General features: G+C 39.2%; 3 protein-coding genes across 4 annotated transcripts in view; all 3 read right to left on the bottom strand.

Annotated features, from left to right (window-relative positions):
• Positions 1-10,771, bottom strand: part of IL26 (interleukin 26) — a 14,290-nt gene extending 3,519 nt beyond the window's left edge. The window contains exons 1-3 of the mRNA XM_036760735.1: positions 10,601-10,771; positions 10,437-10,493; positions 10,033-10,167 (exon numbers count right to left, since the gene is read on the bottom strand). Coding sequence (XP_036616630.1) covers positions 10,033-10,167; positions 10,437-10,493; positions 10,601-10,771 — 363 coding nt within the window. The remainder of the gene's footprint in view (positions 1-10,032; positions 10,168-10,436; positions 10,494-10,600) is intronic.
• Positions 10,772-29,686: 18,915 nt separating this feature from the next.
• On the bottom strand, positions 29,687-35,630 carry IL22 (interleukin 22). Its single transcript, XM_036759024.1, has 6 exons — positions 35,610-35,630; positions 35,285-35,511; positions 34,300-34,365; positions 33,885-34,028; positions 32,601-32,666; positions 29,687-29,839 (listed from the first exon to the last, which is right to left on the bottom strand). Exons 2-6 carry the CDS (start codon positions 35,462-35,464, stop codon positions 29,759-29,761), a joined length of 537 nt encoding a protein of 178 aa, XP_036614919.1. The 5' UTR covers positions 35,465-35,511; positions 35,610-35,630; the 3' UTR covers positions 29,687-29,758.
• A 32,182-nt stretch (positions 35,631-67,812) lies between these two features.
• Positions 67,813-106,268, bottom strand: MDM1 (Mdm1 nuclear protein). Of its 2 annotated transcripts, XM_036760279.1 has the most exons (15): positions 106,107-106,183; positions 101,583-101,697; positions 98,380-98,756; positions 97,180-97,317; positions 91,971-92,135; positions 82,698-82,780; positions 82,509-82,608; positions 76,156-76,194; positions 75,631-75,806; positions 74,484-74,786; positions 73,771-73,919; positions 73,571-73,683; positions 70,619-70,868; positions 69,933-69,998; positions 67,813-68,681 (listed from the first exon to the last, which is right to left on the bottom strand). In XM_036760279.1, exons 1-15 carry the CDS (start codon positions 106,122-106,124, stop codon positions 68,569-68,571), a joined length of 2,205 nt encoding a protein of 734 aa, XP_036616174.1. In that variant the 5' UTR covers positions 106,125-106,183; the 3' UTR covers positions 67,813-68,568. The 2 variants fall into 2 exon arrangements, with proteins under 2 accessions (XP_036616174.1, XP_036616175.1); XM_036760280.1 differs by lacking the exon at positions 76,156-76,194 and having other exon boundaries at positions 106,107-106,268.
• Between the last annotated feature and the right edge of the window lie 37,911 nt (positions 106,269-144,179).

The following is a 144,179-nucleotide window of genomic DNA, read 5'->3' as shown; positions in this document are numbered from 1 at the left end:
CTCAATTAGAAAAATATCAATTGCCCATGGGTAGGCTGAGCCAATATAGTAAGAATTATAGTGAGCTGAAGACTTTTCTGTGGTTCACCTTCAAGATAGGGATAAACACTGGACATGATTTCACTGACATAAAGAACTCCTCAGACTGGGGAAGATCCTCAGGTTTTCTGGCCAAAACATAGACAATTGCTGTTTACATTAATTCTGAGCCAATCAGGGTTCAAACAATGAAGAAAACCTCTCTACAAAGCAGCTTATCACCTTAGCTGCCATTTACATCCTAAAGCATTGAGAAGTTATGTGACTTGCCCAAGGTCACATAGCCAATATGGATCACAGACAGGAGTCAAATGCTGATCTCCCTACCTCCTAGGCCAGTTTTCTATTTGTGATAGAGTGCTACATTCCAAGCTTCAGGGGAAAAAAATGACGTGATCTGTTAAAATCGATAAGATCTATAATCTCACTCATAGATAACGTGTTTGGAGTCACGGACAGGAAAGTAGGAAGGCAGTTCCAAAAGGGAGCCCTGGACAAAGGAGGAGAGAGAGGATTTAATCCCTTGGTACTATGTGGAGCTTGATTGAGAAAGACATGTCTGTATTTAATATAAATGTATTACAATATATCATATTAATATATTATATACAATTATATATAAATATAAAATAAAAGAGATGTACGTAATTAATTCACACACATGCATACACACACACACTGGTGTAGCTGGTTACATCACAGATTTAAAGCTTAAAGGAATCTTAGAGGTCATGTAGTGCAGACCCCTCACTTTATAAATAACAAAACTATGCCCAAGATAGGTTAAATGATCATACAAGGAAGAAGGGTCAGAGACATGATATGAATCCAATCTAATTCTGTTCTTTGGGCAGCTGGATGGAGCAGTAGATAGAGCACCAGGGCTGGAATCTGGAGCACTTGAGTTCAAATTTGACCTCAGACACTTACTAGCTGTATGACCCTGGGCAAGTCATTTAATCCTGTTTGCCTCAGTTTCCTCATGTGTAAAATAAACTGGAGAAGGAAATGGCAAACCACTCCAGTATCTTTGCCAAAAAAAAACCCTATGGACAAATCCATGGAGTCACAAAGAGTTGGACATGACCCAACAACAACTCCAATTCCAAACCCATCTTTCTTTCAATAACACCACAGCACTTCCCAGGGGGAAATTTCATATCAGAAAAGTGATGACTACCAGGAAATTGCTATGTTTTCTATCCAAGGAAAATCACTGACCATGAGCCCCATTATCCTACTCACAAATTAGAGTTTAAGGCTCTGAAGTATGGCACCACTAAAAAATATTTTGAGACTACGTGCGTAGAACACAATTGCAGATATACACAAACAATCCGTTGACTTCCATCTTAAAACTATTGCTGTTTGTCTTTTGTTCTCGAAGAGGACCATGACTTCAGGGAGGTGACGCCATGACTTGCAAGTGAACTGGATTTAAGTGAGGGAGGTGCAAGATCACCAGCCTCACTTTCTTCTCCAGAGTCATATGGGTCCTGTGGCCAGATATAGATCAGGACAACTAGAAATGGCTCAGGAGGCATTGAGGGACCTTGGCCTTTTCAAGCTAAGGTCTTCAATAGGTCTCAGTTTGACTTCTGCAACACCCATTCGGTGATTAAGGCTTAATAAGAAATGAGGCAAAGAAAGGCCTCTTTAAAAAAAAAATAAATCTAGGAGGGGAAGATCCTCAGGTTTTCTGGCAAAAACAGAAACAATTGCTGTTTACATTAATTCTGAGCCAATCAGGATTCAAACAATAAACAAATGACAATTCTGATGATATCAGATAAAAATAGATAACTAAGCTTGATAACTATGTTATCATGCAGTCATTCAGAGGTGTCCAACTCTTCATGACTCCATGGACCAAGTCCATGGTGTTTTCTTGGCAAAGATAGCGGGGTAGTTTGCCATTTGCTTCTCCAGTGTGTCCCCATCTTACAGACAAGGAACTGATACATATAAGGGTTAAGTGACTTGCCTAGTGTCACACAGCCAGCAAGTGTCTGAGCCTGGGTTTGAATTGAGATCTTCCAGACCCAGGAGCAATGCTCTATCCAATATGCCACCAAGCTGTCCCTTGACAACTATGAAACAATGTACATTATAAATGGGGGTGAATTGTGTAAACCAGAAAGGAGCAACATAGATGCAGACACCCTGTTTTGTAGGCATCACACATCAGAGCCCACTCCATAGAGGAGGTAAAGGTAACTTATATCCGGGGTGACTGGGGCTATGTCTCAGAATTCTGTAAGTGCCAAAACTTAATGTGCTCATAGGGCTTGAAGCTTTTCTGGTAGTTTAGACACTACTAAACTTAGTATCTAATCAGCAAGAATAATTAGTTAAAACTAGGTCTTTTCCCTCTTTCCTCTTCTGTGATTATATTTCAGGTGAGCTCCACCCCAGCTTAGACCAATAGTGGCCTCACGGTATCCTACAGCCTCCTTCCCTTACCCCCAACCCACACTTAGCAATGAATAAAAATCACTAGTTATTACTTTTAGCAAAGGCAAATTATGATTTAAAGGAAGAAGGGCATCTTACAAAAGAAAGTTCACCTGAAGAACTGAGACTTGCATCTGTCCTCAGGGGAAAGAAAATTTCTAACTCTGAAGTGGTCTTCAATACCCAAGTTCATTAGATATGATTACTAGTAGGCTCAGTTCTAGGGTGGTGATATATAAGTTCACTTATTGACCAATAAGAAATGGCATGGTCACAAAAGAACTTGGTATGCTTCCTTTGAAGTCAAGCTACTCCCAAAGGAATGACCGAAAGGTTAACTTACTAATGAGGTATATACCGTGATAATACCAAGAATCCACCAAGAAATTTTTTAAATCCTGATTTAGAATGATCAGCCAATTTTAGAATCAAAAATAGACCAATTAGCTCTATCCACATAGTCCAGATTGGAACAATTCCAAATGAGCAGGAAGAAGAAAAAACACTCTTGGGTGAAAGATGCCATTTTCTTCTAGGGCAGCAAGGGAGAAAAACAACATGGCATGTGGTACCAGCCTGGACAGGATCATGGTCCTTAATTAAGGACTAGATCAAAAGCTTAAACTCCATCTTCTATTTTAATGTCTAGATTTCCTCTTTGTAGGGAACCATCAGAATGATAATTTTCCATCAAAGCCGATCAGCAAGTCATCTACAAATTAGAATTGCCTGAGCCACTGAAAAATTCAGTGACATCTTCAGGGACTCACAGCATGCTGTCAAAGAAGACACTTGGACCCAATTCTTCATGATTCCAACACTGACCCTATATGCCATACTGCATCTCATACACACTTCCAATTCCCTTACTCTGGTGTATTTTTTCTGAACTTGGATATTCTTCCTTTCCCTACACATAAACTCTAGGAAATTCAATCTTATGGACTGGGGTACATATATAATATTATATATATATTATATTATATATTATAAATATATACTATAATGATATATACTATGTAATATAATATATAAATATATATAATAAATATATATCATAATATATTATATTATATATTTCAGAAGCTTTGCTAGACATGACATACATATACATATATACATATATATATACATATACATATATATATACAGACATACATTTTTGTGTCTAAAGCCATCATTAAGTACAGGAGAGAAAAAAAAGAAATTCACCTGACACCTTTGTTGCGTATTTGAAAGGAATAATAAGTTATGCATAGTAGATTTGCAGTTTCGTGTGCAATCATCTTTTTTTGGTACTGTGTTATAGAAATGTTTGTTTTATTCCATAAATTAAAAATACATTCTTCAAAAAGAGCAAAATATCCTCCCTACCCTCAGAGATTACATAATTTGTAGTCATAGAAGTACATGGCAGGGTTATGGAGACACACATGACAATGTTTCCCTACTCATTATTTCAAATCTTTAAGTCTTGAATTCCTGATACTGAAAAACAAACCAAAAACATCACCACCTAGTGGCCAGTCCTCTGATGACAAGTCTTAGCTAGCTTGGGTATCACTTCACAGATATACAGTAAAAGCCCAGACCTATAATCAAAGCCTTTCCAGATGAATAAGACCTATGAAAGTTAGCACTCTCCTGGTATAACTTGGCCTGAGGGTTACCTCCACATCACAATTAGGCATTGGAGTAGAAATTTAGTGGAAAATTTTGGAACTGATAGGAATAAATACACACACACACACACAGAAACACACAGTTCACAGTTCTCCCCGTCTGTTTTTAGCCTCCTTTTACGTGTTGTCTGGCTCCTTTCTAATGTAAGTTCTGTGAGGGCTGGGACTATCTTTCTTTCTGCAGGCATTTGTATCCAGCTCCTAACACACAATAAATACACAGTAAAAGCTTGTCGACTAACTAATCAATTCATCTTCTTTAATATCTCATTGACCAGGGAAAATTATACAAAATTGTTTTATAGATTTAGAAAATTCCTCTTACGTTGGGAAACTATATGTCATAGCTAGCAAAGCTTCGGAAAATTAAGACATTTATATTATTCTTTTTTAAGCCATCCATTCTGAGCTGTTCATATCCACATTAACAAATGGGTTTTTTAAAAACATTGTACACATATTATTGGGCAGCAATATAGGTGGAGCAGCAAATAGAGCGATGGTCCTGGAGTCAGGAAGACCTGAGTTCAAATGCAACCTAAAACATTTAATAGCTGTGTGACCCTAGGCAAGTCACTTAACCCTGTTTGCCTCAGTTCCCTCATCTGTAAAATGATCTGGAGAAGGAAATGACAAACCACTCCAGTTTCTTTGCCAAGAAAATCCCAAATAGGATTACGAAGAATCACACACAACTGAACAACTAACTAACAGACATTATTTTGTTGGTGATGTCAAAAGCACTACAGTACGTGACAGACACAAAATAGTGGTTGGGTTTTTAAACTACCAAATTTCTCTTAAAATCTTATCCACAAGGTGGGAAAGACAAACACCTAAAATCAGAAAATTAAAGGTAATCTACATCCTGTAAACACCATGAACCATAGCGTAAGCAAGGTAAGAGAGATGGGGATTGAATCTATGATTTCACTGGTATAGGAAACACCCAGATGAGGAAAGTCTCTCCACAAATGCAGGTTGGCACCTTCTCTGCAATTTATGGTCTTCTGCGAGCTTGGTTTTTTAAAATATTTTGATAACTAAATTTCAATAGAATTTTTTCCTTTGCAAATTCTACATTTTTTTAAACATTTAAAAATATTTTTCTTCAAAGGTGTCCATAGGCTTCACCAGACTACCAGAAAAGTCCATGACACAAAAAAGATTAAGAGCCCAGAGGTTAAGTGACATTCCTAGGGTGACACAGCCAATATGTGTCACAGGAGGTCCTTGAAGTCAGGTCTTCTGCTCCTAGGCCAGGTCTCTATGTATTATGTCAAGACATAAAATAAAATAATATATTGATTTCTTCATCATAATCTCCCATAGACAATAAAATGCATAATTATTACTGAAATCTATAAGCTATGTAAATAAAACTTTAGTATACATTTTCATTTTGACCTTATATATTTGGGTTTTGGTATTTGATATTATTTTTAAGTTGGTGCAGTGAACAGAGGATGGACCTGGAGTCAGGACCCAAGTTCAAATCTGGCCTCAGACACTCACTAGCTGTGGTATGCTGGGCAAGTCACTCAACTCTCCCTCAGTTTCTTTATCTGTAAAATGAGACTAATCATAATACCTACCTCCAAGAGTTGTTATAAAGAACAAATGAGATATTTTTAAGCACTTTGCAAGCCTTAAGGTGCTTTATAAGTGCTTTCTTATTCAGTCATTTGGTCGTCTCTAATTGTCCTTGACTCTGTAGACCACAGCACACCAACACTGTCCAGGGGGTCTTCTTGGCAAAGGTACTGGAGTGGTTTGCCATTTTCCCTCTCCAGTGGATTAAGGCAAACAGAGGTTAAGTGATTTGCCCAGGGTCACACAGCTAATCTGAGGCCAGATTTGACTTTGGTCTTCCTGACTCTAGGCATAGAGCTCTATCCACTGGGCCAACAAGCTGCATCTTATAAGTCCCAGCTATCATTAATAAAAATCCATAATGACACTGGTGTGGATTTTCCCACCATTCATTCCATTGGAGCCCTGTTCATCCTTAGTACACAGTCTCTTAAGTGTCTGTAGTCAAAATAATTCATCATATGATAGCCGGGCTTCTGGAGGTTGGCTGGAATGGATTCAAAACAATGTCTATCCAGTCTGTCCCCTTCATTTCACAAGTGAGGGAACTGAGGCCCAAAGAGGTGAATTGATTTACCCTAACTAATTCATCACATAGCTAATTCAGATCAGATTTGAGATCAGAACACAAATCTTGTGGGTCTTCCCCCGCCCCTCCCAATACTGTACTCTGTCTTGGCCCACCTTATTCCCTTTTCCATGTTCTCCTCTCTCAAGTTCTCTCTCTCTCTCTCTCTCTCTCTCTCTCTCTCTCTCTTTCTCCCTCTCTGTCTCTGTCTCTCTATCTCCATCTCTCTCTGTCTCTTTGTCTCTGTCTCTCTGTCTCTCTGTCTCTCTCTCTCTCTCTCTCTCTCTCTCTCTCACTCTGTCTCAGCAATCCTCCAAAAACTCCCTTTGTATGAGGGAACTGCACCCTCCAGCCTTGATCTCCAGTCATCGTGATCTCTTTCTCACCACTGAACCCAGATGGCTCCAGAGGAGAAAGTGAGGCTGGTGACTTCGCACAGCTCTCCCTCACTCAAATCCAATTCACTTACACATGTCATGGCATCCCCTCCCTAATGTCATGGTCCTCTCCGAGAACGAAGGACAAACAACAACCACAAGCTACATCTTGACGCTCAGTAAAACTCAATAATTCAGATGCTCAACTAATGGTTACTGATATTATCAAGGAGGCTGTGGGGTGTTGAAGGATTAGCGAGCAGGAAAAATTTCATTTCAAAGACAGCAAAGAGTAGTGTATGGAAGCCAGACTTGAAATGGGATCGATTTGAGTTCAAATTCCACCTGGGTCACACACTGACCATGGTAACCAACCCCAAGCATATCATTAATGTCTCTAAAATGAGCGATTGGATTCCATGGTCTCCAAGATCCCTTTTAGTTTTAAATTTATGGTCCTGTGATCCCATTTGACGTAAAAGACAAAAGCTAGGAAATAGTGGAAGCATTCCTTCTATGTACTACAGTAGGAAATGAATCTATGTAAATTAAAATTTTACCATCAGGGGGAGCCAATGGCTTCACAAACCACAAAACCTAAAAACAGATGAAAGAGGTGCCTCTTCAAAATTGCTAATTTAGAGCAGAGCCTGGCCAAGACTGAATATTTGTCTTCTCAGGGTGAGGTCGACTTGAAAATGAAATTTCCTAGAAAAAAAAATGAGGGAAGAAAAAAGTTCTTGGAAGCATAGTTTTCTGTGCCATTGAAACCAAAAGTTGGCTATTTGAATATTGATAGTCATATTTGACAAAGATAAGTAAACTAGCAACAGAAAGAAGACAACTTCGTTAAGGAAAAACCAAGTGTGGGGATCCTGTTACTTTTGATTCCTGCCCCCTCCCCAGCATGGCAATAGACATACCCCATATATGTCTATAGTAATGGATAACATTTATCTAGGGTTTTAGTCACAGTATCTCAGTTGAATCTCATCATAGCACTGAGATGGGTCCTACATTTTACAGATGCATCATTTTATAGATGAGGAAACCGAGGCTAAGAAAATGACAGATTTTTGGAGTTAGAAAGAACCCCATAGGCCATTTGGTCTAACCCATGCCTGGACAAAACTTTACATAGTGTATAACCAATAAGATGTTAGTCTGCAAACTCTGGTGCTAACAGAGAGGGTAAATGTAGAATTGTTCAGCCCTCGCACAGCTGAGTAATAATTACAATTCTCTGTTCTCTGTCTCAAAATGGCTTCATGACAGTGGTAGCATGCTGCCTCTTCTTTTTTACTTCATTAAAAATCAGGACCCTTGACCCACACCTTTTGCCTTTTATTCTTTATGAGGAGGTACCAGGTTAAGGTAAGGAGGAGGTAGTTGTCGTGATATGCTATAACCAGCATCATAAATAACATATAAATATGCCAAACTAAGGCAACTGAGTTTGTGGACATTTGATTCCTTATCTGATTAGCCCATGCTTAGAAGAGATCATGGAAGGTCCATAGAATTGAGAACTGGAAAGGGATCTTAGAGATTTTTTAATCCAGTTTACTCATTTTATGAATAAGAAAACCAAGACTCCAAAGGTTAATTGACTTGACCAGATTCACATAGCTAGTAAATATCTGACGACCATGCAGCTAGCAAGCACTTGAGGCAAAATTTGAATTCAGGCCTTCCTGATTCCAAGAACAACAGTTTGTGCCATCTACCCCTTATCCTATAGATGAGGAAATAGAGGTCCAGCCTCCTGCCCCATTCACAGCTAGTCAGTATCACAATCAGGACTGCAACTCAGGTTTTCTGACTCCAGAACCAGGATTCTTTCCACGAAACCATCATGTGTCCACAGCTTCGCCTACCTGATTCCTTGAGGGTAGGAATTGTCTTTTGCCTCTTTTTGTATCCTTATCACTTAGCACAGTGCCTGGCATATAGTAGGCACTATTAAGTGTTTATTGATTAATCGATTGATTTACTGAGGCTTAAACTGAGCAGCAAGGGGCAAGAAATTCAAACTCTGGGCAAATATCTCTCTTATTGAATGCAAAAGGCATGAGGAGGGACATCTGTCCCATTCAGTGTCAGGAAGTCAACATTGGAATACAACAAGTGACCTTTTCCTATCCCTGGCATTACTGAAGAAAGATCTAGTGTATAAGAAAAGCACACTTCAAAGTTTAACAGCAATAAAGCAAACACTGAGCTACATGTGGCCTCTGTCCTCATCCAACATAACCATCACTTCTCTATCATCCTTCTCTTCCAGTGGATGTTTTTATAGAGTGGTTCTTCCTCTGACCTTTCAAATGTGAAGTCACATTGGGCAGAGACCACAATGAGGACAACAGTTTTAGGTGAAGAAGGGGGAAATATCAAAGTGATGCTTTATTTAGATTTTACCTTCTTACTTGGCCCCCACATACTTCTTTACAATAGGGACACATAAAAATCAACCAAATCACCAATACTGGGGAAGGTGGGATAAGCAATGTAATTAATATCCCTTGATTTTTGCATTTATAGATAAATTGAGAAAGGGAGATCATAATGTGTAAAGACCAAAACAATTCATAGAATCAGAGAATTTCAGAGGCAGAGGGATCTTGGAGAATCACTTGGTTCAACCCCATCATTTTATAGATGAGAAAAGTATGGCCCAGAAACGTAAACTGACTTGGAGGATCTTGGATTTGTAATTGACCTCAGAAGTCGTTAAGGCAAATCAACTCCTACCTGAAACATGAATTCTTTCTGCCATATCCTCAGTGAATGACTGTTCCACCTTCATTTAAAAAACTATAGAGATGGGAAGGTATTGCCAATGGCAGCCATTTGGGAACTATAATTGTTAAGAAACTCTTAAGTTGAATTAAAATCTGTTTTCCTGTCATTTCCATTCATTGGCCCTAGTTCTTCCCTCTGGGACCCTAAAGAATAGAATTTCATCTTCCAAATAACAGTCACCTTTCTAATGTTTGAACATTTAGACATCATCTAAGTAGTCAATATTAAATCTATTTTTTCACAATTCTATCCAATACATTTCAATTTTCTTCCTTTTAAGGTGATATAAGATCATAGAGTTTGGCCTAGAAAGGGAAGGTATGGGTTATACATTGATATTTGATGTAGTTACCAAGTCATGCAATTATTAGCAGTTCTTGTGGCCTTTGGTGGGAGTAAAGCCTCAGTTTGAAAAGCTCTTCATTTTGGAGACACCTTCCCAAATGGCTTGCCCTAGACTTTATTCTAAGTATGGTCAGAAAGATTAGAATACACATGCTTTGAAGAACATACTTACACAGTGATTCAGTTTCTTTCCAAAGCTTCGGAAGTCCTCAATGAAGCCTATCTCTTTGTTTGATGGAAACGGAAGGTGCCCAAGAACATCTTCCATGAAAAACGAAAGCAGTTGCTCTCGAAATTGACAGCTTTTCTATAAACCAAGCAAATGGGGCATTGCATTAAGTTTCCCACTTATGGCCAGTTCTTGCCCTTATGTCATCCCTCCAATTAATACTTCACTGGGAAATTGAAGGACCAGACCAGGGGCTGACCCCTAAGAAGTATCAAGAATTGCCTGGTTCCTGCTCTAGTCACACCATTCTAGTCATTAGGGATTGCTTCCTTGCGGGACTTGAGGGTTAGATGATTAATTCTGTAAATATCAACAAAGTCGAAAAATAAAATAAAGGACAGGCTTACCATGAACAGGCTTTTGGTTTTCTTTTTCAGCAATTTTGTGTTTTTGATGCCATCTACCTACAATGCAACACATTGAGATTAGGTCTACCCAGTACACACCATGATGTCTGACACTTTGAAAATGTTCTGGGTCATCGTTCATTCAAGCAAAATTTAATACTTACTGGTACAGATGCTTTGAATCCCATGGCCTTGATAAAGAGGATGTCAATCGTTCTGGATAGGGTTTCTTTATGACAGCAGCCCGTGGTGGAACGAGGTGGTTTGCATTCGACAATGACCAAAGGCAGAATGATAAAAAGCAACCCAGAACTCAAAATATACTTCACTTGCATTTCCGCACCACCACCACCACCCCAACCCAAAACACACATACACATACACTAGCCTTGTGTCACTCTTAGCAGCCTGAGTTACTTCAGGTTGGTTAGATGACAAAGGATAACCTACTTATGCGAACCCCCCCTCCCCAGCTTCTCCAATGAGATGCAGCTAAAGATAACTTTGAGCTTGTAAATAGGAAGATCACTCTCTTTGCTCGATCTATTTTTATACGACTTGGTTCACAATCAAAAAAAAAAAAAACTGACCTCACCATGCGTGGCAGCTAGGTAAAAGCCAACTATAAATTTACTGGTAATGATCAGGCCATCATTTCCACAAAATGAAGATTTCTAACGGCATTCTGTAAAAGACGTCATTGTTGTAACGGCCTCGTACACATCACTCAAAAAAGAGTTACACAAGGAAGTCGCTTGTTGATCAAGAAATGCCACGTACAAATTGGAGTTGTCCAAATTGGACAATGACCTATGAGTTTCCTTCTAACTCAGAGATTCTATGAGAAATTTACCCATTTGCAGTTCCAAGTGACAAAACCCAGACAGCTTCACATTTCTCTTCTCTCCATATTCCAGGAGAATGGAATCTCAACTTTGGAAAAGGACCTCAGAAACCATCAGGTTTTTTTGTTTTTTGTTTTTGTATTATAGATGTCTGGCAGTCTAATGAAGCCTTCTGACTATTTCTCAGAATTATATTATTAGAAATATTAAGTGAAATACTGAGATTAACAAGGAAACCAATTATACTGAAATAAGATTGCCAAAAAACAAATTTACAGACCCCAGCTTAAGAACCGCTGATCTAGTCCAAAATGTACCTGAACAATATTCCTCTACAATGCTCTCAATAAAGATCTGCACAATTTTTGCCAGGATGCTTCTAAGACCATTCCAAAGGACCCGTGATGAAAAATGCTATCTACTTCTAGGGAGAGAACTGTTGAATTCAATGCAGATAGAAGCATACTATTTTCACTTTTACTTTTTTTTTGCTTTTTTTGCAACATGGCTAATATGGAAATAAGTTTTGCATGACTTTATATGCATGTTGTTGTTTGGTCAGTTTCCAGTCGCATCCAACTCTTCATGACCCCTTTTGGGGGTTTTGGGTTTGTTTGTTTTTTGGCAAAGATATTGGAGAGGTTTGCCATTTCCTTCTCCAACTCATTTTACAATTGAGGAAACCAAGGCAAACAGGGTGAAATGAGTTGCCCAGGGTCACATAGCTAGAAAGTGTCTGAGACTGGAGTTGAACTCAGGTCTTCCTGAGTCCAGACCCAAGCACTCTATCCACTGTGCCACCCAGCTGCCCTCTTTACATGCATAATTGATATCATATTTCTGGCCTTCTCAATGAACAGGGGAGGGCTTGGAGGGAGGGAGAGAATATGGAACTCAAAATTTTTGAAAATGAGTGTTGAAATAAATAGAAATTGAAAAAGGAGATCTTTAGGAGAAAGTGGTCCTCTCCTCTACTTTCCAAGATAGCCATTCCACTTTAGGATCATTCCAATTGTTTAGACACTTTTCCTTACATTAAAACATCTATCTTTCTGTAACTTTTACCCATTACTCCTAGTTCTTATCCCTGAGGTCAAGCAGTCAAGGGTAATCTCTCTCTACATACCAGCCCTTCAAACACTCAAAGCCAACCATCAGATCCCCCTATAATCTTCTCTCTCCAAAACAAAATCTCCTCAGCGCCTTCAACTAATACTCCTAAGACATAAAGACAGTCAAGGCCCATTACCATCCCCATCATTCTATTCTTTTCTTAAGAAAAGAGCTTTGCATGTTTTCAGATGCCACAAGTCCCCGTGACCTAGCTAAACAGAAATATTTCCTGCCCTAGTTGAAAAGGTTATGAGGCCCTGAAACATAGGTACCTAAAATATGTTACGATTTCTTTAGCCATGGGGTAACAGTTGCAAATTAAAGGGGTTTTTTTTCTTCTACTTGTTCCTTGCAACATCAGGCGCAGAGTTTTTCTCTAGCCCTCTCTCCACACCATGAGAAACCTCTTTATCAATCAGTTTTTCCATTAATTCATTCAACCAAATTATATCAAATACCACTAGGGTTTAAAAAGGAAAACCACTATATAGAGACAGACAGAAAGAGAGAGAGAGAGAGAGAGAGAGAGAGAGAGAGAGACAGAGAGACAGAGACAGAGACAGAGACAGAGAGAGACAGAGAAAAAGAGACAGAGACAGAAACAGAGACAGACAAACAGAGACAGAGACAGAGAGACAGATACAGAGAGATGAATATGACATGGTTCTTGCCATCAAAGCAATTGTAATCTAAAAAGGGAAATAAGGAGGGATATGCTGTAAATGTTTAACAACCAACTCTCTGAAGGAAGAAATGTATGCAGGACACACTTTTGAGCCTAATATATATTATTTACATTTTCTCCATCACTTTCTTAAGTCTAGACAATCAACAAACCAATAAATCAAGCCATGATTTCAGTATTCACTAATTTTCCAGGTGTGGGTGTTCACACTGAAAATTTAACAGTTGGCTGAAGGAATACAAGGTGACCCAAGCAGAGGTGTTCAGTGGAGATGGAATGGTTACTTGTAAAGGAAGCCACTGAAAGGATTCAAGCTTCAAATGAAGAGTTGAAGCAGGGATCTCTGGGGTCCCTTTCATCTCTAGGATTCTACAATGTGAAAGAATAGCCACATCAACAACACATGGCTATGGATAGATTATACAAACAGATTCCAGCCATGACTGATTTAACAAGCATATGAAATCTTTGAGATCTAGAGCTATGTCTTGTCTCCCTTCAGAATGGTTATGTTGCAAGGTCGCACAGTAATTCCAATAATACTTCCATTGATTAAAACATTTTGTGGAGCACTTTGGGAATTGACCTCAATAGCTGAATAAAATCTTTTTTGTGTGTCTTCAGTACTGACAAATATTCCTCCTTTGAGGATAAATTTCATTTTGTGAAACATGACAAAGTCATTCAGGATCAATTCCAGTAAATGAGGTGAATTATCAAGTTTGGGTATAGGTTTTTGAGAAACAAAACACAAAGCATGGATTATAAAACCAGTTTTTGTGTTAAGGATTCAGTAAGTGGCTCACAAGTGAATGGTGAGGAATGAAAATGTTGTTAGAATGAGCCTACCACCTCTCAAGGTGATAACTTCAAAGAATAGTATTCACATGGTCGTATAAATTCTGGTGTGTTTGCTTTAAAAAGTCACAACACTTTCCAGCCACATTGGGTAGACAAATTTATACTAATCCATGAGTAGAAATTTTCTTGTCATGCTGATTTCTTGTTAATTTTTCACAAGTAACAGATGTATTTTGAATACTCAAACATACGTTGAAGGTCAACATGAGTTTTTCCGTTCCTCTGAGGAATGACTGAAGTAAATTATATTTAGCTTGAAAAGGTAAAGCCTTAGTGAAGATGTATTCCTTGTGCCCAAATATGAAGATGCATTCACAGAATCCCAGACTCACAGCCTCTTGAGACAGGACCTCGGCAGTCATTTTGATATTGTCGCTTGGTCTTTTCAATATCGTCCAATTCTTCGTGACTCCATTTGAGGGCTGGGTTTTGTTTTGTTTGTTTGTTTGTTTGGGTTTTTTTGGTAAACTGGAGTGGTTTGCCATTTCCTTCTCCAGCCCATTTTACAGATGAGGAAACTGAGACAAACAAGGTAAAGTGACTTGGTCACATAGCTAGTAATTGTTTAAGGCCTGATTGGAACTTGGGAAGAAGAGTCTTGGTGTCTTATAACGTCATTTGATTTCTCTTGCCCAATTCTAGTTTAAAAAAAAAAAGTCTTCTTTATTTCAAGCAGAATTCACTACCTCAACCACATTCCTCCCTCAGCAATCCATTTTAGTTCCAGATAGCTTTCATTTGGGAGATTTTTTTTCTTTCAACAAGCTTAAATTCAGCTCTTTGTAACCTCCAATTCAATTTAGTTCAAAAGATATTAATTAAGTGCATACTACAGACAAAGCACTGGGGAAACAAAGGCAGAAAAAAAAGTCAATGTTCCTACCCTCAAGGAATTTACAGTCTCCTAGAGGAAAGCACGTGTACATGAATAAGGTGATATTAGACAAATGCAAAGTAAAAATCTTAGTAGTTTCAGTGGAGTGGGGTGACCATTAACAACTGGGAGTGGGGAGAGTCAGAAAAGACCTATTGCAACAAAATGCTCTTGAGCCTGAGCCTTGAATGGAGAGAGGTGAGAAGGAAATGAATTCACTGTGTAGGAGGAAAAACTAAAAGAAGACATAGAAGTGGGAGGGATAAAGTTAGAAGTGGAATATTGTGTATAAGCAGTGTTGGGCTGGTAAACAACCAGCTCTTGGGCTTTTGGGGAGTGGGTTGGGGAGCGGGGAGGGTAATGCATCTATGACACACTTTTAAGTTTAAATTGCATCGTTAGCATTTTCTCCAAAGCTTTCTTAAGTCTAGACAAGAAAACAATCAAGCAAGGCATGATTCATGGTATTTGCTGATTTCTGAAAATTTAACAAGTGGCTTTTGTGGGCTACTATGAGCTTGCTCCAGTGAAATACTGTATATAAGAAACAGAAAATGGGCCAGTTGGACTGAAATATTGCATAAATCAGGAGGAAATAATGTGGAATCTGTCTAGAAACATAAATTGAACCAGATTATAAAGGGTTTTAAATGGCAGACAGGGAGTTTGTATTTTATTTGCTAGGTAATAAAGCTTCTGATGCTTCTTGAGCCTGGAAATGGCATGGTCACATCTTTGCTCTAGGACTAGCAATTTGGCAAATGAGCGGAGGAGGATTAGAGAGGAGAGACTGGAGGCAATGAGACCAATTAGAAGGCTGTTGCATTTAAATCCAGCCTCAAACTCTTACCAGCTTTGTAACCCTGGGCAAACTCTTAATTTCTTGTCCATTAGTTTCCTTATCAGTAAAAATGATGGAAAATAACAGAAACTTCCTCACAGGATGGTTGTGAGGATCTAACGAGGCAATAGTCCAAGCAATCTACGGTGGTGACCATGTGAGTGGAGAACAGAGGGTTGATGTGAGAAACATTGCTGAGGGAGACTCAACCAGACAACTGGATTGGATATGGGAGCGAAAGAGAAGGCAGAGTCAAGGCTAGTTCAGCACCAAGACTAGGGTGATGGTGACAGGAAAAGAGAACTTAAGAAGAGAGGTGGATTTGAGAGGAAACATAAGGATCCATTTTGGAAATGCTGACTTTGGGGTGTCTGTGAAGATGTCCAATGTCCAATGGGTGCTTGGTTGTGTGGGACTAGTGTTCAAGCAGAGACTGAATGTTGACCTGTCGGGAATGTTGTGGAGAGGATTCCCACTTTGGTTGGAAGGTTACAGTCACCACCTGTAAGGTACTTTCCAAATCCAAAAATTTAGATTTCTTTCTCTGTGACATTGAGGGCTTAAACTTTGAAGAGTCTGCACTTCCAGGATCCAGGATTACCTTAACATTTAACTCTTCCATAAATCAATAGAGAAGTAGCATAATAGATGAAAAGACAACCGCAGAGTCAAGAAAACCTGCATTCAGATTCTGCTTCTAGCACATACTTGCTGCATGACAAAAGTCACAAAACCTATCCATGTCCCAGACTGCTCTCTAAGACTCTCTATTGTATACCAGGTATAAATACGTATAGAAGTCCCCTGTACCAATGCATTCACAGGTCTGGTCCAAATAAATAGATAGATAAACAAACAAAAAAATGAGTACATGAATGGATAATGAGTAATCAACTAAATGAATGAATAAATGACTGGATAAAAAATAAATGATCAGTAACTTAAAAAAGTTTTCCAACTTGTTTACATTAGAAAGAAGGTAGGGATAAACCCACAAAGTCATCTCAAGAGGCTAAGCCAATCAATGGGATTTAAAGCTAGATGAAACTTTAGAGGTCTTCTGGAGTCTAGTTCAAGGAAGTATAATAACTACTATTATTTTCAGAAATGTAATAGATGCATCTTTTTAATTACTTCTGTAACAGTGACTACTCTGGTCCCCATTGTCTGAATCATTAAGGGGGTTGGGAAGTGTCCAGTCTCTCTGTCATTAGCTCAACTGCCCATTGATGGTATTCTTCCATTTTAGGGACTCCCTCTGCCCAATTCCACTTAACCACTTAACAGTCAGATTAGCTTTTATGAAGGAATATTTATTTCAAAGGTACAGCAAGAACAAACATATAAACATTGCCCCCAATAGGTAGAAGCATAATATTCCACATAGAGATGCTTCAGTCTCTGGGGGACAAGGTAGGGATTAGGTTCACAGCTTAGCTCAGAATTTATATAGCACAGTCCCACCAAGTTCCAAGCCTAATTTTCCCATTGGGTTTAGGTCTTGAGTACTCTGGCTTCTCAGTGCTTGCCTACTGAGCTGGCAGCAACACTGGCCTGGAATCCTATTTCCAAGGTTGCCTTGGCTTGAGTCTAGGTCCAAGGACTCTACCATCTGCCTAGAACTGAGGTCAAATGAAACATATTAAACACCAAGCCCATTTCTCAGAGCCACAGACTAAACGGGGAAGGAGGAAAGGTAGCCCTTACCTCCACCTAGTTCTGTTCATGGTTGCCATGCAAGAACCAATACTTCATCCCTCTACTTGCCTCTGGGAGAGAATGAGACTGTCTCACTTCAGTAGTTTTAAAGATGCAACCCATCCTGACTACAAAGTCAGTAGAAAGAGGCTGTTCCAGCCAATATGGTAGGGGAACACAGAATGTCTTCTCCCAGAATCAGGTCCTTGACATCTCCCACGTGGGTTCCTCCAAGTTAAGTGATCTGAGAATACACTGAAGCCTTGTTATACTTAGTTTTCTCATTAGATTTCAAGAGCTCTAGTCTGAAGGTTTAATCTAGTGTCCATCTTCCTGGGAGAAGCCATTTTTTGTACCTTTCTAATGCCTTAGTTATAGAATATTGTGTGTTACAATCATCTAAGTTTGAATTCCTTCCCAGACTTTCAGTTCTATGTGAACAGAAATATAGGTACCCAGTGCCTAGCATAACACCCTGCATACATTAGTCACTTAATAAGTTGAATTGAAGAATATCCAAACCCCAAACGTTTCTTGAGAACATAATATTGGAACGAGCTTGACTGAAATCTCACCAATTGTTGTATTTGTTGATTCATTTCTCATGAACTTCTATAGCAACCATTTCCCAGGAAACCCAGATTCCTCTCAGACCCAGGTCTTAAAGCACACTTTCTGATAACCTAGTCATCCTAAGCATACACTCAAACTTTTCACTTATGACCACTGGTAGGATGGTCTCAACCAAACTCTGATTATTTTGTTTGTCTTTCTCTAGGGCACCAAGTCGATTCTAATTTTTGGTCTAGTTATGTGTGTGCCTCATCATCCCTATTTTAGCATAAACTGCCTGAGGATATCCGCTCAGTACTGGTGAAGGAAAGTGTGAGCGTGTTTATCTACCTAAATAACAATGGTACAACAACCAGAGTAAAACAGAGCGACTGATTGACATTTTCCTGTGTTTGGTGAAAGGGGGAGACCCTTTCGGAGTCATAGTGAAAAAGCTGACAGTTATGAGAAATGTTTATTTCTAAATCTAATAGATATGCTCTGCGATTATTGCTCCATAAGTACACAATACATGCAACCATCTCTGTGAAATGCTTGCTCTCTCAGTAATCATATCCAAAAGATTTCATTTTTATCTTGCACAACATTGTCCAAGAAAACATTATATCTTTGCTAAATGGAAAAATCATCTCATAATTGCTGGGGATGCTACTGACTGAGGACATTATGAATGTATTTTTCTTTGTTTTGTTTTGTTTTTGCTAAAAATAAAAAGACTATTTTTTGTTATTCTAAACTTAACAAAAAACAGAAAATATGGACATTTCCACATACAAAGAACAGAAAAGGAGAATTGTACATGAATAATGAATCTCCATTAGGTAATGATTGTATGTTTGTTTTTCAATTATATAACTTCGAGACTTTATTTCCAAGGCTGTCGAATTTATCAATTTCCCTCTGCAACTTATCCTGTTCCCTCCTGCTCACTTTTATTTTTTTCCATCATCAATATTTATTAAGCATTTACAATGTACTAGGCACAATAGAACATACAGAAAAACATTGTCCCTGCCCTTAAGGAGCTTACCTTCTATAATAAAAAACATACCTCTCTCTTTAAATGGTATCTTGTGTTCGGTGTTTTCTACAACGGTAGTGAGGGGAAGATTTTGCAGGAGGAGCCTTGGGTATAACTTAGCCCCACAATCACTTGGTGAGAGAATTGGGTTAGGGGAAGAGTTTAAGGCAGACAATAACAGACCATTCTGGGTAGGGTTTAGAGTGAGATTTTTAAAAAGCCACTGTCTCACTAAATTAAGGGAAGATTTCCTATAGGAAATAAGAACAGAGGCAAGGAGTCCTGCTCATTTTTAATGCTTCATTTATGATCTTACAATTCTTTCTTGGTGTGTGTATATATTACTATTATTACTCCACATACTGTCCCCACCACCAGTTTTGCACCCCCAATAAAAATATCTTTCTTTGTAACGAATAAGTCCAATCAAGCAACAACAACAAAAAACCACCACAAACTGGCCACGTGAAAGTGCACATTCTGCACTTCTAGTCCATAATCTCTCAATCAGTAGGTGGGAAGCATGTTCTATCATTATTTTCTGCTTGGTCACTATATTGATCAAAGTCCTTAAGTCTTTTTAAATTGTCTTTTCAATATCGTAGTTTTTATATACATTATTCTCCTGGTTCTCCTCACTTCTCTCATTTCTTATGGTAAAGTAGTATTCCATTATGTTCACATACCATAATTTATTCATATATTTCCTAGTTAATTAGCACCCTCTTCACTTCCAGTTCTTTGTCACTGCAAAAAGAGATGTCATAAATATGTTTTGTTCATCTATGTTCTTTTCTTCTTTCTTTGGTCTCTTTAGGGCGTAGATCTCAGTGGCATGGCTGGGTCAAAAGGCACATACAGTTTAGGAACTTTGGGCACATAATTCCAAATTGCTTTCCAGAAGGACTAGAGCAATTCAAAGTTCCTTCAACAGTGCATCAATGTGTCTTCCCACAGTTGCTCCAACATTTGTCTCTTTCCTCTTTTGTTGACTTTTCCAATCATATGGGAGAGAGGTAGAATTTCAGAGTTGTCTTAATTTGTACTTTTGGTGATTTGCAGCATTTTTTTTCGTATGACAATTGATTGCTTGGATTTCTTCACTGAACAACTGCCATTCATAACTTTTAATCATTTATCAATTGGGAAATGGTTTTTATTTTGAATTTTGAATCAATTTCTTATATATCTTAAAAATGAGACCCTCATCAGAGAAACTCGCAGCAAAGATTTTTTTTTCCTACTTCACTGTTTCCCTTCAATCTTTTTTTAAGAGATTTATCAGGTTTAATGCATATTAGAAATGGGAAAGTGGCATAGTGGTTAGAGTTCTGAATTTTTTGGTGGGGAGAAGGGAAGGCAATTAGGGTTAAGTGACTTGCCCAAGGTCACACAGCTAGTAAGTGTGTCAAGTGTCTGAGGTTGGATTTGAACTCAGGTCCTCCTGACTCCAGGGCTGGTGCTCTACTCACTGTGCCACCTAGCTGCCCCTCCCTTCAATCTTAATTCCATTGAATTTGTTGGTACAAAAACTTTTCCATTTTATGAAATCAAAATTGTCCATTTTTTCTTCAATGATCCCCTTTATCATTTGTTCAGTCACGAACTCTTCCACTGTCCATAGATCTCTTTAAAATCTCTTCCTTGTTCCTTTAACTTATAGGACCTTTTTATCTCTAGGTTATGTATCTGTATGGAACCATGCTTGGGATATGGTGTGAGGTGTTGGTCTAAACCTAATTTCTGCAAGTCTGATGTACAGTTTTCCAGCATGTTTTTTTGTCAAACAGTGAGAGTGGGGGGCAGGGTGGGGGGAGCCTTTGGATTTAACCTAAAGATTTGTCTTAACTCCATGCTATTCAATATTTTTGATAACAGCTTGGATAAAGGCACAGGCAGCGTAGTTATCAGTTCTGCAGGTGGCTCAAAGCTGGGCTGGAGAGTTAGCATATTGGATGACAGTCAGGATTCCAAACAATCATGACAAGACCAGAACATTGGATTTGATCTTAAAAGGTGAGATGTAATAGGTATAAGTGTCAACTATTGCACTTGGCATTAAAAAATCAGCCTCAGAAGAATAAAATGAGGAAGGCATGGTTACATGGAAGTTCATCTGAAAAATAACCAGGAGTTTTAATAGTTTGCAAAGATGAATATGGGTTAATAGTGTGTTACAGCAACCAAGAAAAGGTAATGGATTGACTATATTGAGAAGGACAGCTTCCAGGGCAAGAAAGGTGATGATCCCACTATGTTTTGCTCTATTCAGAATATGTTTTGAGTATTATGTATAGTCGTGGGCATCACTTTGTAGAAAGGACATAGCTTAGCTGAGAAGTGCCTAGAGAAAGATAACCAGGATAGCAAAGGTCCTCAAGTTTATACCCTATGAGGACTGAAGATGGAAAAGAGGAGACTTAGGGGGTAATACGATAGTTGTTTCCAAATATTTGAATGACTGTCATGTAAAAGAAAGATTTGACTTTTCTGCTTGTCCTCAGTATCAAACAAAATATTTTTAAGTAAGCATTAATTAAGATTTCATTGGTATTTAATATTTCTTTTCCCAATTCTAAACAGTTAAATTTCTACTTCTTAGCAGATTTGCAACTTTATACAACTTTATACTAACTTTACATAAAATAAGCAATGAGGCAAACGTTTCACATTCTTCAAAAATACAAATTCTTATTTTCTCTTCTTTGGGATTTTCAGGCTTCTGCCATTAGAAGTACTAAACCTGTGACTAACACTTTCACATAGCTCAGTGGAAGTCAGTGGTTCCTAGGTTGCATATTTAAATAAATTCTTTTGATACAGAAATTTACATAATTCTGATAAAACTGACATTTGGGATTTTTAAAACCATAACCAAAAGCTTAGACTAATAATGAATGTGCCAAAAGTGAAAACAAAGAAGATTCTTAGTGCCCAGGGTGAGGAACTGAGCTAGAGCCACAGCAAAAAGCCTCCTCTTGGCCTCCCTCTCCCAACAGGAGCTCAGAGGAGGCAAGATTTTTTTTCCCCTAGCTAGGCCTTTGGGCTTAAATGAGATAAAAGCTTATTGACATCTACTCTATAAATTTCTCAAAGCAAAAGAATCATTAAATTAATCTGGATCTTGTACTTGGCAAAAACTGAACCATAAGTAACCAGTTTTAAGTAATGAAATGAGGTTGGTAGGTCTATAGGTAGAAAATACCTGAGGTCATCTGATCCAACCTCATCCTTTTATAAGCAAGGAAACCGAGGGTCTGAAAAATTGAGTGATTTGCCCAGGATCATATAATTAGTAAGTTTCTGAGGCAGGATTTAAAACCAGATATTTGTGACTTGAAGTCTAGCAATTGGTTTCTATTAATTGATGGATGAAGAGAATTATTTTAGGCTATCCAAACCTTTGTTCTTCTTTAAAGTTTAAAGCAGTCCCTCTCTGAGAGGGAAGCAACAACATCTGAAGGATGGAATAGGGAAGAAGAATGACCCCTCCTACGTAAGGGCAGGGACTATCCAAGACAGAGGACTAGTTTTCCTAAGCCAGTGGTTCTCAAAGCATGTGCCACAGACCACTTGAGTTCCCTAAGACCCTTTCAGAGGGTCCTCAAAGTAAAAACCATTTTTATAATAATACTAAGTTGTTATTTGTCTATTAAAACAATCCTCCCTTTCCTAAAATATGTGAAACAGTTGTACTCTTCTCTTTGTTTTATAAAATATAATAATTTTTTAAAATGTTATTTATAGGAATAGATTTATTATTTTAAATGAATTAATTAAAATTTTTAATTTATCTATTTTAATTTCTATGATAAATATCTGTAGATAGAACCAACATAAAAAATTTCTTTGGGGCTGTCAATAATTTTTAAGAGCATAAAGGGGTCCTGAGAACCAAAAGTTTGAGCACTGCTGCACCAAGCCATTTAGAGGAGCAGTTTCTCTGGAAAGGACAACATCAAGGTACACTACATCAGATAGCTCACCTATGAGGAGGGCCAAAAAACCAAGTGTCCTACATCAGAAAGAGAAAGCCCATTTGAATATATGGTGTAATATAGATCTCCTAGGTTTCACCGAGTCTCAGTCTAGATACCTCATTGTAAACACCAATATTAGACCAAAGATCAAACCTTTTTCTGCAATAGACCCTTGCCTTCCTGGAATGGACTCCAAAAAGGTCTAGGCTGGCTGGGTAACAGAGCTACTAAAGGGACCCACAAGCATCAGACAGGGAGAATATAAATTATTTGATAGAAAGTATCAGAAGTCTGTGAGTCAGTAGTTAAAGTGTCAGAAAGTATCCATGAGTCAGTAGTTAAAAATTGTGGAAGGTATAAGAAGAAAGAATTAGTTCCCTCAGAGGTAATTGTCTCAGGTACCTCAGATGTGCCTTTCTTCTCCAGGTGGAGATTCAACAATAATAAAGACACTAAGGGTGGAAGACCAGTGATTTGAAATAAACCCATTCTTAAGGAGAAAAAGGCAGTGACTAGAAAGAAAATAACCTCTGAAAGAAGGAATAAGGAAGAGAGTGGCATTCCCAACCCAAAGGCCATGGAAGAGGGGGTAGATGGTATTCGTCTTGGGCTTGCCGGTGACAACCCCAGCCACTCCCATGTGCATGTTATAATGTCATCAATATTATTGTCATTATCATATCCACACTGTGGTGCCACCATGGCTCACCACCCTTGGGAGTATAAGTATGTAATATTTAGCCTTTGTTTTGTTTTCGTTGTTTTTCCATAAGCCAATTTAGTCTCATGCCATAAAGGGCAACACCATGCTGCTGATTTCATGGCTTTCTTCCCACACACTGTTCCCCGTATGAGTCAATGATACTGATAACAACCTTCTTGTGGGGACTGAAATTGCATGCATTATTCAGAGTGATATCAGAACAGAGATCCAGAGGTGATCTGTGGAGAGATATGCTCTAAAACGTAAAAGGGGTGTGTGTGTGTGTATGTGTGTGTGTGTATGTATGTGTGTGTGTGAGAGAGAGACAGAGACAGAGACAGAGAAAGAGAGACAGACAAACATACAGAGACAGACACAGAAAGAGACAGAAGGAAGCAAGGAAGGAGGAGAGGGATAAAGAGAAAGAGAGGGGAAGGGGAGGTAAAAAAAAAGATTCTAATGACTGTTCATCTAGTAATTTGCAGGTCAGAAAATTTTCCACTCTTATTCTCCCTCCTCTGCTCACCCCAGCAACACCTAACCTAAAATCTTTAGTTGATCTAAATACCAATACACTCAGAAAATGGAGATGCCTTTTATTTGCCAACAAATATACAAAACATAGCAACCGAATTACCTCCAAATCCTCCAGTCATGTTAGTTCCCCCGTTCATATTTCTTTGAACTGAAATACTCCAAAGTATCCCTTAATACTTCTTAATTTTAAGCAAAGATTAACAGACTGAGCCACAGGGTAGTTCATTGAAAGTCTATCTGTCCAGTAGTATTTCTCATCATAAAGAACCCTACATAAAAATTTGCCTCTGATGAGTAGCACAAAAAGCTCCCTAAAATCTAATTTTATGACAAATTTAGTTAAGAGAGAGTATCCTAGTATGTGCCCAGTGAAGAGATGGACAAAGTAACACTGGCGCCTCTAAGTAGAAATCTTAGTACTCCATAAGATCACTGCTGGGCAGGTGGGGGGAGGTAGCTTCCTGTTTAACTAATTATCCTTGTTAAAGAGACGTAAAATTCAGGGGAATCAAAGGGAAGATCGAAGTTTTTTGAATAATTCAAGCGGGTGGAGTGGGGGGGCCTTCCTATACCTCCAAAGCAGTACATTGTAAGCACCCATTAATTTCTAACTTCCTGATACATAGCCCTGGTTATCGTTCCCTAGTTACAGCTCAGTGCCTCAGACTCCTCATACAATACTAAAGAGGAGGATGAGGTTAACCTGCAGGCAGGGCTGTAGGAGGGAGATGTAAGGATTACCCAGGTTATTCAGCACCACTGAGTATCTGTGACATACAGTGATAGATTTCAGTAGAACAGATCCCTCTTTAAAATCTTTCATGCTAATCTCTTTGGGACTTTCCTACAGCCTTAATTTATTATGTTTTATACTATAATCATTTGTCTACACATCTTCTCCCCTATTCCAGATTGTAGCCCCTTTTAGGGCAGGAGTTCCATCTCTGTGTCCCTAGTACAGAGAACAGTACCTTTCACATGTTTAGTGAATTAAATGTTTACTGTAAACATGCACTTATATGTACATATACATATACATATATGCACATGTTTTTCAGTACGTTGCTTCTTGATCATATAAGCAGCATTTATCTTCCTCCAATTCTAGTGGGAGAAATCTTGGTAAGTGGAAATGACTGTGATTTGGTAATTTATAACATCATGGATTAATTCTCTTTTGAGAATACTGCTGGAGAATGGAGAAGGGAAGGGTTACACTGACTAGTCACCTAAGGCCTTTACTTATCCCTGAAGCTGCTACTGCCAAGCCCTACTCAAAATGACTTTTCATTCTTTCGCATATATTTTGTATATTCTTATCGGTACACATCTCCTCTCCCCCAATAGAATATAAGCATCTTGAGAACAGGGACTATTTCATTTTTTGTTTGATATCCCAGACACCTACCATAGTGCCTAGAACATTAGTTGTTGCCTATTGTTCAGTCATTTCAGTCATGTCTGACTCATCATGACCCCATTTGGGGTTTTCTTGGTAAATATACTAGAATGGTTTGCCATTTCCTTCTCCAGCTCATTTTACAGTTGAAGAAACTGAGGCAAATAGGGTTAAGTGACTTGCCCAGGGTCACACAGCTAGTAAGGGTCTGAGACCAGATTTGAACTCATGAAGGTGAGTCTTCCTGACTCCAGGCCCAGTGCTCTATCAACTGCACCACCTAGCCACCTAAATCCTTATTGATTGATTGAGCTGGAATGTTAGCATCAGACTCACAAGGCTATGAAAATTATATTACATCATGTAATAGTTGCAAAAAGCCTTCTAACCTCAGTTACTATTATTCCTCATAACATTTAGATGAGGCTGGTTTTAGCTGACAATTTTATCAATGAACAAACTCAAACATAGAGTCATTGACTAACTGCCCTACCATCCCCCAGTTTCATCAATAGCAGAGGCAGGAGGAAACAGTAGCCAATTCACTGAGCTACTCCTCTGGCATCATCATTCACTACTGTGTTTTAAGGGACCCAAAACTGAAAGTTGTCTGAATTCACTTTGGCACCTCTTGCCACGAAGGTGTGATTAGACTAGGTAAAAGTGTCTGGAAGCCAGCCCGACTAAGAATGCCCAATACCAAAGACTGAATAATAAAAATGTCAAGGTTAGAACTGGGTTGGTTTTTTTGTTTGTTTGTTTTCAAAGAACTGGATAATTGCAAGCCAACTTCAAAAGAAACAGGGCCAACTCATAAGGATATTATTGGTCAATGTAGAGAGGAGGATGAGGTTAACCTGCAGGCATATTATCAGAGTAGGAGGAAAGATGCCAAGAACCACTCTGCTCAGTTTTTCCCCCATGCGTAGGAGAAGTGAGCTGTAGGAGGGAGATGTAAGGACTACCCAGGTATCCTTATGAGGCGGAATACCACTGAGTATCTGTGACATACACAAGTCACCTGCTTCCCACAGGAAGCACATCATAATTGTTCCCAGCTAACTTCTCCACAGGGAAATCAGTATGCTTGCTTCAAAGTAAATGTCATGGTATTTGACCAGATGGCATTTTGGCTGAACCTGAGATTACCAAGTGTAAGGAGGCTAGAGGGGAGGGAGAAGCAATTGGGAGAAATAACCATAGCTGGAAAGAAGCATTCCCAGGGTACCTGTGGAATCAAAGGGGAGATGGAAGCTTTTTGGATAGTGATTTCATACTTTGTCCTATTCCTAATTAAATGTGACTGTTTTAAGAAACTAAAACCCTATTACTTATTTTATTGTTTTGAAACTGGGGTTATAATAAACATGTATCCATTTGTCTTTCTGGTGTTTTATAAGCCTTTCTTCTAACACATGAATTCCCTGCTCCTAAATTTGCTAAACAACCAGCCAGCCACCAAGAGCTGCATACCCCCATTATCCCTTATGGACTCTCCCTTTTAACTGAGTCTCAAGATTCAATTTTACTCCTTAAATTAGGGGTTCTTGACCCTTTTGTGTCATGGACCTCTTTGGCAATCTGCTGAAGGCTATGGAACCCTTCTTAGAATGAATGAATTTTAAAAATACATAGTATTACAAAGGCAACCAATTATCTTGAAATACAGCTATCAAAATTTTACAAAACAAACTTATTGAATACAGTTATAAAAAAAAACATTTTAACAAGTTCATGGACCCCAGACTCCTCTGCTTAAATATTCACTCTCTGAGCCATTTTTCCCCAGAAGAGAGACATCCAACTTCCAAAAACAGATTAAAAGAGAAGTATCAGGAAAAATACCACACTCTGGATTGTATTATCAGGTAGCAAGTAAAAGTTGAAATAGTGAAGTGAGCAGAACCAAGAGAACATTGTATGTAGTAGTAACGATATTGTTTTAAGAATGACTTTGGGCAACTAAGTCATCTTGACTATTATAAATACACAAATTAAAAGTAAAGGACATATGAAAAAGATGGCAGGTGTCTTCCATGAAAAAAGGAAGTAAGTTTAGTATCTTATTGTTTGGGTTGGTTTTTTTTTTTTAGTTACTCAGCATCTGATTTTCTTTTAGTGATCTTTTCATTGACACTGTTGTAGTAAAGTCTATCATTATCTTGGCTCTGCCAATTTTGATCTATAACCCTTCAAGGGGTGTATGGGGTGCTCAGGGAGGACTAGCACCTTTGGTGTGAGGGATTGCTGTGCCCTTTTCAGGGCTGCTCATTCACCTTTGGGGTCCACCTTCACCCAGCTCTCGTCTGTGGCTCAGCCATGTGCCCAGTGGTCACACCCCAGTAAACCATCTCAGCAGAAAGGCTAAATCAGGTTGAGGGTAACTGATGGGCCTCAAATCTATAGTTGAGTTAAGGGAGTATTTATCCCAAGCATGTAAAGACTTCCCCCTGTAGAATGGGTGGATGAGAGCAACTAAAACCATGAAAGCAGATGAAGCAAGCACTGCGGAATGCTTAGAGCTTGGTCAGGCAACAAAAACACCAAGGGTCATCCACTGCATCCTGGGCTATTGCCAGTCATTTTGACTTTTGTCCTGCCACTGGACTTTGATGACTGAAAGACAGAGTGAGGCTGACTTTGTGCAACCCTACCTCACTTAAATCCACTTCACGAGCAAGTCAAGACATCACGCCATGACGTCACTGGTCCTCTTCAAAATGAAGGACGAACAACAATATCAGTTGGTACTAATCTCATATTTCCCTGATTTCTTTGTATTGATAATACCTGAGTCCACATAATAATACTCCACTCCTATGCCATAAAGTTTAAGGTTTTGGTTTGGAGGGTTTTTTTTAGCTTCTTTGGTCAATTAGTATCCAATTTGTTTCCAGTTCTTTCCTACTGTGGAGTATTATAATTAATATTTTTGCATGTATGTAATTTTTATCATTGACCTCCCTGGGGTATGTACATAAACATATATGTGTGTGTACATACAGATGTATGGAGAGAGAGAGAGAGGGAGAAAGAGAGAGAGAGAGAGTTGTTGTTGTTGTTGTTGAGTCATTTTAGTCTTGTCCAACTCTTTGTGATTCCATTTGGGGTTTTCTTAGCAAAGATACTAGAGTGGTTTATCCTTTCCTTCTCCACTTCATTTCATAGATAAGGAAACTGAGGCAAATAGGGTTAAGTGACTTGCCTAGGGTCATACAGCTAGTAAGTGTCTGAGACCAGATTTGGATTCAGGAGGCTTCCTTACTTTGGGCCCTACACACTATCCACTGTGCCACCAGATGCCCCATAAATATGTTGATAGATATATACAAAGGTACATATATGTATATATGTATGTACATATATACATGTGTGTATAAACATACATATATGTCTATTTTTACTCCTTAGGAGAATCACTGGGTCAAAAAATATTTAAATTAGTTTCTTTTCTTGAAAAATTCCAAATTGATATTCAGAATGGGAATAATACCAATTTTATGAGAAGTCTTTATGTGGCTAGTAAAGATCAAGTAATTTTTCAGGAAAAAATGAACAATAGAAATGACATTGACACAGACTATAACAATTTCATCCAGAAAATAATCAGAAAGCAGCCAGATTGGTAAAAAAATCCATGCATTTATTAACATCAAATAAATATACCATAGCTATATGATTACATATATAGCATATATGAACCAGTTTCAGTCAGTTAACAGCATTTAATGTTTTCAATAAATAAAATCATATCACTGAAATCTTTATAAATAAAACATATAATCATGACATCAATAAATACAGTCAACATTAGGAAAAATTCTCCCCCCCACCCCACCCCAAAGGATTGGTAAGTACTCACTAAATGCATATAGAGGTGATTTTAAAAAAATAAATAAATTATACTTTTTGCGTAAAACACCTTGCCAGACTAACATTTCAGCTATATAGCCCTAACAAGGCTTCAGAAGCTCACTTTTGGGGTTCAGAAACAGAATGCACTTACTAAAAATATGCTTGAGTTTTCTCCTTAAGTCAGTCGATCAGGGGTACATACTGAATGGATACCTTTATGCTAGAGTTTTGGCTTCCCAATTGCCTTTTTGAAAGGGGGGAAAATATTCTAACTTCCCATCTGATCTTCTGAAGCTTCGGATTTCCTTTTTCTATTCTTCTTATTTTGTCGAGAGCTTTAATAAGCACAGTGGTTTTGTAGCAACAGTAACAGCAAATCCAGCTCACTAATTATTTTTATCACTCCATTCTTTCCCAACTGGAAAAAATAAGAAACAGGATCATCTTAGGACTTATACCAACAGAACCAAAATTAGAAAAAAGAGATGAAATAATTAGATAATTAGAAAGAAGCAGCTCTATTGTAGTAAACTAATTCAGTCAAAGACGCCTTTTCAAGAGTTTACAATTTCCAGTCCTTTTAAAATGGGTCCAAAGTAATATTCTTTGAATATGGGAGGAAACTGTAGTTGGGTTGTTGTCATTGCTTATCTTTCATTCTCAAAGAGGACCATGACATCAGGGAGGTGATGCCATGACAGGCAAGTGAATTGCATTTAAGTGAGGGAGGGCTATACAAAGTCATCAGCCTCACTTTCTCCTCCAGAGCCACCTGGGTCCAGTGGCCAGGTATAGATCAGGAATATTACCAAAAGCCATAGACTACAGCTATTAAGAGCCACTTGGGCACACAGCATAATGCCTGGCACATAATAGGTGCTTAATAAATGCTTGTCAATTGACTTGGGCTCTCTGAGCCTCAACTTCCTCATCTGTAAAGTGCAAGCAATAATACTTGCTCTTTCTCCCTTAACTCCCTTATCTCACAGTCCAGATTTTTAAAAAATCTATCTCACACAGCTGTTCAAGGAATATGACTTGCAACCCTTAACATGCCATATGGAAATGGGTTATTATTTATCTCCTGAAACATACTATAATTCTAAATATTCTTTCCAGTAACTGAAAGTTCAAATTCTTTTTTGGTCTTAATTTCTACTCACTTTTGCCATTATCCCAGAGAGCATTCTCAAAATATCATTAATAGTCATTAGATTACTTTAGCTAATGGCTTCACAAAATAATTTTAAGTCTCCAGCTATATTAATGAAGAAAAATTCAATTAACCAGCTTTTTCTCTCTTACTCCACTGTTAGTGGAAATCATACGATGACAAAACAAGTTGAAACCAGTAATTTTATCCAAAAATCTGATTTCCACAGATCAGGCATCAGCCCAATTTCCTAAACCTCCTAAATACACATCCCAAATTCCAAATGATCATAATTTATCGTTGTTATGAAATATCACTAAGTTCTCAGTCATCAACATAAGAATCAGCTAAGTTTGCCACTCCATATTTACTGTGGCATTGAAGTAGATTAATCGGTTTTATGAAGAGTTTCCATAACTAGGTTTGAAATTTTTAAAAATTTTCAAGGTATATATACCTCCATAAACCTGAAATTGCAATTAACTAGGCAACCTACTCCCCAAATTTCCAACTTCACCTTGTTTCAATGTACCTATCCCCTAACAACAGCATTCTCTTTACAACTCATACCCATTCCCCTTAGTTCTCGTTGAGCCCCAGGTGCTATTTAGGGGTCTTCTCCTAATCACTACAGTTGAAGCACGTAGAAATGAAGTGCTCCAGAATCCTGTACACATGGACTGACTCCCAGGTCAGACTTCCTTCTTCCTCTCATAAATTATCCCACAACAAAAAGAAGGTCTGACCTGCTATATTTATAGGCAGCTGCTAAAGATTAGGGCATGTTGACCATTTGTCTTAAATAAAAAACAAAAGTGTTGGATGTTGTATTAGGGTAAGCTGGACCTGAAAACTCAGGAATGTTTCCTATAATATAGATCTTGCAGTAAGATTCCGGCTTTTCCTCCACCCCTCACTTATTTCTCCACGTTTTTAATCTTTTAGTTAAACAGTGCCAGAACTCATTTCAATAAATGTGCTTGTTTCCTGAGAATTTTTTTTTGGAAAAAAAAATCTTATTGAGAAATATAACTCTAAAATTGTAAAAATTAAAAAAGAAAATGACATTCATCTCCATCACTCATTTTTAAGTGAGTTAATGATGATAAGATTAAAGATTGCCTGGCACAGAAAAGTATATATTCCAAATCCTGAAAGTATAGATGGGTTCCCAGTTCTCAGTGGGGTAGTGTAATGGAAAAAGTCAGTGAACGTGGCTTCAAATTCCACCTCTGTGACTTTGGACAAGCCACTTAAAACCCTGAGCCTCATTTTCCTCATCTGCAACATGAGGGGGTTGAAGTTAATGGCCTCCTAGCTCCCTTTCAACTAAATTGAGGGGGCAAAATGTGTAAGTTTTTTGGAAATGACAAGTACACCTTGGATTGAGAGCCAGGTGTGGGATTTAAGTCTTTGCCCTGATACTAACTTGCCATATGAGCTTAGTCAAGGGAAATAATCATTAGGGGGCTCTTTTTCCCCATTTGTAAAAAGAAAGGGCTGGACTAGTTCATTTCTAAGGTCCTTTCCAGCTCTCACAGTCTATGATTTACCAAGTTTACGTATATATACATATAGGTATATATATGCACATATATACCTATATGTATATATGCATGTGTGTACATATATGTACGTATACATATACACATGTGTGTGCATATATACTGTATTTGTGCCTACATACAGTACATACATATATGCATATATATGTACATATGTACACACACATATGGTATCCCAAAAGACTTACTACAGTTTTAAGCTGTTGTAAAAACTTTAAGAACTAAGACATTGGGGACACCCTATGTATAAACAAAAAGATACGGACATATCTATACACACAAACTAATATTCATTCAACAAACCTTTATAATGAACGGGACACTCCCAGGTTTCTTTTAATAATGTTTTGACCCCCAGATTTAGAACAAACAAGTATTACTCAATGAAGGAAAGGTCATTTTTTCTCCTTTCTATTAAAATCTTTAATATTGCAATATATATAAATATAGGTAATTAATACCTGTTTTAGTTTGCACTTCATGTTATCAATTTGTCTCTGGACATCACTGCCATTACCCTTCAAAGCCTACAAAAGGAAAACACAATGTCAAATACAATGTCAGTTTCAATATGGTGTTTCTTAACTTTTATGTCCCTTAGTCCGAACATGAGGTTGAGGCTTCCTTTGATTAAAGACCTGAAAAGAATCCCATCAGTCATTTTTTTAATTGGTGACTTAGATTTCTCAAGCTGTTTTTGCCCTTGGGCCAACACAGATCTGCTCAATTCACCTACATGAGACTGATTAGCCATGTGGAGAGGGTGAAGCGATTTACTCCATATTCTGAATTTAACCCAGGCTATGCCATATTATTCTTGTATTTTGTTCAGCACCTCACAGTCAATCAGTAGCTGAATGACTCATGAACATATGCCAAGAAGATTCTCCTAGTTTTAAGCTTCTAAGGGAATGAGGTTAATGTATTTTTAATTTGGTCCCTTCCTATAACATCACAAGGCACTCATGAACATCCTTTGACATACGCCCACTGTCTTAGCAAGTTCTTTCACCAATCTGGGCCTCAGTTTCCTCATCTGTCAAATGCGACAGCTTGGACTAGATGACCTATGAGGTTCTTTCCATTTCAAAATCTATGATCTCCTGAGTCTATTATGAAAATTTAGCATTCTGCTCTCTAACCTTTCTTTCCATTTTTTCCTCCCCTCTCTAACTTTCTAGCTCTTAAATTTCTCCATTGCTCTCCTTAATATATTTAAGCTACATCGAGCAATCTCAGAGCTTCATTCCTCAGTGCATCACCCCTAAATTGCATTTTGCCAGGCACAAGTGAATTCAAAAAGAGTGATCATCCTCTGTTTATTTTTAAAGGTCAGGATTTAAATAAAGCAAATCAAACAAATACTCATACACATTCCCTTACTTCAAAGGACTAGAAATTTCACAGACCCTCTGAGTTCAAAGGGATCTCAAAGGTCCTTGAGTGCAACATGCACCCCACAACAAGAGTCCCTCATTTAGTATCCCTGACAAATGACCATCCAGCCTCTCTTTTAAGAACCTCCTACCTCCCAAAGTAAACTATTCCACTTTGGGCCAGCTCCTAATTAGAAATTTATATCAATGAAAAACCAGTCTCTACAGACCTTCCTCCTCTAACAGAAGAAATCTAACCCTCCTACCATGACAGTCTACAAGTAAGCATAATGGAAATAACTCTGAATGGGGGAGATAGCTAGGAGTAATTAAAGGAAGGTTGTCCTCTAAGTAGATGAGAATACTCACACAGCCGCCCAGCCTGTTTCTTATGTTATGCAGGTAGGGCCACACATCTCGCAGGTATTGCTCGAATTTTTGCGGGTAAGAAGGTGACACTTCCTTCAAGACCAAGTTCAGGATCTCCTTCATCAAATAACAGCGATTTGTGTCCTGAAAGACACAATTCACCCCAGTTGGAGTGAAACATAAACACAGAGCATCCCTCCACCCCAAGTCAAGTCAACTAGCATTTTCTGAATGCCAGTGCCAGGCACTGTGCTAAGCACTAGGGATACAAACGAAAAAGAAAGCCATTCACACCTCAAAGGGCTTACCTTTTTTTAAAAAAAAAATTGCTTTTCACAAAACAAGCACTGGCTGTTGCTCTAGATACACAAGGGTGTAGTCTTGTTATATAGACTGGAGTATGGCCATTACTTACCTCCACATGCTTGAACATAGAATGCTCAAGGAGTCGAGTGCTGGTATCATTATCGGACAAACTGGCCTGGAAGAGAAGAGCCATGTGGAGACTTGTAGTATGGGAAGAAAATGAAGCAAAGAAAGTAAACCAAATAGAAAATCCAGGTGTAGGTTATATATTGAAAATAGAGGAGTGGCAAGGGAATGTCAAGGAGTGAGGGAGAGAATGGAGAGTCAATGAACCAAATGGTTCCTTTGGAGATGGCTCTCAGTGAAATATCCCAAAGGCCACTATAGCACATTTTCTAGCTAACCAAACTATGCCACTGTGTTTGGCATATAAACCTTGGCTCCTTCTTCTCTTTCCAGTCTCCTTTCATTTGACTCTACTCCATTCCTTCTATCTGTGACACAGCTCACTGACCCACTTGAAGTGCCTCTGGCAACAATACTCTATCTCCCACTTCTATAGATTTGCACTAGTAGTCCCCCTATCTGGAATATTCTGACCTTCCACCTCCACCTCTTAATTTACCTGTATTCCTTCAAAGCTCAAAGCTCATCTTCTTCAAGGAGTCATTCCTGGTCTTCTCTCTTTCTACATTTCCCCTTTTATATTACTTTTCCATCTACTCTGTGAATATCTTGTATATACCTAGTTAGTAACATGTTTTCTCTTCCAATCGAATATACTTTCCTTTAAGGCAAGGCCTGTGGGGTTGTTGTTAGTTTTGCCCTTCTTTGTAATCCTTAGCCTTAGATGATAGTAAGTGCTGAGTAAGCTTTTTTTAAAGAGCAAAAGAATCCATTTGGAATTTGGAATTCCCCACTATTTGCCCTAATCATCTACTATGGGAAGAAAAATTTTTAAAAGATTCTTCAAGACTCCTAAATTTTACTGAATCTAACACTATGAAGCAATGTACAGCTTCCTGGAGGAAGGTATAAAAGAAAGTATTTCTTGCTTAGTCAGCAGGAGAGAGGGAGAGAATATTTTTTCTTACCATGCGTGCCAGCGAGATGGTTTGATTGCTAATGAAATTACCCTGAAAGGAGGACTTTTTAAGTTTGCAGGAAGGTTTGATGGAAGCCCCTTCTCCCTGAGCCAAAAGGGTCATGAGAAGGAAGCACAGAGCCAAGGTCCTCTTTCGAAAGAAGTTCTCCAAAAGCTGCTGGGTCTCCATTACAGTCAGTTGGGTCTCTAGTGTTGGGCAGTCTCAGGTTGGAGAATCTATTGTTAAAGGAAGAATTACAGAAACGTTAGTAAAAGGAGGTGAACTATAATACATTTTAAAACATCAACAAAGCTAGGTATATTAAAAGACTTACCTTTTAGATGAGTCTCGTTGTAATGTGAGCACTGGAAGGTGCTGTTTTTATAGACCCCAGGGTCTCAATTTTTTCAAATTGTGATTTAAATATGACATCAGCACATTGTCTAATTTCCAGTATTCTCTTCTAAGAACCACTTAACCACTACTGGAGCCCACAAAGCATCTCCTCCCTGGCTTCCTACCTTGAGACACAAAGAGGTGTCCTTCAATTGTCCTTATCATAACACAGGAAGGGCTTTCATAAACTAATCCCAGAAATTCTTTAACCCCAGCGATTTTTCAGAGAAAATAATTATGCTATCTTGATTAATTCCAGATTATAGTAAAAGTGTCCCTTGCTCTCCCACAGGGGCTGAGTAAGCATTTTGGTTGCAAACTCATTTTTCTACCAATTTCATAGATTCTTATCTGATTGAGGTATTTTGAAACAAAGGACCCAAAACCTATATTCTTTGCTAGTAGCTTTCCTAGGGGATGAGTTCAGAATAGAATCATTAACCCTGTTTGTGTCATAGGATCCTCTGGCAGTTTGGTGAAGCCTATGTACCTCCTTCTTAGAATGATGTTTTTAAGTCCATAAAACAGAATTTTAAAAAAATAAGACTATAAAGGAAAGCCATTAAATTGAAATTCAATCATCAATTTTTTGATGTTAAGGTTAAGAAGTTAAGATTAAGAAGTCCTGATTTAGAGATATTTTCATGGGCAAAGAATTTATATGGAAAATAAGTTATTGTGCTTATTTTAACACATTTTCAAAAGCCTCCTGAATCCTAAACAGCTTTCTAGATAAATTTCTAATTTGACTATCATTTTTCGTATTATCAAAGGGCTACTGAATAAGAGAATACAACTAATTTAATATATGTTGAAGATAACAACGTGTAACATTGCACTTGATTTTTGTTTTATTATAAAAAGTTAAATCACACGGTAAGTGTGAGAATGGGCATATGATTCAAAACTTACCTAAAGCATTAAAGCAATGCAACCTCCATATAGTAAAAAGTATACAGACAATGATCGAGAGACATCTACTTTTAAATGAATCAATATTCTGCTCTCTACCTTCTGGCACTACTAGGACAGAATCTGGGGTGGAGGGAGAGACAGAGAGAGAGGCGGAAACAAGCTCAGAGCTTTTAGATATATAGAGGGCTTAGAAATGGGGAAAAGTAAGGGACTATTAAAAGCAAAGATCACTGGGAACCTTTCCTCCATTCTTCCCCTCCACTCTCTGCCAGTTTCCCTTTCCCCTTCCCTCTCTGGCTAACCACTAACTCCTTCCCCCAACCCACCCCACCTCCCACCTTAATCATACTCATCCCTACAGGAGAAAGCCCTGAATTCCATTCCACATTCAAGGTCACTCTCACTTTCTCAATGAAGGAATATGGTGGGGAGAGCTTTAAAGCCCCCTGAACCTTAGAGTGGATTTGGATTTCACACTGTTTGGATGAGAGAAGAATCACCAACTGAGATCCTTCTAGTGAGATGAAGCCCTTGCCATCTGCCTTGATACTGCATCCTGTGGGCCTTACTATCTACTTAAGAGCTTTGTTCAGACCCCTGGGCATTACCTTGTGACCTTCTGATGCTTCCTAAAGACCCCTGGACCTTTCTTTCTATATCACAGCTAAACCCTTAAGATTTCCAGGTCTCACTTTTTATTACTATCTCCAGCACTTTAAACAGTACTTGGTACATCATAAGCACAGGAGAATTGTTTTTTACATCCATTTATTTGTACACTTATTCTTTTGTTTATTCATTCATTCACAGAGCATATGAGTCTCCCAGAGAGGGATAGCACTCCATTCTAAAGCATCTCCTCCCCTGCCCCCACTTGATTTTCCTCTTTTATTTTATTACAGTATCTGAGATTTACACTCCTTAGAGTTTCATTTGGGTTAACAAGTATCCTCTTTTAAAATATAAATGCTTGGGGAAAGACAGGACACAGAGTTATACATAAATACGGGACCAAGGGCTTCAGATGTGTAGTGTGGGTCCAGTTTCATTGACATTTTCATTAATGATTTGGAACAGGTGACATTTAGCAGGGCACATAAAAAATGACATTTTACAGTAAATCTAATTAATCTCTGTGAGTACTTGATAGTCCAGCCATTAATGAACATAGTAATAATAGCTGACACATTGAGAAATTTAAGGTTTGTAAGTCACTTCATATATTATCTCATTTGATCCTCACATTAACCACTGAGAAAGAATCATAAGTATTATCCCCATTTTACAGACAAGGAAACTAGGGCTTTAGAGATTTGAATGTGGTGGTTATGTACCTGCCAAATGTCAGAGGTAAGATTTGAACTCAGGTGTTTCCCATCTCTAGGACCAGTACACTTTCTAATAACAAGACCAAGAATGTAGTTCCAATTCCTATACTCATCTGTTAGCTTCCTAAATGCTATTCCATAACTACGGGCTGTTCCCTCAAGTTCAGTCAGTTCTGTGTGGTGATACATATGTGAGAGCTATTGAATGTACAGGTTAAAGATGGTGAAGGATCAAGGTAAGCCAGCACCTCTACTAAAAAGAAAAACAAACCGGAATCACATCTACGCTCAAACACATACGTGGCCCGGGACTTGTCTTTTTGTTTGTTTTCCTTGTCTGGTCATTTCCAGGTCTAACAGGTTGAAAGAGAAATTCGGGGAACTAAAAATAATGTGTCAAGAGCTGTCATCTCTAAGTCCATTTTGTTCTGCATTGGCCATTTTTTGTTATGTGATGCCTTGACAGGTCTTCCAGGGACAACCTGAAGCAAGCTGTCTCCTTCAATATCTCCCTTCTACCTCTCAGGCAACTCTGATAGCTCCAGAAGGGTGACTCCTATCCTTTAGCTCATCTGATAGGGGAAGGATTGTTCCCTTTGATCTCATAGGACTGGCTATTGAACAATGGTACATTCTTTGGCAAGTATCTACATTTGTTGTGTGATACTCCAGCTCTTACCCACCTGCCCCTCTTTACCTCCATGAGTCATATGGATGGTGGACTGATAAAAGTATCTTTAGTTGAATGGTGATGCACAAGCATCCATTTTCTACTCATGAAGCATGCCATATTCTATGTGAATAAACTGCAGGTTTTTTCTATCTGTCTTCTGTGCTAGTTTATTGGCAATGGACAGTGAGGCCTAAATGAGAATTCTTGCAACAGTCTCAACTGTGTGTGGTAAACTAAAAATAAATAAATAAATAAATGGGAAAAAAAAAAAAAAACAAATGATGAGAATGTCAAGATTAAAGAGGGAAGGTCCCCGCTGGACCCTATGAAGAACGTAGAGGAAACACAAGTGAGTCACATGAGAGGGGCAAGCATAAATGGGCTAAGTGACTGGAGGGAATTGAATTACTGGAGTTTTCCCAAGCTTGGGACATCCCTCCATAAATGTCAATGAAAGCAGCACTTATCAGCTGGATTTAGTGGATTGTTCTCTGCATCACCACTACATTTGCTACCTCTACCCCCACCCCTGTCCTGAGATGTTTGCTATTTGCTGACCAGTGTATGTTAGACATAGATGAACTGAACAAACTCACTCATTCAGGACTTATTTCTCTGTCATCCATTCGCTGGTGCCCGAAATTCTACATTGATAGAATCGTGTTTTATTTTAAGACTTTGGTTCCAGTTAAAAGGCAAATACCAGCAATCAGGAGACTCATAGTCAGATCTGGGCTTGAATCTGGATTCTGCCACCTGTCCGATTTTGGGCAACTTACTTAACCTCTGTGACTCAGTTTCCTCTTCTCTAAAATGAGGGGAGTAGTTCAGACAGCCTCTAAATTTTCCTTCCGGCTCAAAATCCTATGATCCCATGTAACTCTCTAAACTTAAGAAAATAATTTCAAGTGTGGCATAAATGAGTTTCAGGTCCCCTTGTTTAAAGCAGGTTTTAATAAGTCTACTATAGAGAGAGAGAGAGAGTCCTCAAAGGCACAGACCTCCCCAAAAGGGAGGGACCTGGAGGTACCATCGTCTGGGACAAAGGTAGGGGTACTGTGAGGTTCAAATGAGATAATAAATATAAAGCACTTTATAAACCTTAAAGCACTATATAAATGCCAGTTATCGTTAATAGTAGTATTATTATTAAAACTACTACTACCACTGTTACTAATATTGATAATTAGTAATAATATTAGTATTATTACTACTAATAATAATAACCTACGGTCACCAGGCCTCCAGTTTAGTGATAACATCAGTCCCTTAGCCTTCTACTGCCCTCCTGATGACCTTTAGCAAAACGGGGGTGTGCCATTAAATGTTTAGCAATCAACTTCTCTGGGAGGAAAAATGCATGCACACATTTTTTAAAGTTTAATTTGCATTATTAATGCTTTCTTAAGTCTCTATAAGCAACAAACCAATAAATCAAGCCCTGATTTGTAACAATTTCTGAGGTGTAAATGGCTCTCCCAATCAAGTTAGAACTAGCTGCTGCACTCTCCTGAGCAAAGAACAAAGAATAAAGGGTCTGGGCTCTGAAGATAAACTTTAGCTGCTTTACAATTTTGCCCAAGTGTACCTCAACTGCCCCAGGGCAACTTCCTGCCCTACTTTCCCGCTTAGTTATACACATGCCCACAAAGGACAAACTTGTCAACCACAGTCACCTTTCTCTTCTTCCTGATGGCTTAATCTTCTGACCTCTGGAGTCTTAATTCAAAGTCTGGTGAAAGACTTTGAATTATCCATAAAGATGGAAGAAAATCATCCATACAGAGGCGGTTTCTTTTTTATCCTCTAGATTTATCATAATTTCCTTCTAAGTATCAAGTTGGAAAATCTTTGAAGAAGGCAATATGGTGAAAGAAAACATAATTTACCAATCTCTACTATTTCAATAACATTGAAATAACTAGTAGGAGAAGCCCTTCCACAGGCCCATCTACAAATTTCCAGTCTTAGAGAATTACCTAACATTTAGAGACTTTAAGTAACTGGCTCACAGTCATATAGAGAGTCAGCATGAAGGAAAGGATGTGAATCCAGGCCAACCTATCCACGAGGTCATGCTACTTCCTGTACCTTATGTGAACAAAATTTGACAGTTATATTAACAAAACTGTTTCACGTTTTTTTTTCCCATGCAAATGGAACCACTTGCAACCCTCATGGAAATGGTGTGATCATTACCACAATCTCTCTTTCTAGTAATAGCATTGGCAGCTGCATGAATAAGAAATTTTTATATGGACCTGCTTATTGTGTTACTATAATAGTAATATCCACAATAATGGTGATAATTAATAATAACATTTTTATAGTGCTTACTATGTGCCAGGCACTTTGATAAGTGCTTTATAATTATTATCTCATTAGGTGACTGCTATCTCCATTTTATACATTGCACATAATGCATATTATATATATCATATACAGGGTGTTCCTAAAGTCCGGACACGTAGAAAATGTGATGTTACTGCATCGAGTTCATGTGAATCTTGCAAAACACATCAACCTTTGCATCACAAATGATGGAAATCACACTGAAGATGTTATTTGTTAATATTCCAATTAAATAAAATGCTGTTGAAAATTTCGTTCATTTCATTTCTTAAAAATATGCATTTTTGCCTATATGTCCAGACTTTAGGAACACCCTGTATAAGTGTGTATATACCTACATGTAGATATGTATATGTATATATATACATATATGTGCATTATATATATATATATATATATATATATATATATATATTTCTTCATCATTGGTCCTCTAGTTTGGCATTGTATTCATCAGAATTCTTAAGTTTTCCCAAGATGTTTGTCTTCATAATGTTGTAATCACTGTTCAGCGTATTCTCCAGTTCACTTTGCTCTGTATCTGTTCATACAATTACACACAGGTTTCACTGTGTACCTTGTCCTTTTCATCATATTATGGCACAACAATATTACATTACATTCATATAGTGTTGCTAACTCGTATACAGCAAGTTAGAATTGGCAAAGCCCTTCACCTCTACTAACTATACCTCAAGCAAACTAATATATACATAAAGTGTTTTACAAACTCCAAGGTGTTGCATGCATATTTGCTATCATGCGAATATGTGATGGAATGGTATTATGCTATAAAATAATAAAACATGCAATAAAACATTGGGAGAACTTGAGGAACTAGGCAGAGTGAAGCAATCAATCTATACTATCACTCCAACGTTGGAAAGACAAATAATTTCGAAAGGCTTCAGAATCTGATCAATAGGCGATAATGCCCCTCCATGACCACAGAGGCCTGGTAATGAATTATGCTACCCATCCCCTAGCAGAGAGGGTACGGACTAGAGGTGCAGAAGGAGGTAGACATTTTTTGATACAACCAATGAGTGGATTTCTTTCGCTTAAGTACACTTGTTAGTTTTTATTTTTTATGGTGGGGAGGATAATTTGGGGGTGGCAGCGATGGCAATGTGAAAAAGAATAAAGAGTGATAAGAACATCGACGAAGCATTAAAAGTGCCAGAAAAAAATGACAGAAGGAGATTCAGAGGGACACAGAGACAAGCCAGGCAAATGTGGACTTAGTATACTGAATGGATTGTGTACTTTTAAAAAGCTATTAATGATAAAGAGTCATAGGTTCATGTACAATCTTCTTTTGCTGTTCTTCATGTACAGTATTTGTTAGTATCAGTCCAGTTCAGAATAAAAATTATTTTAAATTATTTTTAAAGACATCTCTGTATTAGGATAATTAACAAGATATTTATAACCCAAAGCATCACTAGGTAGACAATTCAGACAATTCTAAATCAGTAAAAAGATCTGAATCGTAAACATTTTTTGGGGCAGGGAGGCAAGGCAATTGGGGTGAAGTGACTTGCCCAAGGTCACACAGCTAGTAAGTATGTCTAGTACCTGAGGCCAGATTTGAACTCAGGTCCTCCTGATTCCAGGGATGGTGCTCTGCTCACTGCGCCCACCACCTAGCTGCCCCCATAAACATTTTTAAAAGAAATAGTTTTATTATCTTAAAGTTCTTATGGTAAAATGAAATGTATTAACAATGTATTAATAAAGCTATAGTATGATGATTTTAACAAAGTCCTTGACAAAAGTCTCCCATGATATTTTTCGGTAAAAAAAGAAAAAAGATAGAAAGAGATGGGGGCAAGAAGACAGCAAAATTGGATGGATTCAGACCATGTTGAATGACCAGAGCCAAAAAGCAGCTGTTAATTAATGATTGACTGTTAACTTGGAGGATGACTTCCTGTGGAAAATCCAATGATCTGTCCTTGTCCCTACGATGGTTAACAATTTTATCGGTGACTTAGATAAAGGCACAGATGGCGTGCTTATCAAATTTGCAGATGACACAAAACTGGGAGAGATAACTAACCCACTGGATGACAAAATCAAGATCAACAAAGATCTTGACAGTCTCAAAAAACTGGACCAAATCTAATAGGATAAAATGTAATCAGGATAAGTGTGAAGTCTTAAACTTGGGTTTAAAAGGTAAATTTCACAGACACAAGATGGAGGAGGTGTGATAGCACACGTTTAAAAAAAATATTGGGGTTTAAGTGGACCACAAGCTCAATATTCAAATTGGCAGCCAATGATCTTAGAAAGCATGAAGGGAAGAATGGTGTCTATACTAGGGAGGTCATAGTCCCTACTAATTTTCCCTGGACAGATGACAACTAAAGTATTGCTGAATTTAGAGCACCGCATTTTAGGAAGAACATTAATAAATTGGAGGGCACTGGGAGAAGAGTGATTAGGATTGGTGAAAGGCCTCAAGATTATCCCATAGGAGGATCAGTGAAGGAATTAAAGATGTTTAATCAGAGACAAGGAAAACAAAATAGCTGACTTCAAATATAAGAAAGGCTGCTATAGGGGAGAGGGTTTAGAATTGTTCTTCTCAGCCTCAAGAGGGCTGAAGCATGAGTGAACCTTGGGTGGCAGCTGCAGACAATCATATTTAGGCTTGATATAAGGACATGCAACAGCTAGAGCCATTCCAAAATGGTCCATTATGGAATGGCTCTAGCTGTTGTAGTCAAAGGTACAATGGCCACTTTTCAGTTAAGTGATGATGGGAATCCTTCTTCATTTGTGGTTGGACTAAATGAACTCTGAAGTCCCATACCACATGGAGAAGCCATGATTCTGGCATAGTAGCTCCCACCATAAAGGGATTCTTGGTCCAATGTTGAAAAATGGAAATGACTAATCTGACTAAATGACTATGGAAATTCGATAACAGAATAGCTATCTCTGTGTAAAAGGATGCTCTGAAAGGTTTATTTTTTCTTTTTCTCTGAAGTGAGTCCTGGTTTACAACACTCCTCCAACTAACCTCCCCCTCTAGAAGTTTCATTTGCTCCTTCTTTGTAAGTTCCTTCTTCTCAATCTTCAAAGAAGTCTCTCCTATCTTAAAAAAAATCTCGATGCCACAACCCTTTCATGCTAGCATCCAATCTCTATTCTTCCTTTCCTTGCCATATTCATTGAAGGTGCAGTCAACACCCACTACCTCTACTCTCTATCCACCCATTCATTTCCTCTATAACCCTAGTCATTTGGCATCCACCCCCAAGACTCTCTTGAAACTACCTTTGGGCCACATGTTGGATATATAAGGTAAGGTTTGGTGCATCTCTGGGCTTGAGGTTGTAGAGTAAGGAACAGAAAAAGTCAGCAATGATTTCATACTCTGGACAAAGGCATAGCCATCCCACTAACTACCTTTATTCAACCTACCCTACCCACCTTATGATAAGAGAATCTGTGCAGAATAGGGAGTGACCAAGAGGGGCATGGGATAGAAGATGGTGACCTAAGAGACTAATTTTAGTCCTGGCCCTGCCACCAACAAGTTGCATAAACGAACAAATCATTTCATCTCTAAAGATCTCAGTTTTCTCCTCTGTAAAACGGAGGGACTAGACTAGATGAACTTGAAGGTCCCTTCCTGTTCTAACGTTTTATGCTCCGATTATTCCTAAAGCAATTGCATTCTTAAAATCAGAGACCTTTTTTTCTGTTGCCTCCTAACTGGTCTCCTTGCTCCAGTCTTCTCTATTCCCTATTCCACACAGCTGCCAAACTGACATTTTTAGAGCAAAGGTATGACTATGGTACTTCACTTCAGTGACTGCCTTTAGGATAAAATACGAATTCCTGTTTGTCACTTAAAACCTTTCACAATCTGACTCCAGTCTGTCCTTCTGGACTGATTCATCATTGCTTTCCAACTCCCTCTCCCTACTACTACTACTACTACTACTACTACTACTACTACTACTACTAACTAATACATAATATATATCGTTACATAATGATATATATTGATATATACATAATGATATATATAAAATGATATATAACATTTAATAATAACTAACATTTACATACTACTGTTAAGCACTTTAACAAGTATTATTTTGTTTGATACAACAACTCTGAGAGGCAGGCGCCGCTATTATTCTCACTTTACAGATGAGGAAACTGAGGCAAACAACAGTTAAGCGACTTGCCTAGGGTCATACAACCAGTGTCAGATTTGAACTCCTAGTAACCAAGGATGCACACATCACTGCTTCTCAAAGACTCACAGAATTTCTTAGTTGGAAGGGACCTCAAGGGACGGACATCTATTCCAATTCTCAGTCACACAGAAATCCTGTCTACTACATAACTGAGAAGCAATCGTGCAGCCTGTGTCTCAGGGTGGAACCCACCTCCCACAGAGGAGGAAAAGCAGTGGGACATAAGAGGAGCAGTGATGGATCTGGACCTGGGTGAAGTTCCTAAACCTCTTTGAGTTTCAGTTTTTTCCTCTATAAAATGGGAACAGTCCCTACCTCACAGAGCTGCTGTAAGGATCAAATGAAACCATGTATGTACAGCTTTTTTATCCCAAACCTTAAGGCACTATATAAATGTTAACCATTCTTAAATCCTTCCACTAAGCTAGTTTTGCCCCTCTCAGAGCATAGAGAACAAGTCTTATCCTTCTTCTATATCAAATATTTAAGATAGCCATCATGTCCCCAGTATCAAGTTATTTCAACCAGTCTCCCCAGGGTGTGATTTCTAGGCCCTTCCTGGTTTCCGCCTCCCCTCCCCCAACTTGTCAATATTTTTCCTAAAAGACAATGCCCAGAATTAAAGGCGGTATTCCAGATACGATCTGACCAGGGCTCCAGGACTCTATGCCTCTCAAAACAGTCTGTGATTAAACTAGTTTTTGCAGCTGTCATATCACATTTTTGACCCATGTTGAGTCTGCAGTACACAAAAACCTCCAAATCCTTTCCAAATAAATTGTTACATACCTACCCACCTCTCCCCCGATCTTATACTTCAAAGTTAATATTTTGAATCCAAGGATAATGTTATACATTTTTCTCTATTCAATTGTCTTATTAGATTTAGCCCAGTATTCTACATGGTCGAGGTCTTTTTGGATCCTGTTTCCACCATCCAATATGGCAGCTCCATCTCTCAGTTTCAGGTACTGTAGTGCATATTGGAATGGGTATGTTTATTGATTACAGGGGAAAAAAAAGGATAATATGTTTAAAAAAAAACCAAAGTGCAAGAATGAGATGTACTAATGTCCAAATGAGACTGCTCTTGGACAAAAGAAGAAGTAGAGAAGAGGAGTGGCACTCCCCCACCCCACCCCACTCCTCACCTATACCTGGGGGCCAAGACAAAAAAAAGCGCAGAAGGGAAAGGTCTTTCAGTAACTGACCAGATCACCATGAGCTGGATGGTTACATGTATCTCAGGCCTCAATGTCAATCCCACTTTCAACCAAATTATCAACTGCAATTCAAAAGACTACTCCTGATGTGATTTGTCAAATATCTTTTCCTTAGAGACAGGACTGTGTAAAGAATATTCTAAATGCCAGGTCCCCTTTCCAAGGCAGAATACATAACATTCCTCCTCCTTACAGTTTTTAGCACAATCAAAATTCTAGTAATACAGAGGAAAGAGAAGGGAGTCAAATCCTAGCAATGCTTCTTACTGTGTGGCCCTGAGCAAATCAGCCGACTTCTTTGGGCTTTGGTAATAAGGGATTGGACTCACTGACCTCTAAGGTCTCCTTCAGTCCTAGGTCTATGATCCTATGATGATATAAAACTATGGTGCTGTGAGTTCTACTGACTGTTCACAGCCCCACCTTGTAGCTACCTGTGCAGGGCTAGCCTCTCTATGAGATCGCTCTTCTCCTGCCACCATTGCTCCATCAGAACTGTCATGTACTCCAACCCTTCAAGGTCTGCCTAGGTGACTGAAGCTAAAGTAATAAACCAACCTGTGCTAAGGAGAGAACAGGTACTAATTCGTTGAATGTGACAACAAAGAAGGCATCTTAGAACAAAGGTTCTTAACCTTTTTTGTGCCATGGTTCTCTTTGACAATTGGGTCAAGTCTATGGACTTCTCAGAATCAATTTTTAAATGTATAAAATGAAATACATAGGATTAACAAAGGAAACCAATTATATTGAAATATTAGAGATCACATCGAATAGTGGTTTCCAAACTTTTTTTATTACTATGTACTCATATCATTAAAAAAATTTGTAAGCACCCCCAATATGAATTTACTTACAAACTATATACATATACTATTATATATAATAATTCTGTACATTATAAAATTACCCAAAAATAAGAATTAAAAAAAGGATGAGCTAAAGATGAAATCATATTTGACCCTAAGGGTCAACAGAGAAATTCTACAGTTTATTGAGAAAGGTAGTTAATATACTGGCTATCCCCCATGCCCAGAATGCTCTCCCTCTTCATCTCTACCTCTGGTCTTCTCTGGCTTCTTTCAAGTCCCAGCTAAAATCCCACCTTCTGCAAAAAGCCTTTCCCAATCATCCTTCATATCAGTGCCTTCCCTCTCTGATAATCCCCAACTTATCCTTTCCATTTCTTGTTTGTCCATAGTTGCTTACATGTTGTCTCCCCCATTGGACAATGGGCTCCTTGAGAGCAGAGATTATGCTTTGTCTTTCTTTGTATCTCCAGTGCTTACTTAGTATAGTACCTGGCACATAGTAGGTGCTAAATAAATTTTTATTGACTGACTGTGCTTTGGGAAAATCACTATAGCAGTAAGATGGAGGATAGATTTGAGAAGGGAGAGACTTGAAAAAGAGACCAATTAGGAAATTATTGAAAAAGTCCAATAGATAAATGAATAGAACATGAACTAGAGTGAATAAAGAGAAGAGGGTAGATCTGAAAAGAACTGGTAAGAAGAGTAGGAGGTAGAAATGACAAGTTTGGGAAACTGACTGGATATGTGAAGCAAGGACAGTGAGGTGTCAAAGATGACACTGCAATTGTGGATGTGGGTAACTGGAAAGATGGCAGTGCTCTTGACAGTTATAGGGGGAAGTTTGGAAGAGTTTGGGGGGAAAGAGAATTTAATGAGATCGGCAATCACACAATCTACCAATGTTTGCTCATCCTAACTCTGTCCCACCCAAAATGACAGCACGAGGAGGGAAGGCAGGGTTGATACTGCCCCAGAGCAGGGAGCCTCCCCTTGGAGGGGCACCAGCTTCAGCCATGAAGTAATTGGGGGTGGGAGAACAGGGAAAACAGGAGGTGGGTATGTTGAGGGAAAACAGTTTTTCCCAATGGCACCTGTGTAACTGCTGTTTGTAGGTGCCCCAATAGATGCCAGTTCTGCTGACTGATGCCTCTCCTAAATAGTAAATTTGTATTTAAACAGGAGTGATTTACATACTCATGTTGGGAAGGCCAAGTATGGGGAAGACTTTGAGCAAGTGAGTTGCGACTCTCCTCCCTTTTCACTGCTAATCTTCTTTTGATAAAAAATAGCCTCTGAAGCCTCTGATTGCCTCTGAAATATTTGCTATTAAGGGTCAAAGGGGTCCATTCTGACGTGTGTGCGCGCACATGTGTGTGTGCCCAAAAATTTCTAGTTATACTGCTAAGGAAATAAAATATCTGTTCTGGAGAACACTGGCTCATTTACTTACAGATAAGCCTATTTCCCTCCATTTACTCCCCAAGATGTCCCAGAAAACTCTTCACCAGTGACCCAATGAAAGCAGCCTTGAAGGCAACAGCTGCCTATTGGGATTCCCCTGGTTCACCCTGGTGGTTTAGTGTTCTCGACAATGACTTGTAAAATGAGGAGGATTTGGGGGAGAGAACTGGAAGTCAGCATTACTCTACCTCAAGACCCACAAACACTTCCTTCTTTCATTTAATTGAACCCACAAAGGACAGATCAGAGTTCTACTTTTTTCTCTGGGCCTCAGTTTCTTCATCTGAGAAGTGAAGGGCTAGGAGAGGAGAGGTTGGGCTGCATCATCTCGCATCTCTATTCCCCTCTGTGTTTTGGCTTTGTAAACAGAAGTAGCCTATGAGCATAATTAGTTTTTCTTTATATATGTCATTTCTGCCTCCCCGAGCTAGATTGGAAGGTCCTTAAAAAAAATTCTCTTAGGAATTGGCTGTACAAAGTAACTAGACACAAATTCACTTATAGCCCAAAAAATATATTGTCAATAATATATTACAACCAATTGTGTCTGAATTTGGGGAAGGTGAGAAAGGGATAAAACTGATATTATTTAAAGTAAGGAATGGTAATATGGGGAATTGGGTTGACATATTACAGAGACAGGCTAGATGAAGTACATAAGCATCTGTGAAGTGGCCTACACACAAGAGAGTAGGCAGCCACCTACATGATAGGATTTGGTAAACTTGTCTAGGGTCCAACATTTAAATCACTTCCATGGGTTTACTGAAGGCAATAGCTGGTTGACAAATGTGAGGTAAAAATCTCACCTGAGTTTGATCTCATGTTATCAAATCATCTCCTTAAAATGGATAAGTTTAATTCACAAGCTCAAGACATATTACCTAGCTGAGACCAGGACCCTGAAATAGCAGAGTCCAGGATCAGATAAGTTTGCTGGAAGATCAAAGAATCAGAAATCCTCCTAGACTATAAACCATGAGGGTACAGGACTGTACCTTATTTCATCATTGTGTCCCCCAACCTAAAAAGTATCTCATACATACTAGGCACAAAATAAATATTAATTTAATTAATAATTCACCTTCATAAATTTCTTGGCATGTTGCTAAGAATTTTACATAATATAATATTAAATTAAGTTCAAATCTGCCATGATGTCATCCATTGATAAAGAAGAAACATCTACCATCTGCTTTGCCACTGCACTATAAGGATTATCGGACCTTTCCATCTGACTTACAGCTGAAACCCTTCCATATACGTTGCTGCCCCCATCTGAGGGCAAGAACTATTTTTGTCCTCTTTTGTATATTCACACTTAGCTTTGCGTGTACCAGACACCATCATTTTTTTCATCTGTTCATTTATTTATTCATTCATCATAGAGAAAGGCTCTGGCAATATGAGTGAAACTTTTCAGTGAATTCTTGGCCCAGCTGTGGATTTATATCAGTCCACTTCTCCCCACGAATGAATCAATAAGTATTTATTAGGTGAATACCCGGCCCTGTCTATGCCTGAGATTTTGGAAGATAAAAGGAGCTTAAAATCCAGCTTAGGGAAGCAAAACTGACCTACAAGAAACAATTAAAGTATAATTAAGTACCAAATTGTATAATAGAGATAGAACCTGGACCTGTGAATTCACTCTTTGTCTTAGAGAGTTGCCTAGAATACTGAGAGGTTTAAGTACCTTGCCCAGGATCACAGAGCCCATATGTGCTGAAGGCAGAACCTAAACTCAAGTCTTTCTACCTCTATAGCCAACTCTCTAGGATGATGCCTCTGTATCTCTAAAATACCAACTACAAATTGAGTATGAGTTCAGAAACAAGTTAGGTGGAACAAGGGAAGCCTTCATGGAGGAAGTCCTTGAGATGCATCCAGAAAGATGAGAAGGATTTGGATCAATGAAAGGGAAGAAGGAAGCTCCCTAGGTGGAGAAAGACGGTAACCAAAAGTGAAGAGGCAAGAAAGAGGGTGGCGTATGTGTGGGACAATGCCAGAACCTGCCCAACCGCAGGGCAGCTTCCCTCTATGGGAAGAATAGTTTAGTGTGATATAATGAACATTCATACGCACATGGTGACATCCTAAGAGCCATGAAAAGGAAGTCAGGCCCAGATTGTGGCTCTCTAGGTACAGTCTTAAGGTCATGCATTAATTCAACAATTCAGTTCAGCAAACATTTATTAAGTATCCACTATAGGCAAGGTGGCTGTTGTTATTCTGTTTCAGTCCTGACTCTTTGTGACCCCGTTTGGGGTTTTCTTGGCAAAGATACCAGAACAGTTTGCCATTTCCTCCTCCAGCTCATTTTACAGATGAGGAACTGAGTGAAGTGACTTACCCAGAGCCACACTGCTAGTTACGAGCCTAAGGCTAGATAAGAACTCAGGAAGATGAGCATTGCCCAACTTTAAGCAAGGCAAAGACAAAAAGACAGCTCTGCCCTTGAGGAATTTATATTCTACGGGGAGGTGTAATTAATAAGCAGATAACTAAATACAAAAGGAGAGAGGAGACAAAAGAGAGATGGAGGACAAAGAGAGAGAGAGGTGGAACAAAGACAGAGAGACAAAGAGAGAACAGAGGGAAAGACAGAGAAAGAGACGGAGACTCAGAGAGAAAGAGATAGAGACTGGGCGATGATGACTTGTGGATAAGGGGGGTGTGGCAGCAATTTTCAAACCCATCATCACTGGGAAGAAGGAGTAGACTTATCCTATATTACCTCAGAGCACAGAACTTTTGACCAATGGTTAGGAATCCCAGTGAAATTACTAAAAATAATAATAATAGACATTTACATGGAGCTCCATACAGAATCTCACTTGACTCCCCATGACAACTTCAGCTGTCAAATTGATCTTCTCAAAGTCCAGTCCTGACCAAGTCTCTCTCCCTCTCTCTCTCTCTCTCTCTCTCTCTCTCTCTCTCTCTCTCTCTCTGTCTTTCTTTCTCTCTCTCTCTCTTTGTCTCTCTGTCTCTCTCTGTCTCTCTTTCTCTTTCTCTCTTTCTGTCTCTCTCTGTATCTCTCTCTTTCTCTCTCTCTCTCTCTCTCTCACACACACACACACATACACACACACACACACACACACATACACACATATGCCATCTAATAAACTCTCCCCATTACCTTCAAGATTAAATATAAAATCCTCTATTGAAGCTTTTAAAGCCCTTCATTACCCACTCAGCCCTATTCTTCCAGTCTCCCAACATCTTACTCACCTCCAGGTTCTGTTCAGTGCAACGACACTGGTCTCTCACTGTTCCGTGCATGGACACTCTCCCTACATTGGGCCTTTTTAATGGTCGTCCCCCATTCCTGAAATTCTCACCTACCCCTAATCTCCGTCTCATGAATTTATGACATTTTTGAAATCTCATTCCTCAAAGATAATGCCTTCTCTCTGAGAATATGTCTCATATATACCTTGTTTTGTACATAGTTGTTTGTTATGACCTCCCCTATTAGAATGTGAATTCCTTAAGAGAACCTTGAGAACCAGGACTGTTTTTGTCTTTCTTTGTATCTTCTGTGCTTAGTAAAGTGCCTGGCACATAGTAGGTGGTTAAAAAAAAATACTTGTTGACTTGACAACCTGAAAACAACCCTGGGAAAAATGGGTGATATTACTACATTCTTTTTACAGATGATAAAATTGAAGCTTAGACACTTGTTCAGAGTAACACAGGCAGTAAATGTCAGAGGTCTTCTTGATCCGAGGTACAGAGTTCTATCCACTTAACCATATTGCTTCTATAGTTTGCTGTTCAATAGGAGAAGGGATATTCAATTAACAAACCACAACCATCCAACAATGAAGCAGCCTCCCTCCTAGCTACTGGGCACATCCAAGGAGAAGCTGGATGAACACCTTTCAAAGATGTTTCAAAGAGGATTCCTGCATTAAGAGGAAAGTTGGACTCACTGGCCTAAGCTCCCTTCCAAATCTCAGATTCTGTAGAACACAATTTATTAATGCACAAGAGATTTCTGTCTTTCCTTGTAGCTGAGACTTTTCATCAACATTCAATTCCAAAGAGACTGGAAGGTGGTACAAATATCCTCAAGTCAGTTTTACCATCGAAACCTATCTGTCATGCAATCCTGAATGGTCAACAAGCCCTCAAGTTAGCATTTTCCCTTTGAAAGTTCATTGCATTTTCATGCACAATTGAAATAGAAAATCGCTTTCTGATTACAATGGAAATGTGAAGTCTCCAAGCATAGCTTCACAAAATCCTTTGAGGACAATAATTACCACGAGGATTCCAGAAACTAAAGTGAAGCTATTTCGTTTATCACCAAACCAATATTCTCAATGTGAAAAGGGACCTTGAAACCTAGTCTCCCAGTTTGGAAATTATAGTCAGATTAATGTGAGTCCTTCAAGTGGTCTCATTATTCAGATTTGTATTTCATGTTTCCATAAGGTTGAACCAATTATCATATTTTACATAATTATAACTTCAAATAGTGTGATTTTGAATACTCACAACCAGTTCAGGAGATTCGTTATTCACACTAACCAGGACCCAACTGTACTTCCTAGAAGCAGTGGACAAACTTTGGTTCTTTACCTATTGAATGCTAAGAGTCTGAAACCATCCATAGTTAATCATTTATTGGTACATAATAAATCTGCAGATGTTTACACATGTGATACAGATAGGTAGATAGATAGACAGATAGATAGATAGATAGATAGATGGATGGATGGTTGGATAGATAGATAGACAGGCAGACAGACAGACAGACAGATAGATAGATAGATAGATAGATAGATAGATAGACAGATGATGGATAGACAGATGATGGATGGATGGATGGATGGATGGATGGACGGAAGGACAGACAGAGAGATAGATAGATTTTCCCCACTTCAATGAATCCATGATCTCATCAGTATGAGTACTACTCCTTCAATGGCATAGAGTGCAACCCATTCACATCCCCTTTTCCATATTCAATTCTTTGCTGCATCCTATCATCAATCTTTCATAGAGGACCCACCCAATATACTACAAGACTTCCTCTATGTCTTTCAGCATTTCATGAATGCAAAGGCAGTATGTGGGTTCTGCATATGTCACTTCTCACTTCACTCCCCACTCTCTAGCCATCTTTTTCATGGCCATCTTGCCTCTGTACTTGTACTCTTTTTTCACCTCACCTCTCCACTTCTAGAATTATGAACCACAATCAAATGAACTCTGTTATTGTTCCTAGATGGAGTGCATCAATCTACTCCCCTATTGCCTCCCTTACCATCCCCGTGACTTTCTTTTGTACTTACAGCCTCATCCCTCAACATAATGTTTGGCATAAAGTAAGTGCTTAATAAATGCTTTTTTCCACTATACGACTGATCCACAGATGATGATGATAATTAATGTTCATTTGTTATGATCATTTAAAAGAAGAGCATTCTCTATTCTTTGGGACAGAAAAGTAAAGGAACTGAGGGGAAGGACAGTGCATGAATCATTTACAATTTACTCACATGAATCTAGTATCTCATTCATACAAATATTTCCTCCAAATACATAGACAGCAACCCATGCATACTTCTCCATCTTTCGCACATATTTTCCATACTGTTCCATAAACTCACCACAATAAACAAGGGCCTTTTTTTGCCTACTCTTGACATAGAAAGGATATCAAAGGAACACACAGGCTGTGTATTGGTTATCCTTTGCTCTCTCCATCCATGACCAACCCATCTTCTTGTTTACCCATGACATTTCTTTGGTGATTTCTTTTACCCCAATTCTATTTCACATTTCCTTGTAATAGTAATCAGGGCAGGATTTTTTGCTGTTTTTCTCTTTGGGGATACTAAGACTATCAAGTGCCTTTGATGAGTCTGGCCTTTGTTTGAATGGGGCAGGTAAAGTGGGATCTTTTGTCTTGGAATGCTTCTCAGCACCGGGGCAGTGGAGAGTCATTGATTTGTATATCATGTGGTGCTTTCCCACACTCTGGATGTGAGCCTAGAGCCCCCAGTGCCTGAGAAGAGTATATGTGTTGGAAGGTTGGTATTTCACTTTTGCAGGTACATTTATTAAAAGAGTGACGTAACTCTGGGCAAGCTGTTGAAACAGCACACCCCTCCCCCCCCCCCCCCGGCTTGGTAACCCAGATGTTGGTGCTTCTCTGATAACTGTGAATTGTGATTTGGTCAGACAAGATCTGTCTGTTGATGTTTGTGATTTCTGTTTGTATTTACCCTGAAGTTCAGAGGGCTGATTTTTTCCCCCGGAACTAAGTGAATGATAGATGTATGTTTGATTGAACTGAGATTGTTAACACCTTAAGGTTGCTTTCCTTAGAAAAGCAGATCAAAGAACCTTTGTTAGCAGCCCTTCTGCATGCTGGTGCTATTGGTCTTACCCAGTAGCTGCTAGCAACATTGTTGTTACATCTCTATTTGCAAATTGCCTAATCATGCCTACCATGCTCTTCTCTACTGCTTTCATAAGATAACTTCAATTTCCAATTTAGCCTCTTTAATTTACCTGTGTGAACAGGTCATTGAAATTATGTGTACAGAGATTAAAGAGACTGAGCTCTCGGTTGAGGTTCCCAAAATGGATGATACCGCCCCCTGGGGGGCACTGAAGCAATCCAGGACGGGCAGCAGTAGCCTCAGGTGCAATTGGAAGGCACTAAATAGAAATAAGAGAGCAGTGGCAGCATAAGGAAAGAAAAGAAGAAAATTTTGAAAAACCATCCATACATGTTTCATCTGTTGTACAACAGAGTTAAAGTCATAGTGATCACATTATTTTCCAAACAAACACACAAAAATGCAAGTTATAACCAATAAGTGGTCAAGTCCATCAACAGGTCTTAACAAGTAAGTGTTGGCAGGCAAGCATGTCACACATTGTCAGGAAGTCCGGCACACATAGGCAGGAATATGTGCATGTAATGACTTGTTTACAATACAATATTATACAATTACATAAAGCAATATTGCATCATCAAAATTTCAATGTAGAAAAAACACAAATTTACAATAAATTATTAAATTTAAGCTGTCATTTTAAAAAATATTTTATATTTTTTGAAATAATGCAAATTAAAAAAAAAACATTAGAGGGTTAAAGAGGGTAGATTTCCAGGGGGGCCAATTAGTAATTTTTTTTGAAAAGCAGGCAGTAGGCCAAATAAGTTTGGTAACCTCTGCTTTGGGAAATAGAGTTAAAAAAAAAAAGCTCAACTAGGAATTGAAAGTCAGTAACAGTCAATTCAGCATTTATTAAACACCTACTGCCCACAGGACTACAAGTAGCTTTAAGAAATGTAAATTTTAGACCAGACAAGCCATGAAGTTAATCATAGAGAAACACATACATAAATGACTATAATGCCCATTAATAAATGATACATGTTGGGAGAGGTACCAGCTAAAGCGCTACGGGAAGTCTTAGAGTCTTATAGGATACCGCAGTGGGATACTGGCAGATGTTTAACAACCAGCTCTCTGAAATTAACAACCAGCTTTCTGAAACAAAAGAAAAGTATACAGGACACATTATTAATTTAATACATTACTAACATTTTTTCCATTGTTTTCTTAAGTCTGGACAATTAACAAACCAAAAATTCAGGCCCTGATTTGACATGTTTGCCCATTTCTGAAGTACAGATCCTCACACTGAAAATATAACAATTGGTTCTTTCCACCAAGTTTGAGCTGGTTCTAGTGCACCACTGGGGAAAATAGTCAACACACAAACTCACACCCTTAGCAAAGGACAGTTAATGATAAGATCTGTGATATCTGGTCCTATGTTAAATCAAATGATTATTCCCCTAGCACGACTCTAGATGTCATGTCACTTTGGCCAGCTTTAACTACATACTCAGAATAAACCACAACGTCAGTGATTCCATCATCTTCGGGTCTATTAAGTATTGTGGGAGCTGTTGTTTAGATGCAGAAATTAACAGTGGTCACTACTGTTGAAACTTCAAATGGTAGAAGGAAGCATAACAGCTTTTGCCATTGTTTACAGCAGGGATGGAATCAATCATAGGTCAGCACATACTTTTCTGTTTACTCACATGTCCTTTAGGTCTCTATATTACCAAGTCAAGAGAATATTAAGCCCCGAGGTACAAAGCTCACTGCATGAACATTTGATTTGGTATTTGGTGCCGCTCCTCTATCCCTCCCAAGAGATAAGATCAGTTCCAGCGCTTTGGAGATTTTGATCTACTCAGGAGTCCTAAAAATGTCCTTTACGTTACTTGTCATTTTGAATAACATTCCAGACTACATGGTTTAACCCCATTGTCCAAGTATAAGCAACAATCACCATTAAAATATACACCATTAACCCCTAGTCCTGTGTGAGGGGAGTAAGATCTACTGGGGACCTTCCCTTATAGGCAGAGTTAGTTATTCTCTAAAAGGGAGGGAAGCTGTCACTGAGACTTGATTAGTACAAGGGACTAGGGCTAAGCGGCATTATGTCAGCCCAGGAGGAGTTGGTGCCCTTCAGACTTGAAAACTGTCCCACTTTCATGAGTCAACAACCCTTGTGCCTTAATACCCCTTCTAGACAGACATGTTTCCAGACGAACATAAGGGGCGCTGAGTCTACCACAGCCAGCACACTGTCCTTGCCATGTTTATTTTCCATGCTGCTGTTAAGCACACTTCTTTTTGGTTAAATGTTGGGTGAACTACAAGTGTCTCATTTCATTCCAATTCTGAGCTAGATCCATTGGGCCAACCTGAATCACATCCAGCATAAAATAACGCAGATCCCCAGCCATGGGTTTAAACAGACATGGTTTGGGTCAGCTATGTGGTGCAGTGAGTAGAGCATGGCTCTGGGGTCAGGAGGACCTGAGTTCAAATCCGACCTCAGACATTTGACACACTTACTAGCTGTGTGACCTTGGGCAAGTCACTTAACCCCAATTGCCCAGCCTTCCCCCCTCCAAAAAAAAAAAAAATAAAAATAAACAGACATGGTTCATTCAATGCTGTTAGGCCTATATCTTTACTCGGAGAACACCAGAGATGAGCTTATGTATAGGAATATGAAGAAAAGGTAAAAAGAACCTCAGTTCCCTTGCCAGCCTTCAAGCTAACTGACAATCTCATACAATTTGTGGAGTTCTACCAGCTCAATAAAGGTGTACTTCCTTGCAAGTTAACACATTATTGTCCTCGGATTGCTCTTTAACCAAAATAGAAGTTACCCCACAAATAATGGTGAGAAAAGAATTTCAGAATGATTTCTTAAAGTCCATGTGTTGTGGAAAAGCTGCCCTTGGTGAGAAGACACAATTCATCGATAAACTACCAAAAATAGTCTGTGAATCATAAATTAGAGTCCACCTTCAATTTGCATTGAATTCAATATTTTAAGATACATTGTAGTCTAAATTAAACACAAAAAACTTATTTTTGTGTGTTCCGGTATAGCGTTATAGTTCTGTAATCCTTCAAACACAAATCTTTTAAACAGTTTTGGATTTACTTATGCTAATAATGTTGCTGCTCTCTTACATATGACTATAATAAAAAAAAACTCCTTGAGCTCAAAGCGAAAAAAAGGTGGTGCAGTGAGTAGAGCACCAGCCCTGGAGTCAGGAGGACCTGAGTTCAAATCCAGCCTCAGACACTTGACACACTTACTAGCTGTGTGACCTTGGGCAAGTCACTTAACCCCAATTACCCTGCCTTCCCCCTTGCAAAAAAAAAAAATGGAAAAAAAAGTGGGGCAGCTAGGTGGTGCAGTAATATACTGTAATATACTGAATACAGGATAGACTTTATTTGCCAACCAAAAGTGACAAACAGAAAAAAATTTCACCTGAGCTCACAGACAGTGAAAACAACTCTCCTTTCACCTATGATAAGTCCCACCTCCCTTAGGGACTGATACAGCAATACAGACTTATAAGATGGTAGATTTAGCACTGGTTAGGGACCATCAAGTCATCGCTTCATTTTACACATAAAGAAACAGGTCTGGATTTACTCCTCCACATCATGGTTCTATCCTCTACCACACCTAATCTCCAGCTTCTATTTGGTTTATAACATAGCACCAACACTCAAAGATCTCTGCTTAGTCCAGGAATTCTCCTCTTCTGCAAATCTGAGCCAGGAACTTAGCATGATTCATGAAAAATGGGTCAGATTCTGAAGTCCCCAACAGAGACCTTGAATAGAAACAAAGAGTTAAAGAGAGAGATTTTTGAGAGATACCCCCAAGATTAAACTCAATCACATAAACCCAAAGCTGCAGTTGTGGGCCTCTGGACAGGCTAGATTACCTATTCGGTTTCCTCACCTGTAAAATGAGCTGGAGAAGGCAACGGCAAACCATTGCAGCATCTTTGCCAAGAAAAACCCAAATGGGGTCACGAAAAGTCGGACACGACTGAGAAAAAGACTGAAACCTCTTGCATGGATTGCAGGCAAGGGGAGGAGGGAATAAGCATTTATTAAGCTACGTACCGGATACAATGCTAAGGGCTCTACAAATATTATCTCATTTGATCCTCATGACAACTCTGGGAGGTAGGAGCTATTATGATCCCCATTTTACAACTGAGGAAACTGAGACAGGCAGGGGCTAAGTCACAGGAGTCACAGAGCTAGCGCGTGTCTGAGGCCAGATCGTTCCTGACAACAAACCCAGCGCTCTATCTATTGCAACCACCTAACAGCCCAGATTAAGAGGACATAAAGACAGCCGATACACAAGAAAATCTAATTGAGTATGGTAAGTGAACTGTCAAGAAGCAAAATAGTATAGTGCATAAAATACTGACCTTAGAGTCAGGCAGAGTTCAAGTCCTACCTTGGGTATATACTGGCTATTCGACCACATGCAAAGTCGCTTAATCTCATGATGCTCTCAAACAATTCTCTGAAACCATTAGTTACAAAGTAGATGCTAATATACCTTGGTAGAAAGAATTTCCTCACCTGGGAATTCCTTCTGACAGTGAAATCATAAAAGGGGTCCAAAAAAAATTGAGTGGAATTGCAGGGTGATAGAAAGCACAATGGTCCTAGACTCAGGAGAGGGCTGGATTTAAATCTTGCCTCAAATCCCTACCGGCTGTGTTCGTAAGGCATTGAATCATTCTGAATCTCAGTTTCTTCATCCATAATATGGGGATCATAGAATCTGTAGCACCTATCTCTCATAGAGTTATTCTAGGGATTCAATGAGACAATACAGAGGAGACCATTATATATAGCTATAATTATTACTTTCGCGTTTGTGAAAGTGCTAAGAGCAGTTCAACTAGCTACCTTACCTATTTAGCCGGCTTCCCGGCTTACTATTTACTTACTTACTTCTTATTATTTACCTACTACTCACTATTTAACTGCCTGGTGGGAATGGATGGGGCAGAGATAGGGGTACCAGATGTTGACCCACGAAGTCAGAACAGAACCCCTGTCTTAGGAGCTTTGGAGTGTCTCCATCCCCAACACCAAGAGAATATCCCATCTTAGCAAGAAATGAGTTTGTGAAATTATTGGATGTGGCTACATCAATCCACTGATTGAATTCAGTAGTGGTTCTGATACCTAAACTAGGGAGAGTCAAAACAGAAAAAGAAAACTATAGACCAAATTACCTCATTAATTTGGACTTTATTAAAATTAAAGACTTAGGATATTGCAAAACTAATTTGAAATTTGTCTTTATACTATAAGCTGAAAACAGTAGCATGAACAATATTCCCAGGAAATGTTTTAAAAGTGAGCAAAAGGATTATATCTATGATTTCATTGGGATAAGAAACTCCCATGGGAGGAAACTCTCTCTCAAACATAAGTCAGTGCCTTCTCTTCAACTTATAGTTTTTAGAGAGTTTCTCAGAGCACTGAACAAGAGATTTGCCCAGGGTCACACAGCCAGTATGTATCAGACACAAGACCCTCATAAACAATGTTATAGAGTCATTTATGAAAACTGATATGCTAGCCATAGATCGTTTTTATTTGTTCATTAAAGGAGGTCCCCTAAGCAATACCAGAGTCCGTTAGATTGCTAGTATCGAATCAATAATCAAGAGAATGGGTTGGATGAGAAAGGTATTGTGAAGACAAAAATAGTAAGATTTTTACACTGATTGACTGGATATGTGGGATAAGGGAGAGGGAGGGGTCCGGGATGATGCCAAGGTTGTGAACTTTGGAGACCGGAAGAATGTAGGTCCCTTTAACAGAAATAAGAAAGTATGGGAGTTAAGCAGAAAGATAACGAGTTTAGCTTTGGACATGTCAAGCTTAAGGTATCTTAAGATCTTTAAGTTTGAAATATCCAATAGTCAGTGATGTGGGACTGGAGTTCAGGGGAAAGACTGGGGTTGGATATATAGCTCTGGAAATCCTCTGGATTGAGGCATCTCAGTTGATAGCATTGAGCCTGGAATCAGTAAGACTTAAGTTCAAATCCGGCTTCAGATACTTACTACCTGTATACTTAACCTCTGTTTGCTCCTACCTGGAAAGGTGGCTGCGAGAATGAAATGAGAAATTGTTTAGCACAGGTCATTTTTGGTGAATCCAATGAGAAAGCACATAATAGGCGCTAATAAATGCTCATTTCCTTCCCTACTTCATCTGCAGAGATGTGACAGCTAAAAAGTTGGTTTCTGGTGAGATTAACAAAAGAAAAGAGCACCTTAGGCTCTACCTCCAGTTGAGGGAAGGGGAGAGGGGGAAGATCTGAAATCTAAACCAGCAAAAGAGATTGAGAAGGAGCCCTCAGATAATTAGGATGGGAGCCAGGAGAGAGTAGTGTCATGCATACCAATAAAGGACATAGGATCAAGGTAGAGGAAGCAGTCAGCAGTGCCAAATGATGCAGAGAGGTCAAGAAGGATTAAGATAGAGTCAAAAATCACCAGATTTGGCGATTAAGAGATTGTTGGCAACTTTAGAGAGCATAGTTTCAGTTCAGAGATGAGGTCAGAAACCAGACTGCAAAGGGTTAAGGAGCAGAGAGGAAGTAGAGGTGATAAGCATAGAGAGCTTTTTTGATTTCTTTTTTTCTCCCCCTAGGAGTTTGGCTGGAAAGAAATGAGACCTATAAAACAATAACTTGAGAGGATGGCAGGATTTAAGGAAGGGTTTTTTGGTTTTGGTTTTGGTTTTTAGGGATGAGGGAAAGAGAAACTGAAGCATGCTTGAAGTCAGTAGGAAAGGAATCCATTGACAGGGAAGGGTTGAAGATTCAAGAGAAATGAGAGTTGATTGAGAATGCAAAATGCTGAAGAACATGAGAGGGAATGTGTAGAACGGTTGACCTTGGCTTCCCTTTGTCAAAGACTAGAAGAAAGGAGGGTAGAGCAGGAGATGGTGTCAAGAGATTCTGAGATGGAGAGAAGAGGGAACTCTCATTGGAAGGCCTCAATTTTCTCCATGAAGTAGGAGCTGAATTCTTCAGTCAAGAAGATAGGGATGAAGATGGGGAAGAGGTGGGGGTGGTTAGAGGAGGGAAGAGAGAGTTTGGAATAACTTCTGTGAGGAGTGAGATCAGAAACCAATTAGAGAGGAATAAAATGACTGCTTTGTTGCAGTGAGAGTCCAGTTAATGTTGGATAGCATGAATTTGTAATATGCCCAGTCAGTAGACAGCAGCTAGGTGGCATCACAGTGCACAGAGCACCCAGCTTACTCAGGAAGCCTCATCTTCCTGGGTTCAAATCTGGCCTCAGACACTTACTAGTTGTGTGACCCTGGGCAAGTCACTTCACCCTGTTTGCCTCTGTTTTCTCATCTGTAAAATGGGCTGGAGAAAGAAATGGCAAGCCACTCCAGTATCTCTGCCAAAAAAACCACAAATGGAGTCACCAAGAGTCAGACACAATTGAAACAACTGAATAACCAACCAGTCAATATGGTTGTAAGACTTCCTCCAGTTCCATTCAAAAGTTCCTGAGTTGGATGGAGTAGAGAAAGCAGATAGTAGTAGTGATCCAGGGCTGAAGTTCAGCAAGAGAAGAGCAGCCACAGGACAGAGTGTCAAGGGATCTGAGGAATGTGTAGGAAGGCAGAGAAAACTAGAGGATTGAAATGGCTAACAATTGGGTTAAGACTGGAGAGGAAGGAATGTGAAGCCAGTGCAAAGGTAATGTCCTGAGAGAGTACTTAGGGGTGGAGAGATTGAATTTCTCAATAAGGGTGAAGATTAAGTTTAGGAGGAGTGAGGCATAGAGAGTTTGAACGATAAGAGATTACGGTTAGATAAGGGAATGTCAGAGATTTTAATTAGGGAAGTGGAACGCTTGTGGCTAATGGTGAGATCTAGTGTATGGCCATTCCTATGTGTGGCAAAGTTTAAGAGTAGGTCATGGGGCTTAAGGAGGTTGGGAAATTGGAAGGATAAGGAGTTTGAGTGTTGTCTTTATGTGTATACTAAAGTCCCCTAATAGGAGGGCAACCAGACATGGAATAGCTCACAGTTTCACTGAGCCCCTCTGTCACAAAAAGGCAGTGATCTGGGACAGGTCATAGTGGAGAGTTCTGACAAAAGGTGATCCACTGGAGAAGGAAATATCTTTGCCAAGAAAACCCCCGGGACAGTATTAAAATGCTAAAAGATGTGACATCAGAAGATGAGCCCCTCCTGTCAGAATGGCTTGGCATGCTATGGTCCACAGTGTGATGAAGAATTAAACACAACTGAATAACAGCAACAGCAAAGCATAAGGGCACGAGTTGGGGGAGGAGAGAAAACTGGTAAACTAGATGCTAAACTCCTTGAGAAAGGAGAATGACTTGGAACTCAGTTTACTACAGCCATCATAACTTAATTTGGAAGGAAAATTTTGATGGAGTGGACTTGAAAGGAGGAAAGGTTACTGGGCAAAGGAGATAAACAGAGAATGTGGAAATGCCAAAGGGGAGCAAAGAGTATTCTGACCTTTCCGGCACCTGGGGGCAAAGGAGAGAGGAATTTGTGGGAGAAGCTACAGATAAGGCTGGAGAGAATAGTTGGGGATGTCATGTGGTGTCACCAGAAGAGATAAAACTTATTAAAAGCAAAGGCAGCAAGCATTCATAGAACATGCCTCTTCTCTTCCAATTAGGAAAAGGTTTTTCCTGGTAACCACCTAGTATATTATAAGATCTCAAGACTATTGCTTTGAGTCTGAAAGGGGCTGCAGCCCAACCCTCTCATTTTACAAATAAGGAACAGGACCAAAGGAGGTTGCATAGCTTCTCTTACTTCTTCCACTTTCATGATGAATGAAAGGGATTCTTAATGAAGCTGTAAAAGGCTTCTAATGGATTTTATAACTGGCTTTGTAAAGAGTCCTTATTTTTTCCTTTCCTAAGATACACATGAACAGAACAGTTTTTGAACATAGAAATATATATAGTGGTTTGACAAACTGAAATGTGTCTAGAGGTGGTGTGTCCAGGATTATAAGATTATCTCAAAACCACAAAGTGGGATGGGGGGCAACTGTTAAAGAAACTCAAGACTCATTGCTTTCTTAAAATATTTGAAAGTCCATCTCACGTAAGATTGTGGTGTCTGAAGTCACACCAGTAGGAAGTAGCAGGTCCAGGATTCCAGTTCCTTTGAGTCCAAATCACACCTGAAATTGTATGGTTTTAAGTATTTTTAAAATGTGTCTTCTTGGAAAGTGATGAGAGTCACTCCTTACAGGGGGGATGAGTATGTCCTAGTAACTGTATTTCAGTTTGGGATATTGACAGAACCTGCCACCTTCTTAGAACACTCTGGACATGTGCCCAAGAATTACTGTTCAGATTTTTCTTGCCCACAGAGAACAGGATGTAACAGGTTAACGCCAAATGCCTCCTCTCTTGGTAGTAAAAATAATGGAGGAGCTTTCATTGCAGAATCCCACAACCCTAGCATCCTATTTGCTATTTCTAGAAACAAATCATCGATAATGTCATGTTACCTTTATGCTGAATTTTCATGTGGTTTCTCCAGAAACTCAGCCTTTTTGACATGATTTAATGTTTCAACAGGGACATTATATAATAAACTAAATTGCTCATTGTGGGCTCATCCATCCTCGATGTGAGAGCTCTCACTCATTACAACTCACACAGTGGCTCTCAGCCTGTACATTTGTACTGTCTTAATTTCCCTATCATATATCCAGGCTCCCAGTTTTATCTACTATTTCGTCAATATTTTTAGCATTGTGGAAACTCCCTCTAATCTTCCAGGAATGAGTATCTCTAGATTTAGCTAGGCTAGGGCTCAGACGATAGTGACTTATTAGGCAGACCTGGGCTTAGAAAGCCTTTTCGGGGTGGAGCTTGGGCCAAGCTGGCATAGCCTTTGAGAAACCAAGATCATCCCCATGGGACCCACAGGCGCTGGAATAAAAGTAGTCAATATCTATATAGCATGTCAGGCATTGTGCTAAGCGCTTTACAATTTTTATTCTTTTGTTTTGTTTTTTGGAGGGGGCAGGGCAGGGCAATTGGGGTTAAGTGACTTGCCCAAGGTCATAAAGCTAAGCAAGTGTGTCAAGTGTCTGGGGCCATATTTGAACTCAGGTCCTCCTGACTCCAGGGCTGGTGCTCTATCCACTGCACCACCTAGCTGCATAGACTTTAGTGTAAGTTTTATTCCTTTCTTGGAACAACCAAAAATCTTGCATCTTACCAAAATGGTTTTTGATGGTGTGCTCATATTCAGAGAGAAACCTGGTTTAACTTTCCTTTATCACACGTCAGACTGTGGGTATTTTACCTCTGGATTTCCTGACGTATGTGATAGGCCCATGGTTGCCTTAACACACTTTGCATATGAGAGGTAATTAATTCCACACAGTAGAGTCGCTGAGTCACTGCACTGGTAAAAAGCAAGCTATCTCACCACATACCGGAAACAGAAAAATCATTTCAGCACCTTTGCCCAAAAATGCCTTTGCATTATCTGTATAAGTAGGTCATTATAGATAGATCTAAGATATCTCAAGTCACTAGGATAGAATACAATAATAGCTTCCTTTGTCTGTATGTTTAATATCAAACATGGTTTGAATGGGAAAAAATATAGTTCTATTTAATAAGAATTTAAGACTTAAGTAGACGGTAGATACCTCGACCCATGTTATGATATCTGTGTGGGGGGGGTGGGGAGGAGGGAGGTGGGAATTGTAATTTTTTAACATTTCACCTGACAAAACCAAGCATCTGAGAACAATACTAAACATTGGTGAGTCTTCTATTCATTTACAGGTGTTAATGTTTTATGAAAAAGGCTTATGAGGTCTATTGCACCATCAATACCTGGCACTGATTTCTACATAGATTTTAAATAATAAAAATTATGAACTAGGGATACCTGGAGTTTCAACAGAAAACAAAAAACATGAATACCATAAGGATGGATTGTCTACCCCTCCCACCCTACCTTCCAACCCTCCTCTCTTTTGAATTTCCCTCTTACCGTCTAGAGTATCACCAGGCTCCCAATCCCCCCAGCTCTCAACCACTCATCCCATATGTCTGATCTGTTGCCAGGTCTGGTTGTTTCTATCTGCCCATCTCCCTTATATGTCCCCTCCTCTCTGCTCATAACTGCCCACATTGGTACAGCCCCTCATCACTCCTAACTGCCCACTTTCTACCTGCAGCTCTGCTAGATTTGAATTCCCAGAACTCAGAACACATCGCCCCTCAGGGTAAGCCCCTCACCTGGAATCTCATCATCATGCCGATGAACTCCACTTTGGGTGTTCAAGGCCTTCCCAACTCCCTCAGCCTCCTGCCTTCTCTGTCAACCCCTCCCAAAGCTGTCCTTGATAAGAGGGCTGGGATCTGGACTTCCCAGCTAACTGCCCACTTTCGCCTGGTTTGGAGGCCTTGGTGCCAGGTATCCCTCACCGGCCTCACACACGCTTTTCCAGCTTCCCTTTGTGTCTAGATTATAGGCTCTTTGAGGGCAGGGATGTCTCTGGCTTTTTATAGGTCCACGGTGCTCAGCAGTGCCCAGCGCATGTTGTTTACTCGTTTGCAGTCATGCCCAACTCTTCGTCATCCCTTTTGGGGTTTTCTCAGCAAAGGCACCCGAGTGGTTTGCCATTTCCTTCTCCATCTCATTTTGCAGATGAGGAAAGTGAGGCAAACAGGGTTGAGTGACTTGCCTATGGTCACACAGCCAGTGTCCGAGGCCGGATTTGAACTCAGGTCTTCCTAACTCCAGGCCCTGTACTCTCTCCACTGTACTACCTAACCGCCTCGCATGTACTAGGTGCTTGATTAATGTTTATTGAATTGAATTGCGTGAACTGCTGCAAAGACCTGCTGGTTGGTCCCCCTGCCTCTGCTGTCCAAACTCCCATCTTTCCTCCGCTCAGCTGCCAAAGAGATCTCCCTAAGACATTTATCACACTCCCTTTTCAGGAAGCTCCTGGGGCTCCCTATCACCTTGAGATCAAACAAAACATCCTGTCACAGCTTTGCTCCTTTCTCCCTTTCCAGGCCTGGTGCACTTGATTCCTCTCCACTTACTCTACCATCCACCGGTCTTCTTGCAGTTCCATCTCCTGAGCCCCCGCCTTTTCAAGGACCGTTCCCAGGCCCAGCAGCATCCTTTGCTCCACAGCCCATTTCCTGGATTCCTTGGCTTCCTTCAAGACTCCATTCAAACCCCGTCTCCAAGAAACCTTTCTTCATCCTCCCTCACTGCTAGTGTCTTTCCTCAGAGATTACCTCCCATTTACACTGTGTTTATTTGTTTGCACCTAATTGTTTTCATGTTGTCTCTCCCATTAGAATGTGGTGCCCTCCGGGAGGGCAGAGAATGTGTTTTTAACTTTTTTTCTATCTTCAGTACTTAGTACAGTGTCTAGCTAGCATATAATGGGTGCTTAATAAATGCTTTTCGACTCATGTGTGCCCTATAAGTAAAGAGAAGAGATTAAAGATAGTGGTTCTCTATCTAATGTCTTCTTTAACATTCTTACCCTCCCCTCCACCACAAAAAGGTGAAAGATCTGGACTCATCTTCTATTGTACTGTAACAAAAGCTTTAAAGGAAGTACAGAAAATTTTGGTCACCTTGCTCTTGGAGGGAAAACCCTGTAAAAAGATTACTACTGTTCCATGAAATAACTTCCTGGAGAAACCAAACACCCTTGATCTTTTTTTATTTGAAAATGTCTAAAAAGTTTCAATGCTTCATTGTACAAATAACTTTTCCACCTTCAAACATTATTAAAATGTAAGACAAAGTTCTTATACAAATGGAAAACACAGAGACCAAAAATATACATATTTTTAAGCAAACTTTCTTATATAAGATAAAAAATACATATATACAGTTAATATTTTCAACCTAAGTACAATTATTTTAATCATACTAAGAGTAACTATATTCTGAAGGAAAACTTTTAAAAATAAAAAAACTAGAAGTGAACATTGTGGGTACAGATTCAATTTATGACATCTTTCATTTGTAAACATAAGTAACAAATCCTACAAAACCACACATTTCAAACTTAGTTTTTACACAGTTTAACTTTCCAGAATACTCTTGGTAATATAGATGTAATTCTTAATTCTACCAAATATGCTCGATGAGAAATAGTTAAGTTCAGAACATGTGAAGGACTGGGTAAATCCATCAGTACCTTTTTAGATAAGTCTAAAATGGCAATGAATTTAAAATTAAAACTCAATTTGTCTACATAAAGAAAAAAATTAAAATGACAGAACTGAAATGGCTATTAGAATATAGTTACTCAGATCCCTAGACAAAGCCAGCCTCCCCTTCTCCCCAAAATACAAGAATCCCAACTACTTTAAAACCCCAAGTCCATATGGAATGAAAACCAAAACAATCACAGCGATAGTCACCAAAATGCAAAGAGCTAGCCATAAAGAGCACTATTTTTTGCCCCAAAAACTCTCTTTCCTTCTCTGAGCACGTGCCAAAGTTTGAGAAGCCATCAGACTAGAGGCTGCAGACCGAGCAGAGATCTGGGACAATCTGTCATCATCTACAATGGAAAAACCCACAGTTACAAGTCAGGGTAACCAAAACCTATCATTCCTTGTATGTGTTTATAACGACTCAGTAAAAGGGAAACTAATGTAGCCATAAATACCAACAAGTCTTACAACATTAACGGCATCAGAACAGGAAAGCTAGAAGCCAGAAGCTCCAAGATGACTTAATAGACCAAACCCTTCATTTTATAGACAAGAGAATTGAGTCCCAGAAATGTGAAGTGATACAGAACGAGGTCACCAATCTGGCAAACAGGAAAGGTGGAAGCAGACCCCAGCCTCCTTGCTTGCAATCCATCAACACTACTCATCATTCTGGGTTTCTTTCCTCTTAAAAGCAGAACATATACGAATATGTTTCCTACTCTGAGTATTGGGGCATCTTAAAACTTTAAGACAATTTAGAGAAAAAGAAACGGCTTCTAATTTTAGGAGCTTGTAATTCAATTAAGTAGGCAGTTAGGTGGTGCAGTGGATAGAGTGCTGTGCCTGGAGTCAGGAAGACTCATCTTTGTAAGTGCAAGTTTAGCCTCAGACACTTCCTGTGTGTGTGTGACCCTGGGCGAGTCATTTCCTCCTGTTTGCCTCAGTTTCCTCATTTGTAAAGTGAGTTAGAGAAGGAAATGGCAAACCACTCCAGTATCTTAGCTAACAAAATGTCAAATGGGGTGTCAAAGAGTTAGACACTACTGAACAACAATAAATTCAATTAAGTCCTCAATTTTCTTTCTCAGAGTAATCTATTCAGGAAAATTTGGCTAAACACTTAATGGCAAAAAAAAAAGTCTACCTTTTTTTAAATGTGCACTAAGAAATTTCAAGTATTTGCATTTTTAAGTGTATAATGATTCAATAACCATTTGCTAAATCTTCAAAAAGAGGCATCAGAGGACTACTAATGCAGGGGGAAGAACATCAAACCCTGAAATACGTGAATCTTAAAATAACAGGTATTTTAGTAATTAAATTGATAACTGAGAAATTCAAGCATATTTTGTTAACAGTCATTTATACCTTCTTAAAACATTCCCATCAAGTTTTCAGAGCTCTTCCTACTGGTACTAATAACAATCAGCAAGGGTGAAAATTATGCACTGAAAAAAATTTATTTGCTCTTCGACTGGGGGAAAGAGGTTTCAGAGGAAAAAATATACAAGTAAACCTCTGGGCTGGATCCATGAAATGGCTATTTTTAGAAACCTCACATTTTATCAAGTCTCACTCAATTTTTAGTAAATTACCTTCATCATTATTAACTTCTTGGTGAGGTAAATGGCAAAGGCCAGTTCTTGGGCTCACAAGGTTTCCTATGGGGAGAAAAAAGCAAAATAGATTGGTTCTGGCTCCAAATAGCTGATTTTTTATACAAAACCACTTATAGAAGGCAGACCACAAAAGAATAGCAATTTCCTAATTTTTATAAATATAAAAGCATGATACAGCTATCTAGTAAAGGTATCCACTAACAAATAGTGGACCAGGCTGTCAGACTAACAGTGCCAAGATGATAATTGCTAAGCTGGACATGCACACAGCTGGACAGTGCCCATTATTCATTTGATTTATTGATGGAGGGAGCCTTTCAGCTGCTGTTGTTAGCAATTTGAACTAATTGTCTCTACTGTCATTTAAATGTCACTTGTTGGATATAGAAACTAACAGTAAATAATACTGATGAATCACATCATTTTCATAATATGCGTATGGCTATGAAATAAGAGGTTTGTCTTGTACATTACTACCAGTTATCAATCTCATTACTTCAATTATGAGACATGCTCGATGCTGTTGACAACATCTTTATAAATAATTTAACATATCATATATATGCATATATGTGTACATGTACATACACACGCATACATATTTGTATGTATATCTCAGTGTGACATAACAGTATGACATCGGTTTTAAAGGGAAAGATCACCATTATGCTGGAACTCCGCATTCCTGAGCGACCCCTGAATGCGACAAGATGGATTCCAGTACGATGGAGCACAGAGAGGCCGAGTGCCCTGCGCAGGAACTTTTATGGAATACTCAGGATGCTTTGGGCCTGGATGAGTCCCCTCAGATTTGGAAATACTGGTTTCAATCTCGTCTCTCAAAGGGAGAGGATCCACTGTTTTCATACCAGCTGCTGGAGGAGTCAATAAGAGTCTAGGCCCAAGTTCTTTCTGAAAGATAAAAAAAATAATGAAAGGCTTCTGATGACACAAGAGAGAAGAAGTGGGGCAGTACAGCAGCAGTAATGCCTTCCGATTAGAAAGCTGAAAGAGGAAGAACAAAACAGAACACAAACAGGCATTTGTATGCTTTAAATAAATACTTATATAGTAAACACTTATTGAACTGCTGATCGCTGATGCTCTCCTCCTGCCTGATCACTCCTAGGTCACTTCCTGTGACATCTGCTGTCTCTTTAGGTTTAGAGACAAACTGCTTCTCTCTCTTAGATTTTATGTTTCCTACAGTAAAAGTATGCCGGCCCTAGGTGGTGGTAGGGCCTCCATCAGAAGACTGTGCTTCAAATTATAAAAGCACAAGCTCTATATAAGAGCTAGACTAAAGTACATTCATTTCTCTTCTTTAAATAAAACTATGTAACTTAAACAACTAAACACAGCAAACATCAAAGTATGTAATTTCTATAAAGTATGATTTATTAAAAAAAAAAAAAGATAAAGCTGATACCTTTCTTATTCTTAACTGTTGAGGTTCCTAGTCCCTTCTTCTTGGATCTTCAAACCAACATACTTAGTGCTTTCTCTAATCTATTCATTTCAGTATTAAAACCCCTAGGCTAATTCACTGCTTCCTAGCTTCAGTGGATAACAAGTCCTACCAATCTTTCTTATCTCTCTATAGCTAATGGCTTTATTTTCCCTAGTGATGATGAATCAAATTCTTTCTACAAGTGCTCCTAAACCAATCATATGAAAAGCTTTGATTCATCTGACTTTGGTGCTTCTAGGTCTTAATTCTTCTTCACATATAAGAGAAAACAGAAACCGAAAAATTGCAGGATCTCAATGCTAAAAATACAAATCTTTGGAGTGGCCATCATTCACAAGTCAAGGACTGACCAGCAGAGAAACTTTCAGTTTCTTTGGCTGTTACTTTTTTCTCTTTTGGAGATAAACTGAATGAGATTAATATCCACATGGGCCTTAAATCTACACAAAGTTAACTCCCTTTCTTGAACTGAAATTGCTGCCAAAGAATGGAAAGAGCTCATCTATATTAGATACAAATTATCTCATCAACAGAGTTCTTCCAAACTAACTTTTAAAACAAAATACTAACACAAACATAGAGGTTCTTAACCTGGGGTCTGTGAACTTTAAAAAAAGAAAAAACTTTTAAAAAATTTTAAAAAGCTTAATAATATTTACTGACATGTTATAATATATTTATATTCAATAAAATTTAAAGAAATAAGTAATGATTTATTATGATAACATTACTTACTAATATTTTGATAGCCACATTCTAATGCAATTGGTTTCCTTTGTAATCCCACAGATTCATTTTATTCTGTTAAAACATTATTCTGAAATACTGCCTAAGGGGTCCAAAACACAAAAGGATTAAGAATTCCTGGATTCACAACTGAACAGGGTCATTTTTACTCAATGTGATTTTACTCAATGAGTAGCTGAAAATCTAGTGAAAATCACCTGGCCATCCATAGCATCTAAATATTTTCAGATTCAAAGTTGCCATTCACCTCTTACACACTGCCTACTAGAATGCAGCTTGAATATTAGTGTAGCATTCATTTATTTCACATTATTCAAAAACTTCCAATTTGACCATAATAAAAACAAATGACAGAAACCAGAGTCATGCCACATTCAGTACTATTCTATTCTGCTGTACTATTTACTCAGTACTACTTCAAGACCCTGACAGAGATCCCAAGAATAAAACATTAACTGAAGAGTCTTATAACTCTAGAATTCTATTATGTAGCCTCATGATATGCAGTTTTAAAAATTATGCATCACGAACAAACAAATCAGAAGCTCCTAGAGAAACTTAAATAGACTACAAGAAGAACTTCAGCCTTCATTCCCCGTTCCTTTTGCTATTCTCTTGACAAGTCAGTGTGGGTCTAACCAAAGCAGCCATCGGTGTGGCCAAGCAAACCAAGCCACACCATCCAGGCCACAGTTGGCTCTCAAGGTCCAAGTCTGAATTTTACTTCTGACAAAAGCTGGATCTGCACTTACTATATCAAAATTGTTACAGATTTTTCTCTTTTGAAATGATACATAAATGGGATTAAAATTGTTTAACCCTGAAACCACTACTACAAAATCTTTTTTTTGAAGTTTCAGTTAAAACAAATCATTATTTGATGCTAATCTGCTTGTAAAGAAATTGCTCTGGCATTCCCTACTACGCAATATCAAACAAATTTAAGAATAAAAGTTAAGTTACAATAAGCCACTCTTATTTACTCCAAGACTATACATGTTTCATCTATGTACATTCGGCTCACTTCAGCTCTGTAACTTGATTAAATTACACAGCTAATACAGCCAAAGTAATAGTTTCAATTTCTAAATTAGACTATGGACTACATACCCTAAACCCCAACAAGCCATCCCATTAATGTCTGCTTCCTCACTGACAAATGGCAGCAGGTGAGGGATTGTGGTCAGAAAATTCATTTCCACTACACATTTCAAGTGTATACTTCACTAACAGCAAGTCACCAGTCAGCTTAACTTATGAAAGAGTACGTCTTCTAGAGCTAAAGTTGCTAGGCATTTACTGCATAGCGCTAACATATTTATTTAAACCAGAAAGAGATCTGGCTTCCTTGCTCTCCCACCTCATTAAATATATTCACCAACAACGACTATCTTACCCTATTAGATTCACTTCTTGAAGTTTCTCCTAAGAAATCTGGAGAGGACTTTTTTTTCCTGTGTTCTCGGAATGAAGACTTCACCTTAGATGGAGACACTAAAACAGCACCGCCTGGAAAAAGGTAGAAGGCAACACAGTTAAAGCAAATTGGATAATATTAGGCAGAAAAGATTCTTCTTGTTCTTCTCTCCTTATTACCAACAGCAGGAGTTGTTAGATCGTGATGAGTCCTGGGGGCTCCACCAAGTTCTTTCAGCTTCGGAGTTGGGAGCCGGCCACCTTTTCCTGAGGACACAGAAGAAGAATCTGACCTATCTGCTGAAGCACTCGGTAGGGAAGCAGTCTCTCTGCAAAACATGATCAAAGACATTTGTGCCACTGATATGCAACGGTTAATTCTAAACTTACAAGAGGGACATTTCCATTATCAAATGTAATCAAATCTAGGTTATTCATACCAAAGAGACCTGATGCTATCCAGTACAGATAAGTGACTCACCTTACTGGATAAGGGCTGATCCTTACTCCAAGGAGCTATCCTGAAGTGCCCTTGGCCAGCACGACCAAAGCTATACACGAATTTAAAAGAGTAACGGAGAAAGGCAAGGAATTCTGATTATGGGGAAGGGGGCACAGGACAACTGAACTTTAGGGCAGTTCTGTGTTCCACTGGAAATAACTGAGTCAAATTCTTAACCTTAGTGGTGTCATATAAAGGGGTCTATTTAATGATATTTATGCAAAATATGTTGCAATTTGTCTACAAGTTTAAAAACTTAATGGTCATTTTACTTGATTACTAACAAAATGTAATATCAAATAAATCTTTTGCCTTTTACAACAAAGTACATAACTAAAATACGACATAGAGAAAAAAATGATTTCCCATAAGAGGCAATTAAAAAACTCACCCTGCTTGGATCCTGTCTCTCTTGGCATCACTATCATTTGCTTCTAATTCTCTGACTTCCTCTTTACAATCCTGCTTGTCATTTTCATTTTTCTCTTCTTCCATTCTTCTTTCATGATTATGTATCTGATCACCGGTGCTGCCTTCATCCCAAGCCAATTTTCTTCTAACAGGGAGGGTGGGAGCATCTGACACATACAATTTTTCTGTAGTATCTTTCTGGTATTGTGTTGCCAAAGGTGGCCTTTCTTCTGCTTTTTTTTTGGAATCATGACTCTGCAATGTCTTATGACCTGTAGGAACTCTGTATGACCAAAACAAATTTAATTATAAGTTAACAACATAGCTTCTGCAGTTGGAAGTAACTTTATTCCAGCCTATTTCCCTCTATTGTCCATAAATACATATTATTTATGTATACCTATATATAAATAATGTGTGTATATGTGTGTGTGTACACACCTTATACCACTGCAATGGATATAATGAAAGAGGGGTAAAACATACAAATAGGTTCAATGAAGAATAGTAAATGAAAGTAGTCATCTAGAGTTTAAACAAAATTCAGATATAAAAGCAATTTGTTCCATGCTGCACTTGCAATTACATGAAAACCAACTCATGAAGACACACCCACAAAGCCCACAAAACCCACACCTGAGAGCTGCCTGCACACAGGCACTAGCAAGTCACGTGGCCTAGATGGCCACCTGCACTGTTATTTAGTCTTCACATACAAGTGCTCATTTTAAAAGCACAAATATGTTGGAAAATGAGAAAACCTCCATCCAGTGAAGTGGTAAATTCTCCTTTAAAGGCATTATTAAATCAGTAAACATATAGATCAAAGAGACTCTGCACTTATCTAGAGTGGCAAATGAAAACTTCATCCCTCATACCAGATACACTAATTTCCTCATACACACAAAAAACAGAGCCAAATTTATTTGCTCCTACTTCCTATGGCACATTTTCTTTGGTTTTGGAATCAACAGGATCTCAAGAGTGATTTCCACTTTTCAGAGTATCTGTAAAGTCTGAGTGATAGGTATCATTTTCTCATAACATTATTCCATTATTTTTTTAAATCCCAGTTTTGTCACTATAATGAATTGTTTCATTATCTGAAAAAAGGAGGGGGTTCTCACCCAGCAAGATCTAGGGCTCTGATGTTGTTACTAATAGTTCCTTCTGAGCTGGACACAGAAGAGACATCCCATAGGCAATTGTTATCAGAGACAATCTGGTTCAGATGATCCCGAGAAAAATGTGTCCCAAGTACCCGTTTCCTGTAAAACTCAGCTTTCTCTCGAAGTTCTTTAACCTACAAAGGAAGAATCCAGAAGCCATGCATCACTATAAAAATCTAAGTTTTTTGTTATAAATATCAAAAAGCACAAGACAGACAATCTTGAACATCCACAGCACAAATTAGGCCACAAAATGAGGGGAAAAAAAAGAAAAGAAAAATTAGCCAGATTTGCATGACTATATGCATTGTGAAAGCAGAAATCAGAAGAGTCAAGCTGAAGCACAGTGCTAGTCATTCATTCAGCAGGCAGGGAGATTATATAGCAACTAAGAAAAGAGTAATTTTGGAGTCTATTTTTTCAGTCTGAGCTTGCACAAATATTCTATGCATTAGATTTTTTAAAAACTCAGAAGCAACCAACCTCAGCATACCACAGGGAATTTAGGGTGTTTTGAGAACCCTAGGAGGAGGAATATAGAAAACACATTTGAAATATGTCAGTACGATAATACCATATCATCGCTGGGAACCAATTAAATACACATCATCATCCTCACTTTCAGAAACACAGAATTGACCCAACGCTGTTCTCTCAATTCCCCAAAATCTCAAAAATAGAAGAGCCCTTGGAGATTAAGTCCAACTCATACTTGAATGAAAAATCCTCTCTACAACAAGCCTTCTCCCCTGGTCAGCTAACCTTTGACTGAAGCCCTATGGTGGGGTGGGCCCCACTCCTGCCTTCTGAAACATATGTACACTGTAGTAGAGCTCTAACTAGCAGCAAGTTTTCCTCACAAGTCAAAATCTGCCTCTGCAACTTTTACCCATTGCCCCCACTTCTACCCTCTGGGTCCAAAGGGAACAAGACTAATCCTTTTCCTAAGGGACAGCCCTTCAAATATGTGAAGACTGCTCCCCCTCCTCCACATGCTACCAAAACAGTGTTTCTCACATGAAGGGCATCTGACCACATCAGTCCCCAGACACGAAACACTTCAGTGGTTTCCCATTACCTCTCGGATCAAATACAAACTCCACTATTTGGCACTCTGAAACCCTTCAGAAACTGGGTCCAAACTACTTCCAGCTTTCTTATGAACCTCTGCTTTACACACTCAACAATCCAGCCAAACTGGCCATGTTGCTGTTCCTTACACACATCATTCCAATGTCCCGTCGCCATGCCCACACACAGGCAGGACCAAACGCCAGGAATGCCCTCTCTCCTAACCTCTGCCTCTCAGAAACCCTCTTTTCTTTCAAAGGTCAGCTCAAATGCCACCTCTAAAACAAGGCTCTGAGCCTTCTAGCTGTTGGTGTCTCCCCCTGTTCCTATCAAATATATCTAGCATTTACTTGGTACATACATAATAGATGTAAGTAAGTAAGGGCAGGGATTGTGTCATTTTTATTTTTGGATCCCCAGCTCTTAGCACAATGCCTGGCAGACAGGAGGCACTTAATAAATACTTAGTTGATGATCATGCCCCCAAATGTTCTCCTCTCAAAGCTAAACATTCCCAGCTCCTTAACCAATCCATATGAGGCATGATATGAAGGCCCTTCATCATCTTAGTCATGCTTCTCAGGACGCTCTCATGCTTATCGATGTTCTTCCTAAAAGGTGGCTCTGAGGACTGAACATAATGCCCCAAAGGCGGTCAAAACCAGGGAAGAGTATGACAGGATCGTCATCTCCCTAGTCCTAAACACTAGGGAGGGGTTTTGGTGGCCATATCACACTGTTAACTCATATCAATACTAACCCCCAGGTTGTTTTCCAGAGAAACACATTTACCTCAACTTTGTGAAATATAATTTTTTGAACTTCTGTAAAATTTTATACTGATCCTTATTCAATTTCACCTTATTCAGTTAAGCCCATTATTCTAGCCCAGGAGTTTTTAATCTTTTTTGTGTGTGGCATGGATTCCCATTTGGCAGTCTGATGAAACCTATGGATTCCTTCTCAATGCATAAAACAAAATATATATGATTACAAAAGAAACTGTGTTGAAATAAAGTTAGTAAAATACTGAAAAACAAGTTTGCAGACCCCAGATCTGTGGTTAGAGGCAGTTAGGTGGTGCAGTGCATACAGCACTGGAGTCAGGAAGTCAAGTTCAAATTCAGCCTCAAACTCTTATTAACTGTGTGATCCTGAACTAGTCACTAAACCCGTGCCTCAGTTTCTGCAACTGTAAAATGGGGATAATAACACCACCTAACTCCCAGGGTTGTTGTTAGGGTCAAATGAGATACTATCTGTAACCATTTAGCCCAGCGTCCAGTACACAGTAGGCACTTAATAATGCTTGTTTCCTTCCTTCTTTCCTTCCCAGGCTAAGAACACCTGTTCTAGATAAGATCTGTTCTTTTCATATCCTGTCTCCATCATTCAACCTATTAGCTATACCCAGGGTTACAAATTTCCATCTGTTCAGAGCAAGCAAGTGCCAAAACTGCTTAACTCTCTGATACATAACGATAACCACTTACACTGATACGGGGCCTTACAGTTACAAAGAATCATTTCATCTGATTCTTACAACCGTCTTGCTTATAATAATCTCTATTTTATAAAGTGAGGCTCAGGAAAGTGGAGTCACTTGCCCAACTAAGGAGCAGCAGTGCCAGCCTCAGATCCCAGGTTTCTGATTCCAAGTCTAACGTCCTTTCTGATCCTGCACCCCCCACCCTCAAGGTAACTTCCAAGAGGCTGGGCCTGTTTTCTTCTTTCTATACCCCCTCCCTCCATTACCTGGCTCAGGACTCCACACACATATACCCACAGCATGCACTTTAACAGTGATTGAAAAGAAACTTCGGCTTTTATGTGCTACCACCCTAATCTCCCACCAGCTCCCTGATAAGCAAAAATCTTTTCTCTGAATTCCTGAACTAGTCTGTGAGATCTCTTAAGAAAAAGAGGGCTATTTCTTCATAGTATGTGCATTGCTTAGATTAAACTACAACATATACACATAAGGAAAAGACAGGACATAAAATGAATACTTTTAAAAATGTTCATAATGCAGTTTCATCTTCCTGCTAATCTGCAAAGCACTTTTAGTTGTGTCCTTTTGAATAAAAATGCCTTTCGGACTTTTCAGTTGTTTGAAATCCGTTCATTGTTTGCATTACTCTGCCACCTGCTGGCGATCACTAAATACTGTCCTAAGCCTCTTTTAAAATAAAAGTCTCGATTATATATTTTTCCCACAAAAACTTTTAAGACCTTTCATATTATCTTTGTTTATCATAGCAAAGAACAGAAGCTAAAGGCATAAAGACACTAAATCCAAATAGAATAAAATGGTGCCATTCATGCAGAAAATTAGAATTGCATTTACCTCTTTATTTTCATATTTGCCATTCCTTCCAGCCAGAAGGATTGTATTTGGCAAGTTGGTTTTTTTTAACCTATTTAAATTAAAAAACAAGTAAGGAAGTCTGGCATTACTACAGCAACTGAAGAAACATATTCAAAGCCCTGTAACACAGCCCTGGGGGAAGTAAAAAGATAAAGATCCTGTCAAATCTCTAGAGAATCCCTAAGTCCCCAGGAAGCAGGACCAAGAGCCGTGGTGAGTTTTTCTGCTCTTTGGAGCAGCACTCATACTCAGTTTTAAGAACTTCTGTCTTATCTGAAAAGCACACCATAAGTCTGATGCATTGAACAGATAAAGACTAGAAGAAACATTCATTTTTTTCCAGAACTTTTCTTCTATTGTCCAATTCTGCCAAAATACTCATGTAGTTTAAATGTAAAAAATCTTGGGATTTTAAAAAATCCAGTTAAATTACATTGCAAGGGAAATGTCTTCTATGTGTAGAGTGATTTATAGGATCTCCCTCATTAAACCAATGATTATTATCTAGTGTCAATATTATTTTTAACAAGGTTTCTACTATAGTTAATCTAATTCTATTTGTCATGGGTCTTTAATGCTTCCAACTCATTTACACATCATTTCTATGAATTATGTCAGTGCTTATTATCAGTAATCTGTTACAATGTTCTACACTAATTTTCATCCCACAGAATCTTAAAGTTTAATTAAAAATAATCATAATTACAAGAATTACAAATCTCCCAAATTAGGCTTCTTGAATAGCAGAAAGTAAAATCAACCTGAAATGAGAAGACATGGGTTCAAGTCTACCTTGGGCAAATCACTTAGCCCCTTTGGGCCTTTCTCTCTCCATTTGCAAAAATGAGGGTGTTGGACTAGGTAATAATACAATGACACATATATAGGGGCATGAGGCTTACAAAACACTTTATATGCACTGTTTCTTTGGAGTGACTCTCATGACAGCCCTATAAGGCAGGTACTAAGGCATCCATCTATTGATGGAGCACAAAGATGCTTTCAAGTTCAAAGCATCTATGATTCCCTGACTGTTCTAATAAATGCTAGGTTAACTAAAAACAATAATGTTGCATTCTTTTCAATTACACTGAACCTACATCCAATTTCATTAGAAGAATTAAAGCTTTCACTGAAAATTCCAACAAGAAGTCCAACAATTCTCATGGTTGTCCAACATATCTTGCTTACATAATATATAAATTACATATAAATAAACTGCATTTATTTCTGTTCACACCTTAATTTTCCAACCACCAAACCAGTTAAAATGCAATCTGAAAAAAAATCCATGTTTAAAAGAAAAAGTTGAAAAGAACAAATTAAATGCAAACAAAGACTTAAATACCTTATATTTTACATTTTCATGAGAGTCAACACAGCTAAAATTTCTTCCATCTTCAGTAGTTGCATGCCTGGTAACAAATGTCTCCCTTCACAAAGAATCTCTGGTACCCTTTTCTTTTCAGAATTCATTTTCTTTTCTATGCCACTTCACCTTAACAGCCTCCGGGACAAATGTCAACTATACTATTTATTTAAAATGTTTATAACCACCAGTAGGAACAATTACTGCAATCTCATGATTTTCTACCCACTTAGAAATCTTCATTAAAAGGATAAACTATATTAATACTAAGACATTGAGAGTTTTCTCCTTTCCAGGAAATACAAAAACTATTGGTCATTATTACAAAATTACTTCCAAGTTCCCTGAAAACGTAAAATTGAGAACTCAATAGCCTGATAGACTAACTAATCTTATTTTACCTAAATAAGTAAGAAATGTTTCCCCAAGTTAAGAATCTACAGCCTTTAGAACAGAAGTTTTTTAACCTGTTTTTTAATCCATGAACTTGTGGATTTTTAAAAAACATTCTGTTAACTATTTCAATATTATCATCTTCCTTTGTAATCCCAGGCATTTTATTATGTACAGTTAAAAACAATATTCTGAGCAAGGGTCCACAGGTTTCAACAGACTGCAAAGCGGGGGAAGAAGGGGAATCTCCCAAACCTTCTCTAAAACTTCCCCAACCCAATAGTGTCTCCTTCCCCTGAACTCCTGGCAAACATCATCATTTACACAAGTCACTTAGCCTCTCTCAGGCTCAGCTTCATATTCTGTAAAATGGGGATAATAAAAGTACCTACTTACAGGGTTGTTGTGAGGCTTGAATAAGACGACATAAATAGTTTATTTCACTTGCCTTCCTCCTATACAACTCATCCCCATTTCGGATTTTTAAAAAGTGAAATCAGGTCAAAATTACCATAAAGGGAAGATCTGAATGGAAAAAGATATTACCCTTTTGTGAAGTGCAACCTGAGGGTTGTGTGTAACCTTTGGTAATAACAGAACATGTTAGGATCAATCAAGAAGCATTTGCTAAGCACTGAGTAATGTGCCAGATGTGTATATAGATGCAAAGAATGGAACAATCTCTACTCAAGATGCTTACATCCTAAGGGACCCACTACAAATCTGAATTCTCCTTAGCTCCTGCTGAGAAAGCCACCTTCTGCTTTTTCAAGGCCCCAGTTATTAGAGCAGTAGAGGGATGGGGACTGGACTGAAAGCACAAAGCCCGGGACGAGCTGTCTCTTCTCCAGCCCTCAGGAATGCACTGATTTTCATTATGTTGCTGCAGGACAGAATCATCCTCCAAACTATCTCCCTTCTCAGACTGATAACTTATTTTGGTAACTCTGCCAAGAAATTCCTGCTCTAAACTGAACTGCTAGAACTTCCTTAAATTTTTAAACCATGCAGGTATGGTAAAAGCAGAGAACCATGACTATTAAGTTAAAAATTTTCAATGATCCTAATGGTATCATAGCCTAAAGTGTTTTCCTTTTACACCTAATGGCTCCCTGTGGCTTCTTGACACTTTCCAATTCTGAGAGTGACCCAACCCACCCCCAGCCTGTATCTTTTTTCAGATCACAAAAATTATTCCCTGCTCCAGACTCACAATTCCACTGGCATCTCTCCTTCCTAAATATCCCTATTATTTAACCGTTCGCCGCAGCATCACATTTTTCCAGAGGGTGCCATCATCTACCAAAAGACTTAACTATCACTCGATTTGAGGCTGCAGAGCCTCTACAAATAATGACTGCATTAATAAACTACTCTGCAGGGGCAGGCATCTAAACTGAGTTTACTCAGACAGGGAAGAACCTAGACAGGCACGAGAAGTAGAAAGGGCTTCAGAACGTTTTCAACCCCTGCATCCAAACCTGCCAATCACGCTCCTGGGTCCATGCTTCATTTTTAACGATGCAGTTTTAAAGGCACTATATTTCATTCCATTTTCCATCACTAACACAAAGACCTCAAGGAGAATTCAACATTGCTATATTTTAGAGAAAATCTGAGCTTACAAATACTCACCTGATTTAGCGTGTTTTCCCTCACCCGCTTCCAAGCACCATCTCTGTATAAATACTGAGATGGGGACAAAAATTTAGCTCTATATTCAGTGTTTGCTTTCCTAGTACAAAGAAAACAAGAGTAAATACATTTTGCTAAGTCCAAGATCCAAAAGTCATGATATTTTTGTCCCAAAACATATGCCCAAACCTTTGGTGTTTAAGGAGAGAAATTTTGTCTTTTGGTTCCATTTCTGCTTCCCTCTGTTTTGATGAAGTTTCTTTCTTACTACTCTGAAATTGAAATAATTTAAATAGTGTTAGTTTTTTTTAAATACTGTATAGAAAATTTTAAAATTCTATAATGTTAGATTTTATATCATAATATTTCTACATGAAGAAGATAGATTTTATTCATTTAAGAATTAAAGCTAAGCACCAACACCAAACAGAACTACAAAATTCACTTTACATGAGGTTGTTAAGCCATCCTGGTTAGTATTTTTCCAAAGTGTAGCTCCAGATACAGCATCATTTTATGATACAGCAAAGATTCTAAACATATTTTTGAGTTTGCTTGTTTGTTTTTTTAAAGAACACCTAAAAACCTACTACTTTGCAATTCAATGTGGTCACATATCTTGCAGTGCTATTTTCACCCTGATATTCTGAATATTTGTATGACCATTTAGTAGCACTACATACTAGATGCAAAGCAATTAGGAAAGAAGAAAAAGGAAAAACAAGTAGTTCACTTCAGTAAGTGTTACTCCCTTGTGACTTTGAAAAAGAAACAAATAATATATCTGTTCCCTTCTCACCAAGTATTAACTAATGCAAACTTTTCCTCCCCTGCAAAAGAAAATGGTAATAATAATCTAAAGTAAGATTAATAAGTTGCTTTAATTTTATTTATCATCTTGTATGGAAAAGACTATATCTATATGTATATATATGTATATATATTAGCCACGAAAAATGTGACTGAACCACCATGAAAATTACACAGAAAATGATGAATTATTAAACTAGGTCAGACTTCTCATTAGTCTAAGCCAGTACTCTATAGATAACAGAAGTCTCAAGGCAGAGTCTACAGGACAGCACACACATCGTTCCTCACATCAATATTTCAGGCCATTCCCAGAAGATGTGGCATCCAGGGTTAGTTTCAAATGATTTGGCCAGAAGCAAAAATCACACATCGTGCTCATCAAGCTAAATTCCTAGTTCCCAAATGTCTTTAGATCAGATAAAGGATGCTCTTAAAGAGGAAAAGAAGTCATAAAAAGAAAATGCAAGGACAATTTGCCAGGTTTGCCTTAGTGAAGGTATGTCTTTTCTGAGAATGTCTGTGCCTCTCTCCAAGAACACCAGTTGACTGACAGCCTCTTCTTCTCAACCCTCCCCCAAAGTTCTCTTCCTAAGCCACTTTCCAGCTATCAACAGTCTTTGCTTCTCCTACCTAGTGTCTAGGACCAGTGCCCTAGAAGTATGTAGGGAAACTTTAGGGTTAGACATATTCCAGCTTCTTTTAATATGCCCCTATTGTTCATGAATTTGACTCCAGCCTTTTTAAATATATTCATATACTTTATCATTAAATCTGATTTCAAAGGAGCCTATCATGGTAAATACAGAACTGGTCTCAAAGACAGATCTCAATTTAAGTTCTGTCTCTAACACATACTGCATGTTAGTGGCCCCCAGATAACTCTATAAGACTAAAAAGTGCACAAAAATAGAGCATTTGCACTGGTAGGAGTTACCTCACTGGAAGTTCCCTATGCCAATCAATTTACTCCAAAAAAATCAAATAAATATTTGTTGCATTATGAGACACAGACTCGGAGATGAGATATCATGAAGAAGGGACTAGTGTAGGATTTAGACATGCTGGTAATTTCTACCACACATCACTGAGTCTGTCAAATTTCCCTCGTGAATTAATACCTGTAAGAGTGAAGCACGGCAGAAAAATGGGATGATAGAACAAAATCTAGAAAAGTGATGACAAAGAAACTTAGAAGAGAGAACTCAAATCGGGTACTTCAGAAGTTTTTATCCCATAGAGTATATATAAAGAAGTTAAGGAAGGAATAAAGGGTATAAAAATTACAGGATAAAATTTCAGGATGGAATGGAAGGGAAAACAATGAATGGAGAATAAAGTAAAGAAAAACGTTTTTAGAAAAAGGCATAGCAGCATCCAGATGACAGAGGAAAGAGGACCAAGGAAATCCTACCTAACTATACAATAGTGCCAGAGGAGACTGGTATAAATACAAAACCACAATCCATGAACTGAGGTTGGAAATATGAGTAAACAGAAGAAAAGACTAAATACTATGGGTTAAGAGAAGCCTAAGAGATAAATCCAGAAGAAGAGATTAACTCCATATCAACTACAAACAGAATCTCAGAGGGGGGAAAAAAAAAAGGCCTGACCACAAGAATTAAAAGAGCAGCTAAATAATATATCTACTATCAAAAACAAACAACTGGAAACAAGTATAAGAGGAAGAATTTTAAAATCCTTGGATTCCCTGAAAAACATAAAAACTATTACTTTTTTAAAAAACAGATTTATTAAAACCAGAGGGTACCTCATTAAAGAAACTTCAAACTGAAAATACCCAAGAATGTCATAATCAAAATCCAGAATTCAAGTAACAAGGAACAATAGTAGAAATTACACAAGACTTGGAAGCAGTTAACAGGAGAGAAAATCTTGGAATACCATATTTCAAAAGGCAAAAGTTAAAGGATTACATCTAAGAATAGAAGTCAGTCAAAGAAAACAGAAAATCTCAGGAGATGAAATAAGCAGATTGATTATTTTTTAAAGATTTTGCACAAACAAAATCAATGCAGCTAGAATTTTTAAAAAATAATGTAATAGGAAAAATTATTTGCACCAAATTTTTATAAGGATCTGATATTAAAAATATATAGGGAACTGATATAAATGTATATGAGTAAGAGCTATTCCCCTCTTAAAGAATGACCAAATGTTATCAATAATCACACAAAAAAGTCCTCCAAATCACTTACAAGAGAAATGCACATTAATATAACTCTGAGGTTCCACGTCATACCCATCAGATTAGAAAAGATAACAAAAAAAGAAAATAAAGATTGTTGGTGAGATTGCAAGAGGACAGACACACTAACACCATGGTACTGGAGCTATAAAATAGTACAACCATTCTAGAAAGCAATTTGGCACTAAAACCAAAAAGTCACTAAACTGTGCATCCCCCTTTGACCTAGGAATACCACTACCAGGCATATACCCCTAAAAGAACAAAGAATGAAGAAAAGGACCCATTTGTAAAAAAAAAATTATGAAAGAAAGAAATGATTAAATGGATGGATTCTAAAAAACTTACAAGAACCGTATGAAGTGAAATCCATAGAACCAGTAGAATAATCAATACAATACTGGCAAGAATGTAAAGGAAAACAACTGTGAAAGACTTAAGAACTATGACTAATGTAATGACCAGTAATGATACCAAAAAACTGATGATGAAGCACGTTTCTCATCTCATCAGAGAAGTGATTCTGAAAGATAAAGAGGGAGATAATTTTCAGACAAAATTAATATGTATGTGATTTGTTTTATGTAACTACGCTTGTTTCAAGGGAGAGTTTTTCTTTTTTTTCTTTTTTTGTGGGGTAGTGATACTCATACCAAGAAGAAAAAAGAAACAAAAGAGTGTCAATGAATCATTTTAAAAGTACACAGAAGGGAGCAAAAGTTCAGAAGGGGACAAGGATAGTAATGTTGCAAGTATCGTGTTAAATTTGAAATATGCAAAAATAAAAATAAATTCATAAAGAGTTAACTAAATTATAAAAAGATATGTAGAAGCAATAACAGAAGACTATTCTCCCAGGAGCTAAACGACAGTAAAGAAAAAGGAGGATTAGAGCTGAAAAACATTTTGCATCTTCCAAAACTATTAAAGAACAAAATATAATAATATATTTAAATCTGTCATATCATATTTAATGCCATGGTACATTAAATACATATAAATTAAAGAAAATACATACTTTTTAATACCACATGGTACCTTTACAAAAACAATGTGCTAGATAAGGCACAGAGATATTAAAAATAAGTGTAACAAATATTTGCTAAACAGCTACTATGTGTAAGGTATTATGAGGAATAAAGGCAGAACAGTAGAGTAGAAATAACACTGGCTCTGCAGTGAGATGTTGTTCAGTCATCTCAGTCACATTCCACTCTTAGTGATTCCATCTGAGGTTATCTTGGCAAAGATACAGGAGTATCTTTTATATGCCATTTCCTTCTCCGGCTCATTTTACAGATGAAGAACTAAGACAGACAGGGTTAAGTGACTTGCTCAGGGTCCTACAATGGCCAGATTTGAACGCAGAAAGATTAGTCTGACACTCTACCCACTGCACCACCTAGCTGCCCCTGAATGAGATGACTTGAATTCAAATCCCACCCCTGAGGTTTTTTACATCTGTGGACAAGTCACGAAACCTCCCTAGGCTTGAGGTTTCTCATCTGTAAAATGAAGATTAGACTAGATGGCCTTGAAGATCCCTTCCTACTCTACGTCTATGATCTGGGGGCCATCTTCAGTCATGCTGATCTATATCTTGCTCTGGAGGAGAAAGTTAGGCAGATGACTTTCCCTCCCTCACTTAAATCCAATTAACTTGCAAGTTATGGCATCACCTTCCTGATGTCATGGCCCTCTTTGAGAACAAAAGACAAACAACCACAAGGTCTATGATCCTATGACAAGTTTTTTGTTTAGATGTCTTACCATCCATTTGGTAAACCAAGACATAAATCTCCCAAATATCTTTCAAGCTCTGACTACTCTCCTGGGTGCTAACCACATCCAACTCCCTACAGGCTATCCTCGTCTATATGTACCAGGAGCATCTTGGGCACAGATCTGGCATTTAAAACCCTCAACAATCTGGTTCCCAATTACCTTTCCAGATTTATTTCCTATTACTTCCTATCACAAACTCTACATGCCAGATAAAGTGGCCTACCAGTTGCTGCTCTGCCCAAATTTGGTATTCCATCTCCAGTTTCTGCCTTTGCAGGGCATCATCAATGTTTGAAATTCCCTCCTGTTTCTTCCCTCTTTGAATCATAAGCCTTTTCAAGCCTCAGCTAAGATGCCATCTCCTGCTAAAAACCTTTCCTTGCCTCCCCAGGTATCAGTGCTCTTTCTTCTCAAATCACCTTTTATCTCCTTATCCTTACCTCCTAATCTCCCAGGAAAGGAGATTAGAAGTTTTTGTGTTTACATTCCTCGAAAGGTGCCTTACATAGCAGGTCCTTAAGAAGTGTTTGAAATGAAATGGGAGTAAACATTAGGAAGCCAAACTCATCCTCTTTCCTTCAGAACCAACTACTGAAGACTTCTCTTTTATTTTCGATCAAAAGTACCACATATCTCCCCAATCTCAAAGTTCTTTGACTTCTTCCTCCTCCCATATCCAAACAATTTCAAGTCCTAGTGACCGCAGGACAATATTTCATGACTATTCTCTCCTTTCTATGACCCAAGCCAGTCTAGTATCAGCCCTTGTTACTTCCCACTTAAGACTACTGCATTAGCCCTGACCACTCTTCACCATCTAACACCTTCACATGCTCCTAAAGTACTCTTTAGGCATAGATATAACCCGGGAGGGGGGAACTTGAGGCCTCAAGGATACATGTGGCCTTCTAGGTCCTGAAGTTCAGCCCTTTGACTGAATCCAAACTTCACAGAAGTCCCCTTAATAAAAAGATTTGTTCTGTAAAACTTGAACTCAGTCAAAAGGCTGCACCTAAAAACCTAGAAGGCCACATGTGGCTTCGAGGCTACAGGTTTCCTACCCCTGATCTAACCAGTGGCTCTTAATGCCAGTCAAGGAGAGTCCAAAACCTAATGCTTGGCACTGAAGGAAACTTCACAACCTTCTAGCTAGAAAGGCACTACATGCCCTACACAACAGCCAAACTGGACTACTCTCTATTCATAATATTTATCCTCAACTTTCAATTCAACAGACATTTGTTAAATACATACAAAGCATCACCATGTTCTGGAGAAACAAAGATAAAACCAAAAGGGTCCCTTCCCTCAAGGAGCTTGTGTTCCTAAGCTGGCTCCACAGTGCCTTTCAAAGCTTAGTATATATTATTCCCTTTCATTCACCTATTGGTTTTCTCACTGCTCACTGGGCCTTTGCCCAGAAAACCTCAGCCCCCATACAATCTCCTTGAGAAGGAAGCCTTTCCTGATCCCCTAAGCAACTGGAGCCTAATGCCTCCTCCCATCCCTGGGCCACCCAGAAATTACCTTGTATTGACTTACATTTGAAAGAGTCTCCTCTGAAAAAATGTAAGCTTCTAAAAGGCAGGCATTGTTTCTTTTGTGCCTTTGTTATCCCTCTCACCTACCACAGCTCTTGGTATGCACTTAATACTTATTACTTGAATGAATTTAAGGGGACATAGCTAGAGTACAGATGAGGGTTTAAGGCTCTTTGAGAACAAACCTGTGATTTCCCTGGTTGAAGGAACTCCCAGTGAGGAAGCTCAGACAAGTGAACACAAGATGAGGAAAATTTGTGGAGGAAGAAAGCACCAAAAATGTCAGTCAGGGGACCAAGGGAAAAGAATCAAGAGAACTTCTTCACACAGGAGATGGTCCCTGGGCTGAGTCTTAAAGGAAGCTAGGGACCAAGAGATGGAAGTAAAGAAGGGATGCATTCCAGGCATAGGAGATAACCCTTGCAAAGGTTAATGTGAAGTGATAAGGCCGAACCAGGATCCGGCTACCATGTCTCTGACCATGACTATTCCCTCAGTCTAGAATGGCCCTGCCCTTTCCCAAGTTTGAAATTCAATTCAAATATAACACCCTCCATGAAGCCTTCCAATTCCCTTAGTACCTTCCCTTCCTTCAATCTTAGTCTTTTCAGGACATATTTGTCATATGCCCATGAGGACGAAGATTCAAATTGTTGATGACCCAAATGATAATGTAGAGACATGTGCTGAGCCAGAGAATATTACCAATAATACTTGAATGCAAAAAATGGATAATTAGAAAAGGACAGGGATTAGTTATGTGAGGGATAACACTCGTGCTACACTGCACAAATAATTGTAAGAGACCTAGAAGGCGGCTTGCAGAACACTGAAGAGGACTTATGGGAGGACATGGAGATGAATCACAAATGCGGAGAAGGCATGGATGGGTACTGATCTACATCTTTTCAAAGAAATATCAGCAATAGATGAGATCACAGATTCATTGAAGTTTTAAGAGATTGCATCCCCAACCAATCCCAGTGAGACTAAACTCTATGAGAGTAAGGGAAGAGGTGCTATCTTTGTATCTTCCCCACTGTAACTTGCATAGTGCTTTAGGGCAATGGGTTCTAACACGTACTGAACTGAGCACTGAAGGAGAAAAAAGGATTTCAGCAAGCAGAAATGGAGTGTTTATTTACTAGTTGTACAAACATGGATTAATCACTTAATTTTTTGTATCTATAAAATGAAAATGCTACTTGCTCCCTTATAGCTACAAGGCTATTACGAGGAAGTCATTTTATAAGATTTAAATCACCATTTTACTTTGCTATTAATAGTAATATTAATAAACAGCTATTGAAATACATAATTTCAATCATTAAAATTAATAATGGCTATTGTAAAACAATAGCCATCTAAATAACATCTTGAGACAAAAATAGTATACCTATGATGGCTAATTAATTCCCAAGTGGTACCAATAATAAGTATCATAAGAACTCAAAGCAAGGAAAAAGCACTCCAGGATGAGATGGATCAAAAAGACCTAAAAAGGAACAATCTAGAACAAGTCACTTCAACTATGTTGTTTCCTGATCTGTGAAATGAGAGGGTCTAGAGCAGGTAATCTGAGCTCATTTACAGACCTAAATCCTATGATTTATGATCTGACCTAGGCCTTGAGAATAGGCAGTAATTAGAAAAGAGATGAGACAGGTGGCATTCCCAGCATGGAGAAAGGCAAAAGCAAAGTCCAGATGTAAAAAAGGGTGAAGTCTGTTCCTGAGACAAGGATAAAGCACCAGACCCCTTCTTGGGACAATGAGGTCTACTGGTTTATTACCCTTACGATGTTGGCATTTCCTTTCACTGCCACAAATTTACCTCATTCAAGTTTGAAAAGGTGCCTTGCCACCATTCTAGCAACTCAGGACATGGCAAGCAAGTCATGTTCACATGACAGCACACATTCCTGAATTCCACGTTCCATCACACACCCCCGATGCCAAGAGCCCTTATCTTTTCCATGGGAGAGTTTCTGGGTTCCAATTGTAGGAGTCAAATAAGGCGATGAAGATTGGACAAGATGAATTTTAGCATTCCTTCCAACTCCAATTCTGTGGTTAAGAGTCCCAATCTGTTCTTAAATAGCAATATTTCTCTAATTCAAAGGAATAGCATGGTCAGATCCAGCAAAATAATGACTAATAATAATAATAATGAGTTTACCTGTCTCTCCTTGAATCTTTTCTATTTCTATTATATCTTTCTGAAGCTAACTAGAGTTATAGTATACACAGTATTTCAGGTAGAGACATGTCATGCTTTAGCTCAATATATTACTCTTTTGGGGTTAAAGTAATATTTTTCTGAGAACATAGATAAAGCCAGGCAGATAAAGCATTTATTAAGCATTTACTGCATGCCAGGCACTGTTAAGCACTGGTGACACAAATGTAAGCCAACAACACAGCCCTACTTGTTAAGAGTTTTCAATCTAAACCTCCCAGGACAGGCTCATTTTCTAGAATGTAACCAGCTGCTGAGAATCCTTAATTTTATGCCTTGATGTGGGCTGTTTATCCCTAAAAACACTGTCTTTCAGATGGCAACCTCATTACCTCTTAGCAGTCTTCATGACAGAAGGTCATGCTAGATATGACAACAGGGTCATGAGTTCAACCACTTCACTCTATCACTGTGTTAACTTAAGCTCAAAGTAGTTAGGCAATTCTTTTAAGGTCAACCTTGCTCATATTCAAATACTATTGACATTTAAAATAGTTAGAAAACTTATAAAATGCTGTTATCTTTTTTAATTTCAGAGCACTTTAATTTTCATCAATTATGAATTTAGTAAAAGAGGAGAAGCTTCTCTCAGGTGCAATTTATAATGCTGATATTCCAAAGAAAATACATGACATGTATACTGAGGCTATGCATATGCATTATGCTGCATAAGATCTTCTCTGCTGTATCTTTCCTCAAAAGAATGGAACAGCAATTCCCACGACCATATTTTTTTCTTTATTTAAATTCTGTCTGTAGTTGTGGCTCCTAGAAAGCCAGGATATGCTGTTTTTCCAGTAGACTAAGCCATCATATATCCAATTAAGAGTAAGATACAGAAAATGGTAATTAAAAAGGATAAGAAGTGATAAATACCTTCTCAGGGGAGTCAATTTCAGGATTTTCATTCTCTTTCAAATCATGCCCATATCTTCTTTCTCTGTTTGGAGACAAACCTTTGAAATTCCTCTTGTATTCTGTTTCAGGGATAGTTACATCAACTTTGAATGGTGGAACAGATTTATTTTTACTAAAAAAAACCTTAAAATAAGAACAACAAATTTATTTTTCTTATTTTCAAGGGTCAACCATGCAAAAATTAGATCTCTAAGAATAGACAATAAAATACAACAGAATGTTATGGCTAGAAAGAAATATAAAGATAATTCATCCAACCCTTTTAATTTTAAACATGAGAAAAGTGAGGACCAGAAAAGCAATATAACTTGTCTAAGGTTATCCAACTAGTTAATGGCAGAGCCAAGAACTAGATCCAGGTCTCCTGACTCAGAATCTAACACACTTTTCACTACACCAAACTGATAAGAGATTAAGTTACTGCACACATAACTGTATTTGTTGTCCATTATACTTCCATTCATATGCCAAGAAGCTAATGCCCAAAGAACATCTGTTCTGCTCTGTTCTCAGACTAATGCTTTAAATTATAGTTACTATTAAAGGCTATTAGCACATCACCATAATGCTCAAAGACAATAAAATGTATCTGTTTGCTTTTTTCTTTCCAAAATGACGAAGGGGTGAAAGGAGGGATTTCCTAACTCTGTCCAAAGTTACCAACAATCTCTTAACTGCAAAATCTAACGACTTTTTTCAGGCCAACTCCTAAAAAGGATTGTATAATCCCATCTCGTTTCCCCAATTTACTTCTCCTCTCCCCCTTCCTACTTACTTCTCAGCCTCTTACAATTTGGCTTCTTCTTACTGTACCACTCTACTGAAACCTATGTCTCCAAGGTTACCAGTACCTTTTTTGGTCTTTTCTCATTTCTCATCCTTTTTTTTTCCTCTTTCTGTAGCTTCTGACATGTTCAAAACCCTTTCCTCTTAACAAACTCTTTTCCCTTGGTTTCCATGACACTACTTTCCAATTTATCCTACCTGTCTATACTTTCTCAGCTTCCTTCACTGAATCATCATTTATCTCCCACCTTTTCAGCCTGTATCCCAAACTTCTGTCCTGGGGCTTCCTCACTTCATTCTCTCTGTGGTTTCAATTATCATTAGGCAGAAGACTACCAAATCAACAAATTCAGCCCTAATCTCTTGGGAGCCTTATCAAAAACCACCTTTTGGCATATAATGGGTGCTTAATAAATCCTTATTACTTGATTGATTTTGGACATCTCCACCTATATATAATGTCCTGTTGGCATCTCAAACTCAATACATCCAAATTAGAACTCACTGTCTTTTCATCAAGGTTCCCAACTTAGGGAACTTCCCTTCACTCTCACTTAGTCCCCCATCCCTCACAGCTATGGTTTGTCAGTTCTCTCTCCTCAACAGCTCTCAAATCCACCCCCTTATCTCCATTCATACCATCACTACCCAAGTGTGGACCCTACTCATCATCTCTTTCCTCAATCGCTGTTCTAGGCTCCTAACTGGTTCTACCCCCACCCCCACCATCCCATCCCCTCACCCCTCTCACCCTTCTCTCCACTCCATCCTCCACACAGCTGCCAAAGTGATATTCCTCAAGCACAGATGTGACTCCCTAGGACAAAGTACAGACTCCTCGGTTTGGCATTGAAAGCCCTTCACAATGTGGCCCCAGTCTATCTTTCCAGAGTGCCTGAATTGTCCATCATCCCTCATTCATTCTACACTCCAAAAAACCAGCTTGCTTACCATTGTACGGAGACAACAACTGATCTCCTATCTCTGTGCCTTGGCCTATGCTACCTCCCATGCTTGAAATGCTCTCCCACCCCATCTTGGAACTCCTGGCTCCTTTCAAGGTACAGAGCAACAGCCATGTCCTTTAAGAAGCTCTCTCCAGTTAGTGCCCTAGCACAAATTATCTCCATGCACACACACATATGCTGCATTTTCTCATCTGTAATCATGTTTTAATGGACAGCTAGGTGACAGAGTGGATCTAGCTAGGCCTGGAGTCAGGAAAACCTGGGTTCAAATCTGGACTCATACACTAGCAATGTAATCCTGGGCAAGTCACTTCACCCTGTGTGCCTCAGTTCCTCATCTGTAAAATGAGCTGGAGAAGGAAATGGCAAACCACTCAGTATCTTTGCCAAGAAAACCACAAACAGGGTCACAGAGAGAATGACACAACTGAACAACAATAAAATTAGGATAGCTGGGTGGCAGAGTGAAAAGAGCACTGGGCCTGGAGTCAAGAAACCTGAGTTTAAATCTGGCCTCAGACACTTACCAGCTGTGTGACCCTGGGCAAGTCATTTAACTCTGTTTGCTTCAGTTTCCTCATCTATAAAATGAGAGGGAACAGAAAACAGCAAACCACTCCAGTAACTTTGCCAACAAAATCCTAAATGGGGCCATGAAGAGTCAGACACAACTGGAATAACTCAATAACGACAAACAATCACGTTTTATCAGTAGAACATAAACTCCCAAAGGCAGGGACTCTCAATTTTGTCTCTGTTTCCAATAGCTCCTAGCACAATGCCTGACACAGAGTGGGTGCTTAATAAGTACATAATGAGTGACTGATTTTCCCAAAACCGCCCTTCCTCCTAACTTCTCTACTTCTCTTAAGGATAACCACCACCCTACTAATCACCCAATCACTTTGGAGCCATCCTGATTTTCCCCTCTCCCACCCTGCATATCCAATCATTTGCCAAGTCTTATGATTCTATGTCTACATCTTTCACCTCCAATCCCTTCTTTCTACTCACCTGCCAGCCACCTAATTTAGGACCTCATCACCTCATGCCTGGAATATTACAAGAACCTCCCAACTGGTCTCTCAGTTTCTAGTCTCTCCTTTCAAGCCATCCTCTATGGAGCTGCCAAAATAAATCTAACCATGTCACTCCAGTGCTCAAAAGTCTTCAGTGGCTCCCTACTGCCTCTGGAATAACACAAACTCTATCTGGTATTTAAAGTGTTTCACAATCTGACTCCAACCTACCTTTCCAGGCTTTTTTTATGCTACCTACTCCCCAGCTCACTCCCACCACCTCTCCTTCTTATACTCATCCTTCGAGGCAAACTGGTCTACAAACCGTCCCCTGGAGCTCAATATGACCTCCCTAGCTCCTTCCTCTTCGCAAGCTCTCACACATAACAGCCCAACTGAGGTGCCAAGACCCTCCACAAAAGTCTTCTCTGATCTGTATTTATACACAGGTAAATGAATCCATCTCATCCCCACACATTTTGCCTTTGAATCCCCAGTACAGAAGACAGAGTCTAACAAAGACTGGAATCTTAATAAATGTCTATTAAACTGAACTACAGTGTGCTAACTCCTTCTAAAGACAAGAGTAAAAGAAACAAAGTATTAGACAGGAAAGAGAAATGCCAACCAAACACCATCTATTCATCATCTGGCATAGGTCAATCCAGCTAATGGAAATGAGCTGTGATGAATACCAACTACTTAAAAGATTGTTGCTACGAGCTGATGCCATCCTGACAGCTTAAAGCTGGAAAGGTCCTCTGGAAGACAAAAGAAATGACGGTCCACTGAGGCAAAGTGATGGGGCTACTCTACATAGCTAGCTATTGGACAAGTCTTTTAATTCAGTCCCATCGTTTTAAATAAGAAAAAACTGAGGCCCAGAGAGGGGAACATTAAGGCCCTTGCAGCTCTCATATTGTATGAGTCTGAATTTAATGACAGAATTCAGACTAGAGCTTGAACTCTGGACTCCTGGATTTCGGGGTTCCTTCTACCATAACATACTGTCTCTTAAAAAAATTAACTCATTTACAAGCTCTGTACTTTTAAAAATTCATTCCCTTAGGTGCTGTTTTTTTTTCATTTCCTGCAACAATATTTTAAACATTGCAGCTGTATTTACTTAAATCATAATTTGTTCACTACAATCAATAAGGAAAAATACTTGTGAACATCTCTTATAATTTAATTTTTATCTTATATTAGGCAAGGAAAAACTTTTTTCATATTTCTGTCTTTTACTTCTAACACCCTTTTTGCAAATATCAGGGTCTGACTTGCATTTTTACTATATAGTTTAAGTTTCTAACATGAAAAAACAAGCATAGAAGGTATGAAGTTCAATGTATAAAAATGGAGATTTTACTATTTATTTGTACTTCCTAAACATTATTTCTTGATAAAGCCTGAATTTAAGTATAGACTGTAATGACTTGGTACTTTACAACCCCAGGGATTTCTTAAATAAAGTGCCACAGTTAACTTACAAACCTGTAGATGGCATCTTTTCAGAGAACAGGCTTTTGGCAAAAGAGAACTTATTTACAAACTCACTGTCAGCTTCTTTTACACTGTTCTCCAATACATACACAGAATTCAGAAACTGATCTGGCTTCAAATGAAATACCAAATTTGACTCCAAAAAAAAAAAGACTCCTTTAGATCCTTCTCTAATGAAAGGGGTGAAATTAATACCCAAGACAATGGTAATTGTTCATTCTAAGGAAACAACATTGACTTAACCCAATTCTTTAATCTGCACATAAGCCTACTGAAGTAACCACCAGATTCATGACAAGTTTATCTCTGGTTTAAAGAACCCAAATAATTCACCTGAAAATCTAAGGAACTAAAGCGATGCAAAGTTTTCATTTTCTAAGTCTCAGGTAAGATTTCTAATCTTGTCAGAGCTTCTGTGAGTAGGTTTTTAAAAAGCAAAAGTATACATGTTATCAGCTCTGGAAAGCTTTATATAAGTTAAGTTCTTTGCACTGAACAGTTATGACTAAAATAACAAACTAATACTAATAACTCCACAATAGTTATAACTGACAAGATCACTGATCTTGGTACAACTAACAACATTTCATTCTACTCCTAATTCTTGGGGGTTTTGAAGGTATGAAAGTGTGCAGGAAAAAAAATTAATATGAGGTCTGAGTATACTTACGAAGAAAAGAAAAAGTAAATTAAGTCTCTGAGGAAATTTGAAGTAATAACAAAGACCCCAACTCAACAATTTAAAGCAAATTTTAAGCAAAATTTTCACTTTCCTAGACTCTACTTCTTTTAAACTTCAGTTTAGTTTCTTTAGGATCTTGGTCCCATGTTAACATGAATCCTTACATTATAAAAAGTTACCAAATACTGTCAACCCATCCTTCAAGCTACCTGATCAGCTGCAAGAACTGGGGAGTTCTCCTTTGGGGTCTTCCATACAAATTGTCTTTGATATTCAGAATTTCTGAGGGAATGATATATGGGAGCAACAGGCAATCCTGCTTTCCTCCGTAGAATCCTGTCCAACTGCTTAAAAAAAAAATTTTAATGTTTTATCCAACTTTTTTTTAAAATTTCCATCACCGATGCAATTGCCACTTAACCCAAATCTTAATTTCCCTCCTTAAACCTATTAAGATTTTTCAAATCAAAGTAGTTACAATACATTTAATAATGATAATTTTTAATATTATGCTAGCATTTTAGTTAGGATTGGCTCTCTTATCTGCACACCATCCAGCAGCTATCATTATGTACTCAGTCGCTACCATGGACACTGTCCCCTGCCCACCAAGCTTCCCCATCACCTTTCTTGAATCCCTTCTCCTTGTCTGCTTTCTCTGAGCGGCCACGATTCTTCTCTAACACTATTTAGTGCTCTTCTATTGTCCCAATCAGCTGCAGACATGAACTAGGAAGGAGAGCTCGAGCAGGCAAAAGAACCCAGGAGATAGTGATATCCCTAACAAGTGCTGCTACAAACCCCTTATGTGGGTGACAACAACCCAGCCTTGGCATGAGAAAGCAAGGCTGGCAATGATACGTGGGAGATCCAGCCTGGCTCTCTCCTCCTTCCTCTCAGGATTTTTGTCAATCAAGATTCTGTTTGCTTTCCTGTTGGTCCATGATAAGAAACTGAAAGGGGGCTATTGAGAGGTCAACCCGTAAAGGGCAGACCAAAGTATCTGAATTCATCACCTGTGGAGAGAGGCTCCTACTCCCTTTCTGTTTCCATTTGATCTCTCTCTCTCAGGATTCAGATACTGATATGCAGTGAATAAAATCTGGAGGCAGATCATCCACTGTTTTGTATCACTGACACTGATTCCCAAGTTTATGTGGATAATCAAGAATTAAGGTTTAGAAATGATCCCTAACTAAGCCAAAGCCCAGCATTTACTACCAATCCCTGCCACTATGACACCAGAGTAGAGCCTCAGTGAGCGCATGCATACTCGCACACAGACAGACACACACATATAATGCACAACACACAAAAGAGTTTTAGGGATGTATGCCAGTACTGCTAGAACTACTATGAAGCTGAGATTTTTTTCTTTACTTTTCATAAAACTCAGTGAAAATTCTTACCTGATTATGGACATTTTCTGACAGACCTTGGGTAGATTTTTGTGCTTCTGAGTTCCTATTCACTGGTGTGGGATCTGAAATTGCATCTTTATTATTATCCACAGGGTCGACAGCTTCTTCAACTCGAGAGTCGGCAGAGTGAGATCGAACCCTCTTAGGCACTCTAGGGGCCTCAGGAGTTAAAATTCTTTCTTCATTCAGGTCATCCTTTTCTTTTGTTTCCTGCAATTTTGGCACTTCTGGGACTTCAGGTTCTGGTAATACAACCAATTCATTCTCAGAAGCATCTTCTGTCTTCCATTCAAGGTATTTGGGAATTTCTGAGTCATAATACGGAACTCTTTTCTTTGAGATAAAACTTGGTTCTCTCGTGATTCCTATAAAACAGAGTTTATAATAAGAATACTTAGGTGGTTCTAATGTTATAATGATGGTTCTAATGTTATAAAGACACGAATTTGCATAAGGAAAGGAGGAGAAATTCAAGTTAAAATGCATGATCTTACTTGAATTTTGAAGAGTCTTTAAGCAAACTAAAAAACAATTTTTCAAAATAAAACCTAGCCTAAGAAATTTAAGTCCTGGGAGTCTTCTCAGAAAAAAGAAAACAACCATTCCGATCAGTTGTGACAGGCACCAAGGTCCCAACATCATACACTTGGCAAGTCAAGAAGGACATGTTGCCAGTTTCTAATTGTTTTTCCTGTCTAATTAATAAAAACAATCAGCTCTAGTGCTGTCCACATTTGAACCTTTTCAAAAGGCTTTCTTATGCAGATTAGTCAGAGAAAAGTAGATACTCCAAGACAAGAAGAGATTCTCAAAAGAGATCTACATTAGTCTTGAGTTCCTAAGAACTAAGAAAGATCTCCTTCTGTCTGATGAATCTATTTTAATAGAGCAAACTTTTTTTTTTAGACAAACAGTTACAGATTGGGAGCCTTAGTCACAAAACAAACCAAAATTGTCCAAATTTGGGGGGAAGCTGTCTAGCTGTAAAGATAACTTTACTGTGTGGCATCCATCAAGGCATAGATCATAAATCTAGAGCTTGAAGGGACGCTAAAGGCTGTGCAAGTCTGATCCAACCCCTTAACTTTATAATGGGGTAAACTAGTGTAGAGATTAAATGATTTGCCCAAGAACACACAGGTTTTAACACCAAATTCTCTGTTTTCAAGTAATCAAGAAGTGAAAGAAGGGAGGACAGAAACATGATGGTAGAAAGTAAGTTAGTCTGAGTTGGTCTGGGTATTATCTATTACTCCCTCTAAGTGACCATATAAAATATGATGCAAGACCAAAAGTGTCTTTGTACATCTTGTTTACTGCACCCACTTAGAATCCTGCACCTAGAAACAGAGGACCCCCATGAGAATGGTGGCTCTGCTCTTTACCACCAACATGACCTGGGGCAGGTCACTGGTTTCTGTAAATCAGCTTCCATTTCTTCATCTGTAAAAGGAAGGTTGTGGGCCACATGATTCCTAAGGTGCCTCCCAGCTCTAAATCCTAGGATCAGTAAAGACACCTCAGAGTTCTTTGTGTTTGTGAGTGAGGGCATCTCCCTTCAGCAAGTGAGAAACACAAAGGGAGTTTCTCCAAGTGTCATCAGGCAACATGCAGAGAAAGGAGAGTTTGCCCTTACCTCCCAACACCATGGGGTCTTTGGGAATGGAGATTAAAAAGGGAGTTGGCAGAAAAGGAAAAGGCAAGGACAGAGAGCCCCACAAAAATTGCTTGGAATTTTTATCTGGCATTTTCCTACCTCCCTTTCTCCGAATGTCTAAGATCTTCTAAGATATTCCAGGCCTCTAAGGTTCTCATACCAGCCAAGCTCCCACTCATTATAATATTGCACCTAGGCTTGTCTCCCCCCTCCCCACAATATGACCATAATCCCAAATTATCTGTCCTTTCTCTTCATTCTCCTCTACCTGTTTGTCCCCCTTATCTTTCCCCCTAGAATCTAACTGGGGTCATCTCAGTTCAAGAAGGAAATCTGACCAAACTAATTCAACCCAAAGGTATAGACTACCAAATATTGTCTCCCCTTGTCACTCCAACTAAAGTCTGCATTTTAGGACATTTATTTGGGCTTGATAATTTACCAAAGACTCCAACTGGTAGACTTTCAAGCAGTCTAAGTAACATCTATCAAAATCATACACTGATGTCTCTCATGGCATAAATGTGAACCTGAGATCTTGAAAGTTTGCTAGTAAAACCAAGTTCTAGCAGGTCCTACCAAGATGAAAAGGCTTTAAGCTCTGGCACTGAAAAGAACTACGTCTCTCATAACTGAGAGAACTAACCTAAGTTCAAAAAGGCTGGCCATAGCAACTTGGACCATCTATCAAGGCATGGAGGACTTGCTATTTGCATTCAGCACCAAAAAAATCACACAGTTTTTCAAATATTTAAGTATGACTAAGACAAGACAGCATCTAGCACCTATTTCTGAACAAGCAATCTATTCTCAACACTGCCTGAAGTACAGAAACCTAACTGCCCCCAGTTAGTGAGATGGGTACTATTGTCCCCTTCTCCCTGATGATCTCAGAAATCCTCTCTGATTTAATCTGTTAAAGCTCTCCATTTCCCAGTTCCTGTTCTGTTACCCTGGAACCAAGGTCATCCAATAAGACACAGCCTAAAGCATGTTTTTCCGGGCTTCCAAAAAGGAAAACCACCTCCCATTCCTGGCCCTCTCCCAGCACGAGAAGGTCTCATCTGATTTTGGAAGGGGTGAAATGTAGGAAAGGAGCTGCCCCTCAGGAGTAGAGGTAGAGTCTGAAGATTTGGGGGAGTAAGAACAGCATACCTTTCCACCAAACCCCTGGTTCAACTCTGTTTTCTAAAGCCTCAACTTCACGGCTGCTCACATAACAATGTCAGCTGGTAACAACTTGCAAAAATTACACAAAACACTGGCCGGAGTACAAGTAAAAATCTGCCATTTGCTACTGCATTGCAGACATTTACATGCCTCTATATGGGGCAGAGTATTCTGATATTTATAAGTCAATGTAGTTTAAGTTCACATCAACTATGTCAAGTTCACATATGTCAACCAGGACAACCATAAGAACTCTGGGAAGACCTCACAATTTATAAAATGCAAAGCCAAACTGAAATATCATTCTGCCCACTAAGAAAAAAATGAGCACAACTTACAATAGCCATCAACTTCTAAAACTTACCTATCCGATCTGAGCGAAGTCCAGCCCATGGACTTTTTTGACTTTCTGGAGAATTACCTATCTCTGAGAGATGTGATTTCTTCCACAGAAAATTTCTCTGGTATTCACTCAGACCCTGTAAAACACAAAGACGTATAGGATTGATACAATCAGAGACTTTGCAAACAAACATCATTAAGTAATACTTCTGAACCTTTAAAAAAATTTCAAATCTCAGAATTAGTAATTAAATATAAAAGATCTTTTGATAACTGGGTGACAGGAAGTTAAATGCATTCCTTCATGGCAGATTTTCAGTACTATGTACTACTTTTACTTACTAATTCAAGGTTTGGCTGTAGTATATTCTTCTATGAGAAGCCTTTCTTGAGTCTCTATTATTATTGTTCTCCCTCCTCAGATAATCTTCATTTTACTTTCCTGTTTACACATGCATCCCTCAAAAGTAAGCTCCTTGAGGGTAGGTATGTATCCTTTTTTGTCTTTGACTCTCCAGTGCCTTGGGCATGGTAGGAACTTTATTATCCTTGTCAAATTGAATTAATCAATCCTTGTTGAAGCAGCCACTGGATGACAGGATCTATGTAATATATGGTGTGGTACAGCAAAGATTTAGAACTAAAAGGACACACTTCCCTAAGCAAAAGAAGACACCCTGTCAGGCCATGCATTTTTTCATCAGTTCTGGGGGGTTTTGTTTTTATTTAGTATTTAATTTTTCCCCAGTTACATGTAAACAACAATTTTTAACATTTGTTTTTAAAACTTTGAGTTCGAAATTCTCTCCCTTCCTGCCTCCCAACCCTCTCCTCATTGAGAAGGCAAGCATTTCCATAGATGTTATATATGTGTAGTCATGGAAAATATATCCATAATTGTCATGTTGTAAAAGAAAACACAGATTAAAAAAACTAGAAAAAAATTAAGAAAGTGAAAAGAAAAAAGAAAAAAAAAGTTGCTTCAATCAGTATTCAGACACCATCAGTTCTTTCTCTGGGGATGGAGAGCATTTTTCATCCTAAGTCCTTCGGAGTTGTCAAGGGCGGCTGTATTGCTGAGAATAGCGAAGTCATTCACAGCTGATCATCTGACAATCTTGCTGTCACTTTGTACTCATTACATATCACTTTGTATCAACCCATGCAAGTCTTTCTAGGTTTTTCTGAGAGCATCCTGCTCATCATTTCTCATAGTATGACAGTATTCCACCACAATTACATACCATACCTTATTCAGCCATTCCCCAACTGATGCGAATTTCCAATTCTTTGCCCCCAGAAAGGTGCTGCTATATATTTTTTTGTACATTTAGGTCCTTTTCCTTTTTATTTTTTACCTCTTTTGGGATACAGACCTAGTAGTAGTATTGCTATATCAAAGGGCATGCATGGTTTCATAGCCCTGTGGCCATAGTTCCAAATTGCTCTATACAGTTTGTTCCTAAAGTCTGCACACATAGGCAAAAACGCGTATTTTCAAGCAATGAAATGAATGAAATTTTCAACACCATTTTATTTAATTGGAATATTAACAAATAACATCTTCAATACGATTTCCATCATTTGTGATGCAAAGGCTGATATGCTTTGCAAAATTCACATGAACTCAATGCAATAACTCCACATTACTGTCAATTTTAGCACATTCACTCTTTATGCATTTATGCATTCAATCAAGTGTGTTGCATCGGTGATTTTCATTGAGTACATCTTCTCCTTTAGCATACCCCAGAAAAAGAAGTTGCTGTACGACACAGAGTCTTCGGTGAAATGGTTAATGAGATGTTAATGAGATTTCTTATGTGTCCAGATTTTAGGGATACCCTGTAGAGTGGTTTAATTAATTCACAACTCCAACAACAGTACATTAATGTCTCATTTTTCCTATATCCCCTCCAACATCTGTCATTTACCTTTTCTGTCCTATTATCTAATCTAATAGGTATGGGGTAGTACCTCAGAATTGTTTTAAATTGCATTTCTCCAATCAATAGTAAGTTAGAATATTTTTTCATATGGCTATAGATAGCTTTAATTACTTCGTCTGAAAATTGATTATATCTTTTGATTATTTATCAATTGGGAATGGCTCTTACTTTTATAAAATTGACAGTTTTCTATATGTTGGAGGAATGAGGTCTTTATTAGAGAAGCTTGTTTCAAAAAAAAATTTTTTTCTCAGTTACTGCTGCTAATTGTATTTCCCCCCATCCTATTTCCCTACTCCCATTTATTCTACTCTCTCTCTTCTTTCACCCTGTTCGTCTTCAAGTGTTTTGCTTCTGCTTACCCCTTCCCCCATTCTGCCACGCCCCTTCTCTTATTCCCTTCTCCTATTTTTCCTGTAAGGTAAGATAGGTTTCTATACTCCATTGCCCATCAGTTGTGTTTTGAATGGCAAATGATCCCTAGAGCTAGTCTAGCACGTTGCCCAAACTCTAAAATGCATAAGAAAATACGATTCTCTACCAAATCTCCATTTCTGAAAAGAATGAAGATGCAGAGGATCACAGATTTAGAAATGGAAAAGACCATGGAGTCTTGGACTATCTGGTCCAATCACATTTTACAGATGAGGAGAAAGAGGTCTAGACACATGAATTTGATTGCCCAAAGTCATGCATTTAAGTGGCAGAGCAAGTATGAGAATGTAGGAACTCTGAATCCAAATGCAGCACTGTCTCCAATACACCAGGCAGCTGCCTCTGCCTATTATGATGTTTTGGCGAGACGTTATTTTAATTAAGCTAAGTAAATGGCAGAACTTGATTTTTCCAATTGAGATATCAAATGATGACAATAATAGCCAGAATGTGTATAGTACTTTTAAAACTTGCAAAGTACTTTACACACATTCTGCCAGTATGTACATGAGCGTACAAGGTATCCCAAAAGTCTTAGTGCAATTATAAGTTTTAATACTTATTAAACTAATCTTTTTAAAGCTTATGCTGCACTAAGACTTTAGGGATGTATTCTTTCTGTAGAAATATACATATTTCATATATATGTTATATGTAATATACGTACACGAAAATGCAGCTAGGAAGCACAGTGCATACAGGATTGCACTAAGATTTTGGGGACACCCTAAATGTATATGTGTACGTGTGTATGTATGTTTGTATATAAACACACACAGGCTTATGTACACAAAGGTAGGCACAGTACATAAAAGTGCATTAAGATTTTTGGTACACCCATTATATGTATGTATGTATACACATTCATACATGTGCATAAAAATACACACACAAATACGGCTAGGTGGCACCGTGCATAGGAGATTTACACTAAGACTTTTGGGACACCCAAATACAGGTAAGGGGCTGACCGCACTAAGACTTTGGGGGCACTATATACATATATATGTGAACATGTAGGGTCTACACACATACAAAGACACATAAATATAGGCAGGTGGCACGGTGCATACAGAGCACTTGATGTGATGTTGGGAAGACCTCAGTCTTCCTTGAATCCTGCCTTAGATACTTACTAGCGGTTAGAATCTAGGAACGTCACTTCACTTCTCCTGTGCCTCAGTTTCCCTAACTGTAAAAAGGGGCTAATTAACAGCACCTACCTTCCAGGGTTGTCGTGAGGATTAAATGAGATCATTGTAAACAGCTTAGCACAGCGCCTGGCACATAGTAATTACTATGTAAACGTTAGCTGTTGTTACTTTTATTACTATTCTTATTAAATGACATATGTAAAACTCTTTGCAAACCATAAAGCACCCTATAAATAATCACTACTATAATTATTATGGCAGCAAGGTGGCACATAGGATAGAATGCTGGTCCTGGAGTCAGGAAGACTTATCTTCCTGAGTTCAAATCTGGCCTCAGACCCTTGTTACACATGTGACCCTGGGCGAGTCACTTAACCCTGTTTGCCTCAGTTTCCTCATCTGCAAAATGAGCTGGAGAAGGAAACTGCAAACTGCTCCAGTATCTGCCAAGATAATCCCAAATGGGGTCACGGAGAGTCGGATACGACAAATACAACAAAATTATTATTATTATAATTATTACTATTTATACTATAATTTTTTGCTTTAAATCTCAAAATCACACTCAGACTTTTGGGACACCCTGCGTACACACATGTGTTGACCTATTTTTATTATATATGTATAATTGTGTATTACATGTTCTCTCCACTATGCCAACACACACACACCCCAAAATACGATAACCGCTCTACGCAGTAACTCTGAAGTATCTTCCTAAAGAAGTTTGAATAGTTGGAGAAAACTCCGCCCGTTTAGAAGGCCGAGCATGGAGGGGGGGAAGCAGAGGACTGGACACGCAGGACCCCGGGTCCTCTGTCACCCTGGCTCGTCACTAGCGGCTGCACAGTGGAGGACACGCGTCCATTCCCGCTCCCGGCCTCAGTTTCCTGGTCTGTAAAATGGGGCGCTGGCGCCAGAGGCACGTACCTGGGATGCCCGGCTCGGCCGCCCTCCCCGCCCCGGCAGGCCCACGTCGCCCCGACCCCAGCCCCCTCCAGAGCTCACCTTGAAGCGCACGGGCATGTCTCCGCTGCCCCTACCGCCCCCGGGCCGCAGCCCTCCCTGCACCAGCGGACAGTTAACGGGACAAAGAGCCCCGTGGGCGGGGCGACACAGTTCGTGCCCCCGACTAGGAGTCTCTGTCCGGCGTCCCCAGCGACGCGCCGGCGCACTGCAGCCCGATCCGCCCTTAAAACGAGGCTGTGTCCCACCGCCTCTCAAGCTGCTCAGCCAATTAACAAGAGGATCTTCCCTTCTCGGCAGTGGCATTCAACCAATGGAGACTCTGGAGGGCCGATGCGCCCGCCTTGCCTGCCTTCCCAAATCCGGAGCTCCAATGTCCATCACGGGGCGGGGCTTAGGGTGGGCGGGGCTGCCGGGGGTGCTGGTTTCCCGCGAAAGTTCTAACAAGTCTTCTTCTAGGGTCACCTGACGTCGTAAGCCATCCTGCGCTTAGAGCCCTCGCTCCACTTCCCCCCAAAAAACTATAGAGGCTCCCTAATGCAGCGGGGGTTTAATCTAGAGTCTCGAACCCCGGGGTTCATAATCCAGCTTCAGACATTTACTCCCTACGTGACATGGGGCAGGTCACTTAACCTCTGCCTGTCTCAATTTCCTTACCTGTGAAATGGAAGTGAGAATAATAGCACCAACCTCCCAGGGTAATGAAATAATGTTTGCAAAATATTTTGCAACTCATAAAGTATTATATAAACGCTAGCTATTATAGGAACATAGTACTGTGTATTTGAAATGCCAAGTGAATGGTACAGATGAAGAGGTGTAGAACCACCTTCCCCCAGCTTGCATTCTGATGCTGTAGGGTGGTTACACCCCTTGTAGCTCTTGAACCACTACTGTATGCTTCCCATTAACTTCGGCCAGAGGACATAATTAAGAGAGCATGATAAAAATAGCTGCTATAAAATATTCTCCCCACCAACCTCCCACAAATGCACACAATATCCATGGAAAGAATGGGCATAAACTTTGAGGGACGCATGTAATGAACATGTGACAAAGGCAACTCACAACTGCAATACTGCTGGGCTCCCACCCCTCCACCTCACCCCACCCCCACCCCCCACCTTGAATTCAGTCTCTCTGCTGGGCTAGTTACTCAGCTAGCCTCCCAGGGTCTGCTCTCATCTGAAGAGTGACTCCCTCTTGAGTCCACAGGCTCTCTCTTCTGCTGCCAGAGGTCCCACTCTGCAAGTAATCTGCCTCTTTGGATCCCTGTGTACTTGGAGAATGGATGTCTCTGCTTCCAGACTGGATGCATCTCAGCTGTGGCTCAGGCTGACTCTCCAAGTACTGAATAGGGTATCTCCTAATGGGAAAGGGGTTCTAGTTATACCATGATGAAGGAAGACCGCTTGAGACATTCCAGTATGGTCTCACTCCCAAACCGTTGGAACCTGACCTGCCATTGGCTGACTCCAGCCTTAGCTGTTTAAAGACTTCCAGGGGCATGTCACTGTTAAAAAAAAAAAATGTTAACTCCTGGTCATTTGTAATTACATCAGCTGGAGGAGGGGTGGCGGTATACAGAAGTAATAAATCTTCCCCCCTTGCATGCACATACACTTACTAGGAACCCTCATTGTGCTAGACACTAAGGATGAGAAAACACAAATGATGAAACCCTTGCCTTCAAAGGATATCCCAGTAAGCAACAACAGTAGTAATCTTGTTCTATCCTGTCCAACTCTTGACCCAGTTTGGGGTTTTCTTGGCAAAGATGCTCAAGTGGTTTGCCATTTGCTTCTCCAGCTCATTTACAGATGAGGACATTGAAGTAAATTAGATTAAGTGACTTGCCTAGAATCATACAGCTAGTACGTGAATGAGACTGGACTGGAAATCAGAAACGTGAGTCTTCCTGACTTTAGGCCTGACACTCTATCATTCTGTCTTAATAATAATAATAGTGGGGCAACTAGGTGGTGCAGTGAGTAGAGCACTGGCCCTGGGGTCAGGAGGACCTGAGTTCAAATCCAGCCTTAGAGACTTGACACACTTTCTAGCTGTGTGATCTCAGGTAAGTTACTTAACCCCAATTGCCCTCCCCCTGCAAAATAAATAAATAATAGCATTTATTAAACATCAATTGTGTGCAAGGCACCATGCTAAGCATTTTAAAATATTAATCTAATTAATTTAAATATTTATTTAATTAATCTAAATATTTATTTAATTAATTTATATATTTATTTAATTAATTTAAATATTTATTTGATTAATTTAAAATATTAATTATCATTCGATCCTCACAATAACCCTAAGAGTTAGGTAGTGATCTGTCACCCTGATCCTGAAGAACAGAAGGACCAGTTAAGGAATAGGTGGGAAAATGTATTCTCACCGCAAAAATGGGATATGGGCTATGTCTGAGGAATAACTCAAAAATTTCCTGATGAGTTGTCTTTTCAAGAGCAGTCATGATATTAATAAGAAGTTAGGGTTTGTTAAACAACTACTATACCCCAGCCACTATACTAAGAGTATTACAAATATTATCTCATTTTATTCTTGAAACCACCCCAGGAGGTAGGTGCTATTATCCTTCCCATTTTACAGCTAAGGAAACTGAGGCAAACAGAGGCTAAGTGATTTGCCACAGTCACACAGCTAGTGTCTAAGACTGGTCTTCCTGATTCCAGGCTCAGCACTCTATCGACTTCTCCACCTACAACACCTAACAATCAGGGAAGATTCCCTTTTCTGTAATAAATGATCTCATAAACTTTCTGAAAGAACTGCAGAAGAGTGGCATTATTACAGAATCCAACAGTCCGTGTACATCCCCTTCAACAAAGGGGTCAAACTACCACAGGTCACATGCAAAGGGCCAGGAACCAGATTAATATGTTAATTGGGAAATGTTTTACAAAATAAATAAAAATGTGATACAATACAATATAGATAATGTTCATTTGTAGTTTTCTAAGTCATAGTATGGCCTATAGAGATCTATTTCTGTTTGCATTTGACACTACTAACCTATAGTAATAGAAGAGAAGAAAACTAGGAAAATCTATATGTGTATAGAGCTACTAAACTTTAAATGAGATCACGAGGGTAGACCAGAATATCACATCCAGGGTTCAAGATGTCCTGGATGGTTTTCTGGGCTGCTGGTTTTCAGTATTGAATTCACACAGTGGATGTTACCAGATTCCAATAGCAAACAAAGACAAAGAAAAGGCAGTTTTCACCCTTCCCAGCATTTTACCAGTTTGAATGTATTATTCCCTAAAGCATCTCAGAGCTTCAGCCACTTTTCAATGACTTATGGAGAAGGTAGTTGGAGACAGGAACTACATGGAAATGTTGCTGTTCCTAGATGAATTTGTGGGAGAGCATGGGGAAAGACTGATGAAAACGTTGGAATGATCTAGTGGAAGTTGGTCTGAAATGGTCAGGTGATAGGTACTAGTCTCAGAGACCCCCTCTTGCATAGGTGGGTCCCATACAAAACTGAGCTAAAGCCCGAGAGCCAATTCTCAATGGGAGTATTTATCTCTTAGAAACAAGAAAAACTACAAACCAAGATTCAATTTTGTTGTTTTGTTAATTGTCTAGACTTAAGAAAATGATGGAGAAAAGGAAAAACTTCAGATTAAATTTAAAAGTGAGTTGAACATACCTTTTTTTTTTTCTGAAGAGCTGGTTGTTAAAATAGACCAGCCCACAAGTATCAAGAAAAGGTAAATATGTTCTTCAGCTGGCTGTGTTCAAAACCTTCAAGAATTAGGAATTTTTTCTGGAATTCAGTGGCTTTTATCTAAAATTTGTGAAGAACTGTGCTATTAAAACCAAGCCATTCAATGATCTCATTTGGGGATATATGATCAGGAAGAACTGAAAACAGAAAGAAAAGAAAGATTAGCATGGCCTAAATCCACTAAAAATTGGAACAAAGAGAATAAGAAATTGGTTCTCTGCAGCTCAGCACTTATTATGAAGCCATATACCCAGGGGGCACTTGATACATGCTAATTGGTAAAGACAGTTCCTCTGTCATTTAAATCAAGAATGGCAGAAACAAGACACTTTTCAGCCTAACTGCTGTGAAAAATAGCAGCCCTATTTAGTAGACTCTGCCTGCAGCTCTAAAAGGCAGTGAGGTACAGTGGAAAAAACAATCACTTTGGAATAAGAAAACCTGAATTCAAATCCTACCTCTTGTCACTTACTGCCTGTGTGACCTGGGATGACCACTTACTCTCTCTGGGTCCCCAAGGGAAGCAGTTGCCTTTCATTCTTGCTTTGTTGTGTAGACTGCTTATTCCAGATCTAGTGTGTGTGTGTGTGTGTGTGTGTGTGTGTGTGTGCGTGTGTGTGTGTGTGTGTGTGTGTGTGTGTGTGTATGTGTAGTTCTGGATTAATATTTCATTTCCACAGGCTCATGAGATCAAGAGCTGGAAGGACCTTAAAAAGATCATCTAGAGCATCGAGGTGACCCATGGAGCACCAGCCCTAGAGTCAGGAGGATCTGAGTTCAAATCCAGCATCAGAAGCCTAGTAGCTATATGACCCTAGGCAAGTCACTTAACCCCAATTGCCTTCCCCCCCAAAATATCATCTAATCTAATCCTCTCATTTTAGAAGTGAGGAAATTTGGTTCTAGAGAAATTAAGTGACTTGCCCCAGGTCACACAAATTGCGGGGATGAGATGCAAACCCCAGTCTGATAGCTCCATGTCTTTCTTGGCAAAGATACTGGAGTGGTTTGCCATTTCCTTCTCCAGCTCATTTTACAGATAAAGAACTGAGGCAAACAGGGTTAAGTGACTCACCCAGGATCACACAGCCAGTGAGTATCTGAGGCCAGATTTCAACTCAGGAATCTGAGACTTCCTGACTCCAGACCCCTCTACCCACTGAGCCACTTTGCTGTCCATTGTCAGTAAATATTTATTGAGTACTTACTAAGTGAAAGCTGACATTCAAAACACTAAGGACACAGGTACAGAGAGTGAAATAATCTCTACTCATAAGAAGTTTATATTCTAATGGGGAGACAACATAGAAAAACCTGTAACCATAAATACGAAGTTTTATATATACATACATATTATATATACATATATATACAAAACATATATAATATATAGTATATATAATATCAATATGTATGAGTATATATACATACATGTATACATGTGCATGTGCGTATATATACATGTGTATGTATATATGCATATGAATACACACATGCATATATGTATGTGTGTGCGTACATGTGCGTACATGAGTATATACACATACACACACAAAGTAGTTAAATGAAAGGAAGATCAGAAGGGAAAGCACTAGCCTTTGGGGGATCAGGAAAGGATTCATGTAGAAGATCGTGTCTGAGCAGCATATTAAAGGAAGAAAGGTGCTCTATGAGACAGAAGTAAGGAGAGAGTACATTCCAGGCATGGGGGAGAGCCAATGCAAAGACATGGAGTTAGAACACGGAGGGTTATAACTGAGGAACAGAGAGAAGGCTAATTTGATTGGATGGCAGAACGCAGGAGAGGGAGTAATGCCCAGTGAAGCTAGGAAGACAGGCCAGGTTGTATGGTTCTTTAAAAACTAAACAGAGAAAAGAAATCACTTTGATAGAAGTCTAGAAGATGGATGTGAATGAAAACAGATGTGAGTTTGGAGAACGTTTAGGAAGCTGTCATAACAACCTAGGCTACTCACGATGAGGAGATAAATGAAGGTGTAACTATGAATAGAGAGATGGAATTAGACATGAGATGTTCTGGATGTAGAAATGGCAACCGATTGGAAGTATAAGTATGGTGGGAATTGATAAATCAGGTTACAAACCTGGGAGACTGAAAGAACGGTGGAACTTTCAATGGTTTGGAAGATGGCTAAGTTTGTGGGGGGACATAAATAATAAAATCAGTTTTGAACATTTTGAATTTGATATGGCTCCAGGTCATTCCTTGTAAATATCCAATAGGCAGTTGGGGGTGTTGGAAGAACCTCAGGGGAGATACCTGGATATATAGATCTGTGAACCATCTGCATAGAGATGGTAATTAAACCCTTGGGAGCTGATGAGATCATCAGGAGAATGAAGGTAAAGAAGTAAGAGGACTTGAGGTATAGAGTTGGGAGCAAGGGGGGCAGGGTGGGATTTGATCTGAATGATGAACCAGCAGAAAGGCTGGAGAAAACCAGGAGAGAATAGTGTCATAGAAACCCAGAGAAAAGAGTAACCAAGAGGATAGGATGCACAACACTGTTAAATGCAGCAGACAGAGATTGAGAACTAGTGGGGCAAAGACCATTAAATTTGACAATTAAGAGATCTGTGGTAATTTGGAGGAGAGTAATTTCAGCTGAGTGATGAGATCTGAAGTCAGGTTTCAAAGAGCTGAAGAATGAGTGAAAGTAGAGGAAGTGGAGGTGGTGAGTAAACATAGATTTTTCTAAGAGTTAGGCTGGGAAAGTGATATAGAATGACAGCTTGAGAAAATTATAGGGTCTAGTGAAGGGTTTTTTTTTTAAGAATAAGGGAGACTTGGTCATGTTTGAAGGCAGTAGAGAAAGAATCAGTAGAGAAGAGACTGAAGATTAGAGGGGGGAGGGAAGGAAAGAGGGAGGGAGAATAATTGAAATTGCAGTCTGCTGGAGAAGATGGAAGGGATTGGGATAAAGGGAATATGTAGAGGGATTGACCTTGGCAAGAAGGACCACTTCATTGTCAGACGCTTAAGAAAAGGAGGAGAATGGGGGCCAGGTAGAGAGTAAGGGGGAATGATGTAAAGTGGTCTTGAGGTGAAAAGAGAGAAGAGGTAGCTCGAATTGGCCTTGATTTTCTCAATAAAGTAGGAGGTAAATAAAGTAGGAGGGATGATGGGGAGGTGTGGAAGGTTTGAGAAGATAAGAGAAGATCTAGAAAATCTACATTAACTGTTGGCTGCCGTACCTCACTATAGACTTATAAGCTTAAAGTCCTCTTAATTTCCCAGATCTTTTCCACACACTATTGTCTAGCTATTCCTTCCCTGCTCTGTATTTCTGTAATTGATTTTTTAAAAAACACTTATCCCCAATAAATTTTCTCGTGTTAGACATCATTCACCTTTCTAGCTTATCAATATCTTTTAGTAGATAACCCATGCTCACATGCCTAATGAGGCATGTTTGTGCATGTGAATAACAGCCCCATAAGCAGCATCTTAATTCATAAAGATAATATGAATATAAAGAAAGAAAAAACATCCTATATAGCTAGAGGAATATCCAGTGCTCATGGCTAGACTGTGCCAACACAATAAAAATGAGTATACTACCAAAGTTAATTTATAATTTTAATTCTATGTCAATTTAATTATCAAAGGGGAACTTCACAGACATCGGGAAAATAATTTTTTTAATAATTCATTCGGAGAAATAAAATATCTAGAATATCAAGGAAAATCATTAAAAAGTAGAAACAAAAGGGAAGCTAGTTCTTCCAGATCTCAAACTATGTTATAAAGCAAGAGTCCTCAAGACAATTCTGTTGTTGCTGTTCAGTCATTGCAGTCATTTCCAACTCTCCATGACCCCATTCTGGAGTTTTCTTGGCAAAGATACTGGAGTGGTTTGCCATTTCCTTCTCCAGCTCACTTTACGGATAAAGAACTGAGGCAAACGTGGTTGATCGACTTGCCCAAGGTTACAGTTAGTGAGTGTCTCAGGCCAGATTTAAATTCTTGAAGATTAGTCTTAATGATTCAGAGACCGATGCTCTATCCACTGCACCACCTAGTTGCCCCTCCCCTTCAAGACAATTTAGTGCTGCTTTAAAAAGCACAGAACTAAATTGATGGAACGGGCTAGAAGGGAAGAATCAAGAAATAATGGAACTCAACAACCTATTATTTAATTAACTTGAAAACATAAATTACCTAGGAAAGATTTTCTTTTTCAATAGGAACTACTAGGAAAACTGGCAAGGAGGCTTAAACTATCACCTTCCTCCACATTCCATAATAAATTCAAAATGAATACTTGGCCTGAATATTAAAAATCAGACCACAAAAGATGAGAAGATAAGGAGATCATGTACCTTTCACAGCTATCAGTAGAAGATGAACTCTTAAGTAAACAAGAGATAGCAAGAATTACAAAAGATAAAATGAGAAATTTTGATTATATGAAATTGGAAATTTTCTACACAGAGTTACTGTATGGGAAGAAAAATCTTTGTATCAAATTTCTCAGTTGAGGATTTGGTATCCAAGATATTTAGACAACTAACAAACACAGAGACCAAAAGCCATTCCTCAGTAAATAAGTGACCCATGGATATGATTAAACAGTTCCCAAAAGAAGAACTTTAACTATTAACAGCTATATGAAAAAATGTTCCAAATCATAAATAATAAATGAATTCTAAATCAGACAATCCTGAGGTTTCACCTCACACTGAGCAAACTGGCAAAGATGACTAAAGACAGAGTAGTCAATGTTGGAAGGTTATGGAAAGATAAATATACAAATGTTTTGTTGGTAGGTCTGTTAATTGGTCCAACTGTTTTGGAAAGCATTTTGGAATTATGGAAGAGGAGAGGGTCTATAATCTGTCCATACCTTCTGATTTAGAGATTCCATTGCTAGGCACATACCCCAAGAATGTAATTAATAAAAAGAAAAGCCTTATTTACACAAAAATATTTATGGCAGCACTTTTAGAAACAAAGTAGATGCCCATTGAGGAATGGCTAAATAAATTGTGAAAGTAAAAAAGAGCAAATATGATGTATAGAGAATAGCATAAAAGAAACTCCATGAACTGATGCAAAGCAAAGTAAGAAGAACCAAAAAATACACACACACACACACACACATATACACAAACACACACACAACTACAACAGCATAAATGGAAAAAATGACCACCACAAAAAAAATTTTAAGAATGATACAAAATTAAAGGAATAAATCTGTTGGATTTTTTTTTTACTTGGTTTTGATTTCTTCCTGGCTAATGTCATTCTGGTAAAAGAAAAGACAATGTCATAAGGGGAGAAACCTCGGGCCCATGCCATGCCAGGGTCACCTGTGGTCTATGATATAGACCTTAGTTCTTTGCCTCTAAATTAATTATTTCATTTTAGATCAAGGAAATTATTCTAAAGGCTACAACCTTGTGAGCCTCAAGAGGTCAGAAGAGTGAACCACGAGGGAAGTTCAAGGTTCATGTTCATGTTGGGTTTTGTAATCAGCTGGTTGAACTTTGGAGCCCAAGGAAACTCAAAGATTTTTCAGGTCCAGCCCAGAAGCATGTGAAACAAGGGTTCATCTATCAGGGATGCTGCATTTAGGCATGGACTTTGTGAGATCAATGCTACGTAGAAATTATATTAAGTCTGAGCTCACTCTTTCCAGAGATCAAGATGGTATAGGAGAGAGTATGCCCTCGAGGTTTTGGGTAGAAATGTTTGTACTTTTATTCTTTCTATATATTCAAAGTAAATACCCCTTTGTAAAAACTAATTGATCTTAATTGGTTAAATAGAACTGGGGTGCTAGTCACTGGTGGCTAATATGGGGAGCAACATCCTCGAATGGAGGCTTGAGCTACTATGTGGCAGGCACTGTGCTAAGTGCTTCACAAATATTATCTCATTTGATCCCCACACCAACCCTGGGTGGTAGTTACTTTTTAGGTCCCTATTTTACAGTTTTCCAACTCTCCATGACCCCATTCTGGAGTTTTCTTGGCAAAGATACTGGAGTGGTTTGCCATTTCCTTCTCCAGCTCATTTTATAGATAAAGAACTGAGGCAAACAGGGTTAAGTGACTTGCCCAGGGTCACACAACTAGTAAGTGTCTGAAGCCAGGTTTTCCTGATTCCAGGTCCAACACTCCATCTACTGTGCCACCGAGCTGGCCCTCGGGGGTACCCCTAGAAACCTGAAGGGATGATGTAGCTGGCATCACTCTGGAGGAATGAGGCTAGGATACTCACTACAAAAACATTAGCAAAGAGATAGAAAACAAATTCTTACAAAAAATATTGGGATTATAGGTGAAGCAAAAGATGGACAATCAAAGAGTTCTCTGTTCAGTTCTCAGCAGCATGAATGGCTCCAGCCATTTTGTATCTATTCTGGGTGGCTCCTACATTATCTGGTCACAGGTAATTAACTTATTGCCTCAGCTTTTACTCTTCTGCCGGCTCACTTGGGTGGTCACACCAGCGTCTCCACTTTTGCTCGGGCCGATAATGGTAGTAGCAATGGTGGCTTCAATGACAGTTTCAGTTTATCTTAGATCCCCAATCAATATCTTGTAATCCCTCTGTCTCCACTCTTCTTAAGAGGCTTCATCTTCCCCTCCCTCTCCCTTAGGAGAGGTGATGGTTTTCAGAGCTAGGTCATCACTCAAAGGGTCTCAATGACTCTCCAGGAGCATGGACTAGGGGAGTTCTGGGTATTTCTGTCTGTCAACGGACATTGTCTTTGGCATCGTGCTACATAAATATTAACTTAATTATAGATACTCGAAATACTAAATCACCAATAATCACCAATAACCTATGTGAGTCTATTATACAATTGGAAAATGTCAATGGCACCGATATCGATAATCACAGAATAAAACCAGAAGACAAAAAAGAGTCCCAGTCAAACAAAAGGATGGCTCACAGCTCCTGCTCCAGAACTAAACATGTCTCAGAATATTACAGATGAAAGTAAAAATTCTCCACCTACCAAGAGCAGTTACCTTGCAATATTCCCTATTCTGGCTACATCAGACACAGAAAGAATCAGTGAGTTGGCTGATCTCCCAAAGCTTTAACACTCTTAGTTACGAGCGTTTTCCAAATAAATTTCTGTTTATTTTCAAACTCACTTAGTAACTGTAATTTTAATCTGCATAAATTTCCATAGCTGTCATAATATTGTTTGTTTGTTTTTTAATGTGCAGCTTCCTCTGCGCATACCGGAGGTGTGAGTTGTGACTATGTCAAAGGTTTGAGGGTAAGAAGAGATTATTGGATAAACCTAATTCTTCCCCCCAAAAATACTTTGGTTTTTTTTTTGGGGTGGGGAGGGGTTGAGGTTAAATAGGGGCTTTCCTTCTGTCTTCTGTAGAAAAGTGAACTTCAGGATAACCTTCAGCAGAGCAAGGCCAAAGCATCTGCTTTTCTTTCTCTGATTGGCGAGGATGTTCCATTCCTTAGCGCCCAGGCTCCTCGCACAGACCACTCAGCAACTCCCCAATCAATATCTTCTTTGCACATACTTGTGGGCATGTTGTCTCCACCCCTTTCCCTCATTAGATGGTGAGGTCCTTGAGGGTGGGGACCATTTTTGCCCTTTTTGCTAGCACAGGTTCTTTGATCTGCTTTCCTAAGGAAAGCAACTTTAAGGGGTTTACAATCTCACTTTAATCAAATGTACATGTATCTTTCACTTAGTTCAGGGGGAAAAGCCAGCACCCTGGACTTCAGAGCAAATACAAACAGCAATTACAAACAGAGAAAATATAAACAGAGCAAATAACACAAATCAACAGACAGGTTTCTAGCTGTCTGACCAAAGCTATACATATACAGTTGCCAGAGAGAGAAACAACAACATCTGGGCTTCCAAAGCCAGGGCTCTTTAATGACTACCCAGAGTCTCATCTGGTCAAATCACATGACACTCTTCTATTGAGTGAGCCCCAAACAAAATGCTAACCTCAGAGTATATATACCCTTTTTCAGGATCAGAGGGCTTCCCACCTCTTGAGGGCTCTATACCTCTCATGACCTAATTAGCAAAAGGGTGTGGGCATTCCTACAAACAAAAGCAAGACTCAATCAAAGGCACTTGATTGCCTGAGGGCTGAGAAGCACTCCAAAACAAAACAAAAAATCCACTTTGCTTGCTTTACACTTTGCTTTACATTCCCCCATGTCTGGCATGCTCTCCCCCCTCATTTCTGCCTCCTAGTTTCCCTGACTTCCTTTAAGTACCAACTAAAATCCCACCTTCTACAAGAAGCCTTTTCTGAATTCGGGTACTTTTCTCTCTTTTAATTATTTCCTATTTATGCTGTTTATAGCTTGTTTTGCATATGTTTGTTTACAAGTCCCTTCCCCCACTAGATTATAAATTCCTTGAGGACAGGTACTGTCTTTTGCCTCTTTTTGTATCCCCAGCGCTTATCATAGTGCCTAGCGCAGAGTTGGTGCTTAATAAATGTTTACTGAATTTAAATTGATTAAACCTAACCCACCTATTCCCTTAATCCTATCCTTCTCTGACTTCTACACAATTCAACAGGTTTTTATCATTTGGCTCCTACAACACTATACCTCAGAAGATAGGAAGACAAAATGAAAAATAGTCCCTACCATCAAGGAGTGTACACTTTATCCTTCAGGTACTATGTTGCTCCTCCTAATAACCTCCCGGTCTAGCATCGACCTCATCCTGTATACTCACTCACTGCATTTTGCTTTGTGTTAGCAATAGATCTGGGGTTCTGGGATTTTTCAACTCTGCTTTTGCAACCCAGCCAAATATTTTAGGAACAAATAGGATGTTGACAATGGACTAAACAAAATTAATTATACAATAATTTCCTTTTATAAATCACACGGGGCGGGGGGGGGGGGAGGGCCCAAGATGGCGGCTGGAAAGCAGTGACTTGTGTGAGCTCCCTGCCAGGTCCCTCTAAAAACCTATAAAAAATGTCTCTGAACAAATTCTAGAACAGCAGAACCCATAAAATACCAGAGGGAAGCAGGGCTCCAGCCCAGGACAGCCTGGATGGTCTCTGGGTAAGGTCTATCGTTTACGGAGCTGGGCAGCGGCAGGACCAACCAGACCCCAGACTGGGAGCGGGGCGGAGTGGGCCCTAGCGCCCTGAATCAGAGAGCTGAGGCAGTTACCAGACTTCTCAACCCACAAGCACCAAAGACAACAGAGAAGTTTAGTGGGAAAAGCTTCCGTGACAGAGTGATAGGAGTTCGCAGTTTGGCCACCACCTGGGGGACAGCGGAGGTGGTGCAGCTACAGAACTACAGCTGCAGTTGCTTCTGGCCCCAGGCCTACCTGGTGGAAGGAATTAAGTGGTGGATCAGAGCAGGAGTGCAGAGCCTGCTTAAGATCTGAGTCCAATCCGGGTTGGCCGTTCTTGAGGAAGGAGACGTGCTGGTATGGCAGAGCTGGCTGTATAGAAATAGCTCTGAAAACAACAGCAAATCCCCTCAAGCTTGGAACAAAGCACTCTTTACTCTACAAGGAGTCATACCCTGACAAAAAACTCAAATCAAGTAAGTTGGCTGGGAATATGGCCAGGCAGCGAAAATGCACCCAGATTCAGTCTCAGACTTTGGAATCTTTCCTTGGTGACAAACAAGACCAAAACATACAGACAGAAGAAGTCAACAAAGTGCAAGAGCCTACACCAAAAGCCTCCAAGAAAAACATGAACCAGTCTCAGGCCATGGAAGAGCTCAAAAAGGATTTGGAAAAGCAAGTTAGACAAGTAGAGGAAAAATTGGGAAGAGAAATGAGAAGGATTCAAGAAAACCATGAAAAACAAGTCAATGACTTGCTAAAGGAGAACCAAAAAAATACTGAAAAAAATATTGAAGAAAACAACACCTTAAAAAATAGACTAACTCAAATGGCAAAAGAGCTCCAAAAAGCCAATGAGGAGAAGAATGCCTTGAAAGGCAGAAGCAGCCAAGTGGAAAAGGAGGTCCAAAAGACCTCTGAAGAAAATACCTCCTTAAAAATTAGATTGGAGCAAGTGGAAGCTAGTGACTTTATGAGAAATCAAGATATTATAAAACAGAACCAAAGGAATGAAAAAATGGAAGACAATATGAAATATCTCATTGGAAAAACCTGACCTGGAAAATAGATCCAGGAGAGATAATTTAAAAATTATTGGACTACCTGAAAGCCATGATCAAAAAAGAGTCTAGATATCATCTTTCAAGAAATTATCAAGGAAAACTGCCCTGATATTCAGAACCAGAGGGTAAAATAGAAATTGAAAGAATCCATCGATCACCTCCTCAAATAGATCCCAAAAAAGGAAACTCCTAGGAATATTGTCACCAAATTCCAGAGCTCCCAGATCAAGGAGAAAATACTGCAAGCAGCCAGAAAGAAACAATTTGAGTATTGTGGAAGCACAATCAGGATAACCCAAGATCTAGCAGCTTCTACATTAAGGGATCAAAGGGCTTGGAATATGATATTCCAGAGGTCAATGGAGCTAAGATTAAAACCAAGAATCACCTACCCAGCAAAACTGAGTATCATGCTCCAAGGCAAAATATGGATTTTCAATAAAATAGAGGAGTTTCTAGCTTTCTCAGTGAAAAGAGCAGAACTGAATAGAAAATTTGACTTTCAAACACAAGAATCAAGAGAAGCATGAAAAAGTAAACAAGAAAGAGAAATCAGAAGGGACTTATTAAAATTGAACTATTTTGTTCACATTCCTACATGGAAAGATGATGTGTATAATTCATGAGACCTCAGTATTAGGGTAGCTGAAGGGAATATGCATGTATATGTGCGTGTGTACATATATATAGTTATAGGTATATGTGTGTATATATGTATGTGTGTGTGTGTGTGTATGTATATGTATATATGTATATATAGACAGAGGGCACAGGGTGAGTTGAATATGAAGGGATGATATCTAAAAAAATAAAATCAAATTAAGGGATGAGAGAGGAATATATTGAGAGAGGGAGAAAAGAGAGATAGAATGGGGTAAATTATCTTGCATAAAAGGGGCAAGAAAAAGTGGTTCTGTAGGAAGGGAAGAGGGGGCAGGGGAGGGGAAATGAGTGAATCTTGCTCTCATCTGATTTGACCTGAGGAGGGAATACCACACACACTCAATTGGGTATCTTACCCCACAGGAAAGAAGGAGGAAGAAGATAAAAAAGGGGGGATGATAGAAGGGAGGGCAGATAGGGGGAGGAAGTAATCAAGAACAAACACTTTTGAAAAGGGACAGGGTCAAGGGAAAAAATTCAATAAAGGGGGATAGGTTAGGAAGGAGCAAAATATAGTTAGTGTTTCACAACATGAGTATTGTGGAAAGGTTTTACATAATGATACGCATGTGGCCTATGTTGAATTGCTTGCCTTGTTAGGGAGGGTGGGTGGGGAGGGAAGAGGGGAGAGAATTTGGAACTCAAAGTTTTAAAAACAGATGTTCAAAAACAAAAAAGAAAAGTTTTTGCATGCAACTAGGAAGTAAGATACACAGACAATGGGGCATAGAAATTTATCTTGCCCTACAAGAAAGTAAGGGAAAAGGGGATGGGAGGGGAGTGGGGTGACAGAAGGGAGGGCTGACTGGGGAACAGGGCAACCAGAATATATGCCATCTTGAAGTGAGCAGGAGGGTAGAAATGGGGAGAAAATTTGTAATTCAAACTCTCGTGAAAATCAATGCTGAAAACTAAATATATTAAATAAATTAATAAATAAAAATTTTTAAAAAAAGGAAAAAAAGAGAGACAGAATATGGTGGTTGAGAAGCTTGGATAAAGTGGTTATTTATTTTTTTCATAATTATACAGATAAGTGTTGCAGAGGGAATTTGAATTTTAAAATCCAACCATTTTATAGACATCCAGGAGGGGAAATGAAACCTAAATGTATACTTTTTCATTTTTTTCTTTGAAAAAAAACATCTATGTTAATTTTTAACAAAAAATAAATAAATAATTCACACAGAACTAAAATGAACATGCAAGTTCAGGAAAATTTTAGCTCAATACAAAAACATTCACGTGGATCTCTGATTTCATCAATTTGAAAGTTCCTTTCAATGATACAAATCACAACCCATCCACACTTGTCCACATAATCCTAATTGGTGTCGTCCCACAAATTTGCCACAGGGGTTCCACCCAGCATGCTGCAGGCTATCTTCGTTGGCAACCAGGTGGCCCAGTGGATAGAGCAGTGGGCCTGGAGTCAGGAAGACCCAAGTTCAAATCCAGCCTCAGATACTAGCTGTGTGATCCTGGTCAGGTCACTTAACTTCCGTCGGCCTCAGTTTCCTCAACAGTAAAATGAGGATAATAACATCACCTACCTCCCAGAGTGTTATGAGAGTCAAATGAAATTATATTTGCAAAAGCCCTTAGCACAACATCTGGCACATAGTATGTCCCTTAACTTCCATCTGCCTCAGTTTCCTCAACAGTAAAATAGGGAGCACTTCCCAGAATTGTTGTGAGGGTCAAATGAAATCATATTTGTAAAAAGTTCATTCCCTTTCCCTTGTCTCTAGCAGGGACCCATTTGGAAAGGTACCTCTCTCTCCTCTTATTATTAAGAGTCATTTGTTACCCAGGAGATTATTTTAGGCTGTCTGCCAGATTAATCTGAGAAGCTGCAGGAAGTATATGCATTGTGAGAGAAAAGTGGGTTTAATTCCCTTGAGGGTGTGTATGAGTTTATGTAACCATGGTTTTTAATCTCCACAGCTTTATGCCGAAGGCCTGGATGAAACATGCTAGGGTTTGACAGCTGGACTCTTTTCTATCACTTCCTTATCAAGCACCATCCAGCCTGCGGCTTTGGAGAATAAAGAATGCATTTGCTTTTTAAAGGATTGGCTTCTGGAGTATGGAAGTTTTAGTTTATGACATATAATGAACTTGGCCAAAATTCACTATAATTTTATAATGTTGTATGTGTACACATAAAATTGGCTTTAATGTAAAAGGATTAATTATTTTAACTCATTTGACCCTTCTGAGTGTCCTCTTAGACCTAGTAATTATAAGGCTGTATCATTCTTATTTAAAGATAATTTTCTACAGAACAGTAACTAGGGTGGGTAATTGAGATTTTGCACCAGGATACCAAACTAGAGAGTGGCATACTTCCACCCCCATAGATTGTGAGGAAAGGTAGATCCTGGTGGAGAATAAAAGAGGAGGGTCATAGACTACGGCTGGTTGAGGGCATAGGCTATCCATTCTCCTGACTCACCTAAGTCAGATAGTCCTCTGCACAGGCAGCTGTTTCCCTCCTCTCTCACTCTCTGAACTAAAGCTACCCTTCTTTTGCCTCAGGTAAAAAATTCCTAGTTACAGCTCTGCTTATCTGATTTCTTATTCACAGATTCAAGTATTCTCTGTTCACTTATCCACCTGTGGGAAGAACAGAAAAATCCCTGTCCTCTTGTGGGCCTAACTCACATGTGTTCAGTTTCACAATGGCCAAATTCCAAGTGTGATCTTGGATATGGTGATAGGATCACAGTGTACTTTTCCAGAACATTTTAATACCAAGGCTCTCACCCCACAAGACAGCCTGGAACCAAGGTGAAATCAATTCTTTGGTTTATCCCATGGGGACTGGTGTTGTGAATTAAGTCACCCTCCCTTAGCCAACTAACAAAGATAAACAGCATCTTGTCTCCCCCAAGGGTCTAATTTCTTTAAATTATGATCAGGTATAACAAAGTACCAGTTGTGACATTCACTCACCTGGCCTGCCAGACTAAATCTATCTCAGGAAGCAAGCTGCATATAGAGAAAGCTCATTATAGCGCTTGAAATCAGGGATCCTTTTAAGGAGACAGGATACACAAACTCATCTTCCTAAGTCACCTACCTGGGAAACCTGAGTGAAAAAGCACTACATAACACCATGGATCCAGGCAACTAGACCACCTTTTGTTCTCAGGTTTATTTTATTCCCAAGCTCCTTCTGTCATCAGCTCCTTCCCCAGAGACTGAGCTAATAGTTAATTGTACCATCTATCAACAAGCCCATCTGGTTAGCTGGAAATTTCTCTGAGTCCTATTAAGCAGTTAAGATATCGGCGGAGTAACACCATTAATCTAATTTTTAAAGATTCTTACCACCTGACTGAGAAGTCTTAGAGCAGGGGTGGGAAACCTGCAGCCTCAGGCCTTCTAGGTCCTTGGGTGTGGCCTTTTGCTTGAGTCCAAGTTTTACCCAACAAATCTTTTTATTAAAGGTATTGATTATGTGAAGTTGGATATAGTCAAAGGGCCACACTTGAGGACCTAGAGGGCTGCAGCTTCCCCACCTCTGGCCTAGAGCCATACACCCAACTTTCATGGTAGGTCCCCCAAACAAGGCTACCCTAAATTCAAGGCACTCTGTGGGTCTCTGGCTGTATCAAAAACAAAGATTGTGAGCCCCCACTAATGTGTTTACTTTTTCTAGCTAGGCAAAGGGCACTATTGGCTCACACAAAGGCATTTAATAAAATAGCATAGCAAGAAAAGTAGCAATAAAACATTCCCCACTAAACCTGGGATATACCCTTTCACAAACAAGCACACCTTCAGTGGCAAGAGTGGACACAGGCAGAGTCCACACCCATATTGAACAAATGTGAGTCTGGCACATTTGTGTGCAAGGGCGATTCCCATCTCTGAAGCTAATGTTATCATGCTGTTTCTGTGGACATGCTCCACATGCAATGTTTCCAAGGCATGTAATTTCTGCTGGATGCTTGGTCTCAGCCAGTATTGCTGCCTGCTGCTTCCTTCCACAGGGCTGCTGCTTGATGTTATAAGGATCATAGATTTAGATCTGGAAAGAACATTAGAGGTCATCTACTCCAACTGATTCATTTTCTAAATGAGGGAACAAAAGCCTAGAGAGGTTAAATGATTTGCCCAAAGTCACAAAATAACAGAGCCATCATTTGAATGCAGGCCTTTTGACTCCAAATCTCTATCCACTGTATCATGTTATCATGGTCACTGCTAGGTACTTCCATGCCCAGCTCCTTTGGGTACTAGGTTGTGGGGTTTCTCTCTCCTTCAGGCTTCTGGATTAATTTGTTGTTGTTCAGCTGTTTCAGTCATGTCCAATTCTTTGGGATCCCATTTGGGGTTCTCTTGGCAGAGATACTGAAGTGGTTTGGCATTTCCTTCTCCAGCTCATTTTACAGACGAGGAAACTGAGGGAAACAGGGTGAAGTGAATTGCCCAGGGTCACACAGCTACTAAGTGAACTCACAAAGATGAGTCTTCCTGACTCCAGGCATGGCACTCTATCCACTGAGACACCTAGCTGCCGTTTCTGGATTAAACCGGAATCCTGAACTAAGGTGCTTCTTCTTACTCATAGAAAAGGAGTGGATTCTGTTCTTTTGGGTTAAAGCACAGAATGTTTGTTGCTATAGATCTTTTAGAAAAGCAGAAACCTCATACAATTCATCATCAAACTTAACGAAAAATGCACTCCAGCAACTCCCCAGCACCACCACCATGAGCCATGATCTGTCTTTTTTATTTTTTGAGGGGGGTGGGGATGGGGGTTGGCTAGAATAGGCTTCTTTGCTCCTGATAAGAATAATTAGCATTTCAGGCACCCATGGAACACAGAGTAAAGCTGCCTCCTGGTGACTTGGGCCTTCAGACTTCATTTACCTGTATTTCCTGGTCACCAAATCTATTGTCTCTCTTGAGTCTTTAGAGGCAGAAAGCCCATTGAATTCTACACTCTATTTGGCCAAACCACACCTAATCAGGGTATGTTTAGAGACTTCCTTGCCAACAAACTGCCAAAGGCTCACCCTGTTCTAGATGCCCATTTTTTAAAACTAAAAAACTTTCCCAAGTAAATGAGTAAGAATTAGACTGAAAAAAAGAGATATGCTACCTACTTTGACTTGCTTAAGCCCCCCCAATTATCCAGGTAACCAAGAAGAGCTGTACGAGGAATAGCTATATTAGCTAAGATACAGGGCTATTTGACATATCAACAATCCTTTGCAGCACTGGAGAAGAAACCCAGCTGGACATACAGAAAATCAGCAATTCTGAAGTCAGTTAAGCTCATACCAGCTTTGTGCCATTTGTATGTGCCTTCAAGAGACATCCTTATCTTCAGAGACTCCCCTAACTGGTGGTTGTGGGTCTCTTGAACACATTCTGTTATATGGTTTTTGGAGTCATTCCCTTATCTCATTGTTGGTGCTCAAGCCTTGAACTGCCAGGACTGCTTATCACCAAGAATGCCTTCTGATTTGTGTATCAAAGGGCCATAGCTCTAACACCTGGAATTCTTCCCTTCCCCTTGGGAATGGAACTCCCAGCCTTATTCCTTTCTAGGACCTGCCCAATTCCTGCCTTTCTCCCCAATTCCCTACCTTCTTTGTTTAAAAAATATTCTCATTTTTTTCTAAATCCCCTTCAAACAGATGAGGATACTGTCTCACTTCCAGCCTGCAAGCTCTTTCTCAGACATATAATCTTTGTAAACTGTGATCAGACTCTGGCTCATTCCAGGTCCCCCTGTTTTGGACCTGGGGGTTCTTCCATTTTAACGGTTCACAGAGTTGTGTGCTTTTTTAAAAATTTAACTAGACAGACACAAAAATAAAACTAATCTCAGAAGACAAAGTAACCCTTCTCTGATTCTATTATATTCCATTATATTTATATACACAAGCACATATACATATATACCTACACATATAGACATATATGACACACATATAACTATGTAAACACGCACACATACAAATACACATGGACATGCACACATGCACATGTCTATATACATCTATAACATAATGCATATATATGTATATTTATTATATGCATACATGTGAGTGTATATGTAAGGCCAGTCATCCAACTCTCACTGGCCTTGGCAGGTTGGGTCCCAGAGGAGAGAATATCACTCCCCTTGTGGGTCAACAGGTAATCCTGAGAGGTTGTGACTTCTAATTCTAGCACTCGCAAATCCTTATTCAGGAAGTTTTCCAATATCAACCAAACAATTGGCATCAGTTAGCTCTTACAAAAGGATATCTGCTGAAGAAGTATAGCAAAAACAGTATAATCCTTCAACTATTTTCCCCTTCCACATACACACAATGTCCTTGGGACAAGGGGCTCAGATATAAAGTTCAAAGGCAATGGGGCTTCCATGTAGGAAACGTATGGGGCCAAGGCTCCTTTGGGACTTGAGGCCCTGGTAATCTTTTTCTCTCTTCAAGGGGCTCCCACCAAGTTCAGTCCAGGGTGAGGCATCAGCAATAGATGAGTAAGCTCCCCATACTCAGCTGGGCTGTCTCTTTATATGGCGTTGTGTCTTTGCTGACACGTCAGTCCTCTTCTGGGCTAAGTCAAGCCGGTTATTCAACTATTGTGCTGGCTTCTCATTGGACTTGGCTGCTCCTGCTACCAGCATTGCTTGTCAGTTGGACTTGTGATTGCTTTGATGGATCTCCAGCAACCTGGTCACCTGGATACCCCTCCCCCCTTGGAATAGTCCAACTAAGATCAGAAAAAAGCAAACATACAGGAAATAAAGGCATTATATATTCTTCAATATATCGTATTGGGGAGAAGATAGGCAGCTATTGCCTTCCTGCCATCTGGTGGCTCACAGTAGTTATTGTCATAGAAAGAAAAAATGCAAGAAGAGACTGAAAGAGGGGTATATCAATCTTTTTGTATTTGAACTCAGTTTCAGCTCCATTCTTCCTGAGTCATCAGACTTTCTGGCTCCTCAGGCAACCACACAGCATTAAAACTGTCACTGATGTCTAGAAGGAGGTTCACCAAGTCTTCACATGTTAGATTGAAACCAAACAGGGACTATTATGCATGTTTTCTTAGAACCCACAAGGAAAGGCAAATATGAGCATGCTCTAAGGATTAGTCCTCATTGGTCAGTTCCCTCATATGGCTAGTAACAAATCTATCCTGCATCTTCCCCCTACTGAAGAATTTTCAGTCCCCACAAACTGCACAGACTACACCAAGATTTCTATAAGCATGTAAAACCGTATATGGAAATGTAGAAATTAACATGCTATATAATAATAGCATATTTACATATCTAACACCCAATATACAAGGGTTGTACAATGCATAATACAAAGCACATATAACAGAATTATATAAAGTAAACAACTATGTAGGTCAAGTGCATAAACACAACACATGCCTATACAGCAATAATACATGCATAAAATTACATACTAAAATACATATCCAGTCTACTAAATCTCAGCATGCAGAGCTATGATGGTTATATCTTCAGCTATTTTCCCTAGCTGTGTCCAAGCAGATATAATAGATGAAGCCTCTAGGAAAATGCGGTCCTTTTACATAACGCAGAATGAATAATGTAATACACAAAGACCACCCACAGTCTGAGAGAGGAGTGCTATGTTTCAGCCTCCTTGTGAAAAGCACCTTTTCTGAGTCAGGTCCAAGGATCCAATCAGGGTCAGACAATCTCCAAAAAAAGTAGGCCTTTCTCTCAGTGGAGTGGGTAGGCCATAAGTGCAGAATAGCATATACATTTTCAGACACAGCCAATGTATTGACTTGTTTTGCTAGACTGTGCTGATTTTGGTTCAAGGGAGGGGTCTATTGTGAATGGAGGGGAGTCAGAAAATAGCAGTGATGTTTAAAAAAATAAAAACAGAAGAGAATAATAAAATATTTAAAGGGAAAGGAGATGAGAAAAATTAAAACTAAGAGAGAAAGCAAACCCAAAAAGTAGACCAGGAAAATTCCTGTGATGTCAAGTCCCTTATAAGAATTTTCAAGGATAGTAGGGAACCACCTACTTTTCCCCTCTCCTCAGTGTAAGAAGGTAGAATGCCCTCTATACCATTAGGGATGTCTTCAGACCTCTGGGTTAGCCTAGTCGGTCTAGGAACCTCATACCAGCCCCTTCTCAGAACCAGGAATCACAGTGCCAGCCCCGGCTAACATCTGGTGATGTGTCTTATTAAAATTATGTCACTAAGGGAGAGAGTAGCAGAGAACGATACTTTTGTTTGTCTCCAGTTTAGAACCTGGGGCAGGGACTAAAAGGAATAGAGAAGAACTTTGGGAAAGGGTGCCATTTGTGATGGAACCAGTCTCCTCTGCTTTCAAACATGGATTAGGCTTTTATGGTTCAGTCGATTCAGGCATTTTTGAGACTTTGCGACTGCCTTGTGGGATTGCTTGGCAAAGATGCTGGATGGCAAAGATACCATTTTCTTGTCCAGCTCATTTTACAGATGAAGAAACTGAGGCAAAGTTAAGTGACTTACCCTGGGTCACACAGCTAGTAAGTGTCTAACACCAGGTTTTAAGTCAGGAAAATGAGTCTTCCTGACTCCAGGCCTGGTGCTCTATCTACTGCAACACCTAGCTTCCCTATAGGTTCCCTAAAAGGCAATAAAGTTGGGAGTTGATTGGATCAAAAGGTAGGGTAAGGCAATTTGAGGCAGCTTCCTAGCGGCCTCTGGCTATGCTGATGTGGCTTCCTGGTCACCTAGGCACTTAAAAGTTTCCATCCATGTAGAGTTGGTGCCCTTCAGAATTAGTGGATGTCCTGAGACAACTCTAGTCTTGCTGACCAGACAAGAGTCCATATAGAGAAACAGAAGAGGAGGGAGGCTGCATCTGCTGAAGCCAAGTGTCACTGGATATTCTTTCTATGTTAGGGCTAAATAAACCTCCCTTTGTTAACTGTCAGGTGATACACAAGTGCCTCATTCCATTTCAACTTTATATTTGAACTAACAGAGTGCCAGTTGAAGGAGGAGGAGGAGGAATAGAAGGAGAAGGAGGAGAATTTGAAATAGAAGGAGAAGGAAGAGGAGGAGGAGGAGGAGAAAGAGGAGGAGAAGAAGGAGAAGAAGAAGGAGGAGGAGAAGGAAGAAGAAGAAGAAGAGGAAGAAGAAGAAGAAGAAGAAGAAGAAGAAGAAGAAGAAGAAGAAGAAGAAGAAGAAGAAGAAGAAGAAGAAGAAGAAGAAGAAGTAGAAGGAGGAGGAGGAGAAGGAGGAGGAGGAGGAGGAAGAAGAAGAAGAAGGAGAAGAAGGAGGAGGAGGAGGAGGAGGAGGAGGAAGAAAAAGAAGAAGAACAAGAACAAGAAGAAGAACAAGAACAAGAACAAGAACAAGAAGAACAAGAAGAAAAAGAAAAAGAAAAAGAAGAAGAAGAAGAAGGAGAAGAAGGAGAGGCGGAGAGCTAACATTTATATAGCACTTAAAGGTTTTTGAAGTGCCTTAGATATATTACCTCCTATGATCCTCACAACAACTGTGGGAGATAGATATTATTAGTATCATCCCAATTTTATAGATGAAGAAACTAAGCATGAAGAGGTTAAATGATTTGTCTAGGATCACAGAGTTAGTAAGTGTCTGAGGCAGGATTCACACTCAGGTCTTCCCGACCCCAGGTCCAGTGCTCTATTTACTGTCGCACCTCATTACCGGATCTAACATCATTCAATCCCATCCTATTCAGCAAACGTGTATGAAGTGCCTATTGTGTACAGGCCACTATGCAATGCATTAGGATTCAAAGGGGAAAAGAACATCGTTCCTGCCCTGAGGGAGTGGAAGAGAAAAAGTGAGAGAAGATACACCCCCAAAATAATAGTTAGCATTTATATAGTACTTTAAAGTGGAGGAAATTAAATACACTGTTTTTGGCACACAACCTTCCAGAGTGGAGCCTGAACCAGATTAAAATGTAATTGGGAAATGTTTAATAAAATAAACAAAAATGCAATAAAGCATGGCTGATATTACGCTTTAAAACTAAGTCCATATATGACCCACAGCTTGGCATTTCTATTTGAGTTTGACAACCCTGCTTTAAGGTTTGCGAAGCTCATATCTCGTCTGATCCTCACAACAACTCTGGGAGATAGGTACCATTACCATCCCCACTTTGCAGATAAAGAAACTGATGCCTAGAGAGGAGACCCAGGGATACAACAAAGCTAGTAGGACAGCTAGGTGGTGCCATAGCATCTTCCTGAGTTCAAATCTAGCTTCAGACACTTACTAGCTGTGTGATCCTGGGCAAGTCACTTAACCCTGTTTGCCTCAGCTCCTTATCTGTAAAAATGAGAGTCTGAAACAACTGAATAAAAACAGAGCCAGTAAATGTCTGAGGCAGAATTTGAACTTGAATCTTATTGACACCAAGTCTAACATTCTATCTACCATATCACCCACCTGCCTCTAATAAGTATGAAATGCACAAGGTAGAAATTTATCAAGGAAAAGGGGGGATCCACGCAAACTTATTTGAGAATATGAAGGAGACGGGTTACAGGAAACTTTTATAATTTCCCGCTATAGGAAAGAGACCTCAAAGATCAATTAATTCAACCCTTTTGTTTTACAGATAGGGGAACTGAGGAACAGAGAAATCTTACTAGTGTGTGTCTAAGGTCATAAAGATGGCAGACTTTTCTAAGTAAATGTAAGGGTATGTGATGTCCAGCCCATCACCTCTGTTTCCAAGTCCATTTTTCTTTCTACTATGTCACAGTAAGGGGGATTAGGAAAGGCTTCAGAGATGAAGAAGCATTCTGCTTGAGCTTTGAAGAAACTCTGAAAATTTATGATTTTGAAATGTCCTCTTGACTATTGGAATAGTCCAGGAGAGACGTCATAAGACCCTTAACTAGGGTCTTGGTTATATGAGTGGAGAAATAGAGACATTAGATTTCTTTTATTTTCTTTTGAGGGGGGAAGGCAGGGCAATTGGGGTTAAGTGACTTGCCCAAGGTCACACAGCTAGTAAGTGTGTCAAGTGTCTGAGGCCGGATTTGAACTCAGGTCCTCCTGACTCCAGAGCCAGTGCTCTACTCACTGCACCGCCTAACTGCCCCAACATCGGATTTTTTAAAAATCTAATTAAATGTATCAGTGCTCCCATAACACATGATACAGCCTATAATGGAAAGATTATTCCCATTTTTTTCAGATGAGTTAACTGAAAAACAAGATTTTTTCCTAGTAGACACAGTCAGCAGCAGACAAAGGAATACAGTAGGTCTAGTCTGACCCATTTGCTATTGCACTAGCTGGTCTCCTTTAAAAGCCCACTTTATAATACTGATGGTGAGTATATAGCCTTTTTTCAGTTGATTTCAAATTTTAGCACAGACAGTCCCTTGATTGTGACTTTCTGAATAATGGAAACAAGTTACTAAATGGGCATTTTGGATACAAGCAGGTTAACCATTATGAAGATGAGCCAAGCAACAGTCAGCTTACCTACCATCTGTTGATGTAGCTGCCATTTTGAAAAGGACATAGAGAAACTTGTTACATGAGCAACTGGAATTTGTTCACAGATGACAAGATATGAAAAAGTGCTATAAAAGGAGAGACAGAACAAAGGGAAAATTCATGAGTGTGTAGTATAGCAAATAGCCTGACTCAGTCAGGAAGATTAGGGTTCAAATCCCACCTATGATATTTAATAGCTATTCAAACAAATCACTTAACCTCTTTGGGCTTCTATAAAATAAATGGCTTGGACCAAGCTTTTAAGGTCCCTTCCAATTCTAAATTTATAATCCTGTGATCCAAGGGGGTGGATTGAAATAATAATGATAATGAATGACTTTAAAGGGGGATCGGGAGGGGGAGGAGAAAGGTACAGGGAGAAAAGGGACGTATAAGAGAGAAAGAAGTAGGTGCAAAGACAATGAATATAGTGCGATGCCATGGAAATATCACCAGATTTGGAATCAGAGAACCTAGGTTTGAATCCTGATTTTTGCCGTATGACCTTGGGCAAGTCATTTTATCTCTCTCAGACTCAGTTTCCTCTTCTATAAAGATGAAAAGGTTAGATTAGAAGAACTCTGAGTTCCCTGCCAACCCTAAATCTAGTTGTGACATTCATAAAGAAACAAATCAAAGACTATGATTGCAGGGAATTGAGAAAGAGGAGGGAGAATCATTTTTATTACAGATTTTAGACATGCTTAGGAAATAGGAAGGCTAAAGGCAAGGAGGCCAATGATTAGAATGTACCCAATATCACTGGTTTCTACGGTGATAACCCCAATGGTCCTCTCAGAGGATTACAGTTTCCGAATAGAAATGAGGAGGAGATAATACCATTTTGTACTAATGTCGCCCTTTTTATTCATCTCAAAGTACTTTATAGTGATTCATTAATTTTAATGACAGCTGTGAGGTGCTCCTGAATAGAAATGTAGGAAATCACAAAACTATGCTGACTGGGTCCACTACAGATTTATGTTATATATTGTCAGCTAGTCCCTTACTGGACCAAGAGAATCTTTCTGCACCTCCCTCTTTGATTTGCTGTCTCAGCACCTCCGTAGCTATTCTAAACCTTTCAGTCCTTCAATCTCCCACCGTTCTCCTTCCCCTACCCTTCAGTTTGCCTCATGTTTCCCTGAAAAAATTTAGACCATTCACCAAGAGGTCTCTTCTCTGCCTTCCTCATATTGAATCACTCAGACATCTTTCCCCATTCTCTCTTTCATTCCTGTCTCTGATAAAGAGATGACTTTTCTCCCCGCCAGGGCAAAGCCTTCTACATGCACCCGTGATACCAAACTCTCCAGTCTTCTCCAGTAGATTCCTCCTATTGACGTCCTTACTCTCTAATCTTCGATTTTTTCCTATCTAATGTCTCCTTCCCTGCCTTCAAATGTGCTTATGTCTCCCCATCCTTTAAAAAAAAAAAAACAACTCACTCAATCTATTATCTCATCTCTCTTCTCCTCAGCTATAATCCTTGAGAAAGCCACAAGCCGGCTCCACTTTCTCTCCTCCAGCTCACTTTTGAACCCTCTGGCTCCTGACATAATCATTCCACTGAAACCACCCTCTCCAAAGTTTCTAAATCATCTTCTAATTGTTAAATCTATTGATCTTTTTTGCAACACACATCCTTATTGACTTCTCTGTGACCTTCGACATTGATGGTCTCCATCTCCTTCTGGGTCCTCTACTCTCTCTCTCTCTCTCTCTCTCTCTCTCTCTTTCTCTCTCTCTCTCTCACAGTTTTCATGACATTGTTTTCTCTTGGTTCTTCTCCTACCTATCAGACCACTTTCTCCTTTTCTAGATCATCATCCATGTCATGCACATGAAGCATAGATGGCCCCCAAGGCTCCTCTTGGATCTTCTTCCCTTCCCTCTACTATCTCACTTGGTGGTCTCATCATCTCTCATGGGTTCCTTTATCATCTCTATGCAGAATATCCCCAGATCTAGGTATCCTGTCTTAATCTCTCTTCTGAGCTCCACTTCTGCATCACCAGCTAAATTTTGGACAGGTCAAATTGGTTGTCCCATTGGCATCTCAATCTCAACAAGCTCTTCTCTACTCCATCCACCACCAAAATCTCCTCTCTCCCCAATTTTCCTATTAGAATCAAGGGCATTACATCATTCTACCAGTCACCCAGGCTCCCAGCCTTAACTACATACATACATACACACACACACACACACACACACACACACACACATCCAATCAGTTGTCAAGACTTGTCATTTCTACCTTCAAATATCAATCATTTACCTCCCCTTCTCTCAATTTTCACAGCCACCACTTAGTAGAGGGACCCTCCATCCCCAGTCATCTCTGTTAACCAAAAGTCACAGCTCCATAAAACATTGTTCCAGGATCACATCTCTTATCTGGTAAATGGTAGTAAGCCTTTGATTGGCCTCCCTGCCTCAAGTCTCCAAACCATTCTCTGTTCAGTTGCCAAAGTGATTTTCTAAAGTACAGGTCTGACCATGTAGACCACCGAACCTACACACACACACTCTCAACAAATTCCAGTCACTCCCTATTACCTCCAGGCTCCCTAGAGTCTTCTCTTTGGCTTTTAAAGTCTTTTATAACCTGGTTTCTTCTTACCTCCCAGGTCTTCTTACATTTGACTACTCCTCATATAATTTAGGATCCAGTGACATTGGAATTTTTGCTGTTCCTCTCACATAGCACTCCTCCTGACTCAATGCTTTTGCACTGACTATTCCCTATGCCTGGAATGACCTTCCTTTTCATTTCCTTCTCTTAGACCAAGGATGGGGAACTGGCCTCAAGGCCAAACATAACCCTCTAGGTCCTCAAATGCGGCCCTTTGACTGAATCCAAACTTTCACAGAACAAAATAAATCAAGGATTTGTTCTGTGAAATTTGGATTCAGTCAAAGGGCTATACTTGAGGACCTAGAGGTGGCCTCGAGGCCCCAGGTTCCCCACCCCTGTTAGACTCTTTGGCTTCCTTCAAAATTCAGTTCCAATGCCACCTTCTGCAAGATGCCTGCCCCCCCAAATATCAGTGCCTTCCCCTTTTGAATATTTCCCAACCTCTCTGCAGATGTTTTGTATGTACACATTTACATTTTATCTCCCCAGAAGAATTTCAGCTCTCTAAAAACAAGGATGTTATTTTTACCTTTCTTTGAATTCCCAGAGGTTAACATAGTACATGGCTCATAGTTAGTGCTTAATAAGTACTTGCTGACAGACCGACTGATCGATTTCCTGATCTCCATAATCCAGCCAAAGTGGCCTTCTTGTCATTCCACACATACAAAACCTTAGATCTCTCATCTCACGCCTTTGTCCAGGTTGTCTGAAATGCACGTCTCTCCAATTCCTAGCCTCCTTCAAAGCCCAGCTCAAGCTCCACCTCTTATATGATCCCAGCCACCTGTTCCTCCATCCACCATCTTGAAAATACCTTGTATTTAGAGGGGAGGGAAAGAGAACAAGCATTTATTAAGCACCTACTTGATGCTAGGCACTGTGCATAGCGCCTTATATTTGATCCTCATAATTCTGTGAGACAGGTGCTCCGATGATCCCCATTTCACAGTTGAGGAAACTGAACAGACAGGCCAAGCGACTTGCCTAGGGTCACACAGGTAAGTGTCTGAAGCTGGTTTTCAACTCAGGTCTTTCTGATTCTAGGCCCATCACTCTATCTAGCAAGCTCCGTAAATATACAAATAGCTATACATTATGTAACATTATAATAGGTGTACCATGTAAGTATCAAATTTCTATATATGGTTCCTCTATCAGTTTACATACATGCATCATATCTCCATACATGTTATAGCTATTTGAAAATATACATGCATGTGTTACACTTCTATATATGTATTCTATCTATACGTAATTGTCTATCACACATTCTATCTCCACACATATGTATTTGAAAATGGATATGCACGTGTTATATCTTATATAGGTTATATCTCTTTGTAAGTGACCATGTACATATTATATATTCATATATATTACATATATATTATATCTAATTGTAAATGTGCAGGCAAGTGTTATATCTCCACTTATTATATCTACTTATAAGTGTGTGTCAAATGTTATATCTCTATATATCTATTTGAAAATGTACATGCATGTGTCACGTCTTATATATGCATTATATCTATTTGTAAATGTATATGCAAGTACTATATCTCCATGTATTATATCTATTTATAAATGTGTGTCAAATGTTCTATGTCCATATATTATATCTATTTGAAAATGTACATGCATGTGTCATGTCTTCTATATGCATTATATCTATTTGTAAATGTGCATGCAAGTGTTATGTCTCCATACAGCGTATCTAGTTATAAGTGTACATCTAATGTTATATCTCTATATATTGTAGCTATTTGAAAATGTACATGCAAAAAAAAAACAAAAGAAAACGTACATGCAAGTGTTATTTCTCATATGTGGATTATATCTATTTGTAAGTGTGTATGCATATGTTACATCTCCATGTGTATATATATTATGTCTATTTGAAAATGTGCATGCATGTGTTACATCTTTATACATGTTATATATAATGTATATAAGATAACTGTTATATGAAAATCCAAGCTCACACTCTGCCACTTACTGATTGTCTGCCCAAACAACGTCTCTACATTACAGCTCTTTGTATGTAAACATGTTGTTTCCCCCAGGAGAGTGTAAGTTCCTTAAAGTCAGGCAGTGTTTTGTTTGTATATTTGCATACAGAGCATACAGCTGGTGCTTCATAAATGCGTGTCAACCCACTTCTTGTCAGCAATGTTTTTCAAATGGTGATTTTTTTTTTCAGGTACAAGGTGAACCAGATGGCCCTCTGGGGCTCCTTCCAACTTTGGGCTTTGGGGATCCTGTAATTCTGTGATTTGGTTAGCAGTGAACTTTGGTTTGACCTGACCGCCACATCCTGTTGACTCTCTCAAAATAAGACTTGTTCACACCCTCTTTCCCCCATGAGTGTTGCTCCCCTTCCTCCCCACCCCCATCTTAGGACCCTGCCAGTTGAATCTAATCTACCTGCACACACAGGGCCTCCTGGTCAACCAGAGTAGCCATCAATTTAGTTTTCCATTCAAGGCTTGAGCAGTTATGACTTCCTTTCTTTTTTATGTCTTCTGAGTTCCTCCTCCCTTTGGTATCAATCAAATAGAACCCAAGAATTACAGGAGATAGCATATTTCAGAGGAAAGAGAAATGACTCTGGAGTCACAGAGCCTGGGTTCAAATCCTGAGATGCCGATTGTTTGTATGGCCTTTGCCAAGTCACTTAATTTTCCTGGTCTTCAGTATCCTCAACTATAAAATAAGGATGTTGGAGTAGATGGCCTGAGAAACCCCTCTCAGATCTAGATTTATAACCCTATGATTATTGATATAAAGAGTTTTATATATTATTCCTTTATGACAGCATCTGAAAAGCCGAGCATTCTATTCCTTTTAAAATTGGACCTATTGGTCTATGATCCTTCCCTCTTCTGAAACATTGTCTCCTGGCCAGTCATTTTGGGGCATCTTCTTTGAACATTTCCTTCACTGCCCTTCCTATTCTTTGGCATTTCTCTCTAGTAATCCTTTGTTACCTTTTCTCTCATTCATCAGGATAGTCTACCATTTGTACCTTCAAGCATCTTATCCCATAGCATTGTGGGTTATCTAACTTTAAAATGATTTTTATCATTTGTTGTTCGGTCATGTCTGATTCTTTATTACCCCATTTGTGGTTTTCTTGGCAGAGATACTGGAGAGGTTTGCCATTCCCTTCTCCAACTCATTTTATAGGTAAGGAAACTGAGGCAAACAGGGTTAAGCGACTTGCCCAGGGTCACCCAGCTAGTAAGTATCTGAGGCCAGATTTGAACTCAGGGAGATGAGTCTTCTCAACTCCAGGCCTGGTGCTCCATCCTCTGAGTCACTGAGCTGCCCCTAAAAGGTTGCCTACTCGCCTCCTATCAGAGGGGATGGATTCAGGGTGCAAAATGAGATATAGGGCATCCCAAAAGTCTTAGTGCCATTTTAAGCTTTCATGGAGACCCCCATGATCTTGAAAATGAAGCACCTATACTGGAGAGCGTACTGGACCTAGAGTTGAGAAGGCCTGAATTCAAATCAGGCCTCAGACATTTACTGGCTGTATGACCCTGGGTAAGTCACTTAACCTCTATCTGCCTAATCACTGACTGTCTTTTGCCACTATTTGTATCCCCAATGCTTAGCACAGTGCTTGGCGCATAGTGGGCATTTAATAAATATTTATTGACTGCCTGGCTGAAGAAGTCTCTCCATCTCTCAAAGCCTCTATTTTCCCCTCTTAAAAAAAGAAAGATATGAATAACCAGTCTACCAAGATGGGTTGCTGTGGATATTAAATGGATGAAAGTAGTTACACTGCTTTGTTTAACTGTTTTAGGAAGCTAGGTTGTGACTGCATGGAGCACTGGACATAGTGCATACCACCAAGGGGGTTAAACAATGATAAACTGTGTCCCAGATCCAGCCGAGAGTTGCATAGCTCTAGGTGGTGCAGTGGATAAATTGTCGTCGTTCCTCTTTCATTCTTGAAGAGGACCAATGGCATCCTACGAGTGATGCCTTGACTTTCACGTGAATTGGATTTAAGTGAGCCAAAGCTGAGCAAAGTCATCAGCCTCTCTCTCCTCCAGAGTCATCAGAGTACAGTGGCAAGGCAAAGGTCAAGACAACTGGTGCTGGCCAGGGCAGTGGATAGAACACTAGGCCTAGAGTCAGGAAGACATGAGTTCAAAACCATCCTCAGATACTTATTAACTGTGTGACTTTAGGCAAGTCACTTAACCTCTGTCTGCCAGTTACCCCAATTGTGAAATGGGGGTCATAATAGCATGTCCTTCTGAGGTTGTGTGTGAGGACCAAGTGAGATAATTTTTGTTAAGTGCTTAGCTATATAAATATAAGTTATTATTACAGTAGGTGCTCAATAAATGCTTATTTTCTTCCTCCCTTTGTAAATTTTAAGTGCTACAGAAACATAAACAATTATTCTTATATATTGGAGAAAGAAACGGCAAACCACTTTGGTATCTTTTCAAATGAGGTCACAAAGAGTCAGACACGACAGAAAAACTAAGGAACATTCTTATAAATGAGTACATAGCTACAATAGAACCAGCTAGAGATGTTGGAAGCAGAGTCTGTCTTGGAGTTCGGAAGATCTGGGTTTGAGCACTGTTATCCCTGACCAATACCAGTTGTGTGACCATGATAAGTAAATCACTAAACCTCTCTCAGGCAAGCTGCTCATTTGCATCATGGAGGGGTTTCCCACACTGATGAAATAGCAGGTCTGGACCACATATAACTACACTAGCCACTCGAAGACCTTTCACAGGTCCTCCCAGGCCTGGGTTTCCATGAGCCACTTCTTTTCATTAGAGACAAACAAAAATCCAAGCTCTCACCACTAGGTGGCACACCCCAAACACGTTTTACCATCCTTGACTAGAAATTGAATGGAACCACAGATAAACCAGGAAGAGTTGGCTAAATAAAAAATACCCTCAGTAGGAAACAAAGTGGAAACCGGTTGGGTTTTTGTTTCTTTTTTTTCTGTTGGGCAGGGATGGAGTGCAGAGGAGGAAGGGAATGAACAAATACTCAATAATAGAACTTTGTATTTAGTTTCAGAAAATTCCAGTTTTCTTTGGATCCAATTCCAAATCTTCCATTTGCTAGTTGCCTAACCATAGTTGCCTAACCATTAGACTGTGAGTTCCTTGAGGGCAGGGACTGTGTTTCGCCTCTATTTATATCCCCGACACTTAGCACAATGCCTGTACTACACAGCACTCAGTAGACACCTAATGTTTCTTTTTTCTTTTTTCTCTTTTTTTTTTTTGCAGGAGGGAAGGTAAGGCAATTGGGGTTAAGTGACTTGCCCAAGGTCACACAGCTAGTAAGTGTGTCAAGTGTCTGGGGTCAGATTTGAACTCAGGTCCTCCTGACTCCAGGGCCAGTACTCTACTCACCGTGCTACCTAGCTGACCCTGACACCTAAGATTTATTGACTGCTGGACTGAACAAGTCTCTTCATCTCTCAAAGCTTTTATTCTCTACTCTGCATGATCGACATACGAATAGCACCAATTATGTCAATGTAGATGCCCTTGAAAGCCAATGTTTTGGTCCAGTGGAAAAGACATTCTTTGCCTCTTAAATCTACCCTAGAGAGATAGCTCTGACACTATCTATCTAGGCAATCTTGAACAAATCACATCAACTACCTGTAAGATGCGGGGGTGGCACTAAATACATTGAGGTCCTTTCCAGTTGTAACTCTATGATCCTAGGTCTCCTATGATCTAAAACCTTTATTTTCCATAACCACAACATGAGAAACTTGCCCAGAGATTTTGTTTTTGTTTTGTTTTGTTTTTTACAACAGGCTTACCCTTACAGATGTGACACATCCAACCCAGGTTAACTATACTATTCCCTTCAACCATAAAAAAGGGATGACCTACCTCTCAGGGTTGTTGTGAGGATCCAATAAGATAATAGTTGTAAACAACTTATCACAGTGCCTGTCACATAGTAAATATGAATGCTATTGAGAATGACATAATCAATAATACATAATATGTTGATAATAATTGATATAAGTAATATAACCGATATATTATATACTTGATATATTGTATATATAATAATTGATTGTTCTTGGTTTTCAGTCATTTTTTTTTTAAGAATAAGAACAAAGATCCTACCCTCAAGAAGCTTACCTTCTAACAAGGGCTAGAGATATGGACTTGATGTTCGGTCACTTCAGTCATGTCTGTCTCTTCATGACCTCGTTTGGGGGTTTTCTTGGCAAAGATACTGGAATGGCTTGCCATTTTCTTCTCCAGCTTGTTTTATAGATGAAGAAACTGAGGCAAACAGGGTTAAGTGATTTGCCCAGGGTCACACAGCGTGTAAGTGTCTGAGGCTGGATTTGAACTCAGGAAGAGGAGTCTTCCTGACTCCAGGTCCAGCACTCTATCCACTGCACCACCTTGATGTCTTGAAAATAATTAATATATAATGATACATGGTGATATAATATTATATTACTCTATTATATTATAATGATAATGCCTTGATAATAATTAATATGTCATGATTATAACATTATCAATAATAATAATATTATTGTTATCCCTGTCCCCAAAATATCTCTGTTGAAATTCATTTTGGGGAATAAAAAAATCTCCTACTTTTGGGTACAAGCACCACGCAGAGTCAACACATAGAACCAGCTACCCCATTTGCTTTCATGGGGTCATAGATTTAAAGCTAGAAAGAGCCTAAAAGATAATCTGGTCCAACCTCTTCAAGAAATTGAAACCCAGAAAGGATAAAGATTTGCCCAGGGTCACAATGGGGCAGCTAGGTGGCACAGTGGCTAGAGTGCTGGGCCTGAAGTCAGGAAGACTCATCTATATGAGTTCATATCTATCCTCAGACACTTACTAGCTTGTGACCAGCCCTGAGGAAGTCACTTCACCCTGTTTGCCTCAGTTTCCTCATTTGTAAAATGAGCTAGAGAAGGGAATGGCAAATCACCCCTGCACCTTTGCCAAGAAAACCCCAAATGGGGTCACAAGGAGTTGTGCGCAACTGAACAAGAGGGTCCCAGTGGCAAAAAGTTAACACAGGTAGTATTTAAACCTCTGTCTCCTGGCTCCAAACTCATAACTTTTCATTATGTCCCTTTGCTTCTACAGTCTAACAGTGAAAAAAAAAAAAGATCAGTTGTCTTAATGGAATCGGGGTTTTGGCAGTCCTCTAGGAGGAAGGCATGGTTCTCAGTCACCAAGTCTCGTCTAAGAAGGACAGACTTGTGAAGGGCCCTGCCATGGGGGCTTTGGAGCGTCAGCAAGCAATAGGGTACTAGACACCATTGGGTGGAGGAAGATACTCCTGGGAAGGGTAAAGGGCATGCAGAAAGGAAGGTAGAAAAAGACTGAAAAGACAAAATGCTTACTTCACACATTTATCCAACAGGATGTTGGCATACAGCATAAGCATGTGCCTTAGCCACAACAAAGCAGAGGTATTACTCCTCCTAACAGAGACAAATAAATAGATAGATAAATAAATAAATGAAATAAATCAATCCCAAATTGATTGTTAAAAGACTACAGTAGCTTCTCTATCTCACCATTTATGTACCCACATTGAACATAATGAAAAGAATGGTGGACCTGAAGTCAGGGGATCTGGGTTCAAACTCTAATTCTGATACTTCCTACCTGTATGTTCAGGGGTAAATCATTTTGCTTCAGTTTCTTCATTTGTAAAAAAGGGATAATAATACCTGTAGTACCTGCCACACAGGATTATTATGAGGATAAAACAAAATAATGTCTGTACAGAAATATATAAGAGACTCTCTTATGTGTAGGAAATATTCAAAATTGAAACTTGAATAGGGATATATCCCACAGGTTGGCTGTAAGGGGTTGCTCCCCCAATAACAGGTCTAAGGGGTAACTGACATTGGTAAGTTGTAAAACCAATCTTGGCTCTCTTTTGCCTCAGGATCTTATCTCTATTAGATTTTGAGGTCAATTTTCACTTGTTATTAATCTTTCTCTGCTCATAGATTTTCCCGTTCATGGAAACTTGCATTTGCTTTAGGGTATTATTTTAATGTGTCTCATTATGTTTGTGATTTTTAAATGGAATCAACTGTCTGATCATTCTCTCTCAATGCCTTAGCCACAACAAAGCAGGGGCATTACTCCCCCTAACAGAGATCCAAATCTTTTTCCAAATCTCTGATTATCAAAGATTAGTGTCTGCCAGATTGTCTTTTATATGTAAATAGGAGTTGAACTGAGCATGGTTAAAATTACTTTCTAATTTGAGCTAACTACATGTGCTAAGCTGGGTACTTTGGGAATGGCAAAGTCCTTAGTTGCATCAGCTGACTCAGCACTGAAGGACACTTTGGGGATGATAAAGCCAATCCCTTTATTTGGCCCCTGAGGAGAAAGAGTCAGGGACTCAGTGGACCTTCAAAAAGAACCTGTATGATTCTGCCTGGCTCTCTTCTTCCCTGAATTTTCCATGTGGCAAGTAACTTTCCTATGAGGGATTAGAAAAGGGGGCCATATTTTCCCTCATCTCAGCAAAACAGTGAATTCCCAAGCATGTATATAGCAGTCCATGTCCTGATTTTAGGTGAATTAATATGGCCCCTGAGATGGATGTGTCCAAGTACGGAGACCATCTTATGAAGTCTAAGTTTTCATAGATCTTGAGTCCACTGGGAAGAGATGACTGCTGGCAAATGGGGGAAATCATAACATATTGGGTTGAGCCCAGTCCAGCTATGAAGCTGAATCCAGTGACAGGTGCCCCCTAGTGAAGAAGAAAGTGGTCACAATATGTCAGTCTCTAGAGCCCATCAATGGTTCATGTTAGACATATAAATTGGGGAGTAAAAACTAGAAATGAAAGGACAGTGAATAATGGGGGGAAGAGAATAAGGGGAGTAGAGAGAAAGAGTTCATTTTTAGAGCAAAAGTCAGCACTACTGACTGCAGGGGTAGAATCCAGTTGTCCGGAGTTCTGCCTATTCTCTTATACCAACTTAAAGGAAATAGGAGTTTTGTGCCAGACCCACTTTGATAGGCAAGTGGGGAGAAATATACTGGGACCCTCTGACTACTCAACAATCTCACCAGCGAATGATCATGAATTCTTTTGAGTGTGGGGTAAGAGAACCTTTGTTCCTCAGGATCGAACACTCATCAGTTCAAAGAGGAAAGAAAAGCGAAATGAGCACCAAGAAGTTAGGTGTCCCCCTGGACCCTCCTGCCTTCCTCTCTGCATGATGTATAACAGAATGAATGACTAACTATTTGTTCCAACTTAGGTTTCTCTCTCCCAGAATTCCAAATTCCAACATGTCACCAATTGGGTAATTTTGGGATCAGCATTGGCTTGTTTCCATGCTATATAT

Source organism: Trichosurus vulpecula, chromosome 5, assembly GCF_011100635.1.
Source record: "Trichosurus vulpecula isolate mTriVul1 chromosome 5, mTriVul1.pri, whole genome shotgun sequence".
Classification (NCBI taxonomy): domain Eukaryota; kingdom Metazoa; phylum Chordata; class Mammalia; order Diprotodontia; family Phalangeridae; genus Trichosurus; species Trichosurus vulpecula.
Note: the sequence above shows the minus strand (reverse complement) of the source record. Positions and strands in the feature narration are given on the sequence as shown.

Excerpts from the sequence above, each read along its gene's own strand:
- IL22 (XM_036759024.1), bottom strand. The coding sequence starts at position 35,464 with ATGGAGACCCAGCAGCTTTTGGAGAACTTCTTTCGAAAGAGGACCTTG. Across the intron at positions 32,667-33,884 it reads GAAACAGGCTGGGCGGCTGT|GCTTTGAAGGGTAATGGCAG; the intron begins GTGAGTATTCTC and ends TTCCTTTTGTAG. Across the intron at positions 29,840-32,600 it reads TGAAGTGCAAACTAAAACAG|TTGGGAAAGAATGGAGTGAT; the intron begins GTATTAATTACC and ends TATTTTTTCCAG.
- MDM1 (XM_036760279.1), bottom strand. Across the intron at positions 76,195-82,508 it reads GGGAAAACACGCTAAATCAG|GGTTCTCAAAACACCCTAAA; the intron begins GTGAGTATTTGT and ends TCCTCCTCCTAG. Across the intron at positions 70,869-73,570 it reads CAAGAAGTGAATCTAATAGG|AAAGAACTTGGGCCTAGACT; the intron begins GTAAGATAGTCG and ends TTTATCTTTCAG.